Raw genomic sequence first — 142207 nt, 5'->3', positions numbered from 1 at the left:
GTCTCCACAATCGTCTGCTCTTCAGTGGCTCACGCCTGAACAGACCTCTGGGAAGAAGCACCCGTATCTCTTCAGCCAGTGCCAGGTGAGAGGGTCGGAGTGGTTTGTCACCCCCCTCTTGGGAAGGGGAAGGAAGCGAAGTGGACTGGGCTCTCATGGACAGATCCGTGGGCCTTCCCTAAGATAGCATTTTAATTTATCTTACATTGTAAGAATAACATTTTTATTTCTATCGCTCACTGTTAATATGTTTACATATTTCTTTTAAAAAGAAACTTCCTTTAATTTGAAAACGTGTTTGTTTACCTACATTGGACTAGCTAGGTCATATTTATAGTATTCTCCCCGGTACTGGGCATAGAACTTGTCGTAGAGTGTACATGTAATAAGTGGTCATAAAATGAAAGGAAAACATGAATAAAGCAAAACGTGTACCGCTTATAGACATTGCTGACAATAAAGAAGTAGAAAATGTAAGGTCAGATTTCCTAATTCTGTCCAGGCCCCATTACCCAGAAGTTACCACCGCTGAGTTTGGTGTACAGACATTCTGGGGTTTTCTTACACATTTTCCAACGTATATATTAAATGTGGCTTTAAAACAACATGCTTTAAACTACTGTGTAGAATCAAAGAATAAAGAACCACTAGATATAAAGTGTTACAGTGTAACACAAAGATAGTAACTGTCAAACTCTTCTGAAGGAAAAAATAAACTAATTTTGTTAGCAATCAAATAGTAGACAATGAAAGGAACTCACTTCATGAACCATTTACTATATTTCTAAGCATTGTTAGATACTGTACATATTTTAATTCTTTTAATATTCCTGTGTGGCAGATACTATGGTAGGCTCAAATTTGAATGCAAGTCCATAAAAAAGGGAAATAGTGTTGGCACACAAATTAGACATGTTTACTTTCTATTGCCAATTTTAATGTCTTTTTAATCTAAGAAATCCTTAGTGCAGTAATCTGGCGGAGATGGAATGCTCTGGGCAAGAACGTACAGGTTGTGCACTCTCTTAGTGATATCTGATGCTCAGGAATTCTCACAGAATGCCCGCAGCCTGACAGGAAATGCAAGATTCATGAGCCACAAGAATGTGAATTTTGACTGTCTTATTCTATTTCTCATTGGCAAGAGTTTTTGACATCAAGGAAAGAGATTTTAGTTAAATTCAGAAATTACTGCAGTTGATGAGAAGCATGTCTACATGATTCTGTTTGATGAATTTGCTCACAATTGCTCTGTGCACATTGGCCTAGGTGTGGCCTTTTCTAGTGAAACACAGATAAAAACCGCCGGGCACTGGCGGGGGAGTGCTCAAGGCGTGGTCCCGGAACCTCGTGTTGGGAGAGACGTGTGGTTATTCCAGTTCTACGCAACCCATCTAGAGGTCGTTTGGGATCTCATATCTTTGGAGGATCGACTAGGTCTGAAGTGCCAAGGGCTGAAGTTTGGGGGTTTTAATGGAGTTGGGGTGACATCAGGTCAGTCTAGGAATTACAGCAACTTCAGGGAGAGACGTATCAGCATCCCCTAGGCTCAGCAGGCTTTCAGTGGGGCTGGGGTTCCTTTGCTCACCAGCGGTAGATACAGACTTAGTTGTAAACAGGCCAAGGTGTAAAATTGTAGGTGCTCTGGCCATCCTCCTGGATGGGGCCAGTGTTTGTGACAGGTGGGTGTGGAAGCAGAGAAACACTCTACACATGGGGTATTGAGAGAGACTGTTTGCTCTCCCTCCTTTTCAGTTCCCAGGTTTTACTCTCAAAATTTGTTACAAGATGGAACCATCGAGACTCTAGCAACATTCCCCAAGCTGTGTTTCTCAGAACACTGGCTTCCCATTAGATGTTAACAACTAACCAGTGAAAAATGGGTTTCATGTTGCAGTAAGTGTGAGAACTGGAACAGGTTTCTTTCTTGTAGGTCTTGTCAGAGCCTTCAGGAGACCAAGGTTTCTAGTGACTGCCCAAAGTAGGATGTGGCATGCCACAGTTCCCACGCTTCCTTCACCAAGTAGCCCTTTTTCTCCAGAGTTCCTAACAGCTTCTCACTGGGCACTGCCATTACTCAGAGCTCAGAGTGAGACACACTGCTTAACACTGCTCCATCTTTCAGCCAAAATGCGGGCCCTGACCATGCATTTCAAAGGGAAAAGTCAGCTATTTTAAACATACAAATTGATTTTTGCTACTTTAAAAGACCCCAAGAAATGGGAGATGTATTTTTATTCCTAAAAACAGCGTGTCTAAGAGCAGTGCTGCAGTTGTGATGATTTTTTTAGTGACTTGGGTTATAAGAAAGGGAAAAAGCTGTTTCTTTTTCTTTCTCCCCCTCCTAGGCCATCCACTGCCGAGCAATTCTTCCTTGCCAGGACACTCCTTCTGTGAAATTAACCTACAGTGCGGAGGTAAGAATCCCAGATATTTACTGCATGCAATGGTCCCTATAAGGGAATGTGGTATAAATGATAAGCAGAGATAATAATTGAGTTTTTATAGCTAGAGATATTCCACTAATTAAATTGAGCGTGGCCTAGTTATTTCCTGAATGCTTTTACTTCTAAGATCCATGGTCGATGGAGCACTGGGTTCCGTAGCTTCCCATCTGTGCCTGCCACGGTGACAGCTTTAAGTACGACACCAGGCAAGAAAAATAAAATGGGTGCTCAATAGCCTGGATGCTTGCCAGATCATTAATGTTCAGAGGACGGTCCTGATTCTGCCATTCACTAGAAGTAACACCTTTAGGGTCATGGAACTAGGGTGCACATTTAAGTGACCACATAGTTTGTGCCAGAAAGATCTTTTCCATACAAGTTTTCAGACAAAAATGCCTCACAGTTTTTGGCAATAATTTTTAGTTTCTGATATCGTGACTTTTAAAAAGTTCTTCTATTTGTAAGTCCAGGTGTATCTTTTAAATATAGAAGTGTTCAAAACTGTATTCTCTGCCCTACAGGTGAATGTAGGACCCTTTTAAACCTGTTTTAGGTGTGGGGGGGGCGGGGCCGGGAGGGGCCCTCAGTGCCAGGCACGGTGCTGGGCCCTTCAAGCACAGCGTTTATTCCCTGCAGCAACCTGCAAAGTGTCACCCTCATCTGATGCAGAAACTGAGGCTCAGGGAGGTTATTTGCCCAAGTCCAGGCAGTTAGTAAGGGGCAGAGCTGGGGTTTTAATGTTTTAATTTACTTTCTGTGAAATGCTCTAAATATGGATGGATGATTGGCTAGATAGCTCATGTTTACTTTTAAAGATGCCAGTTTTACATATTGCGAATTCTCTTTACCAAACAGATACATATGAACTTATCGGGTCCACAGTCTGTTAGTCATGAAGGGGGAGAAAGGGTCATTTCACAGAAGTAGTTCAAGAAACAGAGACCCTTTTACTTATCACCGGAAATGACTTCTCCATTAGGTGTCTGTCCCTAAAGAACTGGTAGCACTTATGAGTGCCATTCGTGATGGGGAAGCACCTGACCCCGAAGATCCGAGCAGGAAAATATACAGATTCAGACAAAAAGTAAGTTTTTATGGTCCAGATTTTTGTATTAGTTGGTAGTTGAACTACAAATAGCTTTTACCCATCCAGAGAGCAAATTTGCTTTTGAAACATTTCAGCTGTTTTTTGTTTTCTTCGTTTCTTTTTTCTTTGTGCTTTAAAAATATTTCCTTCTACAGTGTTGTACTGAAGAAAGAGGTTGCTGGGTAGGTGTAGTGGGGGGCAGGCCACCTCCTGATTTTCCTCGTCCCAGTTGGTGAAGCTATACTTTCTGCCCCCCGTGTGCCAGAGTGTGGTGTGTGGGTGTTGAGTGTGCGCAAGTGGAAGAGCTGTTGTAGGCCAGAAAAGCACTCTGTTGCAGTCATTTAGGTTAAAATTCCTGTGTGGCTGGTAAGCTGGCTTGTGTCTTTGGCCTTTAATGAAGTGTGTGTGTGTGTGTGTGTGTGTGTGTGTGTGTGTGAGAGAGAGAGAGAGAGAGAGAGAGAGAGAGAGCCTCCTTAACATAACTGGTGTTTGAGCCACAGTGGACAATTTCGCTCCCACTGCAACTTCTGAGATTCCGAGCTCCCATAACCTCGGCATCCTCTAACTTCTGGATTATTTTGTATGTCTTTTAAATACACAGGGAGTGGTTTAGAAAAGTGAATTTTTTAAAAAAAAAATTTAAGTCAAGATACAAAATTCCCAAAGATCTAGGAGAAAGGTGCAGTTGCCTTCTCAGAGGTTGATTTTTGAGAGATGCTTGACACGTACCCTGTGCTGCTATGTCATGTCTTTCGCATTTCAGAAGCTTTCTTTTCTAGTGGAATAAAAGAGAAACAGATGTTGTGAAATGTTTCCCATCACGGTTTTGAACTATTTGATCCCTTAAAAAGGAGAACTGTTTGAGAAGTACAACAGGAAAGTACCCCATACATACTGTTTGAATGTGAATCGTCTTACTCTGTAGCCCTTCCGAGCACTAATTCGAGCACGTGGCGTGTCTTGCTTGTCCCCTTCAGGTCCCGATCCCCTGCTACTTGATTGCTTTGGTGGTTGGAGCCTTAGAAAGCAGGTGAGCTTTCGGGCGCATTTGGAGACTTATGGAGAGCTCAAACCTTAGGCGTGCTAACGTTTGTTTGGGATTAATTGGTGGATCGTTTGTGTGTTTTTCAAGATGTCAAGCTGACAGTTCTAGAAAAATTGCCATCTAATCATAAAATGTAACAAATTAATTTTAAATGAAAAAGTCTACTGGTCACTGACTGCCTAAGTTTTCCAAATAGTATAGAATGGACATGCTCTTACCTTTCGTTAGCGATCTGGGTTCTGCAGTGAGCTTGAACCTGTCACTTCTCATGGCCTCCGTGTCATCAGCAAACTTACACCTTCCTTTGCTCCCACAGAAGGTGGATATGGGAAACAAATGAGGCGTAAAATAGATGGAAGCCTGTAAATATTAGAGAAATAAAAGGTATTTTACTAAAATTTTACCAGTATACAGAGTGCCCTTTCTTCTGAAATTTTTTGTTCTTATTTCTAAACAACAAAAATAAGCATGTCTGTAGTAATCACTTTCTCTAAATTGCCAGAAATATGGACGTAATAGAGATGTCAGGCAAAAACGCAGGTTCTGATCCCAGCTCCACAGTTACTAGCTACATCTTGGGTCACTCACCTCTTTGAGTTTCACTTTTTTCCACCTAAACGTTAGAAATAATAATGTGGATTTCAAAGGATGTTTGTGGAGATTAACAGACCTACCATAAGTAAGGTTCCTGGCCTGTGGGAGGCACTGACTAAGTGCTACTTGTAATAACTATCATAGCAACTGACAGCTGTAAAGGTCTTATTTTGGACCAACTGCAAAGCATTATCCCACTGAAGTCTCACATCTCTGTATAGTAGATACAATTATTTTTTTCCATTTTACTAGTGAAGAAACCGATGCTTGGTGAGTTGTAGTGACTGGCTTAGAGTCACACAGCCAGGCAACATCAGGGCCAGGACACAAAGAAGCCCAGGTTCTGTGACCTCACATGGCGTGGGCCTGCGCTCGCTCTCCCGTGCAGCAGCGCGTGGGAGCTGCCAACCACACCAGGCGTGAGAGGCGCTGTAAATGTAAAATGCACACTGGCTTTCTGAAGGCCTGGGACAGAAAAAAAATGTTTCCTTTGTCATTTTTATGTTGATTACAGGCTGCAAGAATATTTTGGATATATTGGCTTAAACAAAACATATTAAAATGAATTTTCTGTTTTATTTTGCTTTTTTAAAAAATGTGGCCACTACGCAATTTCAAATGACACACATCGCTCACATTTCATTAAATCTGTGTCGTATAGCGCCGGCTAACGCTGCTGCTCAGTGTGGTCTGCAGACCAGCAGCGTTGGCCTCACCTGGGTGTTGGTGAGCAAGGCAAGCTCTTGGGCCCCATCCCAGACCTACTAAATCAGAGTTTGTATTTTAACAAGCTCCCCGGGTTACTTGCGTGCACAGTAAAGCTTGAGAAGCACTGCCCTGTGGTTCACTGTCTCTCTGGGGCAGGGTACCAAGGCAGGTCTTGTTGCTTAGGGGTTTGTGCTACATGAAATTTGTTTTGAGTTTAAGCTCTGCATAAGTGGTACATAGTTGTATTAGTTTCTCCCTTTTTTATGGTTTGGAAAAGGATATGTATCACCTTAACCATTTTTAAGTGCGCGGTTTGGTGGTACTAACTATATTCACCTTGTGGTGAAACAGATCTCCAGGGCTTTTCATCTTGCAAAACGGAAACTCAATTCCCTTTAAACAACTCCCCACTCCTGGCTCCCCTGGCCCCTAGTAACCGCCATTCTGCTTTCTGTTTCTGTGAATTTGAGTACTTGAAGTATCTCCTAAGTGGAACGAATCAGAGAGCGTTTGTCCTTTTATAACTGGCTTGTTTCACTTAGCATGATGTCCTCAAAGTTCATCCACATGGCGGCACGTGACAGGATTTTCTTCCCTTCGGTTTGTTTCTTTTATGTTCCTTTTATGTTCAGCCTTTAAGTGCATCACAGAGCTGACATCTACCCCATCCTGGAGTCATCTCTTACTGAGCCTTGACAGGGTTTCTACAGTCATGAGCCTGAGGGAGAAAACTAGGTCGCACATTCCTCCCCAGAGCCTGTAAACTAACCTTTGGTGAGGGTACTGGGTCCCAGTTTTCATTCAGCCCAGTCTGTGTCCCCTCATACAGCTGCAGGGCAGTTGCTGAGTAGGCAACTGCAGGCTGGTGTCTCAGAGAGGACACTGAACCTCAGCCCTGCCCCTAAGCACATGGTAAATCACACTCTTACTCTAAGGATTCGTGTGCAGTACTTTAAATATCTGTCCTAGAACTAGGTAACTTGAATTTCTGTTTTATTAGGCTTTTTAATTTTGCAGGCAAATTGGCCCAAGAACATTGGTATGGTCCGAGAAAGAGCAGGTGGAAAAGTCAGCTTACGAATTTTCAGAGGTTGGTCATGTAGTTGCCCTTCTTAATAATTGTGGTGGACAGTTGTTTTAAGCATTTGAGTATGAAATGCGATGGAGTTAAGTGATGTGGTAAAAGAATGAAATACATCTTATTTTATGTGACTTTGCATCTGCTACATTTTTTGCATTGTTTTCATTTAAAATAAGCATCATTAACTCATAACCTTCATAGAAAGCAGAGTATACCTTTAAGAGTTTATGACGGTAATGGTGAAGGCATACAAATGTATATGCATTAATTTTCCAGACTGAATCTATGCTTAAAATCGCAGAAGATCTGGGAGGCCCGTATGTTTGGGGGCAGTATGACCTATTGGTCCTGCCGCCATCCTTCCCGTACGGCGGCATGGAGAACCCTTGCCTCACCTTTGTAACCCCCACTCTGCTGGTAAGTGTAAATAGTTTTCATTTGAAATTGCGTTCTCCTCAAATACAAACCTAGCTATGAAGAACCTTAGGCTCCTGATAATTTTTTTTAAAACTGTTTTTCTTTAATATTTTATTTATTTATCTTTAGAGGGGAAGGGAAGGAGAGAAGGAGAGAAATATCAATGTGTGGTTGCCTCTCATATGTCCCCCGCTGGGAACTGGCCTGCAACCCAGGCATGTGCCCTGACTGGGAATCGTACCGCGATTGTGTGGTTCGAAGGCCCGCGCTCAATCCACTGAGCTATACCAGCCAGGGCTCCTGATAATTTTTAAAAATTTTTTATTTATATAACCCTTGTGTCTAATTTTATTGTTTCCTGCGGTTATTGTTATCTCACGATTAATTTGGCCATTTGGGAGAAAAGAATATTTTGTGTAAGTTGTTTGGGGATATTAGGGGGTGGGGAGCTATGTAACAATGATCCATTGATGAATTATTTGTATCCAGACAAAGAAACTACACCATGTACACTTGGCATCATACAGGTGCTGGTTTAAAAAAAACAGGCCTCACCTTACCATGGTTAGGAAAGCATTAGGCCACAGTAGATGGCTCTCTTTTACACGCCTTGTAAGGTGCCTCAGATCCTTCCCAGAACAAGTGAGTGGGATTAGCAATTAAATAAGTGAAATAAATACATCATAGGAGACACTATAAACTTTAAACATATGTATTGTGAGTAAGAGAGAGAAAGAAGGTAAATAAGGGTAAATAAGAGCAGATACAAAAAATGAAGTGGGAAAAATGTTTCCCAGGAGTTAGAGACAAGTCCACTGGCCCTGCGGGTATTGGAAGAATTCTCTAGATTATTAGGAGAGAAAGAACTATGCTGTTTTTTCAGGTGTAATTCTTGTCAAGAAATATGTTGTGTTTTAGTCCTCCATTGTTTGTTTCATTTCTTAATACATGTCTCTCTGGACTCTTTGGAGAGCCATGCAGAAGTACAGTGAACAGTTAATGCCCGAATACGTCAGATATAGGTGGTCTCTTAGATGTACACGTGGTCTGTAATTTGATTACTGAAGTACTAAGGTGATTTTCTTGTTTTTTAGGCAGGTGACAAGTCACTTTCTAATGTAAGTTAAACATTTATTATTTATAAACACTTATTAACATTTACATATACTTCATACCTCATGAAGTGTTAAGTCAATCAAATTTAAAACACCCATTGCATTATGTTGAAGATATGGTTATAAAAGAAAAGCTGAGATTTGTTGTAAGACATTATTATAGTAACCATTAGATTGAACAGACACATTTTATAGTTTTATCTCTTCGTATGGTTATTAAATATTTTAATGAAGTGACATATCTGTTTAATATTTTTTAAATGAGCTAAATTTAAAAAATTGCTGAACTGAGTGAACCTCTTAGCTAAATGTTAAAAAAAATGAACAACTGGAGTAGAAAGAAAGAACTAGAATGCTTAATAATTGAGTTATTTTAGAATAAGGAAGTCAGCTTCACCACAGTTGTGTCCACCGTTTCCTCTAGGTTATTGCACATGAAATATCTCACAGCTGGACAGGAAACCTAGTGACCAACAAAACTTGGGATCACTTTTGGTGAGAAATATTATAACTATTTCTTTCTTTGGTTCTTGTTGTTGATTTATTTCATTTCCTGCCACTCCAAATTGTTTTGTATGTATATCTTGTTTTTCTTCAATGCCATCTCTTTGGTAGATTTTCTTTGTCTTAATTCTGTAACACTGTCACAGCATTAGGTAGAACGGAGGCCTTCAGTTCGTACCTGTTATTTAGTTCCTGGGAACGTCACACGTGGACACATAAAACCAGAACCTTTGCTTAGTTTTCCCTGCCGCCCTCTGCTTGGCCGGGCCTCCCATTGTTCCGGACCGAGTTCCAGAAGCCGCCTAGGCAGCCTGACTAGACTGGGGTGGTCATGCTTTACATTGAAGAAGAGCCAAAAAGAAAATAACTTGTTGATTATAATGCCTTTTCTTCTCAGCTATGTCACTGTTTTTATTTTCATTTAAAAATAATATTTTTAGGTTAAATGAAGGACATACTGTGTACTTGGAACGCCACATTTGTGGACGGTTGTTCGGGGAAAAGTTCCGACATTTTCACGCTCTGGGAGGATGGGGCGAACTGCAGAATTCGGTAAGGGGGCCGCACTTTTGAAAGCAATCTGACAGTGTTACCGATCCAAAGCTCTATAGGTGTTCAGAAATTTGAGTTTGAAAAGCATCGTTCCTAAGTAACAGCAAGAAAATAATTTTCACCGCCGTGGAGCATCAAGCAGGTGCCGGTGAAATGTTCTGTTGAGCCCTCCCTCGATGTGTTCATGACACGCGCGACCTCAACGGGTCTTCGCAATTAAAATGGTCAGTTACGCTGTTTCAGTTTTATTTGGTGTATTCATGTCACTTTTAAGGGCCGTTTCTGAAAGCTGAATTTGCTGACCAGGCATTGAAACATTTTTCTAGTCTTTTACAAGAATAAAGCTTATTATTGGGCAAGAAATACCACTAATACACTTCCAGAAATCTACGCTAACATATCCTACAGTTTCCAGTCTCTAGGTTGGGTATGTTCTAGCCTTCCCTGAAGTTGTACCACTGGTGGAAGTGAGCCTCCCCCGTTAGCTCATTTGCAGGTGGTAACTGTCTTCATATGTGAACATTCATCTAATTTTGTGTTTTGCAGATAAAGACTTTTGGGGACACACATCCTTTCACCAAACTCGTGGTCGATCTGACGAACGTAGACCCGGATGTGGCGTATTCTTCGGTTCCCTATGAAAAGGGCTTTGCTCTGCTCTTTCATCTTGAGCAACTTCTGGGAGGACCAGGTACGTCCTTGGCATTTTCTGATTTTTTTAAAATAATGTGAAGAGTAAGGAAGAATGTTTAACTGTTGTTTTTGCTCCATTTTATTCTTCCAGTTCCTTTTGTATGTAGTTGTTAAAGAAATCTGTATCATTACCTCCTTAAAACCTTGAATAAGCACTGATTTCAAAATTGTGCTGCTTGAATTGAAAAAAACTCCCCAGTTTTGTAAAAATTAGGAAAATTGTATATATTCATTGAAAAGAAAGAGTGTGGTGTAGTTTCTATGAGTGAGAAGGGAGAGTCCCTCAGGCCCTTTCCACTCTGCGGACGTAACATCACTGTCGGCCGCTTGGCGCACGTGGCTCCAGATCTTCTTCTAGGTGTAAATGAACCAACTGGCAAATAAATGTGTGTCATTATTTTAGTTACAGAAAGGACTCATACTACACACCACGCTACATCTCCTCACTGCAGTATTTCATACGTATCCTTCCGTGTATCTTGACGCCACCGTAGCATCACATCCTGTAGGTGTGCTGAGGCTGCGTAGCTGCCCCTGTGGCTTAGGCCTTCTCTGCTGGTTGGCTTCGAAAGCCCTTCCCCGTCTGGGCCCCCCTCTGAGAATACCTCGTTATTCTCATTTGATCTCTTTTTTCTCCTTTCTGGTCATACCAGGGTGGTTGCTTTTAGAACTCATGATGTGTATTCCTTTTCTGTGTCCTCATTGTGCGAACCCTCACCTGTAATTTCTCTTCTCCCTCCCACCAAATTCCATACATTCTTCAAGTCCCAACTTAAAGTCCCACCTTCTTTTTTCAAACATTCTTTTACACTTACAGTCCTCATTGGCTTCCCTCTTCTCTGGATGGTTTGGTTAACAGTACAGTGCCAAACACCAAAAAAAAGTTTAGTAATTACCTTTTCATTAATAGTTTTTTTTTTCACTCTTAGAGATTTTCCTAGGATTCTTAAAGGCTTATGTTGAGAAATTTTCCTACAAGAGCATAACCACTGATGACTGGAAGGATTTCCTGTATTCTCACTTTAAAGATAAGGTTGGCTATTAAGCGCTCTTTTATTTTTTATGTCCAGTATATCTTTAATGGCTATTTGTTAGGCCGATCTGAATTACTTAATAGTAGTATTGGTCTAGAATTTAAGACTCAATCTTTCATGGTATTTTTTTCTATTTAAAATATGATCTCAATAACATGAGCTAGTGTGTGGAATTATCTTATTTCAGAGAGATCTGCAATAGTGTTTTAAAATTTTATTTTTTGTATGTGCGTTTCATATTTTAATTATTTAACAGAACACTATTACTATAAATTTATTTTAGAAAAGAGACTTAGAAATTATCTTGGTATGTCCATATAGACAAAATTATAGATTTAAAGACCTAAAAGTCTGTTTTAGTTTTTTTTTCCCAATAGAAAAGATTGTTCTGTAGAAAACCGATGTTCTGACTGCTGACAGGTCGATATTCTCAATCAAGTGGACTGGAATGCCTGGCTCTACTCCCCCGGAATGCCTCCTGTGAAACCCAAGTCAGTACCCCACCCCCCTCTGTTCGCGGTTTCTTTCTTATTCTCCTCTGTCCCAGACTCCTCAGAATTCCTGAGAGTGCCGTCTGCCTTCCTGAAGCTGCTGCTAGTTAGTGTTGAGAGGAAAGTTCTTAGGTGTTGGAACCTTAAACCTGCGGTCAAAAGAACGATTTCCAGGATATTTAAATATAAATCAGCTTAGTTCATTGCACATAATTATTTAGTGCTTCCTTTTTGTGCAAGGATGGTGAGAGATGGAAGAGTAAGATATTGCCCTGCCCTTGAAAACATTTGCAGTAAGAAAAATCTAAATATTATGTTAATCATTATAACAGTGTTAGAAGTTGTTATTCTCATTTCCAGAAGAGGCCAATGAGGCTTAGCTAGGTAAAGTGTCTCGCCCAAGGTTACACGGCAGGTAAGAAATAGGAGCTGAGGTACAAACCCTGGTTGCTCAACCCCTCCAACATAGAGCCTTTTAAACTAAGCACCTTCCTCAGTCAGACACTCGTACCCGCGTTTTCCACAAGTCACGTGAGGACGCAGACCAATCTGTTCTGGCCTGGAATGCTGTCCCTTTCACGCAGAGTACTCTGGCCAGTTCACTCCAGTCAGCGCACGAAGTGCTCCATCGTGCATCTCTTGGAAGCATTTCTTGACCGCTCTGCCCAGGTCAAGTCTCCTGTGTTGGGGCTTCTTGTGCTCTGTATTGCCTCTTCATGGCTGTTGCCACTGTTGCCACAGTTTTGCATTTATCTGTGTGATTGTTAATGTCTTTCTCCTTTACTGCTTTGAAGCACCGTGGGAGCAGGGCGTATGTGTCTGGTTTTGCTCATTACTTTTCTTAGGACCTTACCATGAACGAGCGTTGCTTCCCTTCTTGGGCTAAGCCCTACCTTGTTCTTTTCATTACAAAGGAGGAAAATTTCAGGGCACCAAGAAACATACCAGCCGAAGGTTTTTTACTCTCCTTTCGTTCCTTTTGAAATAAATAACATTCTAGTTGAAGGTGGTTTATTTACTGCCTGAGTAACCCAGGATCTGTGATACCATTTGGTCTTGGGGACCAACCCAAGGGTTTATATAAAGTCCACAGCTGATGTTTCATGAAGATAAATTGGCAGCTGACTCCGAGAAGGTCACTGCTGTGACCCTTTTATTGTCTCCCCGGAGCACAAGCTCTCTGGAAGCAGGTTCCGTGGGAACTTCTCATCAGAACTCGCCTGATTTAGGCCCGCAGGCCAGGTGCCCCTCTGTTCTCTAGTAGAAACATTTCACACGTTTATGGACGAAGAGGACAGTGGTTTGCAAGAATTATGCACACATTACACAGTCTCTTCCATTGTTGGAAAACATGATTTGTTTTCTAAGGTGAGAACACACAAATCTTAGTACAACTTGCTTGGTTTAATAGGCAGAGTTCGTTATTTCCACTTTTTTTTTTAAATGAGAAACAAAATTACCACATTGTTTCTGAGTCTGCCCAGGGTTTTCTGCGATACCAGTACTTCCCCAGTGGTTAGGACCGTGCCTGTCCCCTAAGTGCCCGCAGACTTACTGGATGGCTGGATGGTTAGTACAACAGAATGTGAGACCCACGAGAGTGAGGACTCCGTGGTTCATCTGTGGTCCCGAGTGCCCAGAACTGCCCTTGCTGTACAGTAAACACTAACCGTGCTCAGTGGAGGCCCGGCTCCTTCAACCTTGACTACTTAAGTGTATGACCTGCTGAGATGTTTGGCATTCTCTCCAAAGAATACTCAGGAGTTTCATTAATTTGGTGTGCACTTAGATTTCTGAGTTACTAAATGACGCCAGTAATATGTAAGTCAGGTGGAAGATTTCATGTTTCTGGCACTCTGGAGTTCTTTATCTTTATTTAAAAATAACTTTGAGGCCCTGGCTGGTGTAGCTCAGTGGATTGAGTGCGGGCCTGTGAACCACACGATCACGGTTCAATTCCCAGTCAGGGCACATGCCTGGGTTGCAGGCCAGTTCCTGGCAGGGGACACACAATACATTGTGTGTCCTTAAGGGGCAGAGGCAACCATACATTGATATTTCTCTCCCTCTCTCCTTCTCTTCCCATCTAAGGCAAATAAATAAAAATCTTNTCCCCTAAGTGCCCGCAGACTTACTGGATGGCTGGATGGTTAGTACAACAGAATGTGAGACCCACGAGAGTGAGGACTCCGTGGTTCATCTGTGGTCCCGAGTGCCCAGAACTGCCCTTGCTGTACAGTAAACACTAACCGTGCTCAGTGGAGGCCCGGCTCCTTCAACCTTGACTACTTAAGTGTATGACCTGCTGAGATGTTTGGCATTCTCTCCAAAGAATACTCAGGAGTTTCATTAATTTGGTGTGCACTTAGATTTCCGAGTTATTAAATGACGCCAGTAATATGTAAGTCAGGTGGAAGATTTCGTGTTTCTGGCACTCTGGAGTTCTTTATCTTTATTTAAAAATAACTTTGAAATTTAAATATGTTCTATAAATTGTGTTTATGCAGAAGCATATTCATTTTTATAAATTTAATCTCTAATATTTATTCATCTTTGCAGTTACGACATGACTCTGACAAATGCTTGTATTGCCTTAAGTCAAAGATGGATTACGGTGAGTAACTGTGTGACTTTTGACTCCTATTTGAACTGTGCAAATATGTCTCTATGCATGAAGGTGGTGCAGCCAGAGGTGGTGGGTACTTCTCTCATAAACTCCTGTATTTGGAAAGGCTGTTTGTAAGTCAAGTTGGTCCAAAGTGATATGATACTATATCATCTCCCAGTGTATCAAGTTGAAGGGGAGAAACAAGTACATGTTGATAATGTTGCTTTGGATTTTATTTGCTTCTTTTTAACTCTTTAAAAAAGTACACAAAAATATCTGCATCTTCTGTTTTCCTCATAAGTCATTTTAAGCTGTTACACATACAGGTAAATCTAATATGATTTTGGGTGGCTGCTCGTGCTGACCGTGAGGGGAGGGTGGAGGCACTTGGGCTCTGTCGGGTTATTGTCCATCTCTCTGAGACTTCCTAAAGGGCAGCTTCTTCATGTGCGCACTGAGACATAGCCCTTAGAGAAGCCGCACTGAGCACAAACCTGGGATAATTCCTTCATGGAAAATTTAGGGATAATTCTTGTATGGGAGGAAGACTAATTTTTCCTCTACCCTCTGAGTTGTTCGCTGAGATCCCCGTAATAAAAGACAGATTGGCGTGAATGGTATGAAGGATGCAAAAAGTTTCCCCATTCTTACTATTAATAGTCTAATTTTTTAAAGTAATATAGATTTTAGGAGTCATAGATATAGTGATGCAATCTCAGAAATAGGGTAGTAGCAAAAGCTTAAATTTATTGTTTATTGTATTTATGCCTTTTTCTTAATGTTTACTTTTATGTCAAATGAACCAGTAAATATTAAATTGTACGTGAATGGAAATAACCAGGTAACATTTCTTTTAGGCCAAAGAAGATGATTTAAACTCATTCAACTCAGCGGACCTGAAAGATCTCTCGTCTCATCAGCTGAATGAATTTTTAGCACAGATGCTTCAGAAAGTAAGTTCCAGCTCAAAACGTTGGAAGTTAGAGTGGACATAAGACACAGCATCTAGGTTGAACCCAACTTGGGAAAATAATGTTACCATGGAAACTAATAGAAAAAAGGACAAAGTTCATTCATTTACTTAAGAACATCTCTTGAATGCATACTATGTTTAGTAATATGCTTAATATGAAAGTATATATAAGAAATACATAATATATAACCTAGTAAGAGAGGTCACTCATGCAAAATTTAGCAATAAAAGGAGGTATATTTTAGTTACCATTTGAGAAAAACTTAATTAGGAAGAAGGACTCCCAACTGTGGTAATCAAGGAAAGATTTNACTTAAGAACATCTCTTGAATGCATACTATGTTTAGTAATATGCTTAATATGAAAGTATATATAAGAAATACATAATATATAACCTAGTAAGAGAGGTCACTCATGCAAAATTTAGCAATAAAAGGAGGTATATTTTAGTTACCATTTGAGAAAAACTTAATTAGGAAGAAGGACTCCCAACTGCAGTAATCAAGGAAGGATTTGGGGGGAGCAGGGCTGGCCTTGAGCAGGGTGGTTTCAGCACAGAGGGAGGAGTTCAAGTTGGAGGGAGCAGTGAGTGTCGGGGAGGGGGCAGTGAGTGGTGGGGTGGGGGGCAGTGAGTGTCGGGGAGGGGGCAGTGAGTGTCCGGGAGGGGGCAGTGAGTGTCGGGGAGGGAAGCCAGTGAGTGTGTGTGGTGGGGGAGGCAGTGAGTGGCGGGGAGGGAGCAGTGAGTGTCGGGGAGGGAAGCCAGTGAGTGTGTGTGGTGGGGGAGGCAGTGAGTGGCGGGGAGGGAGGCAGTGAGTGTCAGGGAGGGAGGCAGTGAGTGGCAGGTGGATCCAGGGTTACAGGGTCGAGGGGAGCTCTGGTGGAGGAGTTAATGCAGATGGCACTGGTAAGGTCTGATGGAGCATGTCATGAATGCTAAGCATTTTAGATTTTATTCTAGTCTCTAGGAAAGGATTTAACTTTTTTTTAAGAACCTTATTTATTTATTTTTATTATTTTTAATTCTCACTGGAGGAGATGCTTTTTAGAGAGAGGGGAAGGGAGGGAGATAAACAGCAATGTGAGTGGGAGACATCGATTGGTTGCCTCTCAGGTGCTCCCTGACTAGGAACCGAACCCACAACCCAGACATGTGCCCTGACCGGGAATTGAACCCATGACCTCTCAGTTTACAAGACAGTGCTCCAACCAACTGAGCCACACTGTCTCGGGCAAGGATTTAACATTTTTCGCAAGAGAATCACTTGATGAATGGTGGTTATGAAAATTACTTTGATGGTGACGTGAAGGCCGTATTGGCAGGAGGAATGCCGGTGGTGATGGGCGGTGGTGATGGTGGTGACTGTTTGCGGGAGGCTCACAGGAGGACAGGACATGAGAGTGGGCCTGGTGGGAAGGGGAAGAACCGGACAGGTGAGAGGGACGTCACACGGTATGAAAGCGTAGGGTTTTGTGACTGACTGGATGTTAGCAGGGAAGCATTCAAGCAGATTTCGAGGTTCCAGGCCCAGGTAATTAAAAGGAGATGTGAAACCGAAGGGAGGTGCTGCGTTTAGAGAGGGAGAACGCGACTGGGTCTGCACTGTTACCTGGCAGAGCTCTCAGGCCTGCGGACCTTGAGAGGGATGGAGGAGACTTGGAACTTCCTGTGGAACTGATGCGAGACGAGGAATAGGGTTGTAAGGCAGCAGGGGCCTCGGAGAACCACTTCCAGTACAGATGTCTGTGGCTCTGCTGGGTGGCCGGGCACCGGGAAGAAAGAACACAATGGGACGAGCGGGCAGTGGGAATGGGGGCCTGAGGGAGCCTAGGAGGGCCCTAACCAGCTGACCTTCCAGGCTGCACTCACAGTTCAGTTGAAACTGAGTAATTTGGGAAGGGTCTGGCAGGCAGTAAGAGCAGAGATGGTTAGTGAGTTTTGTAAGGTGGGGTCGAGGCTGGAGAAGACGATGACCGTGACCTGGTGGCAGTTCAGCCTGCACTTCACTGGCACCTCAGACTCTGCTTGTCCAAACTGAACTCTCCTTGCTTTTCTCCACCCAGAGGCATTCTCCCTGTTAGCCTGAGTTAAAAGATGGGCACAGGAAGTTTATGAACCTGTATCGATACAATTCAAGTTTGTGCTTATATGGTAAATGCATTTTTTCCTAAAGAAAGGATCCATATTATTTATCAGATTCTGGCAGGTCTGTAATATAAAAGTTTAAACACTGCTATTTTGCAGGACTCTAGGTAATTTCAAAGGGATTTCAGAGGAAATATACAAAGACAGTGCTGGGGGGAATTCATGAGGAAAAAATTAAGAAACTATGATTTAATCTGGAAAGTGGAATAAATTTAAACTATGTAAGGTATAAGGAAGAACTTGAAAGACTATGGAAAGAATCTGAAAATTGATGTTTATATATGCCAAAGAGCCTGAGGAGCTTTTGGTATATAATTCTTTTTTTATTCTCTGTGAACCTCACAAATTAAATTACCTGTTCCCAGTAGAACATCCTTACGCAGAATAAGTTTGCACAAAACTTATTTTAGAGTGCATTTGTTTCTTTTATTTTTATCTAACTTACTTTTATATCATACAATATTTAGGATTTTAATCTGGCTAAGAATTTCTCTCCAGCTCCTTTCTTCCAAGGAATCCTGTTGAAATGATACTTTTTTATTTTGCTCTTAGGCACCTCTTCCATTGGGGCACATAAAGCGAATGCAAGAGGTGTACAACTTCAATGCCATTAGCAATTCTGAAATACGATTCAGGTACATCATTTTAACTTGTCTCTGTGGAAGAAAGTAGAAACCTAGTTTCAAGGGTGGATTAAGGGAAAGCAGAGTATGAGTCTTGAGAAATCCTAGTCAAATTCATTGCTCCCGTATAAATGATTACAGTGTGTTTTTTTTTTAAGGAACAGTTGCAATACCTATAAGATGATAGTATTAATCTTTTTATTAGAATTTGTTTTAAGCTCTCACCTTTAAAAAAAGATCAGGATTGAGGATTCAATGGTAAATAGACGTTCTTCCACAACTAGCCAAATTGACTCTGATGTGGAAATAGTTAGAAGTGCCCGATTCTCATGTAGTTGGTCTTTATTTAAATTGGTAGTGTGAGGCTTAACCCAAAGTTTAATTCCTTCAGAAATTCATATACTAGGTACACGAGCACCTCGTTACTGCAGACCTTTTAAAACATATGATCTTTTTGAAGAACAAATTCCTCTTCCTTCTCTTCTCCTATTATTACATTGTACATGTAGGTATTTGAGATTCTCGAATAAAGACGTAATATAAAGTGGTGTACAATGTAACCATAATAGGACGATTCATCATTACAAAAATTATTTTCCTGTGTACCCGTCACATCCTGCCTCTTCTCCTTTCCCACCTCACATCCCCTAAAAACCCTCCTTTCAGATGGTTACGGCTCTGCATTCAGTCGAAATGGGAGGAGGCGATTCCTTTGGCTCTGAAAATGGTGACTGAACAAGGAAGAATGAAGTTTACGCGACCCTTATTCAAGTAAGAATCAACTCAAACTGTGTTTTGCATTTATGTAAGGATGGGGAAGAAAAAAATCTTAAGCAGATGTTTTTGTTGTTGCTAAAACACTGTGTAAAATGCAATCTAGAAATAACACATAAAGTTTGTTAAAGATTATAGATATAATCCTTGCATAGGAATTAAGACTTGTAAATATTTAAAATTTGAGATAATTTAGGGTTTTTTGGGTTTCTTTTAGATTTTATTTATTGATCTTTAGAGGGGAATGGAAGGAGAGAGGGACAGAAATGTCAGTGTATGCTTGCCTCTTTTGTATCCCCTACTGGGAACTGGCCTGCAACCCAGGCATGTGCCTTGACTGGGAATCGAACCATGATTCTTTGGTTCGAAGGCTTGTGAACCAGCCAGGGCTAATTAGTTTTTTTAGAAGCATTATATATGGTTTACCTCCTACGGGCCAAATAGGGTTAGACACTAATGAAAAGTACATAAACCAAAAACGATCTTATAGACACAGAAAGATCTTTAAAAGCAAGTAACAGATAATTGGCGAGTAGGCATGGACAAGACTGTCTGAAGAAGGATTGAGCCAATTTTTTTGATTCAGGTATTGCAGTGAGGTAAAAGAGTAGGTTGCTTGACATAAAGGAATGCTTTGTAAAGGAAAAAGTTGCATTTTGCCTACAAGATACATTAAAACATTATCTCAGTGATTTTGACTATGGATTTGGCAGGAATTCTAGAAAAAAGATAAATCATGACATAAATGTCCATGATTAATCTGTTTGCTTTTCGTTTCCTTCACAAGTATAATGAAATTTTCCAACACAACCAGACACGTCGTTATTCGTTGTCTTTTTCTTGTGCAGGGACCTCGCTGCCTTTGACAAGTCCCGTGACCTAGCCATCCGCACCTACCGAGAGCACAGAGCCGGCATGCACCCTGTGACCGCCATGCTGGTGGGCAAGGACCTGCAAGTGGAGTGAGGGCCTGCCCACCATTCCTCTCAGACATGTCTCTTTTTTATGTTGAATTAATAAAGAAATGTAAAACTTCAGCTCATATTAAAACTAAAAATGTCTTTTACTTTTGGCTTTTTATCATTTTATCAGTGCTTTTGGTAATAAAGCTGAACTACCTTCCCTCCCGCTCCCCTCATGGCGTGTTCTTGATATAAAGTGAACTTTATAAAAGTTTAATCTTTTGATTTGCAAAGTTTTCAGCTTCACATTTATTTTCTCCCCGTATGGTCACAGAAAATGTCAACATAGTATTTACCTGTTCTTTTAAATTCTATAATTTGAATCTGCTGCACACCAAGAGTTCAGCATGATTAGGGCTTTGCCTTTTAAGACACAATAAACATGAACTGTCCATTGGATTTGCCCACTGGTAGTCATAGGATGAACTTATCAAAACGTAAACTCTAGCGGGAACATGGGGACACTCGACTCCTCCCANTATTTTCTTCCCGTATGGTCACAGAAAATGTCAACATAGTATTTACCTGTTCTTTTAAATTCTATAATTTGAATCTGCTGCACACCAAGAGTTCAGCATGATTAGGGCTTTGCCTTTTAAGACACAATAAACATGAACTGTCCGTTGGATTTGCCCACTGGTAGTCATAGGATGAACTTATCAAAACGTAAACTCTAGCGGGAACATGGGGACACTCGACTCCTCCCACCTGGACCCCCCCCCCCCCCCCCCCCCCCCCCCCCCCCCCNGCCCCCCCCCCACCCCCCGACCCTCTGGACTTGTCCTGCTCCCCTGTCGTTTAAGGCCTGGTGCCCCCCCTCCCTCCGCACACCAGCACCTCCCATCAGTCTTCTGATGGTCTAGTCACCTGCCTCATCTCTTTAGTGGTCGGCAAACATGCTTCACCCACACAGAGCATTAAATGTGCAGAAAGAAATACTGGAAAGGATACAACTTGATTCACATAGGCAAATAAGTACGCCTATGAGTGCCAGCCGGTGCCTTGGTGCCCAGTTGAGGAACCTCTGTTCACTTGGTTAGGCTCCTTGGAACCTGCGGGCAGACAGGAGGGGACGGGCACCCAGGACTGTGGAGCTGTCATACCCTGGCAGCATCGCTGTTTCTCTAGTCCACACTGTCCCTGGCTGCCCTGGCTGCCTCCACTGTGGCAAACAGTTATTTTCTCCTGGACAGACTGTCTTAATTCCAAATTTCCAGAGGTGAGACTGACCCAGCTCGGGTCCACCCCTGGCCAAGTAACCTCCAGCCAAGAGTAATGGTGTTTTTGAGTATAANCCCAGTTGAGGAACCTCTGTTCACTTGGTTAGGCTCCTTGGAACCTGCGGGCAGACAGGAGGGGACGGGCACCCAGGACTGTGGAGCTGTCATACCCTGGCAGCATCGCTGTTTCTCTAGTCCATACTGTCCCTGGCTGCCCTGGCTGCCTCCACTGTGGCAAACAGTTATTTCCTCCTGGACAGACTGTCTTAATCCCAAATTTCCAGAGGTGAGACTGACCCAGCTCGGGTCCACCCCTGGCCAAGTAACCTCCAGCCAAGAGTAATGGTGTTTTTGAGTATAAATGGGGTGGGGGGAGCTATATTATTATTAAATACACCCCAAAAGTGCTGATGCAGTGACAAAAGTCTCAAAACAGGAGCAAACACCGCAAAGGTGGGGCCAATATCAAAGAGGCAGCTTCCTCCTGACTCCTTCCCCATAACCCTGAGGCTGCCGTGCTCTCCCCCTAGGACACGTATCCACTGCAGTGCGATTCTGCTTCTCAAGGCTCTGTTCCCTGCGGTCTTCAGTGCCAGGAAGACCAGGGGCCAGAGTTCCGTTCAGATCCCCCGTGTATGATCGCGTTCTAAGTGGTTAGACTTCAGCAAATCCCTGGGCCCACATGATACTTTTGAAGGTGTCTCTGGCCCTCTAAGCTTACCCCATATTCTAAGCTAATGCTCTTTTTCCGTATCACTCGGTAAGGATGCTGAAAGTGAATTGGGGCGAGGGCCCCTTGAAGGGTGGGGTGGAAGGCTGCTATGGGGACCGCAGAGGGCGCTAAAGACAAGCGTTGAACAGACTGACCAGGGGCTGGCTCTGCGTAACCTGCATTTAATCACTTCAGCTGACAGGCATCTGTTGAGTGTCTTTTGTGCCAGCCTGAATGCACATGTAATTTCCGGATGAACAAAGATAAGTAATTTGCACAAAATGCTAAAGAAGAGGTATGCTAAAACAGCCCAGAGAAAGGGTTTTAGAAAGTGCTTTCTGGAGAAAAGAAGGCATAAGCCAAGTCTTAAGGAATAAGAAAGATCTAACCAAGCAAAGAAAGCTGGAGGTGTGCTCCAGGTGGAGAAAGAATAACATAAGTGAAGGTATAGGTTTATGGGTTCTTGGGTCAGGAATTTGGACAGAGCCAGTGGAAACAGTTAATCTGTTCTACTGGGTCTCAGGCCTGTGCCTGGGATCCTCGGGTCTCTGGGCGTGATTCAAATTGCTGGGAGCTGGAATCACCCCTCAGATGTCCCATGTCTGGCCTGGGATTACTCAAAAGCTGGGCTCAGCTCTGGTTTTCTCACAGCACAGGGGGTAGTTGGGCTGATCGGTCTTCCTTACATGTCTGCATCCATCACCAGAGAAATCACCCTAAAGGCAGGGAATGTGTGTTATTTATTTTACCCCCAGCACCTCGCATAGTGACCCTGGGACGTTAACAGACATTCAAAAAAATGCTTCTGGAGGGAGTGAATGGAAGAGAGCAGAGTTAGGGTGCTCTCTAAGGGCCTCACCTTTCTCGGAGGAGATAAGGTCTTCCTCTGAGGACTGAGGGAAGGGGGCATTGAAAGGTCCTGGAGGAGTAGGTGATTGTTTTGGAAAATGGGGGATCAGGGAGCAACGGCAAGTTCAGTGCCGTGGTCCACACCTTCACAGGACTTTCTGGAGCAGAGGCCTCCGCCTGGGTGAATACAGATGGCAGTTTGTGTGGTGCCCCAGGAGTCGGGTTTCACCCTAGGCATAGGTTTAGTGTTACAAAGGCACTTCAAAGAGCCGAAGAAAGTGGTCCAGGGAAGCAACTAGGGAATCAGCTTCTTGGGAAAGCACTGAGGAAGCAGGTGGCGGGCGGAAGGAAAAGGCACTGACCAGAGGTCAGGTCCTCAGGGCAGAGATGCCCAAAGTAATGGTATGGGGGCCCGGGGGGCGGGGCACACTGAAGGCTACAAGGTCACTGTTAAAAGGGGAGTATTGAAATTTAAGATATATGTGTATCGAATTCAGGTGATGACAAATTCCAGAGTGTGGTCAGGATTTGGGGGACTCAAGTGCAAGTTTCCATAAGGCTTAAGGCATGGTTAGCCCTGTATTTGTACCCGTGCCCAGAAGCTGTCAGAGAAAGAGATGCTGGAAATGCGTGTTTTCCATGAGCCAGTGTGTCTCTAGTCCCAGAAGAATCTGTTTTCATGGGGACAGACCTCTTCGGATCTTTCTATTGTGTTAATCGAACCTCTAGAAGCTGACTTACCACTAAACTGCTGCTAAACTGTGTGCCCACTACGAGCCTAGTGCCCACCTCCAATTCTTTTTCACACTCTTCAGACTTTCTTAGAAGTCTGCGGTAATGAACTGGGTGTAGGGAGCAGTTATCTGTGTTGAAGAAACTTCATTGGATTAGGGGTATTCATGTACAAAGATGAAAGAACATGTATAAAGCAATACAGGTATATAGAGTATGAAAGTTCGAATAATAACCACGAACATTTCTGTAGCATTTGCAATGTACCAGTTGCTGCTTCAAGGGCTTTGCATATCTGAACTAAATCTTCTCAACAGCCCCTTGCAAGAGGTACTATCATTATCTCCATTTTATAGATGAAGAACTTGAGGCCCAGAGAAGTCAAGCAACTTGATAGAGGTCACACAGCTAGTTAAAGGCAGAGCCAGGATTTGATCCAAGGTAGTTACAGCAAATACTGTAGGGAGGCACTTATTACTTTTTCCTTCCCAGGAGGAAACGGAGGCTGTTGAAGAACTTATTTGCTGCAGGCTAATAAGCAGTGGAGCTGGAGTCCCACCCATAGCTGTCTGAGCTGTTAACCTTTAAGCCACAGTGGCCCTTTCCTCCAGACAGTGACCTTTAGTTGTGAATACGATCTCTGGCCTCTGCAGTCTCCCTCTGCGGGGGCGGGGGGACAGCCTCAAAAAAGCTGGGCAGTTGCATAGTTGCTCAACACATGTTTGTGGAATCAACAAATAAGTGAGGGTTGCCACACTGCCCGTGTCATAGTTGGCCAGCAGGTGTATTATACAGTTGAGTAATTCCCGACAAAGACAGGAACAGGGTGTTTATAAGCTGCCTGTAATGGCAGACAATGCAGACAGGAATGTGGAGGGGAGAAATCAGGAGCCCTGAGGCAAAGGGCCAGCAGCTGCTGCCAGCAGGTGCTAGGACCCTCAGGCCTTTCTGCTGCATGGCAGGGGCTCAGGCGGCTGGCCTGCCTGCATCCCCCTCTTCAGCCTCAAGCTCAGCTGCAAAATCCCAAAGGGATACCTCGGGCCCTTAATAAATATTTGTCCAACGTTTGAATGAGTAAAGGCAAGGGTGGTGGCATATTTAAAGTCCATCCTCACCCTCCCCACCCACCACACCTCTGTAGTCTCTGCTAGATAAAACTCTCCACTCCTGGTGACTGTCACCCGTGGAGGAGCCTGGTTGCAGTAGCCTCATCAGCCTGCAGGAGCAGCGGGAGCCATGCCCAGGTACACAGTGCACGTGCGCGGGGAATGGCTAGCTGTGCCCTGCCAGGATGCACAGCTCACAGTGGGCTGGCTGGGCCGCGAGGCCGTGCGAAGGTACATGAAGAACAAGCCAGACAATGGAGGCTTTGCCTCCGTGGACGATGTGCGCTTTCTCGTGCGCCGCTGCAAGGGCCTGGGCCTGCTGGACAATGAGGACCCACTTGACGTGGCCCTGGAGGACAATGAGTTCGTGGAAGTGGGTGAGTGGCAGGAGGGGAGCAGTGCTAACTGACGCCCCGTGACGTGGCTCAGTGCTCCCGTCCCTGGCAGGGAGGCCCGTCCTCAGCCCCCGTGCCCGGAAACTGTGCAGTTTCTGCCAGGCCTCCGTGTGCCCTAGATTCTCACTTACCCCTTCAAGAAAGGTGGCTTCTAATCCCCGTTTTTAATCAGGGCAAAAGACTCCCAAAGGGAGTCAGTAGGGCCATTGGTGAGAAGCAAACATCGGATCTGCTGGTTTGAATCCCTTTGCAATTATTGAATTACTTTGTCTTATATAATTATTATTTTTTTAGAGAGAGGGGAGGAGGGGGAGATAGAAAGGGAGAGAAACATCAATGTGTGTTTGCCCCTAGCGCACCCCCTATTGGGGACTTGGCCTGCAACCCAGGCATGTGCCCTGACCAGGAATCGAACCGGTGACCCTTTGGTTTGCAGTCCAGTGTTCAGTCCACTGAGCCATACCAGCCAGGGCTTCTATAATTATTTTTATGGACTTAAAGATCTTTTTGCCCTTCAAAAGGCTCTCACCAGATGAAGAGGCCAGTGGCATAGAGGAGTTCAGATTTGTAAATCAAAATAAAGCTGAGATGGGAATAGTGGTGGGGGTTAGATCTTGAACCTTCATTTAAGCCTGGGTCCACCTACATCTCTGCTGTTCACTGTCCTTCCTTATAAAGATGCGAAGAGCACTTGAAAGTGTCTGAAGTCGTTTTAAAGCAGCCATTTTGATAGACTTCAAAGGCAATTGAAGAGGCCTTCCTTGGTTTACCAGCCAGGCCCAAGGTGCCCCTCCGTGGTGATCAGTCAGGGGTCATTCTCACGTTCTCGTTTCAGTCATTGAAGGGGATGCCATGTCTCCCGACTTCATTCCATCGCAGCCGGAAGGAGTTTACCTGTATCCTTTCCCGCAGGCTCCCTGGCCTGCTCTGCAGGCTCCTGCTGGTGGTGGGGCTGGGGCTCTTCCACACTCCCCTGTATTTTCCTTTACCTGGCTTCAGATACAGCAAATACCGAGAGCCTGAAAAGGTAAGCTTCGAGCCACTCTCTCCTTCTTAAGAAAATGAAGTCCCCCTTGTTTAAGGAGAGTGAGCAAAACTTATGAGCAAACACTATCCCATGAGAGAGGACTTTGTCCCGCTCTGGGCAGTAGGGAAAGGCGTTCTACTTTTCTATTTCTAACAGTCTTGACTCAGCCTCCTGTTCAGTGAGCTGTCTTTTAAATTAGTATATTAATGAGCAGTAATAAAATTTCTGAAGTGTCAGACTTTTGTTCTGCTTGAGGCTTCCCTACTCTCTCGTCTGAGCAACGAAGCGGTTCAGATTCATGGAGATCCCGTTCCTTTGTGCAGTACATGGCCCTGGATGGGGATAGCCTGACCACGGAGGATCTGGTCAACCTGGGCAAGGGCCGCTACAAAATAAAGGTATGGGAAAGGGAGGGTGTCCTCTGGCCTTTTTTGCTACGTGTGGAAATCTTCAATGTGCTCAGCTCTGACCAATGTTTTCCTAGCTCACCCCAACTGCTGAAAAGAAGGTGCAAAAATCCAGGGAAGTCATAGACAGCATCATAAAAGAAAGAACTGGTATCTTTTCCCCTTCGCGTCATACGTTTATTTTTATAGACTTAAAAATATGGCCTTAAAAAAGGACCTAATTGGATAACGTCTGGGTTGTTGTTTTGTTGTTGTTGTTTTATTCCAGTTGTTTACGGCATTACTACAGGCTTTGGGAAATTTGCCAGAACTGTAATTCCTATCAATAAGCTAGAGTAAGTTTGATTCCTGCTCTCCCCACCACGTGCACCCACATTCACATGCTGGCTACGCCCATTTTTCAGATTCCTTTCAACCAAGGAAATAACATTTGCCCCAGTTTACAGATGAGTGGGATGAGTCTTGGGTCAACTCGCACTTGAGTTGGGATTGAAAACACAGGCGTACTAGTTCCTCCCACCGCCTCCCTCACACTGCCTCTCTCTGTTCCTCCAGAGACTGGACTGTCACTCCCTTCACTTCCCGGAGGAGGGCACGTTTTCACCCTGAGGTGTCTAAGAGGGCTCTTTCCCTTTCTCTTTCAGGGAGCTCCAGTTCAACCTAGTACGTTCGCATTCTTCAGGTACATCATAGCAAAGGTTGGGGGCCTCCTAGATCTTGTTTGATTGGCGGAATGAAGTGTGACCCGTCCTGTATTCTAAGGATGGGGGGCTTCAGGGGAGGAGGAAAGCAGAACACATCCGACAAGACCACCTTCTAGCTGAAGCTCAGAGAAAGGAATGGGCTCGGCAGAGGGACAGGATTGAGAGCGAAATTAAAGCTGAAAGTCAGGGAATGAGTCGATCTGGATGAGTTGAGATCGGACCGTCTGTCAAGAATCAGCTCCCATCAGAAGGCGAGGCAACGTTTGCTGAGGGGTCTGCACGCTACTCGGAGGGTGTCGGGTGGAGAATGGGGGCGCTCACTGAAGTGTTCCAAGAAGGGAAACCGAGAAGGCAGCACTGGAGTTTCGCCTTTGTCGGGAAGATGAGACTTGAAGAAGCAAGTCAGTCAGGAGGGAGAGCGGTCCAACCATCTGAGTCAGGAGAGAAGAAATGGTCATTGCCAAGGCTTTTAGAATGCAGTGCCTCATTTGCTGTGGACATGACCACAGAACATGTTCTTACAAGGGTTTCTTTCTGCTACACTGCTTGTGTTCAGCCTATTGGGACTATTTTATTAACCCTTACTTATTTTCATTGCCTAGGTCAGCGCTGTCCAATATAAATATAACATGAGCTTTGTGTGGCCTTGTAATACCCATTGGTAATTAGTAAGATTTTCCAATGGCTGTCTTAGGAGAAAAAAAAAAGTGGAGAAAAATTGAGAGATGAAGGCAGCCAGGAGGTGGAAAAGATTTTGTTTTTCCATTGTTTTGTAGGTGTTGGAAAACCACTAAGCCCTGAGAGATGTCGGATGCTCTTGGCATTAAGGATCAATGTTTTAGCCAAAGGATACAGTGGCATTTCCCTGGAGACCCTCAAACAAGTTATTGAAGCATTTAATGGTAATGCAATGGGTCCCCGACTGGCCCTGCATTGAGGCTGGGCATGTCCCTTAAGGTAGACTTGATTGATGGGATGGTGAGAAATTGGATGAGACAGGAAGACATAAGATAAGGGAGATGGATGGAAAACAGGCTCGGCAAGAAGGACGATAGTGAAATGGGGGGACTGTGGCTCAGACACTTTCTCTTGTGTACTTCAACTCACTCTCCATCATTCTTCACTTTGTAGTTGGCATCTTTAAGACTGGAACCAGCTCCACAAGTCTGACCTTACATTCGGGGGTGGGGAGAGCTTTGATTCACTGGTGCCCAAGGGTGGTTAAGGAGTAGCATCCCATCATCAGGAAACGCCATGGCTCCTGGATGTCAGTCCCAGAGACTGATTCAGTCATTCTGGTTGGTGCCTGGGAAACTGAAATCTTAATGCTCCCCAAGTGGTAACATTGCCAGACTTGAATGACTGAAATCCCCCCAGAAAAGGACTGAAAAGAGATTAAAGACTTGCTTGCAGTTCAAACTCTTTGGAGCTTACTTCCTGGGGTAGGAAAATTCCAGTACGGAGACAAGGTTTGAAATGCTTGAGAGGCCGTTGTCCATTTTCACAGGCACAGATAAACATTCCAGGTCAGCAGAGGCCCAGGGACTTTTGGGGGTGAAGGAACAGGAGGAAAAGCAGGGCCGGGCAGTCACACAGACGGGAACGCATGCCAGAGCTCCCATGCTATGGACACAGGGACCCCACATGTGATGAACCCATCAGTGACTAGCAATTTGAACAAACAATCCATAGTACACAGGGCTGTGCTTTCAACACCTATTTCTACCCCCTTCCTGGTCTGCCTTACAATCCCAACTAGTACAAACTTGGCTGTGAACCCACCTCCGCATGCTTTATGGGTGAGTCTAAGGCATTTCTGGGGCCCTGGAGTGCTGAGAATCCTCCAGGGCGAACTCTGATCTGGAAGCTGACCTGGGGGCAGCACTGCTTTATCCCATTGACATTATTTAGCAGTTTGCAAAAGCACTGCTATTAGGAGTCCGAGTTTACTTAGAAAAACAAAGCCTCTTTTTCTGGTAACTTACTGGGAATCTCCCACAGAACAGAACAGTCCGTTCACAAGCGGCAGTGGGTTGGCAATAAGAAGAGATTGAGTTGCCTGTGACTTCACCTCCCCAGGACCCCATCCACACCTGGGTGGACCTTCCCTTTCTAGCACATTTTATATTCCTTTTCTAAGGTTAATATTTACGCATTTCCAAACATCCTCTGATAGGTTTTAATGGCCACACACAACTTTCCGTCGTAGGGAGAGCTCTTAGTTCCTTAGTTAGATCATTTCTAACTTTTTGTTCTTAAAAACAAGGCTATAATGACCCGGCTAGCCTTTTATTACATCTTTCAGATACACTGCTAGAATTCTAAAAATTTCTAGGTCAGATTAGAACACGCACAGGAACAGTAAGTGAAGGAGCCGAGGGCTGAGGAGGAAGGAGGTGTCAACAGATCATCTTTACGGGGATGCAGGCTCCAGACCGCCTTTCTCCCCACCTGCTTGTGTTCAGCCTATTGGGACTATTTTATTAACCCACTGACCTCAATTGCTTCTCTGTTCACAGTTCCCCCCGCCCCTGCTAGCTTCCCACAGTGAATCTGGGCAGGTCCTGGCCAAAACCTGCAATGCTGCCTATCGTCCTTAGGAGAAAGTCTACACTTACAGTGGCCTGCGAGGGAAGGGGGGGTCCTCTTTCCTTCCTGCTCTCCCTCACTCCCTTCCCTCCCTTTTTTTCTTCCTTCCTGCCTTTCTTTCTCCCTTCCCCTTACCTCATTCTGTAGCTCCTCATCCAGGTCCCTTAAGTATTATCAGTTGTGCTAGAGGAATTGTCTTTCCCCGGGCATTTGTACCAGGAGAGGGTAGTACACCCTACAAGGGGGAGGCGGGTCTCGTTGGCGAAGTGAGGTTGGCCAGAATGAAGTTGTCCTGGAGTGACCAGTGTCTGTTTCCCTCCCAGCCTCCTGCCTGCCCTATGTTCCAGAGAAAGGAACCGTTGGCGCCAGTGGAGACCTGGCTCCACTCTCTCATCTTGCTCTTGGGCTAATTGGAGAAGGGAAGATGTGGTCTCCAAAGAGCGGCTGGGCTGACGCTAAATATGTAAGACTTGAACAATAACGTCCAGCTGTAGGAGTTTCCCTGGGCTGGACATTGGGTGTACGGCATGGTCTGTATCACTTAGTCCTTACAGCAACCCCGTGATGGGGCCGCAGTTATCCCTGATACGGATGAGAAAACGGGAGCTTCGAAGTCAGACTAGGCAAGGCTGTTAGCTCCCATACCCAACTGTCAGCCTCTGGACTTGGCCATATCCTTGATGGAAAGGTCCAGTTGCCAGTGTTGATCCTAAGAATTTCTTCTGCACCCAAAACACTTCTGGTGCCTATTCAGAAGGTCACGTATTGTCCCAAGTTGACTTAGCTGCTGGTCTCACAGGCACTGAGCTGTGGATTATAGCACTTACTCTGTGGCCTCTGGAAAGAAGGCTCTGTTTCCCCCAAGCTCCCACCCTAGAGACTAATCAGAAAGATTTATTTTTGATAAAGCTTTAATGTTTTCTTCATTCATCTCCAAATTCCATGAGAGCAGCCTGAAGAATTATTTAAAGTGCCATCTCTGATCTACTGTTGGGAGGTCCCCTAACAGTAAGCAAAGGGTCGAGGACCAAAGGGGAGGGAGAAGTCAGGGAAACAGATAATCCTTATGGTGACACAGGTTCCAGACCATCTTTTTTCCATGTGCACTCATCTTGATTGTCTCTCTATGTGCAGTGTTCCCTCAAACACCTTCACCTCCACCTTCACCTTCACCTTCAAATCTGAGCAAGTCTTGTCTAAAACCTACAATGCTTCCCATTTCCTTAGGAGAAAGTCTAAACTTCATGTGACCTACAAGACTCTCGTTTGTCATGTTCCCCCGTCCCTCATACCCCCCACCAGGGTCCTCCATCACAAAAGCTGGAGGTTCCTTGCAACTGGACAGTGCTACATCCTGGAGAGAGCAGTGTGGGTCCTTCTTCTCTTCCCCACTCACTCCTGCATCGCCATCTGACAAGTCCTCTGGGAAACTCCCCTCTCTGCTTCTCTGGTTCTTTTCCCTACCCCCGAGTCACCTTTGCCCCTCCTTTGTGTTCTCCTAGCATCTTGTACTCACTTCTCACCTCCTGGAACACTTAACATTCTGCACTGTAGAATAACACTCATTCTGTAGTTACCCTTGAGCTTGTCTGTCTCTATTTTTCCTACCCTAGCCCCAGCCCAGCACTCCGAACAGAGTTAGATGTGTCACAGGTACTCTTATACCTGAGAAATTGACATAGGAAGTGGTGCTGGCTCTTCCTCCTTCCCCGGAGGGACCTTCACTCATTGATGGTGTTTACTTCTTTTGTCTCAGAGAGAGATTATTTGGCCCATCTCCCCTCAGGAGTTTGTTTCCATCTATTAGGCCAACAATCTTCCTTTCAGTGGTGCTCACGCATGTGCCACACAAGCGAGAAGCCCTACTCTGAGGTTCTGCCAGTGTTTAGATGCGGAGGAGGGCTTTTGGGGTCAAGCTCTGCAGGCGGGGAATGCGCAGACGGCCAGAAGCCCAGCCCTTCTGCACTACAGGTGTGCGTATGTGCTCAGGAAGCCGCAGGAGAAAGGTGAATCACTGAAGTGGACGCGTAACCCAAAGGGCCTAGAAACCAAAACTCAAGGTTGATTCTGTAGACACAAGAGCCCTGATTCATGGGGCTCTTAGTCATGTGAAAGCTACGTCTCCTTTCAGACTAAAGAACAGATCTAGAGAATAGACCAGAGATGGTACGTAGAGCTAATCCATGTAGGTCTAATCTGTTATAAGACAGACCTTTGGGCTTGAAGATCTTTCATTGGATTCCTCGTGAAATTAGTAATAAGCTAGTATTTTGCTTGTTACCCATTTTACTTTTTTAAAACCAATTTCTTTAGGTCCTGAAAGCCCATGGATTGAAACCAATTGTTTTGAAACCAAAAGAGGTAAGGAGATCCAAGGAAAATTTGTTTGTATCAGCAAGTCTCTATTTATGCACTATTTTCATTCTTAATACCAATCTCACTAATTTTTTAAGTGAATATGGCTTACATGTTTGTTAAAGTTGGCCACTGGAGAAACAACCCCTCCATAAGTATTGAAAGATACTTCATGCCATAAGTGCTTAGGGGCTCTCTTACCTAAGAACTTAAACTTTAAATCAGAATTTCTAGGGATCCCCAAGAGATGCTCTAAGCCAGCAGCCATTAGCGTGCTGTAAGCCTAGAGTCTGGGGCCAGAAATGTTTTAGGACATCTTGTCTATAATGATGGGAAGTTAAAGAAGAAATGTGACATAATTAAGAGCTAAAGATTTTATCTGCCTTCTATGTTGGAGCTCTTCTGCTGCCCTGAGAATGGGGGTACTTAACAGCTGTTTTATTTATAGTCATTTTATAGATTTATAGTAATGATTTCACATAGGAAGGCACTTAGTCCTCAAGTGCTTATTTAATCCTTAAATACGCATTACTGCCCTACACTTCGGAAAACGTGACGAAAACATCGTTTAGCTCACTGGCCAACTTCCCTCCTACAAAAGCAAATGGTACTAAATCAGCTTGTACACAGGCTTGTTACAGAGAAACCAGTAGGAACCTTCTTTCTCCTGCCTCAAAGGGTCTGGCACTCATCAACGGGACGCAGATGATCACCTCCTTGGGCTGCGAAGCCGTGGAGAGAGCCAGTGCTATTGCGCGGCAGGCCGACATCGTGGCGGCCTTGACCCTTGAGGTGCTGAAGGGCACCACCAAAGCCTTCGATACTGGTCAGCACGGTTCTTCTCTTTGGCTGCTGTTCATTCAGCCAGAGCTGGTCGGGTGGGCTGGTCAAGGTCTTTAGACCCAGAAAGGTGGGGTGGGTGGTAGGGAAGAAGAAGGAAATGCAAGAGCCTGTGGCATACCCAATACTTCCCCAGCTTTATCTAAATTCTGCCACACTTGACCCTTGAAATGACCACGTTTTACGGACGGACACTGATCCTGAGAGTTAAGTGACCTGCCTCCGATCACCTAGGTCTGACTCTTCCCAAACTATGTGTTGTTTTAGGAATCTGTTTGCAGGGTTTTAGAACTATAGTAGGATTCAGGCTGGTTGCCATTAGAAAGCTGAGGGAGCGGGGAGCTTTAGAAGTGATCGCTTACCTAGGAAGTAGCGAGTTTGAAAGGCTTTCTACTATTGCAAAGGACAGGAAAACTGTCTAAAAATAACTTAGGAAATCAGGCTACTATAGAACTCCTTTCCATTATGAGTCTAACTCTTTTTAGGGTAGCTCAGTGTCAGTGTCTTGAGTTCAATTCCCAGTAGCTGAATTCTCAACCCATAATTTGTACTTGGATATTTAAAGTAGAAAGAATAAAGGCAATGAGGAATATCTGGTTTTGGAGTTAAGTTTCTAATCCTGAGGGGTGGTTAAGGACCCCTGGGACTGCTGTGTCCGCGCCATGGATGGTCCTGAGCCGCCCCTGGTAGGGTCTTCTAATACGAGTTGCTCAGACTTTTGCCCCTTCATCAATTCTAGACATTCATGCTGTTCGCCCTCATCGTGGGCAAATCGAGGTTGCTTTTCGGTTTCGGTCACTCTTGGACTCGGATCACCATCCGTCAGAAATAGCAGGTCAGGGCATTTTTACGTGAGTGACCTTATTTGGGTTTGTATTATGTGGAAGAGAGTCGATAACATGTTTCCTGCCCTCCCCTCCACCTCTTCCACAGAAAGCCACAGGTTCTGTGACCGTGTGCAGGACGCATACACCTTGCGCTGCTGTCCACAGGTAAGCCATCAAACAAAAAGTTTCCTTTCTCTCCCCCAGTTCCTGGGGGCAGGCGGGGAAAGGGTGGTGGGCAGGATAGAAAAAGAGGAAAGTATTAGAAAATCATGTAATGCTCTACCAGAATTCAGATTTCTTTACTGCCTCTATTAAAAATTACATAGATCACACTTCTACGTGTCCAATGATTGTCAAGATTCTATTCCATGTGACAGGCTGGTGTTTTCCTTTTGAATTGCTGTGCTCAACCTTGTGGTGAATTCCGACAGACAACTTGCTGTGTTGGCTTAATGCCCTCGCTTTTTAAAGTTCTGAGTAATGACATCATCTCAAACAGTTAGTGGAGTTTCACTTGGTCTCACTCTGAGAGAACTAGAGCCAGCTTGCCAGGGCTATTGACAGGAAGACTTCATCAGAATTCAAGTGCCCATCCTACTCTACCTTATCTGCCTTTAAGAGGCAGATATAAATCCTCATAAATGAATCTGTAATGCTTGCCCTTAAATAATAAATGCTTCTGACTCAGGCTAGCATGGTAATTAGTTGATAGAGAGATTAACATGGTTCTCAAGAAGGAAACAATACAGGGTGGGGCACAAGTGGGTTTATAGTTGTTCTTATGGAAAATAAGACAATACTTAACAAATACTAATGCAAAAATAAACTCTGTGTTTTGCCGAGTCACAACTGTAAACCTACTTTTACCCGCCCTATATCTCAGCTTGTGCCAGATTCCAGTCTACCACGTAAGGAAGAGTAAGTGTAAGTACTCACACTTCCTTGTGCCCAGTACCTTCTAGTCCTAGCCAGCTAGATCATAGACATCTACAGGGAAGAACTGCCACGTTCGCTCTAGTGTGAGAATGAATCCCACTTTCCAGCATTCTTTCTATTCTAATAAAAATATCAGACTCTGTGTGACAGGCACCATTGTCAGCACCTTCCACGTATTAACTCCTTTAATCTTATATTTCAGGTGCACGGTGTGGTGAATGACACAATAGCGTTTGTGAAGAACGTGATCACCACAGAACTGAACAGTGCAACAGATAATCCTGTATCTTTTGACTGTTTACTAAACTGTAATCACAGAATTTCAGCTGGTGATTTTGAGATCTGAAGTGACCGTTTTGGGTAGCTTCTCTGTCTGTCACTCCACTTCACAAACTGAGTACCTGAGTCTCAGAAGGTAGGTGGCTGTCTCTAGACAGAGCTGGGAAGTGACAGAGGCAGGTCTGTGAACCTCATCTCAGGTTTGGAGTCTCACAGGCTGTGCCTCCAAAACTGACCCGTTAAAGGTTAAAGGAGAGATTTCAGCATCGGCTGAGGCATTTTGTGAAGATGTTTGCCCTAAAACCCAACAACCCAGTTGAGGTTGTTGATAGAAGGATGAAGACCCACGTTGCAGGTGTGACTGTGGAGACCCAGGGTAGGTGGTGTTTATGCAAGCCTTCCTGGTTCTAGTATTAAGCAGAGATCCACTTTTCAACACTGACCAAAGTGTTCAAAAAGTTATGGCTTTCTACATCGGAATTTTAATTTCCAACGAGGACATCAAGCAAATCGGTGTTTCTCTGTGTTTGCACAAGGAGTAGGAATCCTTCCCTTTCTCAAGGCTGGGACTCGACTTTCTTTCCTGGTGTGGGCACCTCAGAGCCATCTTGTCTCCACTGTGGAATGTTCTGTGATGGCTTTGTTCCCCCAGCAGTTGGTGTGATCAGTTGGGGGTCACACTGGCAAAGTCTTCACAGAGAGAATAGCACCTATGAAGACCACCAAACGCCTGAGGAATCTGTTTCTCTGACCCCACGTTGTTAACACTGGAGCCAGTGCTGAGGGAGCTGCAGACAGGTCCCCAGCCGCGGTGCGAGGTCTCTCACGAGACCTTCTCTGGGTGGCTTCTCTGATGAGCTCACTTCAGAATGTGCGCTTTATACCCTCTGAGATTGTTTCACAGTTCAGTCAAGCCCACACCAAATAGTAATGCTCAACTCACTAACCCACCTTCAAAATGGAGTAGTTTTCCTGAGCTCTGTATGTAGTCTTTTCTCGTCTGTCTGTCCTGCAGAATGGAAGGATCCATTTCACACTTACCTGATTTAGGCTTGAAAGGGTATCTTAGAGAATTTTTAAAAACATTGAATTACTGGAAATGGGGGAGGAAATAATCCCCTACTAAATTCTTTCCCCACCTACCACTTGCTTCAACAAAAATTTCAGCCAAAAGTCCTTTACTTCCTCAATTAAAGATTTCTACTTCCTGGTAAATTTCCAATAAACTGATCTTTGGGAGCTCTCCTGCAATACTGGTCTTACCCCAAAGACTATTTTTCTAACATTTCTATTGCAGATAAAGAGCACCTATTACCTACTTGCTGGACATTATGGGAGTTAACTTCTAATTGCTGTAATGTAATAGCCAAAAAATTTGGAGCTAGAGAACAATAGAACATGCCCAAGTTCTGAACTGATGCACAAATCACTTGCAATAAGGATTCAGAGAACCAAGACCTGTGGTTGGGATGGGTTCATGGAGAAGAGCAAGAACGGGGCCTAATATGCCTGTGGTTATAATGTACAGAAAAAGGTAACTCCAAACTGACTGAGATGATGTAACACATGCATCTCCAGCTCTTAACCTTGCTCACACAGAATGAGTTTCTAGTCAACAGGTAGTGAATATGCTTTAAACTGATAAGAACAGATACTACACTTTATCTTAGCCAAAAGGCTGAGAAGCCATTATATTCTTTAAAATTTTTCTATTCATTTTTAAATTGTATTTATTTATTTATTTTTAGAGAGATGAGAAGGGAAGGAGAAAGAGAGGGAGAGAAGTAGTGATGTGAGAGAGAAACTTCAATTGATTGCCTATTGTGTGTGCCCTGACTGGGATCTGAACTCACAACCTCGGCATGTGCCCTGACCAGGAATCGAACTGTTGACGTTTTGCTTTGAAGGATGTCACCCAACCAACTGAGCCACACCAGTCAGGGTGGCAGTGAATATTCTTTAGTTCAGGAGGTAATAACTAGTTCTTCGGAATCTGGAAGAAGGGTCTGTCACTGCCTTCGTCTGTTGGTTTAAGTAAAGTGCATGATGGGGTGAAAGAGCCCTGAGAATACCAGTATTCAGTGACTCCAAAGCTACCTCTGGCCTAAACGAGTTTACAATGATGTATTGGCCGCCATTTGCTCTGAACGCTGGCACAGGATCACCGAGTAGACAGGTTTTCCCAGAATTGATTATTCCAGACAATTTGGCGGCTGGTCATCAGCAAAGCCTTCCATTCAGCAGGTTCTACGGAGCACAGGCTACCAGTGCCCACTGAAGACATATAATTTGCTTTTAAACTAGTTTCCTGGTCTCGGCTCTTAGTTTCAGGTTATAAACTTTCTGAGGGCACGCAGTAACCACCTGATTAGTATAGTTCTAGTGCTTGGGAATCTCAAATCTCCAGAGAAAACAGGCTTTCGTGCCTTGTGTTCCTTTGGCCCCGAATTGAGCAACTATGATCCTTCTTCCAGGTTACGTTTGTTTGTTTGGTGGGTTTGCCCCTTTGTGTCAGCAACTGCTTGTGGAAAAACTCTCCTCCTCTCCACTCACATGTTGCAAGGGCTGCCACCGCAATGCTAGGAATCAGCAATTGGGAAAGGCATCATACTTGGAGTAATCAGCCTGTGTTTTATTCAAGCCTTAACCTGTTTTGAAAGATGGTCTTTGCCAGCCGGGGAGAGACCATTTCCGGAGGAAACTTCCATGGTGAATACCCAGCCAAAGTAAGCTTTTTAGAATTGCTGCTGCCCCTGAAAGCGTATTCCAAATATAGGCCGACTGAACTGAGACGCTCTTTCAGGCCCTGGACTACTTGGCCATTGGGGTCCACGAACTTGCCGCGATTAGCGAGAGAAGAATTGAAAGGCTCTGTAACCCCTCCCTCAGCGAGCTGCCCGCCTTCCTGGTGGCTGAAGGTGGTCTGAACTCCGGATTCATGATAGCCCACTGCACAGCCGCAGCCCTCGGTAAGGACACTGCCCGCTCCCCAGAACGCAAGCCTGCCCAGTGAAGGGCCTCTCCGTTTTACCTGAAAATATCACATCGGGTCTTTTGGATGAGATCTGTTTCAGCACCTCCGTTTGCATCCTGCCTCTCTTAATACACATGCAGTAGGTTGTCTCTAATATTTTACCAAAAAAATTAAAACAAAACCTAAACCATATTGGACTGAAACATAACAATACACGAGTGTGATGGTAAATGCTGCAGCTTCCACTGTTTCTCTGCAGGAAACAATTTGACATCACATATGAACTTGACCTTTGTAGCTTTTCCCTGATCTCAATTTGAAAAGGATCAGAAAAATCATCTGAAACTTGAATTGACCCGAATAATTGGACTCTGGAGACGTTTCATTAGCTATACCGACCCCTGAAAATGTGGTCCCAACATACAATAAGCAGGAGGCTCTCTATGAACACTGAACTCCAACGCACTGAGTTCTGAGCCAGCACTGAGAGGGACAGATTAGTAACTCATCAGCACGGGGCCTGGCACAGAGGACGCGCTAAGGACTTCACCTGTATGCACTCACTCAGCCATCACAACAATGTCATGAGGCGCGTGCTATTATTACCTCCACTTTACAGATGAGTCCCTGAAGGTCTGAGAAGTAGTGTCATACCCAATATCGCACAGCTAGTGAGAGGCAGAGGATTCAAGCCCAGGCATGTTGGCACCCAAATCTGTGCTCTCCTTTCAGTTTGTAAGGATCTCATTTTAATCAATACTTAATCCTAAAATGTGGTAGCCAAACTTAACACTAGAGATCGGGGTATCCAATTAAATTTGAATTCTTTGGGACAGACTTGTACTAAAACTTATTTTTTAATCTAAAATTCAGATTTAACCAAGCATTCTGTGTTTCTATCTGGCAAACCTACACAGAGGCAGGATAGCATGGTGGTTCATTAAGAGCACAGAGTCCATGTTCAAATCCCGGCTGCGCCATTTTCAGTGGGATATGGAATGAATCTCAGTCCTGTTGACTCTCAGTTTACTCCTCTGTAAAATGGCCTGATAAATTTCCCTAGTGGGGCTGTTGAGTACGAAACAAATTAATGCAGGAAAAGCCTTAGAACTATGCCTGGTGCTAAATAAATATAGTTGCTCTTACTATTACTCCTAATCCCTTCCCCGCTTGAGCCTCACACTAAAATTCAACAAAAACAACCAACGAAGGGACACTGAAGTCATCTTCTCCTCCGTCCAGTATCTTCTATTTGTTTGCTTGCCTGCTGATTAAAAATATCCCTTCAAAAGGTAACAAGTTCTCATATTAACATGTACGGGGAGTGGTCACTGATCTCTAGAGAACATTATGGACTTCAGGAAGCCCCGTGTGAATGTGGTTAGCTTCCCAAGCTGCCTACTGACATTTTCCTGTTTGTTCTCATTGTAATGAAACTGGCATTTCCCTTTTTTTGGCCATTTGTATGTTATGTTTCTGAATAAGCCTCACCACTGCCTATTGACCCAGGGAGCGGGTTCTGGGCCCCAGGACCTGGGTTGCGGTGCTGATGTCCTGGGCAAACCAGGATGAGTGGATCACCCTCATTAAAGCTAGATTATTCCAGACAGGATCCCTTAGAGCAGAGATTTTCAACCTTTTTCTTCTAGTTACTAATTTCTATAGACTAATTACTATAATTCTATGGCAACCAAAAATGTGTTATTTTCTGCTGGCCTGCCAAAAAAAATGGGTATAATTTTGATTCATTCACACTGGTCAGCTATTGTTGCGTTGGCCATTGTCATTTTTTTATTTGACAATAAAAAAACGAGACATCACTCGGCGGTCCTCCGTAGGATCCCCTCACTGCCCTAAGGTCTCTCTGGCGGCCATCAAGACCTTGACTAAACTCAGACCATTCACTTCATCACTGTTGAACAGTCTAAACCATCCGGTCTTCTTGCCCAAGGTCTGTGGCCCCAGCCTCCACCCCCAAATGCCATACTTGAATTCCAATGTCACCTCCGCTGGTGACACAACCAGTTGAATTGTTCTCGAGGACCTGGAAAGGACCACATGCCCTTTTCTCTGAGTCTCCCTGGCATGCTAAGTGCTTCCAATGCTTTCAACTTGGCTTTGTAATGTGAGGATTTCCAATGGTTCTTAGAACTCACTATAGCTTTAGAGTCTTCTCACTCTGAGGGGAAAAGAACACCCTACATCCTCTTTCCAAAGTGACTTTGGAGCATCTGGGGCTTGGACAACCACCAAGGCTCCTGGAGAGGGAGCTCCAGCTGTGGAGCACTTTGGGACAGCGTGTGGCCCGTTGGCAGTCTTCCCTGTTGGAACATACTTAACACGCACTGGCCTCTTGCAGTTTCCGAGAACAAGACTTTGTGCCACCCCTCGTCTGTGGACTCCCTCTCCACCAGTGCTGCCACGGAGGACCACGTCTCCATGGGAGGATGGGCAGCCAGGAAGGCCCTCAGGGTCATCGAGCACGTGGAGCAAGGTAACCCCAGCCAGTCCGGGATGGCGGGCCTCCCGGTACGCAACGTCACCAGTGGTCCTCAAAGTGGGATCCCCATGGTACCTCCCTGGGGCTCTTGTTAGAGAGGTGGATTCCCAAGCCCCTCCCCAGAATTGCAAATGAGAAGCTCTAAGGAGGGAGCAGAAGAAGTTGGGTTTAACAAGCCCACCAGCTGATTCTCACATTTGCTGAAGATTAAGAACCACACTTGCTGGCTAAGTTGGTGCATCTGCTGATTATTTTATTTTTAAAAACAAGACTTTCCAAACATCTAAAAATGGGGAGATTAGTGCCATGAACCTCATTTACACCGTGACTCAACAGTTAGCACATTTGCTTCATTTTTTCTTATACTTTCCTCAAATTATTTTCTAACAGATTCCCGTTATATTATTTTCTGCCTTTAACTCTTAAATATCAGTGCTTGCTGATTCTCCAGAGCGTCATCATCACGGCCAGCAAGTCTCAGTGTCACCATCGAGTACATATTTAAATTCTCCCAATTAACTCGGTGTCTTTACGGTGGGTTTGTTCAAATCGGGATTGAAGGCCCACAGTTTAAACCTGGCTGTCAGGGCTAGATTTTAAGCTTGCTTCCTGTAAAACAGTCCCATCTCCCCCCTTTTCTTCCATCTTCATTCCATTGACTAGTTAAAAACCAGGTCAGTTTTCTGATAGAAACCGGTATCCTGAACTTACCTGTTGCTCCCTTGCGGTGATACTTCTAACTTGTTCTCTGTCCCATGCGTTTGCTGCAGCCTGCAGTTGGCTCTCGGGGCTTGACAAGCTTTAGATCTAAGCTTTTCGTCAAAGATACTTCATCGTGGAGCCTGAGTTAGGGCCACGTCTCCCTGCCTTCTTCATTGCTGCTTGTTTTGTTTTTTAAAGAGAAATTGCCTTCTTTTAGGACTTATTTTCTAAGTTCCTAAGTTTTTGCAACTGTATAAAAGGCAGTTGGCTGACAAAAGAATATCACTATTTTAAGATAAATGTGACAGAGTTAAATATTCTTTTTTATTATATATATATATATTTTTTTTTTTTTTTGGTAACAGCTGCATTGAGATCTAATTTACACACCATGCGATTCACCCATTTGAAAAGCACAACTCAGAGGCCTTTAGTATATTTGCAGAGGTGCACAACCGCCACCACAATCGGTTTTAGGACATTTTTATCACCCCAAAAAGGAACTGTGCACCCCTTAGCTAGCACTTCCCCATTTCCCTTCTCCCATCCCCCTTCCGCCCAGGCTGAGACAAATGAACATGCTCTCTCTCTGCACTGATTTGCCTATTCTGGGCATTTCATACAGGTGGAATTGTATCATATCCGTGGGGCGGTTGTTGCGATGAGCTTCACTTAGCACAATATGTTCAAGCTTCACATATGTCATAGCATGTGTCAGAACTGCATTCATTTTTCTGGCCAGCCACAGTGGATTCTTAATGTTCATTTTCAAGACGGTCTTCCCATCGAACATGTTGCTCTGGCCCGAAGTCACCTTTATCAATTCTGAGATCTCTTACCCGATTTTTCAGCCAACCAACCCTGCCTTCAGAAGACACCAAATCCAGCCTGTCACCTCCTTTTGCTTGGTCTCCTTGTTTTCACTACTGTTCTTCTATAGTCACCGTGTATAATGACCAGAATGAGCTCCTCACACCATAGTTTGACCCCACCATGCCCCTGCTGAAAATTTGCCGATTATTTCTTACTGTTCAAAACAAGCTCCGACCCCATCCCTTAGCTGACGAGGATCACGCAGGGCATGGTCTGGCTTCTGGCTCGCACCACCACCTCTCCCCATCCCCTTCTCTACCCTGGAACCCCAGTGTTATTCTTGCTCCTGCCAAGGGCCCATCCCTCCCTCAGCACCTGAGTCGTTGCTGGTCCCTCTGCCTGCAACACTGTTCCCCAAGGGCTTCCCGTGGTTCACTTCCTCACTCCAGATTTCACCGTAGATGCCTTCCCTGTTCACCCCACCTAGCATGGCGCCCACCATTCTGTACCCACCTTGTTTTCCTAATAACACTCAGTACTCCTGACGTACTTAGGCTAGTTTGTCTCTCCCAGTAGACTGTAAGCTCCACGAAGGCAGGGATCTTGGCAATCGCACTCACATCCCTGCATGGACCTAAAATACCTAGAACAGTGTCCGGTGCAGACTTGCTGTTCAAATGTTGAACAGCATTTAAGTCCAAATACAGGACATCTAAGTCCAAATACAGGCCTAGCTCATCTGATGTAGTTCTATACATCAAGCGCAATTAAAAAAAACACACAGAATTGGCAGTTTGAATTTCAAGCTTGTTCATTGTTACTTAAGTTCGCTTTGATTCAGATAGTAAACAACCACCCACAAATCTTAGAATCCAGCAGTGTCGGATATAAAGTAACAGGATGAGTCCCTGCTCATCACCACACCTACCTCACTTAGGGCTACCTGAGTAGCACTTACCAAAATTCTGAGTACATAATAAAGTTCTAGGAGAACATAACTGCGTCTGAAGGAATAAGACCTGAACAACAAGTAGAGCCAGCTAATCGGGAGGCGAGGTACAAGCTTAGTTTTGTAAGGGAAGAGGTGTGTGCCCAAAACAGATTGTTCTGACCTGCACTGAGGTGACAATACAAGAATTTCAGTTTTAGTGGACTCGGGAGCCTTTGAGTGGGAAGGCTTGAAAGGGACATTATACAAGGTGGGGGGGAAGCTGGTTTACAGTTGTGAATATGCAAAATGCAGAGTTTATTATCATATTATTATTTATGAATTATGGTACTATTTTCCATCTGAACACTGCAAACCTACCTTTGCCCCACCCTGCAGAATCAGTCCCAGGGCAGTCAAAGACTGGCCCGCTCCTTCCCTGGCTTCTTCGATTCTTTGATGAGGTTCTGTGTGCAGGTATTTCAGGCTGAAGGGAACAGCAAGACTAAAAACAAGTGGAAATTTTCATAGATTTTTCCATCTCAATTGAACGAGGTGAGAAGGGGAAAAGCAATTTCCTTGGATTTTTCCCGCTTCTTACCACCCACTGCTGTGTGGTTCGTAGTCCTCCAGCCAAGGTCAGACCTTAACCAGCCACCCCTCCCCACATCTTGTTTCAGTGCTGGCCATTGAGCTTCTGGCAGCCTGCCAGGGCATCGAGTTTCTGCGCCCCCTGAAAACCACCACTCCCCTGGAGAAGGTCTACGACCTGGTGCGCTCTGTTGTAAGGTGAAGTCAAACAGGTCCCTGGAAGTGATGCCATTTCAGAACTGGGAACCCTGGCTGTGTTACCGCATGGCTGACGATCTGACTTGCCTTCTCTGCAGGCCCTGGATAAAAGATCGTTTCATGGCTCCGGACATCGAGGCAGTGCACAGGCTGCTTGTAGAGCAAAAGGCAAGCGGCCTACTTGGCTTGTTTCCTAGTGTGGGGTCATATGGGAGAGTCAAGTGGAGTGGGTCTTGGAGATGCATCGTCTTATTTTTTTGTTTTCTAGCTATTTCTTGGAAATGAACAGAAAGGTACTTAGGCAATTTGCAAGGCCACCCAAAAAGCTATCTTAGGTGTCCCATGTTGCACACAAACATTGAATACCTGAGGATCGGAAGTGGACATAAAATTTTAATAGAATTTTGGAACAAGTATGCATAGAGAGAAAATGAAAGTTTTGTGGATGCCCTTCACCAAGAATGTACTTTTCCGTTTCTCTTTCTATAATGCATCTACCACTGCCGCCACCTGGTCCCACGCCTGCATAGATACGAGGAGAAAGCAAAGTCCCAACTTTTTGCTTAAAGGGCTATTGTGCTGCCCAGTGCTCTGGTGCATCCTGCCCATCACCCTGGGTAACATATGTTCCCTTTACAGCTGGTTGCCTCCGGCTACACTGACTACGGGTTTGTCTGAGAGAAACAATTGCCTAGCATGCTGACTCACTTTTAAATCTATATTGTAAAGTTCTTTAAGCCTTTTGTAGTAATATGTGGGTATTATGCTCCCCAGAGTTGCTTGATTTCCCCTAAACTCATTGTTCTGCTCCTGGGGAACAGTTTTTCCCTTTGACCTTCATACCTGCCATTTTCAAGTGTGCCCTGCACCCCCTTGCTTGCTGCCAACTTTGGTGCTAGTCCAGAAGTGTGTGAGAGGTCAGCCTTTTTAAAAAATTGAAATACAATGGGCACAAAACACTACACTAGTTTCAGGTGGACAACCTAATTATTCAGTATTTGTATATATTGCAAAGTGATCACGGCAAGTATAGTTAACATCCATCACCATACATTCTTACGAATTATTGTTTCTTGCAATGAGAACTTTTAAGATCTTCTCTCTTAGTGACTCTCAAATGTACAACGCACCATGGTTGGCTGCCGTCCCCGTGCTCTGCACTGCATCCCATGCTTATTTGTACTATAACTGGAAGTTTGTACCTTTTCACCACTTGACCCATTCCACTTCCCCCTACATCCTCTCTCTAGTAACCATCAGTCTGTTCTCTGTATCTGTGAATTTGGTGTATTTTATTTTAGATTCACACATAAGTGGGATAAGCCAGTATTTTTCTTGGCCTTATTTCACTTAGCATAATGCCTTCAATTTCATCCATACTTTCACAAATGGCAAGGTTTCCTTTTTTTAAGAGCTGAATAATATTCATATATGTGTATATATATCACATCTTCTTGGTTTCTCTATCCATTCATTCATCCATGGACACTTAGCCTGCTTCCATGCTGTGGCTATTGTAAATACTGGCAAGGAATATGGGGGGCGGGGGGGGCGGGGCAGATATCTTTCTGAAGAGGTTAGCTTTTGCAAGAATACATCATTTACATTCCTAAGTTCCTTTTTGGTGATTCCAAAGAGTAGGCAAACAGGCTCCTCGGCTGTCAGTGGCAACCAGGTAAAAAGCAGCTGTAAACCAAGAGCCGGGCCTTAACTTGAGATGTCGTGTGTGACTGAGAACAGGTTGGTGGGTGGAGGTAAAAACAACACGAGGGTCTGAGGCAATGCTTCCCACGCTGAAATGTGCGTGTGACTCTCCCGGAGACTGCGTTAAAACGAACACTCGAGTTCAGTAGGTCTGGAGTGGGGCTGACATTCTGCCTTGTCTCAGGTGCTGCTGGTCCAAAGGCCGCTTTGAGTAACAAGTCTGAGGGACAGAGCCCGTATGGCAGAGAAATAAAACAAATGAAGAAGCCCATCCCTTTTTATCGTTCAACACTTGCTTTAGAAAACACATGGTCAGATCCTTGGGTAACTTTCTTCGTTCTGTCCACACCAACTTCTCCAAGTTTTGTTTGTTTGTTTATTGGCTTATTTGGCTTCAGAAGAGTAAGCCGCTAAAAACCTTCATGGTAACTTTAGAGTTTTGGACTTTGTACTTTAAAAGCCTTGAATGTACTCAAAGACTAATTGACACAGATTGTGTGTTAGATGCCTTCCAATAAAGGCAAGCAAACAGATGTTATGTGTCTAGTTGAGTGTAGACATTTTGGCTTCAGGTGAAGTTGATGTTTAACAGCGTGCAAAAACAATGTAGTTAACATTTCGGTGTTGTCCTTGTTTCTCAGGTTTGGGAAGTAGCTTCACCATACATCGAAAAATACAGAATGGAGCTTATTCCTGAATCAAGACCTGTTTCTCCAACGGCCTTTTCGCTGGAATCTCTACACAGGAAATCCAGCACCATCCCAGAGTCTGGGGATCTTTAAAGGGCTTTATTGTGGAGTTGTAGGTCAGATGGCACTTGGTTTAACAGCAAGCAGTGTCACGCTGAAGCAGAGACTTGAGAACTTGGTTTAGGTAGATCAATTCATTATCTAGTTCAGTTCTTCTAACACCTACCTTGGCTGGACTTGTGGCAGCATTACAGTTGCTAAATCGAGCACTGGGTTCTTATTGACCCGGTCCAAGGGGCAGCAGGTGTTTTTAGATGACAGGAGATTTCTTTCTTTCATGCTATCAAAAGGCCACGCACTCTTAAGGGTGAGAAAAGCCGCTACATTGCCTGGGTCTCTTACCCTTAACAGTAGATCAGCTCAAATCCTGAAACAGACTGATGGCATTCTTCCCCCCCGCCCCAAAATTAGACTTCAGTGATTTTCTTTTTGCTTTGGCCAGCTCTCCACTGGTGAACTTTGGCTGAGTGTCCTATGATATTGCACTATAAAAAATGTTCCTCAGTATGCCCTCACAAACAACCCTTTTAAAAATCATAATTTGTCTTTAAGTTTCTCTTTCTTCTATTAAACTGAATCATAGTAAAGAATAGTCAATAGGCCAACAAGAGGTTTGTGTAAAGAAATTCAGGAATGGTTGTTATCGGACTGACCCTTACTGAACTGTGCGTTTCATATTTATCAGTTATCACTGCACAATATCCAAACAAGGACTTGGATGCTTAAACTAGAGTTGGAGGTTAGTATTATCACTTCCTTACTGTGTGTTAGGGCATGATTCACATTGTTTATCTGTTATTGAATTATTGGGGTGACATTGGTTAATAAAGTTATACAGGTTTCAGGTGTACAGTTCCGTGATACATCGTCTGTGTATGGTATTGCGCCCTCACCTCCCCTCATCGTCTCCTCGATTCACGTTCTCGTAATAACACTGTGTTAAGCAAGCCTTCTTATTTCACAGACAAGGAGTCTGAGGATCAGGTCCAACCCCTTGCTGGCATGGTAACCTTTACATTGAGACCCCATTGACAAAGACCAGATGGAGCCTTAGAATGTATTCCCCAATCTGGGTATTTTTTCCCAAAAATTAAGTTTTAAGGGGCCTTTCTGGGAAGGCTTCAGTGTAATTTATCAGATGAAAGATGAGTCAGAGGATCTCCTGTCTTCCCAGACCCGTGACTTAGCGCCCATCTGTGCAAATGGGTGCAAAGCTTTCCCAGTGCAGGAGTTGGAAACCACGTGTCCAAAACCTGCAACTGGTTCAGGAAAGTACAGACACACTTGCCAGGTTGCCTGCCTGAGTATAAAGCCTGCAACAACAGTATGTTGCAAACTGCATGCAATAGTATGTTGCACAAGAGAGTTTTCGCCATAGATGGCAACCTGTCTGCAGGAAAGGTGGTGGCGTGGCTCAAAAACACTGCCCACAGCAACTCAGTGAACAAAAGATGTGCTGAGGAATTTGTTGGCAAAAAGGATGTCCTCCATGCTGTTCTTTCCTGAAACACAAACACACACAGACGCAAATGAAGTTGATTCATTCTTACCTGTGAGCTGCAGCTGAGCTAGTAAACCCAGCTGTCTGTGGCTGGTTTTCAACCCAATTTATGGTGTGCTGGGTCCCACAGGCCCCAGCACAGTCGATCAATGTCTCTCACATCTGTCTGTCTCTCTTTCTCTCTCTTTTCCCCTCCCTCTAAAATCAATAAATATATCTTTGGGTGAGGATTTTAAAAAAAAGAAAAAAGAGTTGGTGGACATTCATTTCAGCCCAGGGTAAAGGCCTGGTTAGTCTCAAGGTATTCCTGTTCTCTTCGTCTAGTGATCAGTTAAGAAAGGGCTGAGGTTGCAATTTGGGCCAATGAGACAGAGAAGAGTTTAACCGGAGGCTTTGAGAATTGGTTTCCTCTCTGGAGAACCACCCTTTGTCATCCTCCTGCTTGACCTGAATGAGGAGACAAGGAGCAACCGTGCCTGCTGATAGCCAGCCCAGCCCAAGGCAGACAGACGGCCTTAGGGTGATACCAATTGCAGAAGGCAGAGCAGACGGAAGGAAGGAATCTATGTCATCAGCATTATTGAGCTTCCAGACAAACCAGCTCTGAAGCCTACTCTTTCTGAGAGATTTCCATGGCTGAGCCAATAACCTTCCTAATTCCTTAAGCCAGGTTAGGTCAGATTCTGATAGTTGTAGCTGTTTGTGAGGTGCTGTACCAGGGTTGTGGGGCATCGAAATGGGGTGTGGTCCTATAACCAAAGACTTTCCATCTAGTTGGGGTCATGATGTGACAATTACTAACCAAGGATGCGTCCTGGAGGAAAGCACAATAACTGCAGTGCCCTTGGTTATATTTGGGGAGGCTTCCTGGGAGAGGTGATTAAGCTGGGCTTTGAGTGAGGGGAGTCAGAGAGAGGAGGACAAGAAGAAATGAAAGTTGAACTTTAATGTCAGCAGGCATTGATGCTAAGAAATCAATTCTACGTCTGGTCGGTTTCTATCATTAAACCAATGTGACCAACAGGGTCCTGGCTTTGCCCTCACAGTGTGTATGTAGCCTTGGCAGTGGGCTGGAGGATGAAACGACAGCAGCAACACGTAGCAGTAAGATGGGAAGTTTGGGGACTAAGTAGAGGCCAGGTCATTGAGAGCTTGAGAATCCATGCAAATGGGACAGTAGGGGAAGCAAAGCTCCACCAGGACAGGCCGCCTGTGAACGCTCACAGGTGCGTGAGCGAGGACAGATTGCTCTGGCTCCCCCGTGGGCTCTACCCTTTGGGTGCCGGGTGCCCCATGCCTGGAGTAGCTTCAGTAGAACCCACTGGAAAACATGTGCCTTTGTACTTTGGAATAACTTCCCATCAGAAAAATATCTCTCCAAGAGGCCGGTATTGCCTTTATCCTTCTGTTTACTGTTACAAAGACCAAGATGCTCATGCTTTCAGGAGTAGGGGGTAGTCTGGCAAAACTAATTTAAATTTAAATATCACTGTGTTTAACCAGAGATCTTTGTAAGACAACCAGCTCTTAATACTGTCTGCCTTTGTTCTACTCTTTAATGTCTGTCTTACTGCCCTAAATGGATTATAAATTCCCTGAAGGCACATCCCAGCTTCAAAGCAGAATTTCAGAGCTGGAGGGAATCCACCCTCTGCAGACACATCAAGAGGTAGAGAGGAAATCAAAGCCGGATATCAAGTCCAAGGCTTGTGTTCCCTTCGGTGCACCGTGATGCCTTGCTGTCTCCCACAGTGTCTGGTGTGCACATCCTCAGCTCAGTGGGGCTGATGTTGCCACTGAGGGGGCAAAATTGGTCTGGAGAGGCAAAAGACACTTACATGTCACGGTGGTCTGTGGTCTTCCAAAGCTCACCCCTACCAGACAAAATCTTATGCTTTAGAAAGAAATTTATTTTTTCCCCTGGGAGGGTGGCCCAGTAATTTTAAAAGGTTGAGAGAAGAAATGTTAATCTAGGCCAGTGGGGAGCACAGATTAGAGTGTTCACATCTCGCTTTCCAGCTGGACATCTAGCCCCTGAGGTCTCCTCCTGTCTCCACTGAAGGACTTGTTCAAGCTACCATGCCAGAGTCCACTCACACAGCAAATATTTGAGTGCCTGCTGTGTACACTGAAACCAGATTAATCTTTTTACCACAACACTCTTGTCCTGGCTCTAACCCACTCAGAAACATTCAGTGGCTTCCCCTGTCTTTATTTTTTGGTAAGATTTTATTTATTTATTTTTAGAGAGAAGGGAAGGAGGGAAGAAAGAGAGAGAGCAACATCAGTGTGCAAGAGAAACATGAATCAGTTGCTTCTCTCGTGTGCCCCAACCAGGGACCAGGCTGCAACCTGGGTATGCGCCCAGACCAGGAATCGAACCTGTGGTCTTTTGCTTTGTGGGACGACGCACAACCAGTGGAGCCCCACCAGTCAGGGCGCTTTCCCTGACTTTAAAATGAAGTTCTAACCAGTGAGACTGACATTAAAAGCCCTGCGAAAAATGACCTCATCGTGTAGTCCTGGCTCCCACTGAATGCTCTACTCCAGGAAGACTCATCATCTGTCTTCTGAACATGTCAGGATACTCTATGGAGCCTTTCCTCCCATCACTATCCTCCCAACCTCCAAAGCTGAGGATGGCAGCCCCACCCCCGCTCCCGCCCAACCTCGAAACTGTTTCTTTGGTTTTACTTTAACACTAACTCCCCCATGAGCATCATCCTTTGACATTATATTAAGGAACCCATATGCTCTTTCCAATCCACATAATAATTGCATCCCCAGGTTGGCCTGCGTCGTGTGTTTTGATGAGTAATTTTTACTATGACAATCTGTGTGTCAATGCAGCCATTCATTAATTCATTGATTGATCACCTGCTATGAACCAGTCCCCCACACTAGATCCTAGGGACATGCCGAGGTCCCTGCCCTCTACTAACTCACAATGCAAATTACAATGGTATAAAAACTGTATTTGAGGTAAGGGAGCATGTGGGGTGGGCAGTGACTAGCTCTGATTCCCACCTAGAAAAGAGAGGAAGAGCATTCTAGATGGAGGGGACAGTTCTGCGAGGCCTGAATGGCACACACAGGCGGGTGTTTTTAAGGAATGGGGTGGAATCTGGTTTGGCTGGGGTCTTAGGCTGCAGCACTGCTCAGACTTCAATGGGATCATAGATCAGCTGGGGGCTTCTTAAGGTGCAGACTCTAATTCAGCAGGTTTGGGGTGGGGCTGATGTTTGGGGTTTCTAGCTATTTCCCCTGGGTTGCAAGTTACTATTAGACACTGGCCTGGGAGGACTAAGGTAGTTCCTGGTGGGTATCCTCTTCCGCTTTCCTTCAAAAAATACGTCAGTACTCCTTGTTTTGAGCGAGTGTGTCCTGGAGGGAAATAGGACGTGCTTCACCTTCTTATTCTATAAGGATAAACTTCTGTGTGGCTCGGGTTCCAGGACAGTCCTCATCCATAGTGTTGGCCTTTGTATCTAGTGCATACATCCCAAATTCCCGTCCACCGACTAGGCGATCCCACACCGGCTCAAGACTCCTCCACCAAGCATGCGAGGGAGACAGCCAGAGCCCCACGCTGAATCAGTGGTGACAGCCCCGTGCCACGTTACCCTCGGCATTCTAACGAGGCGTATCTCGATTTGATTTATACGGAACACCACGGTAAAGCCTTATTGATTCAGCCTCTGTTCACCTGAAATGGGTGAGACTTGGCATAGTTATCATGTACTCTTCAAATCGTTTTTTTCACACATAGGACAAAGTTTGATAATACAGTCGTGATCATATGGATGACTAAAACATTTTAGAAGATTTCAAATAAACCCACATGGCTTCCTCAGCAACTATTTATATATATAATAATTATCCACTCTTTATGAGTAACTCCCTAATTTGTTTACTTGCTGAAAAGCTCTCACAGACCAGGCCACTGCTCTGCCTCCGGGGTGGTAAGGGAAATGGCAGTGGTGACTGCGGACACTTATTGAGAGTCCCACATGTTTGCCATGCTTTTGTAATGTGAGCAATCAAAACCTTAGAAACAACTTTAAAGGTGACATTATTGGATTTGTGCACTCATTGCAGGAAGTCTCGGACAGTGAGTGTTGGGAAGTCTATTTCGAGCGAGGGTTGAAGAGGAATTAGAAGCGGAAGGACCCTGGAGCACCCAAAAAGCATCTAGAAAGACAGACGGGGCAGGGAGAGGAAAAGCCCTCCGCTTGTTATAGGGTCTACATTTTAGCTTTTACTGGGGCGTGGCACTGGGCTTCCCTCCACCCCCTCTTTTCACTAGATATTGTTGAACTGAAATTTGAAAAGGGAAACAAAATGGGAATTTCAAGCCATGTCTACCTAATTGTCAATCCACTTTTTCCCACAAATGTGTTCTTTTAATAATTCATCATCTTAACCCTCACAATACTGATGACAACTCTTTGTGAAATGATTTAGTGTTCTGAGATGATCATCATGATTGGTTTACCTGTTTCTATGTTCAGATGCATATTAAACGGTAATAAATGACTCCCTTGGGTTTCATGAGTGGATTAACAAAACAATAAAATACATTTAGTTTTAAGCGACATCATTTTGGTAAACCATGAAGGTAATTTGTATTTTAATGTAACTATATTGATGTATTTTATTCAGTTGACGAGTCTTCTCTTTCCCTTAAGATCTGTCACTTTTTATAGATGACTTTTCCTTTGGCTACAACGTATTCAATTAATTCATTATGGCCTCCAAACTGGTAAATCAAATGCTCCCACCTAGAAAGAAATCAAATATTGCTTCAATACAACATGTCAAAATTATAACTGTCATTAAGTGCTAGTTTAAAAACACACATTCTAAAATTTTCTTTATACCTGTAGTCACTGATAGTTGGGCTTTTTAAAAAATTAGCACATTACTCAGTAGTCTATACATATTTGATTCAACTAAGTAACGCACCAATGGTAACACCAGTATTATTTTCACATAGAGAGTGGTTTGTGGCCATGGAGAGTAGAAGTACAGAGCCACTCACTTCTGTTGAACATGAGGCCCCAGAGCTGTGACAGGCTCACTAGAGTCAAGGACTGAAGATTTAGAAGAATACAACTCAAACTGTCACACGGGAGACCCAGATGGCAGCAGGCTCTGGGCAGTAAGAAACCAGGACAGATCACACTGAAGCAAGGATTTGGGGGTCCCTTAGGAATAAGAAGTTAGAGAGGTAATGAGTCAGAACCAGGATGACAAGCTGAAGTTGAGACATATGTGGCCCAGCATGGCCATAAGGTCAGAAGCCAAGCAGAAAAATAAAAACACATGCCAGAGGGCACAGCCAGTCCAGAGTCCAGGTAGACAGAGCAGAAGCCTGGAGATCTATGGAAGGTGGAAGATGGACAAAGAGACCGGAAACTTGGTACACCCTGTAGGTTAGGACCTGTAGGGGACTTCGTTATAAAAGGGTAAAGATGGAGGGGACCGGGTGCAGAGCCTGAGGCCACTAATCAGTGGAAAGCGGATTTAAACAGGAGTAGACACTACAATGGGCATGAGAGAGCTTAGCTGGAGGAACACTCACCTGGATGAATTGATGATAATGAGATCTCCCTGTTTGCCAACTTCCAAAGATCCATGTGTGTGAGATTTCCCCAGCGCATACGCGGCGTTGATGGTGGCAGCGGCCAAGGCCTCCGGCATGGACATTCTCATGTTTACACAGGCCAAGTGCATGACCATTGGCTGAGGTGGGGAGACGAGCGTGTTGGCGGGAAGTAACGAAATGCAGCTGCTGCGTGGGACATCTCTCAACACGCCACAGCAAATAGTGGTGATTAAATGTGTAGGTGGAAAGGACTGGATTGGTATGGGAAAACCTACACTTACACACAAAGCTTCTTACACCTTAGAAAAGATCCCTTTATTATGAGATTGCCCTGTGTGTATTTAATATTTATTTATAGCTTTTCAAGACCACTTACTGTATAAAATGAAACTCCCCTTTATGCTTACTTATTAAAACTTCCCTGAGCTTATTATCCTCGTCTCCCATAGGGGAAGCGGGTTATTGTAAAACCACAGTGCCCGAGACTGAATCAGGAAATAATTCAAATAGGACCTTTTCTCCTTTCTCTATGCCTGGAGGTATTCACGTGTGCAGAAAAATTCACGGACACTACTGGCTATATCCTTGTTTCTTGTTTCATGGGAAAATATTTTTTGACATTTGATACATTTTAACAGAAATATTTTTTAAATTATTCATACATGTGGTGGGAGTTCAGTACTATGCTCAGAAAGGCATATTAAAAATAGTTACCATTGAAAAGCAATAGGCATTAGGGTTGAAGTCACTGCCCAAAGCAACTATTACTCCTTCATCTAACATCTTCCTGGCTCGAGGTTGCTTCAGTCTAAGGGAGGGAAAAAAGTTGTCAGTGTCCAGAATCGGAGCTTTCGCAGAACAGATGTTCAGGACAGAGGAAGACTTAAGATATCCAACCCCTCTGTCAAACAGAAACTCAAGGTGAAGTGATGAGCTATTGATTGATATTTCCTGGCCATAGTCTACATTAATGCATGTGTAATAAAATAATAAGTTTCAGGAGAGCACTGAAATAGTCTTTCTTTTCCCTTGTAACAGTTACTCAAAGCCTTGTTCTTCCATACCTAAGGCAGAGTTTTTCGACCTTGGTGCCATTCATTGCATGGGCTGCATGACTCTGTTCTGGGGGTTGTTCTGTGCCCTGTGCCATGTTTAGCAGCACCCTGGCTTCTGTCCACTCGTTGTCAGTAGCACCACTTAGTTGTGACCAACAAAAATGTCTCCAGACACTGATGAATGTCCCCTGAGGGCAAAAAATCACCTCTGCCCTAAGGCCACACCTGCAGAATCACCCCTGTGGAGACCATGTGTCCCAACCGCACAGCCTCCCTGCCCAGGGACTCGGTGGCTGTCACGCGAACAGAACAACAGAAAGTCAGATCTCAGGTCTCGGACTTGGTGGGATTAGAGCAATGACGACTGCATGAGATGGACTAACTGTATAAAATGCATGGAGAGCACAGAGCAAACTTCTCGGGGAGGTCCTACAAAATACGTATCTCCCCTCACCCTCAGGATTTGCGAGGATTCCGGTCCATAATTATGACACCCACGCTCCTCTTTTCAGAGCACAGCTCGCGAAGATTCTGAGTGCTGCTAATACCCCTGGTGTCTTACGCATGGTTTTTAAAGTATGAGACTCACTGCACTTCTTCTAATTATAAAGGTGTTGCACACTGGTTTTTCTTTCATTTAGAAGACCCAAAAAGTAGTAAAAAGGAAAACGAGCTGCCCTCCCCAGTAATTCCACCCCTCAGTCAGTTTAGTTCTGAGCTTGGTCCTCAGGGTAATTCATTTCTGAACATTGTTCCAGAACTGGCACCTTCCATGAGCTACATCTTCTTGATCTGCATTTTTAAGGGATTTGTAAGGGCAATGATGTAATAGTTGGGCATCTTGCAAGGCTCTGTCTTCACAACTGTACTCGCAGCTCTTGTGTGGGGGTGAGGGGGACCTCACCTTAGCATGTAGGCTGTGGTGGGCAGAAGGACAGCGGAGCACCTGGCCATGGCCATGGCAGCAATGCCTTCGTCACTCACTTCTTCCAGGTGACTGATTGCCCGGGCTCCCAGTTCAGCTCCGAGCTAAGCAGAATGAGCAAAGAGAGAAAGACTTAACCAACAGCAACAACAAATTGATAAAGTGCCATAAACCTGTTTTTCCTGCGAAAATAAACAGCACACTATTATTAACATTTCTTGCCAACTACCTCTGGTAAGTACAAGACCCCAAATAGATAAAGGGTTTGTGATGCACATTCATTTGAAGATTTTCTAGAGTGCCACTTCAAAAACTATTCTTAGACACAAGTGCTTACTGACAGTATTCACACATTTGCTAAATACATACATGTATATGTATATGTATATGTATATGTATATAAATCTGCCCTGGCTTGTGTGGCTCAGTGGATTGAGTGCTGGCCTACAAACCCAAAGGTCACAAGTTCAATTCCCAGTAAGGGGCACATGCCTGGGTTGTGGGCCAGGTCCCCAGTTGGGGATGTGTGGAAGCAACCACACATTGATGTTTCTCTCCCTCTCTTACCCTCTCTCTAATAGTAAATAAATAAAATCTTTTAAAAATTATGAATCTTATGAATCAGAATAAAATATTGAGTAATATTGGTAATAAAATCTATTATAGCATCATAAAATCACAATAAAAAGATATTTAGGAATGCCATTGCTCTCAGTGAAAACAGATCAGTTAAGAAAGCAAAGTTTTAAAATGTGGGATCAAATGTATAATTTGAGAATACTAGTTGAGCTTGATTTCTCTCCAGATGAAAAGTTTAGGCTAGATTGTTTGGATAGAACCGAGAAGAGGTGATGCTATGCTGAAGATGGAACCGTGCATTCCAGTGGCTTTCTTCTCTCGCCAGTTTTACACACACGAGCACACACACACTCTGACCCAGGAGGGAAGGTGTATGTTTAACATGTTCCAAGGGAAGGAGAGTGGACAATATTTGACACTACACTGCGGCCCACGCCCAGGAGGCTGCGGTCCTCACACATCAGGGCAGGAAGACCTGGCCCCCGCAGCAACCAGCTCGGGTCTGACAGCATTTTGGACCACAGGACAGACAGACTATGCTCCCTGAGAAGGGCTCCTTTCTGACTTTGGAATCACCCTCACTTTTCCAAATTTGATTTGCTCATCCTGGGTATTGACCTCTATTGATTTCATTTGCCAGTCACTCTCTACAACCGAAAGTGTCTTCTTGACCACCCAGCTCACACTCATTTAACAAATGTTCAACAACTATTTAAAGGCCATCCGTATACCAGGCACAGGACTGTGTAAGACAGTGGTGGTGCAGCAGAGGTGATTTTAGCACAGTGGGAAAAGTACAGGGAGAGCTATCACCCACTGTTGGAGAGGTTCGTGGAGGATCCCAGAGAAGCTGTGGCTAAGATGAAATGTGGGAGTTAGAATTAGCAAGATGGGGGGTGGAGGAGGGCAGTTCAGATTAGAGAAACAATACGTGCAGAGTGTTGGGAACCACCCTGCCTGGTTTCGGGAGCTGTAACACCCCCACCCCCAACCCCATGGCTAAGGCTGAGTGAGCCACCTTTGGACCATAAGCCACTAAGGAGACAAAGCTTATCTCCCTGGCAGGAGTGCTGCTTCTGCTCCTTTTTCCATAACTGGCTCCCAATGCTTGATTGGTTAGCCAATGACAGGTAAGATTCTGCAAGGGGGAAACGACCTATGACAGGCATGATCACGTGGAGGCCCCAGGGAAGGACTTGGGGAGGGGCTATGGAGAAAGGGGGNTAAGATGAAATGTGGGAGTTAGAATTAGCAAGATGGGGGGTGGAGGAGGGCAGTTCAGATTAGAGAAACAATACGTGCAGAGTGTTGGGAACCACCCTGCCTGGTTTCGGGAGCTGTAACACCCCCACCCCCAACCCCATGGCTAAGGCTGAGTGAGCCACCTTTGGACCATAAGCCACTAAGGAGACAAAGCTTATCTCCCTGGCAGGAGCGCCGCTTCTGCTCCTTTTTCCATAACTGGCTCCCAATGCTTGATTGGTTAGCCAATGACACGTAAGATTCCGCAAGGGGGAAACGACCTATGACAGGCATGATCACGTGGAGGCCCCAGGGAAGGACTTGGGGAGGGGCTATGGAGAAAGGGAGTGATGAACCCTCGCCCCTCGTCTTTGACGAAGCCTGACTCCTTATTCTGTCAGTGAGAAGTCTCCTAAATTTCCTGGCTCTCTTGCCTCCTCTGCCTGACTTAAGCCTGAAACAATGACAGAGGGCAGTACAGCCCTGTGCTGGAAAGGGTGGGCTCCCAGGGTGATCAGGCCTAAGAAAGGATATGTAAAATCCTGTGAAACCTGCTTTGCTAAGAATGCTCTTAGTTAAATGATAAAGACCCAAGCAGGAAATGAGTTTGTTTCCCAAAGTTTTGTAGCCCTTTAGCTGATAGACCCTGACTCAGAAGAAGCCCTAATATTTCTTTGTATGCTATCTACTGTTTGACCCTTACTGCCTGACAATAATTAATGAGCTGTACCTGTATTCCTGTGCAAATTAAACCCAAGAAAAGCGTGTCTAGGCAAGGGTCAGTGTGCTCCTTGAGAGAGTGGCCAGGCTATTCTGAGGTGCTCCCCCATTGAGGGAGTAGCCATGCCATCCCTTTTCCTCCACAGGACTCAGTAGTCCCTGTGAATTTGTTTCATATCTCATCCATGCCGCCGCGGGCACTGTGAGCCGGTGTCCAGGTCAGCAGAGACATGGGGTATTCGGTGTACTGAAGGTAGTTTATAGTGGCTGATTCATGGTAGAGAGGGTGAAGAAGGTAAAAAAGGTCGGGGGAGAGACAGAGGAAGATGGAGAGCTCAACAAGGGCTGGATCCTGGCAAGTAGGGAGTTTGGAATTCCCCGTGAGCAATGGTAAACTGTTAGATGGTTTTAAGCAATGGAGAGGAGGGAGAGAAGAACTAAGGGGATGGATTAAAGAAACAGGTGAAGTGGAAGCAAGCCTGGAGGCAAGAGCGATCGTTACAGGAATCCCTGTGAGAGCTGGTGGGTGGACCTAGGCAGTGGGCTGAAGAGAGATGAATCTAGAGATATTTAGGAGGAATGGCAGGACTGGCTGGCTGGTTGAGATGTGGTTAGGCGAGGGGGAGGGAGGAGTCAAATGACATCTGGGTTCTGATTTAGACAATAGGTGGTGTTTCCATTCACTGGGGCAGGAAACACAGCACACGATGGGGAAGTGGTGGTCATAGATCCAGTGGGATGTGTGGAGGACAAGGCACAGATGGGGCATCTACATCTGCGTGAATGCCCCGAGGGCAGTTGTTCATTTAGCTCCTCAGCCCCACATAAGAGCTGTCTTTGTTCACCGACGAATTCTCAGTGCCTGCGACAGTGCCTGGTGCACACCGCACACTCAAGTATTTGCTGACAACATGAATCCATGAATCTGGGCAAGACATGCAGGTCGGAAAACATGTCATGGCTATCAATGGTGGGCTTCACTGAAATTCATCTGGATGGTGCCACAGAAAGCCCCGAGGGGTTGCATGTGAAATTAGTAGACTCGGCTGGCATGACTTTCTGAGCCAACCAAAATAGGCTGTGAACTTAGTAAAAGAGAACCTGAAGGTACATTTTTCCACTAACAGCTCCAGCAGGTATTAAGAAAAGTGAATGACCAGTAAAAAAAAAAAAAAGGAAATTTCTAACAGAAGTTGGGGATTCCAAGTCTCGGCCGGTGCATTCTGCACACTGCTCAAGCAAACATCCCCACTCCATCTTTCTAAAAGGCCGCTCCTGTCTCTGCACAAACTAGGTGAGTTTTCTGTGCCATGGGTGTTGTTGACAAAGGAGAAGCGGAAGGGCAACTGTACCTCCGCAGCCTTCATCGGGTGGAGTTCATCTCCGTGGAAGTTAATCTGCAGCCCTATATCTTTGCCACCTTGAAGAATCCTTCTGGTAGAATCAAGGTCAAAGACACCCTTCTCACAGAAGACATCTATATTGTCAACGTGAATTTGCCCATTGCTGCTAAGTTCCTTCAGCTTCGGCAGGTGGTGGTTGATGATGTCATCCGCAGCTTCAGTAGCAGTTTTTCCTCTGAGGAAAGAGAAAAGGATTCCTATGAGCGAAATTAAACAAAAAATGCAGATAGGTTTTTCTGCTCCTTGGAGAGCCTGAGAAACTGTAGGTAAATGACCCCAAGCCTCAGATAGGATGGGAAAGAATCAAAGCCACAACAGAAAACTCAACAATGTGACCCACCCACATAGCGGAGGTATCGACAAGGCTTCTGTGTGCGCTGAGCCCCTACATATAGGCGCGAATCCTCATCCATTCAGGCACACCGGTGCTGCCTTTGGGAGTTCCAGCAAGGGCCACCTGATCTGGATCTACTTGTCAAGGGCGCGTGGAGGGCATCGTGGATGCTTCCCTGACAACCAATTTCAAGCCTCTTCCCTGGCCTCGAGCTATCCTTGAGCTGGCCCCGAAGTCCTCACTGAGATCCTGGGGTAGTTATATACTAGGAAGGGCTGGGCTTTTGAAGTCCAGTATACACAGAGTTCGACCACTCGCTGGCTGTGTAACTTTCAGACACGTTATTTAGGTGTCGTTGGCCATGCTCGGCGCCTCGGGCCTTGTCACTGGGGATCAAGAGGCAGGACTCAGAACCTCACTGGCAGACGGAGAAATTTTCTGTAGAACTTCAGCCCTGTGTTTGCCACACAGAAGACTCTCGCTCAGTGAAAACCCTTTGGGTGGGTAGACAGACGTGGGCCATGAGGAGACAGGCACTTACATGTAATTCTTAAGACAACTGTATAGAATAGAATGTTAGGTAGCTCTTTTACAGATTCATAATTCGTGTTTGAAAAAGTTGAGAGGTCCTCAAAATCACCCAACTGGGAGTAGCTAAATTGGGTTCAGACCCTGGGCTACCACCCCAAAGCCTGAGACTTTTGGACCAGGTCACACTGTCCTTCCTACTGAAGAAACCAGATGGCCACACCCCTTATATGTCATTTGGGAAAAAAAAAACCTGTTTTCTACAGACTAGCTCTCCCAAACATCTGAGGGCAGTTTCAAACTTTAATAATTTCAGGAGTATAAATGCTAAAAACATACAAGTAACATTGGAAATATTAAGTATTTATATTTCTTTTCTACTTAATTCACTTTGTGAATTTTTAATAATAAAAGTTAATGTTAAATTTTTAGTTCCTCTGAGGATGGTAAATACAAAATCACCATTAAAATTTTCTTTTTAAAGTTCATAAAATGAAATACACTTATAAAATATAGAAATCCTTTTTCAAATAATTTGTGTAAGGCTATAACATTTCTATATCTAAGCTGTGAAAACTTAAAACTGCACGAAGACTGTGGGACTCCCTGTGAACTTTGAAGTCCTGGTTTCTTTTCGGATCTCTTAGTTCTGGAACTCCGGGCCTTCGGGTCTAGAAATTCGCAGGCAGGTGAGAGGCAGGTGCAGAAAGAGATAGCCATTCTCCGCAGTAAAGCCACATAGATAGAGGGGAGAGCTGAAAACCATCAATGACAATAACGTAAAAATGTTTGCTGATAAACAAGCAAACATGAACAAAAATAAAACTGTTCTGAGTCACTTCAAGATTGCACGTTCCTCCTACAGGGTGTTACCCAATCTCTAAAGTGCTTTTGTGCTGTCCTGGGAAACTATTTAGATTGAGAGCTGTTGTTTTGAAGCATCTACAAGGGACGTTTCTCTTTGTGAACCAAAAGAGGTTTGAGCATCTTCTCTTCCTTCATCACGGAGGGACTAGCAAAGCGATAGGTCTAGTGGAGGTCACCTTCCTAAAGCCACTGATGAGATGACTGCCCAGTAGAATCTGAACACCTTTCCAAGGGCTTCTACTGGTGTCTCTGCAAGAGCTAAAGCGTTGAACCATAGCGTGGGGTGCAGGGGAGAGAAAGCGGCCCTTCCCATGCCGTAGTTAAACCCGGTGCCCATCGGCTGAGGTTACTTTGGCACTGAGTGAGCCCCGCAGTAAGTTGCCGAGATGCCGAGGTCCATCTGCTGCCGGGCGCGCTCAATCACTCGCAGCATCTTGAGCTCGGTCTCCAGGTTGAGGCCATATCCGCTCTTGCACTCCACCAACGTGGTCCCCGCCCGCATCATGCACTGCAGCCGCTGCTGGAAGGAGCGGAAGAGCTCCTCCTCCGAGGCTTGGCGTGTGCGCTCCACCGTGAAGTTGATCCCTCCTCCCGCTTGGTGGATGTCCATGTATGTGGCTCCTGCCAACTGAACACACAGCTCATCATTAGGCCAAACAAATGCAGGCAGGTTGCAGACAGGTCTACAGAACCTGCTACCTGCAGGGGTGATACTCAACATGATTCACAATCAATATGCCCCTGGCACCAGCCAATCGGAAAGGGGTGGGGGGCGGGAGGTTAGCAGTGTTGTCTGTGCTGGGGTGGCAGAGATGCGAGATGTGGTGGAGACCTCTGGTCTCGGGAAGCAGCAATTCATCACCCAGTGCCAAAGGAGTTCAGTATTTCAACAACCCAATCCACCCCAGTGTGTACCAGTTAAGTCTCCACCTATTAAAAAACAAAAACAAACAAACAAACAAAAAACAAAGCTTAGGCAGTTCCAGGGAACCCCACTGCAGTCATTCAAAACCCCACCAACACCACCCAGAGTTCCCTCTCCTCGGTATTAGGCCACAAGAGTTTGGGCCTGACATCTGGCTCAAGCAAATGAAGAGGCCCTTTGTGGGAACCCAGTGGGCTCTGTTACTCTGGGCAGCAAGGAGAGTGGAGCACACACAATATGCCTGTGGGGGGTGAGGGGGGTCTCCCCCCAGGATTTTTTATCTGGGTTCTGCCGTGGTGAACTAGCAAACTCGGTGGACACCCCTCGCTCTGTGGACCTCCCTTTCCGCATCTGCGCAGTGAGAGAACGGGACTATAGATGTGTAAGGTTGCTTCTTAACTCCGAAATGCCATGATTTAGTGAAGAAGTCTTAATAGCAGCTCTAGTTTGTTGAGGAAGGTACACAACATCCGAAGAAATTTTTCCTTTTTTCTGAAATATTGCAATTTAGCTGTTAAGCGTATTGTGAAACATACGATGTGAAAAAAGGCGTGGAGAAAACTAGGCGCATATAACTAAATGAAAGAAGCCAATCCGGAAAGAGTACACACCAGATGATTCCAACTCTACGGCAGTCTGGAAAAAGCAAAACTGTGGAGACAGTAAAAAGACCAGTGGTTGCTAGGGGTTGGGGGAAGAGAGGGATGAACAGGCAGAGTACAGAGGACTTTTAGGGCAGTGAAACTACTCTGTATGATCCTACAATGGAGGGTTCATGTCATTACACATTTGTTAATGTGCATCGGTGTAGGTTTATCCAGTGTAACAAATGTACCAGTCTGCTGGAGGGTGCTGAGAACTCGGAAGGCTGGGGCAGAGGATGCTGTGTGGGAAATCCTTGCAGCTTCAGCTCAGTTTTGCTGTGAACCTAAAACGTCTTTAAAGAAATTAAATCTACTAAAAACGAACTATGTAAAGTAGCTCCAACCAGGGGTTTGAGGATTGACTACAAATTACCAATAGACTTCCTTTCATGTTTCTTAATGAATCTCATTTTTTTCTGGATAAAAGTGAGAGCAATATAAGACATTTTATTTTTGTTATTACGAATACATTTTTCCTAGTTTGACCTTAATGGGTGGTCATTTTCAAGCTGCTTCCTGGAGTCTTTTCAGAGACCACTAGGACTGATGGGATGGAATGGGAGGAAGGAAAAGAGAGGAGAAATTAGTTGGCAAGGCAACTCAGCTCTGTTAACATGAAGATTCTACAGCTACAATTTTTGAAAACTTTCATATTTAAAGTGATTGCTAGCCTTGTGCATAGTATAAAGATTTAAGGTGGTTATAAACTAGCTAAGATTTATTGTAATTTATCTGCCATAGTCCAGGCTGGTAAAAATATCCATTAAGAAGACATGTAGGCATATGGTGCAAAGCCTGACAGCCTACAGACTCTTCAGAAAAAGATTTGTCTGTTTGTTTATGCTGCACTTGGATTTGCCATCATGCATCGCAGTTACCTTCATTGCGAACTCGTGAACTCTTTCACCAGCCCATACTGGATGTGTGTGCGCATCCACCAAACCTGTAATCAATAAATCAAATCATTTTTAAAGTTAAGAACTAGAAAGCCCTAGCTGGCAGGGTGACGATACCGTCCTGCTCTTTGGAAAGCACGAAGGGGGCAGCCATCTTGGGTGGGTATTGGTAGAGAAGGAAGAATTTGTCTCTGTTTCCCTCCACATAGAGGAAACAAGAGGTCTCTCTGCACAGTTGTTCTAGAAGGATCTAATAGAGGAGGGCAACTCAAAATTATGAAAATATTCCTTAAAAAATACAGCTCTTTTTGCCCCCCTTAAAACAGGATGTAAAACCTACTAATCATGCAAAACCAAGGACTACATCACCAAGGAATAATCTGGGTGTGAAAACAGACTCATTCATTCCCTACCCCCAACCTTGGAAAAATATGAAATCAGGAAGATGAATCTTTCTTCAAGAAAGAAATGTATTTTATATATTTATATAAAAAGAGAAACTATAAAGCAATCACTTGGAACTTTTGTTTGCCCTAGTACAGTCCAAAAAAGTGTGTCTTTCCAAGACATTCAAAATACCCGAGAGAGGAAATGGCTGATTAGTGGGTTCTGATGTGAAGTAAAATCAAAAGTCCCCGTTCAAATTGCTTTCCAGTATATTCTGGTTTCTCACAAGGTTTCACCCTGACTTTGTCTTCTATCTCCCAAGAGCCAGAAGGTAGAAGCTCTGTCAGATATGCCCAATACACACTTTAAAGGTACAAATCTTAGCCTCTGGGTTTGCATAGGTCTCAAAATTTGTGAAACCTGTTTCGGATCTTTACCTGAAGCCATAAAACATAGACTGTGTAAGAGATGGTGGCCAATGAACTGATTCTGTTGTCAATCACTAAAGATACAAATGGACTTCAGTGAAATCTGTAAGGATTTTTTTTTCCCATCTAGAGATGGGTCCTTGGTTTCACACTCTCTACTAATTTAAAGTATATTCTGGTAAAGAGAGCAGTTTTCCTTATTTGTGTCCCTGTCCTGCCATCCTGGCACAACGCATTAATAAAATTCTTCCGACAGTTTTGAGCCCAAATACAACACAGCTGGTCTGTCTTCATTAACGAGTGGGAAGAAATAGAATTGGTGGGTGCGTTCACCTGGTCAGCAGTCTCCCGTGAGATAGTTCACCCTGAACTGTAGTGTTCTAATCTACACAAGCTACTATTCTTCCTCTCTACCTTCTTCAAACTGCATTCAGGGTTTTACTGAAAAGAAGTTAATACCCGGCAAGATGCATTTCCCAGAACAGTCAATTCTTTCTTCGAACGTTTCTTCAGAAAACTGTTTTTGGATAACATCAGCAGGACCGACAGCTTTTATAAACCCATCCCTGAAGAAAAATCAACAAATAATTGGTGAAATTTGGGGAAATATTGTGAGAAATCTGACCAATGATTTCAAATATGTTATCAATGTCTCAGCATTTATTTCATTTCCTAGTTGTGTCTTCGGAAAAGTGACTTCAGCCACCGGTCAGGCAAAAAGTCCCATCGTATGTAACAGAGACTGCTAACTGTTCTCCTGTGCCAATGTTTCCTTTCCCCACACTGCTGGATTCCTGAACCTGGCCAGGACACATACAGGGCTGCCCGGAGTAAGGATACGTTTCCCAGGCTCCCACCTCCCAGTCTCCCTGCTGCGGCCATGCGGCTAAGTTGAAGGCCGTGGGACTGTTTTCCATTTTCCTAGTGGCTGGAACACAGACGCCGGGAGAGACGGAGCAGCCATGTGGGGTGAGGGAGTGACTGGAGAAGAAGGGGTGTGCGCAAGACACACCCCTTGCTCTTCCCAGAGCAAGACAGTGGGGGGCCTAAATCCTCTAGAAGTCTTACTTTTGTGCAATTCCATTAACTGACTTTATCTACTTTTTGACAGTAACACTGGAAATGTTTCTATCCTTTTGCTCATTAAAAACACACACAGTCCCTAAAAGCTGGACTCGAGCCCAGTGCTAAGCAGCCTCGGCTTTGGGTGAGAATGACCGCTCTTGCACAACCGCCCCGCCACGTTGCTCCCCACGTGGCATCCGACCCCACCCCTGCCCCAGGCGCCCTCCCAAGCTGGCTGTTCTTTTATGTGCTTCTGGCAGGAAGCAGGGAAGGTTTAATAAAAACCATTGAGCACACCCTCGTTCTCTGGTGGCTGAACCTTAATATCTTATATCCTCAAACCATCACCATCCAGGGCATCCAACCTTTTGGCATCTCTGGGCCACACTGGAAGAGTCTTGGGTTACACATTAAATACACAAACACTAATGAAAACTGATAAGCAAAAAAAAAAAAAGTTTTTAAGTAAATTTATGATTTTGTGTTGGGCTGCATTTGTAGCCATCCTGGGCCGCAGGTTGGACACCCGATTGCCATGGTTCTCAAGCTTTAGTGGACAGAGAAGGGGGAGGGAGAGGTATTTGTAAAAATTCTGAGAGAACTCCACCCACGGAGATGCTGATTCAAAACATCTGGGGATGGAGGGTGGAGGAGGGAGTGAGCGGGTGGGTGGTCTGAAATCTGCTGTAAAAAAAATCTCAGGCCATCGGACGCAGGTGGTCTCCTGGCCACACTTCAGGAAGCAGTGGCTGGAACCCCGACCCCTTCTTCTTGTCGGACAATGAAATTTTGTTGGCAGAGGCGGGATGCTGTTGCGTCCCGGTGCCACGTGCGGCTTCAGTGCGTTTTTCCACGGAAGGACAACCTGAAGCGGTCAAACCCGTTAGCAACAGGTTCCTAAAGGCTGCCCTGCCAACGCCTCCCTGGGTTCAGGGAAGCTTTCACTTGGCTTCCCTCCACAGCCCACAGGTTAGAGAAAAAAAGCCAAGCAGGGACTCGTCCGACCGGTCCCTCCAACCCGCCGCCACTTACGCGCCCACCACCAGGCTGGCGTCCTCCAGCACCGCCAGGCTGCGCAGCGCGTCCCGCGCCAGGAAGCGCTCCCCGCGGGCGCACACCAGCACCACCTGCCGCGCGTTCTCCAGCAGGAGGCGGTGGTCGCCCTCCATGTCGCCGCGCGCTGCGGGTCGGGAGGCTGTCGCCGGGCTGGGGCCGAGGGAGGGACCGCCGATAGTGCAGGTCCGCAGGCAGTGCGACCGGGGGCCTGGAGGGTGGAGCCGGGGCGGGAGCTCCGAGCCGCGGCCTCTCCAAACCCGCGGGGAAAGCGCGCCTCCCCTCCAACCTTGGCAATGACAATCCCAGAACACTGATTGATAATCAGAGTTATAATGAGTCTCTGCTGTTTTGGTCGCCTCATCAAGGCCTTGGGTGAATGTGGTAGAGATTAAAAACTGAAGTGCTGTCACCAGGACAGAGAAAGGTGGGCTGCGACGATCACGTGGCCAGGTGGAAGTAGGTCACTGTAGGCGAGGGCTTTCCGTGCGGGTAAAGTGGGGAGAAACCGGACAGAGGCAGGTGCGGGAACCTGGGACAGGGCCCCGGGAAGACGGGAAGCCTCTGCCCAGGGGGCTGAGTGCAGCCTGGAAGGGCGGCCTGCGCAGAGCCAGCAGGTAGAGAGGAGGGGGGTGCGGTGGGGGCGCTGCTCCCGCGGCCGCGCGGCCGCGGAGCAGGGTGGCGGGTGCCGCGCGTTCTTCGGTTGGCCGGCTCCGCTCCGGGATGCTCGACCAAGCGGCCTCCGAGATGAAGGGGGCCCGGGGTGGGGGAGGCTAGGGCCCTGACTGGAGAATCGATTGGTGCCTCCGCCCATCTCCCCAGTCTCCTTCCCCGAAGGATTGGTTGAGAAGGCTCCCGCGTCCCAAACTCGTTGAGGTAAAGGTGGTTTCAGCTCCGTGTGCCCCACGCCCCCAGTTGTATCTGGTCGGGCCTACCCTCCATTTGCACCGAAGGCTCAAGACCGAATCGAGTTTGTTTAAGGAAGGTGGTCTGTCATTCTCACCTACAGCTCTTCCTGCCTATCAGTCGCTGTGAAAACACCGTCAGGGCCTGGGTTTGGTTAGGAATTTCTTGGTTACTTCATTCCGTTTGTATTCTTTGAGTAGGCGCTTTGTGCTGTTAGGCCGGTGGAACATCTAAAGACACGCAGGGCACCTTCCCTGTCCAGCACAGGCCGCAATGGAAAGGAAGACACTCATGGATACGATAACACACCCTTAAAGCAGGCGTGAAGCCTGTAGACCCATACAATATAACAACAGTAGGTCCATTTAGTGTCGTTTTAAAGCCATCTCAAAACAATGAACAGAAAAGCAAGGACTCCTTTAGATGACACAATAAATAAGAATATACTTTGGCTTCGTATTGTGCCCATAAGAGAGACAACCCAGTCAGGGAGAAAAAAGAGCACAGAAAAAAACTGGAAAAGAATTCAGTCGACAGTGAGAGTAAAAGAGACGGAAAAGGGAGAAAGAAAATCCATAGATTATTCATCACAGCACAGATACATTATCCTGAACAGATGTGTTCAGGATAAAAGATTTTATCCTGAAATTTTAAAAGAGATTTTAAAAGAAAGGTATAATATGTAGAGAGAAAAGTAGAAATGGTGGAAAATAGAAACACAGAATCACTAATTCATAGAAGATATTAAAATTTTATGTTATAAAATTTGTGCTGGAGACCTGAATGTCACACTTTGCCTTTATATCTGCAGATGTGTGCAGTTATAGAGGGTGACGTGAAGTTACAGGAAAATAGAAGACTCTGGGATTCAGTAAATTTGTCTTAATCCCAGACGGGATTTTGGCCCATAAACAGTCACTTGTGAGCTGTTTGGCTTTGGGAAATTAATCTCCCTGAGCCTCAGTTTTCTCATCCATATCAGGAGGATAACTATTTCTGCTTTATGGACGTGTTTGAACTTTGCCTACGAGGAAGCGTGACACACTCAGCCCACTGCCTGTCTCTAAATAAGTAACTGGTATTATCACTAGTAGTTTATTTCAATCCTGCCCTTTCTCTTGCTGGTCAGTCAAGTTAAAGATTAGATTTCAGCAGTACTAGTTCCCCTCCTGACTTCACAGAATGCACTGTGTGCTTAAAATTTACAAGTTCTGGACAAGTTTAAAAGAAATTGTACTTTTTAAGACAGAGATTTATGTCTGTGGGTGCAGTGAGTGCCCCCGATTATAGTCCAGATAAACGACATTGCCTGAAAAGCCCCTGAGAATGAGAGGTCAGCAGAAGCAAGAAGGATGAGAGTGGGCTTGCCTCCTCCCTGGTCACTGTTGGGTGATCACAGAGAGGAAAGGTAATGTTTCTCCTCCGTGGCCACCAACATCCCTATAGTGGCAGTTCTTAGTGTCCAGGGTTATTGTCACATCATCTGACTCCACTGGCTGATTCCTTTTCCTCAGTCTCCCTTCCACTTGACCTTCAGTTATTTTTTTCAGTTTGCAAAGGGGGCAGTCAGAAACGTCAACAGAAAAGTCCACAGCAAATAGCTAGCCTGACGTCAGTGGGGCCTTAAAGGTCAAGCTGAAGGCAATTTCCTCATCATTGCGCTCTCCCTCTGACCTCATCAAAAAAGGTGGTCCACGGTCAGGCCAAGGACCTCATGGCTCCTGGCTCTCAGGCAAACAAAAACCTGCTAGCTCTGGTCTGGAGAGAGGACACAGTTCACAGCCCTGTCTCTCGTTGTTTGTCCAAGTGGGTGGGAAGGAGGTGGGAAAACACTGAGAGTCGTTGGGTCTGAGAGAATCTGCCTATGTCTTCATTTGCACATGGGAGATCAAGGTCTTCGTCTCATATTGAGAGAATCTGGATATCCGCTTTCATGGCGTTTGTAGAGTTGTGGGAAAATTTAAACAGAAACTTCTTTGAATGATATCTGGTAGATATTGTTATTGTTCATTTATTTTGAGTTGGTCTAGGGCTTAGGTTTGGACAGTATAAAACCCGCTCCTCTACCTCCACTTGCACGAAGCGTCTGCACTAAGGATCTGGAGAATCTGATAAGACGCTGCACTAACGGGGGGTGGTCAGAGTCCTTCAGTTTGCACTGACTTTGCTGGTCGATTCCTCTTGAATGACCCAGTTTCAAGAACTTTAATTCAGGATTTCTCACAAAAGCTAGTTATGTCATCCCTCCTATTCTTTTCAAATAGTTAGTTATTCACAGAGAACCAGAAGGACACACCTGGATATCTATCTACTCTGAAGATGGTAGGAGCAATTGTTTCCCTCAGCCTACTGTCCATGAGCACTTTGCCTACATTATCTGTGTTTGAAAATAGCAACAGGCCTGCACGAAAGATGTTAGTATCCATACTTGATAGAGGAACTTAAGGTATGCTAAGTTCAATCGGATAGGCCAAAAACCCAAAAAACCAAAAGAAACAGAACTGATAAGGATCAGAGGCAGGATTCAAACCTGCTTGCCCCCAGAGGCCAGGGTCTTTCCACAGTGCCTTCATGTGGCCCCGTTATGAAACATCTGAGGAAGAAGCTGGCTCGGTGACCGCATATAATTGCATAGTGTTAGAGGAAGGCAAACATTAAACAAGTCAACCAGCACGGTGCTCACTTGGAAGAACAGCATGTTTTACATCCACGTCCCTTAGACGTCTCATAAATATGTCAAATTCAGCACATTCCACACTGAAGCTTTGTTCTCGCCGACTGCCCCTGCCCCACAGCCTTCTCTGTCTCTGTCGATGGCAACTCCATCCTTTCTTGACTAGGCTCTCTGTCTGTCTCATACCCCACGTCCAAATCCTCAGCCGCTTCTACAGATCTGTTTTCTAACTTCACATAGAATCTGACCACCTCTCGCCATTTCCACCACTGTCCTGAGACCCCATTATCTCCCACCTTCCAACAGGTCTCCCTGTGGGACTCTCATCTCCTTCTACAATTTCTTCTCACTCAGCTGTCACAGTGATTCATTTCAGGATTCTCACTTCACTGAGTAAATAATCCTCCAGGCCTTCATTATCCCTTTGACCCCATCCATAACTCCCCTTTGTCCCCTGTGCGTACCAGTGTCCTTGCTGTTTCTCAAACACACAAGGTCCCTGCCCTCCTTAGAATACTTTCTCCTTGGGTTGTACTTACAAGGCACTTACTACACACCTGATGCTGTCCAAAGGGCAGACCAAGGTTAACTCATGTAACAGACCCAGCAGTTGGGCTCCGTTCCCATCCTCCCTTCTGAAAGGTGAGGAATTGAAGTGTGAAGGTTAAGAAGAATCATGAGAGTCTGTGCTCTCAATGGTTAGCCTCTAGGCCACGAGTAAAAATAATGGCTTATAACCACTGGCACCATTTCAAATCCCTGATCTTTCTGAGCTCTTTATCTTCTTCAGCTATTGGATGTTGCATTTGAACATGTATTTTAGATGTAAATTTGCAGGCATTTGCTATGCAATTCAACAACATTTCCCCTCTTTTTTTGGTTCCTAGATATTGGTTAGCCATTATACTATTTTTACTTTGCTCAACCAAGCATTCACCAGCTTCGACTTTTTCTTCCTGGTGGGTGCATTGTATTGGTTTAGTTCAGAGAACTTCATAATCCCCTCCTAGGCATAGCTGGTTCTCTTCCTCTCTCACATGTCCTTCACCAACCAGTTTGCTCATCAGTGGGGGGTCAATGCATATGGAAGTACAGAAGTATAACAACTTCTAGAGACTATTATTTCTCTTTACATGTTCTATGAGTTACTAGAGAGGCAGCATAAAAGCATTTATCTGCTATTCACAGTTGGCTTAGGGAAAGGGGAACTTCACTTTCCTGTAAGTGAAAAAGTACCAGAACCCATGAATAAGGTGTTCATTGAAGACAGACTCTTTAGGATAAATTGCATGGGAGTGTGGATGGAGAGGAGAGTGAATTCAGAGGGAAGCATTGAACAAACAAAAGTATGACAAGAAAGAGGTGAGCAGAACCTTAGGAGTGAAGATACGTGCAAAACAGAAAGTTAAGAAAATCTACAAGTCTTTATATTATCAACCCCACAGATTATCATCAGTTTTTCACCAATCTTTCTTTCCCACCTGTCAAAATAAACCTAATACCTATGAAAAAATCCCCAATAATCTAGCCCTGGCTGGTGTAGCTTGGGGGATTGATCGCAGGCCTGCGAACCAAAGGATCGCGGTTCGGTTCCCAGTCAGGGCACATTCCTGGGTTGCAGGCCAGTTCCCAGCAAGAGAGGCACGAGAGGCAGCCATACATTGACGTTTCTCTCCTTCTCTCCTCCCCTGAAGATAAATAAATAAAAATGTTTTTTAAAAATCCTCAGTAATCTAAAGAAGTATAATATCAGTGCTGTAGATTTTTATTAACTTTTCTTTTTTATAAGCTTTAATGTAATTTCTTTTCATCTTTGTTTTTATAATTACTGAAAGTAAAATCACATATTAATTAGTAGATATTAACACTTAATAACTCCTGTTTACTGAGTTCTGTCTGTATGGTAGGCACCTTGCCTTGCTGTTTATACAGTTGGTCTCACTGAATCCTCATGGAAGCCTTAGAAGTGGAACTATTATTCCCATTTTATGCACTAGGAATCTGAGGCTCAGAGATGCTAAGCAATTAAACTGCAGGCTCCATGCAGACAATCGTTTCTGTCCTTTTTGTGTGCATGTCTTATTTTGCAAGAGCCCCGTCTCCGGCACCTGGAACAGTGCCTGGCACATAGGAGGTACTCAAGAAGTGATTTTTCATGTTAAATGACCTTGCTCACACATCTGTAAATGCTAAACCAACAGCCTTGTCCACAGTCTGTGTTCTTAATCACCTGCTACCGTGCCTCTGGGACACTTGGCTCTTAATGTGGCTCTTTGAGAACTCTAAGGCACAAATTAAAGGAGAAACCTGAAATAGGGTGTTTTGTCCCGCTTTTCCTATTGTGGGCACACCTTTTCATATAAAGTCCTGAATATCCTTTCTACCCCCAAATTAAAATACCATTCTTATTATTATTCATTGTAAAAATTACACAAGCTCATTGAGAAATTGGAATGATACAAAAAAGCACACACATTCTAGACAAGGATTAGGGTGAGGCAAAGAGGCACTTGCCTTGTGTGCAACATTTAAGGGAGAGGCAAAAACTCTGTAATTGAACATTTAATTCCCTATTTAAAAAAATAAGGTTTAGTGCAAAAATCCATAATGAACAAAATATCCAACTGTTGAGATATTTTGTCTTTAGTTATTTCCTGCATTAATTTTGATTTTTTTACGACTTGCATTAGCATGTTATTTGTGCCAATAACTGAGTTTCGGGGGGCATTTTCTTAAATTTTGCAGCTAAGGTGAGTGCCTCAGTCAACTAACCCACATCCCAAACCTGATAAAAATGAAAGGAGAGATTGTTCCAATTCAGAGATGACCATTATGAAAGTGTGGTGAACAGTTCAAACATCTCCCTTACTTGTCATATGTTTTTATCCACAGTATTCCTGTCCTTTTGCTATATATATGTACATACACATTTATACACACACACACACACACACACACACACACACTTATAGAGTAAATAGTGCTGTGGAATAGTTTTAAGGGGCCACACGGCAATCCATTTTATGTGTACACCATTGCCTTGCCTACCAGTCTCAACATGGTTTCTTCTTTAATTCTGTAGTTGTGGGACTTCCACTCAGCTCTATTTCTGACAGTTCTGAATGATGGTCATTCTGTAGTCTAGCTGTCATTTTGATGTGGTTGTGCGAGGAGGAAAGCCATGCTTACCTGTGCTGCCATCTTGATCAGAAGTCCCTGCACTAGTTTTAAAAGCAATAAAGCCTATTGGAAGTCACTGGTAGTTAACTTTAGTGACTTTATGCCAGGTTTGTAGAATTTTTTAAATGTGTTTTATTTTCTTTGGACAGGACCGGGAGACAAAATGTCATCACATTTTTTGTCAAAACCACTGGCTTCTGGAGGTAAGGAAGAAACTGGTCCCTGAGTTCCTGCTCTATGCCTAGCACCGTTAGTCCCCAGAGTGGGTTGGGCGAGTAAGAGAGGGACAGAGCTGCACAGTGAACATCAGACATGGTCTCTCCACGTCATGAACTTGCAAGCTACTTGCTCAGACAGCTCTTTTCTAGTTCTTAATTCTCAAAACAAAAATCTTTAAGTACTCTTGTATTTAGTGAGATTACCAGTCTTTCATGATGTAAAATGATTGATTCAATGATTTGTTACAATAAATGACATGAATAACTACATTTTACGAAAATCTCTCCTCTCCTTCCCTTTACCACCCTCTCTCTTTTTTTCATCCTCCCATTTCTTTACAAGTTTTCAAGGAATTCGTATTGATCAGCATGTAGTAATAACTTTTTAAAACATGTATTTGATAAAGATTTAAAAATTAGAGAACACCAAGAACTTGTTATGGGTAACGGGCACTGTATAGGAATTCTCTTTGAAAGAAATTTGGTCCTCTCTGCATTGAGAATTAAAACATGTGTCTGCAGCTGACAGAACACAAAGAACAGGGGCTTAAACGTGATAGAAGTCTATTTGTCTCTTAGATAACAGAGTCTGCACATGAGCACTCCAGGGTCCATCCACAGGGAGGCTCACTCAGATCAGGGGCCTGGGCGGCTTCTCACTTTTGCTGGCCTATAGTCCTGGTCCTAGGTGACTGCCTCTGTACCAGTGATCACACCCACCCATATTCCTGCCAGCAAGAAGGAGAAAAGGCGAGGGGAGGAGCATGCCCCTTCCTTTTAGGACATTTCCTAAAAGTTGCACTCACCACCTCTCCTGACATCCCCTTTCCCCAGGACTCAGTCACATGGCTATATCCAGCTCCAAGGGAGGTCATAAAATATAGTCTTTACGTTGGGTATGTGCCCGTGTGACATACCCCCTAAGGGCCCTATTCTTATAGAACAGCTAGTCAACTTTTTATATCATGGCTTGCATAAACTAATTTCTAAAGTTCTGTGGCACCTTAAAAACACTTTTTGCTGATCTGACCAAAAAAAAAATAAGTATAATTTTGATTCATTGACACCAGATGGCTATTGTTGTGTTGGCTGTTGTCATTTTTTATTTAACAATCTACAGGGAAAGAAGTCAGGTATTGCATGCTTTGAAAATTCTTGTGGCACACCGGCTGAAAATTGTTGCTTTAGAAGAAGGGAAAACGGGTACTGAGAAACAACCGAATTATCTGAAAAGCATTTAAATAGGGTGTTGAGAAAATTTCTCGAAGTACCAGCATATTGGAATTGATCTCCCAAGGAGGACAGGCCAAGAGATAAAAAAGAGGCGGACAACTCTGGAATCAAACAAAGTTTATTAAGGGAACTTATGGACAGAAGAGAGTCTTGGGCATCAACAAGAAGGTGGATTTCCGCACCCAAAAGGGGAGGGATGAGGGCCTGATGTAGGCAGTCTCCAGGCACACAGGCAGTTTGTAGCCAAGCGACGTGCGCTTGTTAAGAGCTGTGCATTCCAAAGCATTAACCAACTTAATGAGCTACTTACCTGTATGAGAACATTCCTTTCAGGGGACAGGGGCAAACTGTTGATCGCTCAGAGCAACTTGCTTCTCAAGATGGCCTCGGTCACAGCAAGTACCAGACCCATTTTGCCTAACAAAGGACCGTGCTGACTATTCTGCAGATAGGGGTGCACTGGGGATTAGAGAGGTGTATAAGAATAATCAATCCAGCCTTGTTTAAAATGGCAGAAGACTGGGTTCAGCCATAATGTCCTTTGGTGTGAGGTTGGTTATAAAAAGTATGATACGTCCAAGGCATGGGCCACTGGATAGCTGTTCTTTTTTTGATGAAATAAATATGTAATGCTGATGTAAAAAGAACTAAATCTATTACTAACTAAACAAAAGCAAGATTCAGAACAGTAAAAGAGTATGCGTTGAACAATCTCTTTTATTAAAGGATTTAGGTGTCTTTGTCAAAACCTGTGAGAAATCTAAGGTTAGTGTGGCAAACATTCATGTACAAGTTTTAGGTGGACAAATGTGTTCGTATCTCTTGGAGACACACCCCCGTGTGGAATGGCTAGACCGCACAGCAGCTCCCGTTCAACTTTTGGAGGAACTGCCAGGCTGTTTTCCAAAGTGGCTGCATGATTTCGCATTCCCACCAGCAGTGTATGAGGGTTCAACTCCTCACCCATACTTGTTATTGTCTTTAACTTCTTTCAAGACTCTCTAGACTGAGGATCTCTGTAAGGGTATTGTATGGGTCTGTTGTGGCAGAAACAGTGGTGTAAGGGTAATGGTGGGTATATTTGTAGGGGTGGGAAGAATCAACATGTTGACATCTCAAAATATGATCCCACTAACCTGTAATAAGCCCCTTTATCTAAATACTCACACGCACACAAAATACAGACTCATTCCCTGTGAATCACCAAGCACTGTGCTCAGTGTCATGGGAAACAGACAGGCGAGCTGTGACCTGAGATGCGGGCCCCACATCCTGCTGGGGGCGGGGGCAAGGCTCACTGCACCCTCCCCTTCAGAGGCCCACGGATCCCCCTCACTCTCCCCTGGCTGGTGGGAGCCTCGCCATCTTGTCAACAGAGAAGGGATGACAGAAATTTTCCTTTCCTTTTTCTTAACAGAAAAACTAAAGAATGAGTCCATCAAAAAGAAGGGGCCATATAAGATCTTTTTCAAAGATCTCTTTCTTTTCAAAGAAAGTGAAATGGCAGAAAAGAAAAAGGTACGGTTTTATAAAAATCCAAATTCTAATCAATGTTAGAAACATATCCTCTTATCAGTCACTTTTACAAAATTTGCTGGGGTAAGGTGTGAAGTCAGATGTCGACGTACGTGCTACACACCGTGCTGGGGCATGGTATGTACACACACACACACACTCACACACACACACACACACACACACACCAGAACAGTACCCAGCCCATGGTAGCGACCTAATGATCACCCCCTACTGGAGGAAGACAGACACACACTACAATCCACTATGACAAGTACACATATAGCCTTACTTCATTGATTTTAATAGCCACATCTTTTCACATTTTCTCATTCCTGAAATTGAGATCCAGCTATAGAGATGGGGTGGAATACACAACTGGAAATGCATGAAATATTAGCACATCTCACATTACATGACATCTTGTTTTAAGATAATGTTATTTTTGGTATATTAGAAATTCTTTTAAACTTTCTCACTCGGGCAGGAAAAATTCTTGAACCACAGCAAGAAAATCCACCAAAAGTCTACCTTTTCATCACGAATGAAGAGTCGTTCACACCTGAGCCAGATAGCATTCCGTGCGGACACTGGTGTTGGCTCATTTGAGAAATTCATGCTGGACCCTGCTCTCATTCTCAGGTTACAAGACGGTGAGTCTAAATGGCTGTTTGTTTTAAAACATTGTTTGAATACTTACTGCTGATATTGGTGGCCATTCTGGAGATGAGAAACACGAAGCGTGCTATCTCATAATATGGTTGGAGGGGTCTCTGTAAATGGGGGTTGAGAGTCAGGAGAAAATCTGTTTTAAATAAGAAAACATACTTTTCCAAGAAACAGAGAGTTCCTCATTTTCGTGGCTCTGGGGAAGGCCATCCTTGCCTAAATGCCATGGCATCGAAGTTAATGGCTCTGGTCGTTTAAATTCAGTTCTACATCTAGAATCCAATCTAGAACTGAATTTAAAAGAAGTCTTTCTAAAGAGAAGTCTTGCTTGTCTGGGCCAGACAACTCATATACTGGGAATCAGGAAGCTAATAAAATTGAACAGCTTGCCTGTGATCGCAAAAACATAACCTGTTTTAGCCACTCAGGGAGGCAACATGCTAAAATACTACAAACTATTAATTACTGCTCTGCGGAAGAGGGGGCGACCTGGGAGTCCAAACAGCATGCCCATCTCCTACTATCAGGTCAGGAAGTGTCTACAAATCAGACAGGAAGCAGTTTGAAGCTAGCAAGGTTAAAGTGATTAATACCAGGATGATGGACTGATGAAATCATGCTCCAACATGAGTCTTATTCAAATTTTTAAACTAAAAATTAAAACAGAAGAGAGGAGGGAGGGAGGAAGACCGAGTGTCCAGGATTTGCTGTGGTGCCTTAAAAAACATTTCTCTGGCTCCGGAAGTCCAGGCGCTTCCTCAAATATTGAAAACATTTTTTTTTTCACAGAAAACCACTTAGGAAGGAACTTGGGATTCTATAATGACTGTAGAAAAAGGAAGCCTTGTCAACTCCTTTAGAAGGTCGGGGGGTGCCTGTCCTGCATTCTTGTAGCAGAAAGCGGCAGGTGACAGACGACACAGTGATGTCAGTGACTGGACCACCGATAGTCCGGTCTCGCGTGTCTCACGTCTAAGGCTCACCTCTGTCGCATGGTGAATCCCGAGTCATCGAGTGCATTTTGAATCACACATGTCACGTTTCAGAAAGAGTCTGCACCAAGTGGCTAACTTCTAAAATCCTTGCCACTCCAACAGTTCAGAGATGGCGGGGAGGCACGACACCACAGCTGACCCTATTCGACATCCTTGGTGGTTGACAAGGGGTAAAGGGTGCCGGGCAGACTCTCGAAAAGGACACAGTAAAATTGTCGTGTTATCCAAGTAACCTGGGCTCTGTCCGCAAAGACAATCAGGTTGGTGGTTTCCGCTGATGACACAGANGCATTTTGAATCACACATGTCACGTTTCAGAAAGAGTCTGCACCAAGTGGCTAACTTCTAAAATCCTTGCCACTCCAACAGTTCAGAGATGGCGGGGAGGCACGACACCACAGCTGACCCTATTCGACATCCTTGGTGGTTGACAAGGGGTAAAGGGTGCCGGGCAGACTCTCGAAAAGGACACAGTAAAATTGTCGTGTTATCCAAGCAACCTGGGCTCTGTCCGCAAAGACAATCAGGTTGGCGGTTTCCGCTGATGACACAGATCTTTGGACATTTTCATTTAAAATAATAAAGTCCCCCCCCCAAAAAAACATAAAATAATGAAGTCCCCCTCTGACTCTTTCCAACTGAGAGCTGATTTGGGCAAAGCCCTCATCCCCAACCTGGCACTTCCTGCCTGAATCCAGATCACAGACAAGCCTACGCGATAGTCCAATGAGCAAGCGACCCCTCCTTTGGGAGCCCGGGTCCTTTGGTTCCGTGTAGGCAGCAGTGGCAGACTCTACATCAGCATCCAGAAAATGACACGGGCAACTGCCACAGACGGATCCCTTGGGAACGTGACAGAGGCACTTCCACCTTCCAGCGCCCAGCAGCGTGACTTAAAGGGCAACCCCTCCGGGTCACCTCTCCGGGAGTGGCGGGGGTCCCGGGCGCCCAGGAACACGAGTGCTTTGTGGGGGGCTTTGTCACACGTGGTCTCTGGGTGAAAGCAGCTGCCAGTGCTGCTAGAGAGCGAGAAACACACCACCGCCAGTCTGTTTAGAGCGGGAAAATCACATCCATTCAGCCAGACAGTAGCATGTTAAAGTAGCCTGGAATGGTGAGCGTAGCTACAATGTTTAAAATAACCCTATAGAGTGCGGTTATTTCTAGATCCTGAAATTTATTTTCAATTCATCTGCCCCATCATAATTGACCAGATGAAAGCCATGGTAAGGGCACATGCATAGGTTCTAGTTGATGTTTCTCTCCCTCTCTTTCCCTCCCTTCCCCTCTCTCTAAAATCAACTAAAAATTTAAGAAAATAACCCCACGAGAATGCAATCGGCTAGATCTACCATGTGTGAAGTTCCACAGGAACACTGACCTGGATTCTCAAACAAATAAAAGGTGTGGAAGGAAGGGCAGTGTGTGGAGAGGGGGTGGCTGTTGTGGATTTAAAAAATAGACTTCAGGAGTCATACCAGCCAAATTGATCTTCATTTAAATTTAATTGTTTTTTTAATTCGAAATAGCTTTTTTTTTTTTGAGACAGCAGGGAAAATTTAAACCCAGACTTGGTATACAATACTAAGAAATTGTTATTTTTGTTTGGGATGATAGTGGTATTATGGTTATGTTTAATTTTTTTTGAAGTTTCCCCACAGAATATTTATTTATTTATTTATTTATTTATATTTTATTTTTAAATTTTTTTTAAAAATTTAATTCTTATTTAAGTACAGTTTTCTGTTTTATATTCCCTGCCCTGCCCCTCACCCCAGTGCTTATATGTTAGAGTTACATACTAAAGTGTTTATGAATGAAGTAATATCTTGGATTTGCTTTAAAATATTACAATGAGGAGAAGAGTAAAAGGTGGCAACCGATGAAGCAAGACTGGTAAAATGTTGATGACTTGGAAGTTGGTGATACGTAGATGGTGGCTCATTGGAGGACTGCTTTTTTGAGTGTTGATGACTTCTGTAACAAAGTTTTTTTAAAGTACTTAAAAAGAAACTGTGCGAACTCAGTGTTTGTTCCTTCCATGTATGTTATTTTATTTAATTCTCCACAAAATGCTGTCAGTTGATTTTGCCTCCCCCTCTCTTTATCTGAGGAAAATGGCTCAGTGAAGTTGAGTTTCTTACTCGAAGTTGTCAGCAGATGCAGAATTTACACCAGTGCCTGTGTGACTCCCGAGCCTTGTGTCTGTCACCCACCCTCAGAACCATCCGCCAATGATTATGATGATCACTATTATTGAAAAATTAAGTGGTTATTCCAATTGTATTTTTGACATAGCGACAGCTAACAATCATTAAGGAATTACTACGTGTTTCTGTAATACATTGCTTCTCTTCGTTTCCGCACTACCACCATAAGGTAGACAGTAATGATAGGATATCCACTCGGCAAATTGTGCTGTGGCAATAAACCAGTTCCACATCCGAGCAGCTTACAACAGAGCTTTACTTCTCACTCACTCTTCAGCTTCGGTGCTTTTCACTGAGGCCTGCACTGAAGGAGCAGCCCCTGCCTGGATGTTGCTGTAGTTAGGGCAAGAGGGAGGCAAGTCTTCTTGGGAGCAACACAGGTCACGCCCACTCCCAGCCCATGGGCCACATCAAGCTAATGGGCAAGCCGGGCATCCATGGAGTAAGGGCAGGGGTGGGGGGATGGAGATCATCTCACAGAGAGGGGCAGCAGATATTTTTGAGCCATAATATCACAATCAGCATCCTATTCTACCGAGGCTTGAAGAGGGAGAGTCCTTGACTCACCATCCCACAACGGGTAAGAGGTGGAGACGGAGAACAATCCCGGGAGACTGGGCTTCCTCCTGCAGCCCAGGCTCACCGGTTATTTGGGAAATACTATGTTCTCTCATTTTTAGTAAAAGAGTTTACTTGATATCACGCATTCTGCTGGTTTTTCACGAGGCAAGCATTATTGAAACATAGCCTACATATTATATAATTTTTCCAGAACAAAGAAACCTTGCCAGGAAACTTTGGTATTTTCCATTGCTAAGTGGTAAGCTGGTTGTCATCTTTTCCTTTCCTGCCTTAAATTGGTTTGTAATCTCCAAACACACTTTACCCAAAGACTCCAGTTTTATGTCCAGAATGGCCAAAAGGTTAAGATTTAAAATAGCTGAGTCATATTTAGCACAGGCTTCAGGGTCCTATGCCCCTCCTTCTACCTGTTAGCTGTGCAATCTTGGACAAGCATCTTGACATCTCTGTGCCTCAAGACCTCACACAAAGGATGAGGATAGTAACAAGTACCTCATTGGGGTTACCATTAGAATTAAATAAAGTGGTATTTTAAAGTGTCTAATAAAATTCCTGGAATATCAGGGACACAGATAAAAGGTAGTAACTCTACTTAAATTAGTTTTTAAGTCCAGGTACATACTGAATGCGATCATGTAATTACATAGTTTTTATTTTATGCATCTTGGAGGGATAATGAACTAAACCTAAGTCAATTTCAATTTTCTTTACAGGTGCAGGTGCCAAAAGGAATATCCATGAATTCATTAGTGACCAGAGAAACAGGTTTCTGCTCGAGGTAGTAAAAATGATTTTTCTGCCATTAGCTAAATATAGTGCTTCTTGCGTAGCACTGCCCAATTTGCACCATGACACTCTATTTTTCCATTATGTGCCCAGATCTATTGCCTTCCCCATCCTCTTCTTCTAAACCCACTTCAACCGGGCTTCGGCATTCATCATTCCACCAAAACCGCTTTTGCCGAATTAGAATGGTCATTTCACAGGCCTCCTCTCACTGATCTTTTAGCAGCGGCGTGCCCATCGTTGGCTCACTTCCTCTTTCTGGAAACACTTTCTTCAGCTGGTTTCCGGGACCCACTCTCTCTTGGTTCTTCGACATCATGGGCTGCTCACTCCTTTACAGTGTTCCCTTCCTGTTCCTTTTCTCCTTGCTCTCTAGATGTTGGAACATCCCAGGGCTCGCTACTCACCTGTGGTCCACTACGCCCCTCCAGGCCATGGCTTTCCATCCCGTCTCCTTATTAACAACTTCCAGATTTACTTCTGTAGCCTGACCTTCTTCCTTGAACTCCAGACGCACAAATGCAACTGTAGTTCTTCACATCTCCACTCAGATGTTCAGTAGGTATTTCTAAGACTTGGCCCCTGCTGTGTTCTTCCCGACCCCTGAAAACCTGCATCTCATGTAGTACTCCCTATCTCAGTAACAGCAAGCTCATTTTTTCCAGTTGTTTAGGCCAAAAATATCAGAGTTATCCTCCACTGCCCCTCCTTAACAGCCCTTGTCCAAATACATCCATAATCGCACTACTTTTCACGCCCGCCACTGCTGCCACTCTACGGCCACGTCACCAATATCTCTTGCATGAATTCTCCACTCAGCACCAGGAGTCTATTCACCCCCATGCCCCTCTGCTGAAGACCATTCATCAGTGACTTACCTGGTGCCCAGCGCTTCCTCTCTCTCCCTCTGACGTTCCTACCACTCTTCGCTTTGCTCCACCTGCTCCAGACTCTCTGGCCTCCCAGCTGTTCCCGGGACGCATCGACCTTGTTGTTGCCCTGGAGCCTCTGCACAGAGGCTCTCCCTTCTCGGAGGAACGTTCCTTCCTTGTCTTCGCTCCCCACTTCCTTTCAGCTGGTCTGTCCCACTGTCAGCAGCCCAGGGAGGCTTTCCTCACCCGAACATGATGGCGACCTTGACCCTTACCCACTGGACTCCTCATCCTCCTCTATTAGACTCCCCATCTATTAGCAAGTGTACCCCATAAAAGCGATTTTGCTTATTTTGTTCTTTGCTCTAGTAACACCACTTAAAACAGTCCTGGTGCTCAGTAGTCACTCGACAAATTCTTGGTGAATAAAGTGATAAATGAAATAGGGTTTTTGTTATGAACTTGGAGTATCTAGTTGTTGGCTGTGTTTCTTTAAAATTATCTCATTTACATAGTTTTAGTTAATGAATATTATAATGCTTACATTATAGTCTATAGTTAATGTTTATTTATAGTCTGTTTTCCATGCACAGCATTAAAAACCCTAGTGGATTCGTGTGTTCTGTACTAAAAAGTAGAAGCCGATGTCAAAGTTGGACTTGGGGCTCTCTGAGGCTGAGTGCCCCCTCCCAGGGCTGGCCCGGAGCAACGCATCACGGGCCGGGCGGCTCTGGAGCCTGCCTCTCCCTCGGTGCTTCCCGGGGCAGGGGCCTGTGAAGCTGCCCACAGCCCACTCCCCCATGCACAGAAAACACTGGAGGGAGGGTAACACAGGTGGGCCTGCTCTTGGAGCGGTAGGGAGCTATTTTTGATCTGTGGGGCCCAGCCATTTTGGAACAGTATCGAACCTCTTCATGAAAGGGAGAGAGGAATTAGCCTCCCTTCTAATTATCTCCAGAATAAAATTTCTCCATGAAATAAAGGCCATGGCCCAAGATTTGGGCATACCATCTTTTTTTCTGCTACGAATGACCACTCCCAATGCAGGCTATCTTCCCCTTTATCACGAGACTGTGGAGATGTGCTGGCCATGGGGAGTAAGGTTCTCAATGCCCTTCGGTTCCCAATATTCCTAGTACACGCTGTCGACCAAAAGGAGCACCATCACAAAGTTCGAGAAGTGCATGGAAACGGAGGAGCAGCAGATCCTGAAAGCAGAGACGAAGCTCCAGGACGACGCGGTCGCCTTTGAAGAGTTCCTGCGAGAAAACGACCAGCGATCTGTGGACGCCCTGAAAGTGTCCGTTCTTTTCCCTCTCACCAAGTTGCTTTCTACCTCCCGCTGCCTTCTTTTTAGTTCCTCAGAACACAACACAGCACAACACAAACTAACAAATCTCTGTTACTTTCCAGTGCAGCCCAAGAGACTGTGAACAAACTCCACATGATGGCAGAGCTGAAGAAAGCGAGCCTGGAGGTGCAGGCAGTGAAAAGGTGAGGCCAGGACGCCATTCTAGTCTCGCCGGGTGTCCACGCCCCACCAAGCCCTGTGTATGCTCAGCAAGACCCCAGTGGGGAGAACCTTTACCCGGAGATGATTTCATAAGTATGACCACATATTTTTAAAAAATATTTAATTTATTTATTTATTTATTTTTAGAGAGAGGGGAAAGGAGGGAGAAGAGAGAGAGAGAAACACCGATGTGTGGTTGCCTTCTGCTTGCTCTGCACTGGGGACCTGGCCTGCGGCCCAGGCATGTGCCCTGACTGGGAATCAAACCAGTGACCATTTGATTTGCGGGTTGGCGCTCAGTCCTCTGAGCCACACCAGCCAGGGCACAACCACGTTTTTAAAGTGAGCGCCCCACTGACCAAGGACTGTCTCTGAGTGGGCGTCAGGATGGCACAGTGATCTCTGGCTGAAGGGTTTCTCCAACTTGTCAATATAGAAACCAAGAAATTTAGTTGCAAAGAAAAAAACCAATGTCAGGAGCAAACAAATGGTCTTCTAAGTGTCCTTTTTCTTTCATTCTATGGCATGTTTCTTCCCATATTTTAACATATCTGCAGTGGGGATTCCTAAAAGGAATTTTAATTTAAAAAAATATCTTGCAGTTATAACTAGCAGTATTTTTTATAATTATCCTTATCTAAGGATTTATCAGTATTTTTATATTTATCCTTATCTAAGTATCTTAGATACTTAGATAAACCTAGCATTAAAAATGGACCTATAATGATGAAAATAAAGGAGCAGGAGTTGGAGATAAAATTTTTGTGCCATCTGCCACTTTTCCTGCTCCCCAAACCTGGACGTTTTCTTCTACAGTCAAATGATCTCATTGATCAACACCTTTATTGATCTCATTGATCATTTGATCATTTGACTCACTTGATCTCATTTTAAATATCTAAAGAAGCCTCCCTTTGTCATCATCCCTGGATAGCAGTTTTATGATACAGGAGACGCTAGTCTTGGTTTCGAAGCAAGCTTTGAAAGCATGCATTCTCTTCAAAGCGAAAGCGCTGTTTTCTCTTTTTGAGAACTTGATGTTTAGTTTTGCTCTAAAGCCAAGTCCTAGACTTAGACTTAATTTTTTTAACATTCTTGACTTTTCTGGGGAGGAGGAGAGGAGGTTGTCTAAAATGCAGCAAATGAACTGGAGGGTAGTTTCTTTGAAACCAGTTGTTATGAACAAAATGTATGTTTCAAACACATTCCGGCTCCAGCAGCCTCTTCCATGTCAGGAGCCCAGTGGAAGGCACTCGGAGCTGGAGAATTCCCTTCCCTCCTTCACACCACAATGTCACAAGAAGATCCTATCTACTTATAGAGCTGGAGTAGCAGCCTCTACGTTTGAACAAAGTGCTGCATTCACGCACAACGGCCACCCAGTTAAACACTCCACACAGCCTTTCTCAAGAGAACTTGCGGATTGTTTTTGCAGCTCACATTCTCAGCAAGGTGAAGAAGGTAGTGAAAACCCAGCTGGTAACAGAGCAAGGCAGGCAGGCGCCGCTCTCCATTTCCCTCCTTCCTCGTTAGGGCCCACCCCGGTCCTCCACCAAAGGGAGGGCTGGAAATCCATGCGCAAAGGGAAAGGGGGCTGGTTCCGAAGCCCCCTTTAGCCGTTTTAACTCTGCTTGCAGTAGCGCAACTTGGAGGCTTTCCATCTGAAAAAGAAAGTGGTGGTACAATGAGGGGCTCCCGGCACCTTGCGATTGGTGATCTGTGAGATTCTTGAGACGTAAAACATCCAGGTTTGACTCTCGAATATCGCTCACGCACCAGGGCTTCAGGAAGGCTCTGACGGAAAGCAGTACTGACGCGAAGATACTGGTATAGGAGTGACATTGATGAGGGTATCGAAGAGGGAGTGTTTAAAGAAGGCTCTGAAGGAAGGTGGGGCTTGCTCTCCCGAGGGCCTTCGCTGCTGCCGCTGTACACAGTCCCTCTGGGTCCACTTCCAAACGTGATCGTGATCGTGGGAGAGGCGGGGAGAGGCTTTCAGTCCAGGCCTCAGTGCAGTGCTGGCTCCACCGTTTGTCGGACAGGTGGCTTTGCAAGTCATCCATGTCTTCCTCCAAACGATAGGAACAATAATGCCTACTTTCATTTTTAAGTTTTTGATTTCCCACACATTTTTTAAAGATTTTATTTATGTATCTTTAGAGGGGAAGGCAAGGAGAGAAGGAGAGAAAGATCAATGTGTAGTTGCCTCTCGTGGGTCCCCTGCTGGAAACTGGCCTGCAACCCAGGCATGTGCCCTGACTGGGAATTGAACTGCAATTGTTTAGATCACAGGCCCGCACTCAATCCACTGAGCTACACCAGCCAGGCAATTTTAACCAATATTTTTAAAGATTTTATATACTTATTTATAGAGAGAGGGAATGGAGGGGAAAAGATAGAAAGAGAAATGTCGATTTGTTGCTTCTTTCAGATCAACTGGGGACCTGGTCTGTAACCCAGGAAATGTGCCCTGACTGGGAACCAAACTAGCGACCTTCCAGTTTGCAGGCTGGCACTCAGCCCACTGGGCCACACCAGCCAGGACAATAATGCACATTTTAAAGTTCTGTACTGAAGATGAAATTATATTTGTAGAGTGTCCTGCATATTTCCCAGTGTGTAATGGGTGCTATTGAATGCTGATTCTTTTCTTATCACACAAGTATCAAGTACTTTCAAATTTCTCCGTGTCTCACACTTAATACAACATTTCCTTCAGAAATAAATAAGTAGAGTCAAACTATGCACCAGTCCCAATTGTGCATATCTGGAGGCATGTTTATTCCAATGGATTTCCTAGAGGTCAGTTCTTTTCATCTCATCTTACTGCTGCCTCTAGCTTTATGGCCACACTTAGACTTTTTGTTAAGTAAGTACATAATCAAAAGAATGAATCTTGTAAAACTTTTTTGTAAAAAAAGCATGCTTTCACACAGATATGTCCAATCATATCTTCATTTCCTTTGAGCAGTGAAATATCAAAAGCAGAATTCCTTCTGAAAGAGTACATGAAATATGGACTTTTTCTGCTGAAATTGTCTCCAAAACAATGGCAGATCCAGCAAGCACTGAAAAGGGTACAGGTGTCAAAGAGTAAAGAAAATACAGATGGCACTCTCCCCAAAATATTAACAAGTGAGTCACATCCTTAATTTCAGTAAGTATCCCTAGTTCTAAAATGTTCACCTTCAATGTTCGTTTGCTATTTATTAAGTAGCTAATATTTCAAGCACAACCTGAATGAGAATTCTTACTGTCTCTGATATTATTTATTATTAATTTGGAAACTCAGGTTAATGACAGATATAAAGCAATAAAAATATATACATGGAGGCATAGAAAATATATTATTTACAGATGATCTGATAGCATACTTAGAACCTCCCACACATAAACACCTGAAAAACAATTTGAGTAAATGAACACAAAATCAATTATATTTATTAGCCTAACATATTAACCTAAACAAGCTAACTTTATTACTTAAGAGACATACGAGGAAATCAAATCCAAGAAAGCAACAATAAACTTAATTGTGTGACCTAGAGATTTGACAGAGAAATATGTCATGTTTTTAGACAGAAAGATTGAATTGTAAAGCTACCCATTTTTCTGAAATTTGATGTATAAGTTTTATGAAATTACAATAAAAATGTGACCAAAAATTTATCAGGGACTTGGGTGTTGGGTTGGGGAGAACTTTACTCAGTGATTCTGAGGCCCGTCTAGAAAGCTAAATCCTTTTGAAGGAAGGTAATGGAGAGGGGAGCTGTTCCCAACCCTGTGACCAAACTGAGGTTAGGCTGCCTTCCACGACAAAAGCCAAACTCGTGATACAGATGCTGGTGAGAAGGAAAGAGGCTTATTCAAGTGCTGGTCACCTGGGAAGATGGAGGACACTTGTCCCACAGCCCATCTTAACATCTCGGTGCGGGCAGAGGTTTTTATAAGGAGGGACAGGGAAGTGGAATAAAGAGATTCGGGGGGCCAGGAGCTGTGGATGTGAAGGCAGCGCCCTTTCTGGTCTCAACATGGGTTTTTCATGGGCTTTCAGTGCCCTTGAGCTGGCCGTCAGGGTTTTCCCCAGCTGCATTCCTGTGTCTGAGCTGCTGGTATTGGCCGGGGGCCTCGAGGGGAGGCTGCTCCCCTGGGTCACACAGGAACTGAGGCTGCTAAGCCGCGAAGCACCCTAAAAAAACCCGCTTCTAACATGCGAGGTCCAGTTTTGAGAGAAGAATCAAGTTAGAGTAACAAGTTGGGTTTAACATTGACTAAGATTCCCTTGGGTAGCTTTACAGAAGTATAGACTATTGGTTCCCTGTTACAATCCTTTAAATATATAACATATTGCAGAGTCTCAGAAATTAAAACAGTGTGGTAGTGGTGTTTGGAAGTCAGCTCAATGAAGGGAAGTAGATCCTATTACATATAAGAATTTAATAAACAATAGAAGTGGGTCATCAGGGAAGACTTCCACTTCTAGTAACTTTGGGGTAATGAGAACGAGACACCTCCCTGCCTGAAAAGTCTGAAAAACATGTGAAGCAACAGTTTCCAGACACTGGACATCAGGAGTGCTGCACAGTAATCTGGAGAGAGAGAGGAAACAAGAGATGAGCCCTACGATGGCCTCTGGGTACTGTCTGGGGAGTTTCCCAGGTGCAGCTGAGGAAGGGGGAGCCCAGGTGGGTGCAGCAGCCCCCATGGATTGAAAAGACAGAGTGGACCCAGGGCGGGCACAGTGGCTGGCGTGCCCAGCGCAGAGTGCTGGAGGGGGGAGAGCTATCTAGAGCTATCCAGAGCGCTCCGGAGACCTGCACATTCTTCAGCTGAGAGCGGATCCTGAGAGTCTGGGGTAAGAACATTCACATCACAGAAATCAGTCAACGACAAATCGGGGAGGATTTTCTCCCAGAGAGAGGTTGTTAAACGTTTACTTGCACACCACAGATGGCTGCCCTGCCCAGTTCCCCTGTGCTTTCACTGCTGAGTGGGATTACATTAGATCAATGTGTATGAAATATTGAGGGAGCACAATGATGACGTCTGGCAAAAGAAAAGACAAGTGGAAAGAAAAAGTGGGAAGTACTGGCACCTAACAGCGTAAGATTCAGTGCTCCCAGCCTGGCCTTCTGACTGGAGGACGCTCAGAAAGCCATGGGCTGCTCAGTCCCAAGCCGTGAATGGCCTGCACTGGATTTTAGAGGTTATGGCAGACTGATGTGGGAAACAGACTTCCTCGTGCCCTGCAGGGTAGTCCTCCTCCATTCCGCCTGCTCCCGAGACTAGCCCTTACCGTCTACCTCACTCACTTGCTGGTTATGCTGTCCCCATATTACATTTCTGCCCCTGGAAGCTTTCACGGTAGCTCTGTCTTCCCTCAGACAAAGCTGTCCTCAGAAATGTTTCTCCCCTCCCTTTCTTTTCTATTTCCAGAATTAAATGCAAGGATGGGAGAGGGCAGTGCTGAGGACATCAAGAAGATGTCGATTTTGGATGACTACTCTCCGGGAACAGGTAGCCAAGGTAACACAAGAGACTCGGGACTTCACTCACAGAAGTAAAGCCAGAGCAGGTTCTCTTCTCAGAGCAGAGATCCAGGACCTGTAAGCTAACGGGGGAAAGCAGGTGGGGTGAGGGAGGCCTGTGTGGTGCCAACACAGAGGAGCAGAAGGCGCAGTTGTAGTCATGACAGCGCAGGTGTGAGGAAAGATGACCCGGGGGCACCTGGGGGTGAAACGGCCCGAGACCATTTTTGCCCGCTGCTCAGTGTCAGATCAGGATGAGGCGTAGACACTGACCAGTGTGGAGACCAAGTGCACGGAGACGTGGGGGAAATGAGAGCGTGGCCAACTTGTATGTTGCAAAGGTAGGTTTCCCCACAGGATGTACAGATTGAAGTGTTCACCACTTTTTTCCTCTCAATTAAAAAAATTCTGTGGTTAGGAATATATATAATTAGGTAAAAATAGAACCGTGACTTTTATTTCACAATTTATGTCCCTGATTTTGTGACTTGTATCGTTTTTGACAAAAGCCCTTCTCAACACCAGTGTGCCTTTGATTTTAAAGATTTTATTTATTTATCTTTAGAGGGGAAGGGAAGGAGAGAGGGAGAGAAACGTCAACGTATGGTTGCCTCTCATGCGTCCCCAGCTGGGAACTGGCCTGCAACCCAGGCATGTGCCCTGACTGGGAATCGAACCGTGATACTCTGGTTCGCCAGCCCATGCATGCTCAATCCACTGAGCTACACCAGCCAGGGCAATTTTATTCTTACGCTTGTAATCCAGTTTCAGTAGACTAAAAGAGCTCTATTTTCTACGAATATAATTCTGGTCTTTTTTAAAGTACTGGGCATATCTATGCAGAACAATGAGTATCTTGCAACAAAGAACAAGGATTGATTTCTAATTATATGTTATTTCTTTTCACCTCCACCATTGCCAACAACATGGACTCTGCCTGGACCTTTCAAACAGGAAAACCACGCAAGGAGTCCACTCGCGCCGTGGAGAAAAGCAAGATGTCCTTATCAAAGTAGAGTACATACCTGATGAAGCCACTTGGAAACAATGTCTTTCAGCAAATATCTCTTTTAGCCTTTCTTCAACACACGTACCAGGCAGCCACACCCACTGTAGGATGCTGGGGGTAGCAGTTGCCATTTCTGTGTGCTCCTGAGCGCACTGAGCTCTTACAGGCCTCCCTGCCTTCTCTGAGAAGTGTCTGCAACTGGTACCTGCAGAAGCTTCCTGCCCCTGCATCTTGGGTCTTTGCCNGGAAACAATGTCTTTCAGCAAATATCTCTTTTAGCCTTTCTTCAACACACGTACCAGGCAGCCACACCCACTGTAGGATGCTGGGGGTAGCAGTTGCCATTTCTGTGTGCTCCTGAGTGCACTGAGCTCTTACAGGCCTCCCTGCCTTCTCTGAGAAGTGTCTGCAACTGGTACCTGCAGAAGCTTCCTGCCCCTGCATCTTGGGTCTTTGCCTCTCAGAATCTACTGCTCACGTGTTTGTTTAAGTTACTCCGCTGGTCTGAGTGTCTGCAATTCACCACGGCATTCAAAATTGCTGCAGTGGGACCATAAAGCATTTTTATTTCTTTCAACCCTGCCTGACCCAGGGAGCTTTAAGAAAATATTCTGCTGCCCAGGTTAGGCACACGGGTCCCGAGGAAAGGCTTTGGGCCAGCACTATAGAATCCACAACAGTCATACATGACAAATGTCAGCACAGACACTGCTCTGAATTTCAGGGGCACTGTGGCAGTTAGCAGTCACTGGTTTGGTTTGGTTTTGAATTTAATGTTTATTTTGGGGTACTTGTAGAGTCACATATACTTGTAAAAAATAATACAGAGAGATCCCATGCACCATTTACCCAGATTCCCCCAAAGGTAACATCTTGCAAGACTGTCCTGTAATACCACAGCCAGGACACTGGCATTCATAGTCAAGAGACAGTCGATACAGGGCGTGCCCCCCCTGGATTCTTCACATCACCCCTTTATACCCACTTCCCTGTTCCTCTCTCCGCTGGCAACCACTGATCTGTTTTCCATTTCTGATTTTTATTGTTTCAAGAATGTGGCATAAATGGAGTTGCACAGCATGTAACCTTTTAGGACTTGGTGTTTTACCGCACGTAATTCTCTGAGCATCAGTCAAAGATGTTGGGTCGACCCACAGTTGGTCCCTTTTTACCACTGAGCAGTGTTCTAGGGCACGGACACACTACAGTTCAGCTGTTCGCTCACTGAAACACATCGGGATTGCTCCCAGTTTGGGGCTATAGTGGATAAAATGGCTGTAACTGTATTTATATAACTTTTTGTATAACATGGTTTTCATTTCTCTGGGATTAAATACCTAGAATGCAACTGCTGAGTTGGGTGGTGGATGCAAATTCAGTTTTTAAAGAAACTGCCAAATTGTTTCCCAGGGTGGCTATGCCATTTTTCATCTCCACCAACGTATGAAGGATCCGTTGGTTTCCTTCTTCACCAGTATCTGGTATTTCACTACTTTCTTATGTTAGCTATTTTGATAGATGTGTGTATCTCATTGTGCCTTTAATTTGCATTTCCACATCTTTAGATCCTCTTAGGTGAAATATCTATTCCTGTCTTTTGCTTACTTCCTAACTGGATGCGTTAACTTTTGGAATTTGAGAATTCTTTATATATTTAGATACCAGTACTTTATGACTTTGTGGCTTGCAAATATTTACTCTCAGTCTGTAGACTGTCCTTCCATTCTCTTAAGGGGGTCTTTTATTTGGATGAAGTCCAATGTATCCATTTTTCTTTTATAAATCATGCTTTATATCTCAAGCCTAAAACTCTTTGCCTAGCCCTGGCTCCCAAAAATGTTTTTCAAGTTTTCTTCTAAAAGTTTTATATCTACCTTAAGTCTATGATCCATTTGGGTTGCTTTTTGTACAACAGGGATGAGGTTTACATTGAGTTGGGGTTTTAGTTGCCTGTGGATGTTGGGTGCCCCATCACCTTTGTTGAAATGGCTTTTCCACACGAATCGCTTCGGCACCTGTGTCAAAACCCAGCTGGGCCTAGTCATCCAGGCCTCTTTCTGTATTCTCTATTCTGTTCCATTGACCTCTGCTGACACCACATGGTCCTGACTACTACAGCTGTACCCTCAACATTAGGTAGACTGATTCTTCTTACGTTATCCCCCCCTTTTCAAAATTATGTTAACTATTCTAGTTCCTTTGTCTTTCCATATAAATTTTAGAATAGTCCTGTCTATATCTACAAAAAAATCTTGCTGGTATTATGATAGGAATTATGTTAAATCTCATTAGAGGTTGAATGATGTCTCCTAAAAGGATATGTTAAAGTCTTAACCCATGTTATCTATGAATGCGACCTGATTTGGAAATACCAAGTTCCTTCCTCTCTCTGTTCCCATCATTTTCAATATATCCTTCTTAAAGAATTTTTCCAGAGCCCCTTTGCAAGCCACATAATTGTTCACACATGCATCTTATCACCCATACCCTGGCCAACATTTCCTCATCGACAGATATTCTTTTAATGAAAATGTGTTCTTAAAAAAACACACAAATATTTTTTACTCAGGGTACAAGCTTTGTTTTGAGCACTAGGGTACATGCAGTTTTTCAAGAAGACTGCATTAAAATGGACAGAATGGATGTGGCAATGTGGGTTGTCCTGTGTTTTTTTAAGACAAATAACCTTACTGTAACTGTTGTTGCACCTCAACTACCTGGCACTGTGTGGTGTAGCCCTGTCTCGTGGTCTCCTGGTTTGCACGCCAGCCTTGTCTGGGTGGGTCTGCTTTTCCTTTACAAAGTCATGGAATCCATGGATTCCTGAAATAAGAAGGTCCTTAAAAGGCTAAACGAGCTACTGAAAAAACTATGTTAGAGTTAGTTTCCAAGGTGAAAGTAAGTCTGTGGACAGAAAATGGCTCAGAAATCAGGTATTTTCTTTTTCTCTTACAGCCGACCTACAAGTGTAAGTTCGGAAGACAGTTTAGACGATGAGTCGGACTATGATCTGGTAACCATGTTATGTTGCTTGACTTAAATACACATTTTTTCTTTTGAAGTTAAAATTCCCTACTCCAAACATTCCACAACTTTCCAGGAGAAAATACAATTTTGATACTATTCTGCAACTGTGTATGTGGCTCAACTTTGTCATCAGGTATTTTATGAAAAAATAAGTGTCTATAAATAGGTAATAATTTAGGGGATATATATGACGGTCTTCCTGTAAGAAGCAGCCACTTCCTGACCTGACTGCCCATCATTCTATCGAGGCTTCAGATATACTGAGAAGCTGAACTGTCAGATAGATTGACCTTCGAGCAAACAGCCCTTCACAGCTCCAGGACTGGCTTTGAGCTACCCCCACCCTAAATACAACTGTAGAAACTCAAAAGAACTAAAAAAAAAAAAAACAAAACCCTTAAAAACACCATTATTATATATAAATAAATAAATAAATAAAGATATATATATATAATATACCTTACTCATCCTTTTAAATTATGGTAAAAAATCCTAACATAAAATTTACCACCTTAACCGCGTTTCAGGGTACGGCACAGCAGCGCTGACTGCCGCACACTGCGGGGGGGGGGGACAGGCCTCTGTGCCTTCTCTCTCATCTTGGGAGGCTGAGACTCCCCCTCACTGGACAGCTCCCCGTTCCCCGTTCCCTCTAGACCCTGGCAACCGCTGTTCTGTCTGATTATTTTACAGACCTCGTAAAAGTAGAATCATGCACTATTAGTTTTTTTGTGACTGGTTTCACTTAGCGTGTCTTCCCGGTTCATCCATGTTGTAAGGTTTCCTTCTTTTTAAGGTTAATATAATAGTCCATTGTATGACTATACCACATTTCTTTTATTTCTATTTTTTAAATTGTTTGGTTAGAGTTGTCCTCATTTTCCCCCCATTACTCTCCCCTGCCCTCCCCTCCCCCCACCTCCCACATTCAACCTCTCCTTGCCCCCCATGTTGTCTTTGTCCATGAGTTTTTACATGCTCCTTGACCCTTCCCCTTCTTCCCCCACCCCCCACCAATTTTCTTTATCCATTCATCCACAGATAGACATCGAGGTGTTTCCACCCTTTGGCTATAGGAAATACGATTAATATGGGAGTGTGAATACCCATCTTTTCAAAAATTAAATTTACTTAAAATAATATATACTTATTCCCAAAATTTTGGAAAATATGAAATAACTGAATACGGGGAAAAGGTGACCTTCGCTTCACCCCATCTTTATCTTCCTTCTATTTCTTCTCCCTTGCCTCTTCTGGCCATCCTTGCTTCTTCTCTCTTTTCCTCACCCTCTTCTTTTCACCCCAAACCTTTCATCTCCCCGCAACACCTCAAATATCCTCTTCCCGAGGGCCAGCTCTCAGGTGGAAATAGACTCCTTTGCCATTCCCTACCGTCTCTCCTTCACAAACAGAATCATATTCCAGAACATATTTTTCTACAGAAGCCACATGTATATAGACAGTATATTTCTAAATTATATTTTTCATTATTGATTGATTAGGAGCCAGAGCTTTATTTCAAAGAACCAGAAGAGTTGCTTCAAGTCCTCACAGAGTTGGAAGAGCAGAACCTTACTTTGGTACAATATTCTCAAGATGTAGACGAAAATCTTGAAGATGTGAATAAAAGAGAGAAACTCATACGGGATAAAATGTAAGTCATTGAAAACAAGGTTTATTCTATTAAGCAATTTCTAACCAGAGACAAAAATCCTATGTATTCATGTGTGGTCCTTTCTGGTGGTCTCTATTTAGGGTGAATATTTTATTAATAGTTTACATTGTGGAGTGTACAGAGTTGAAGTTATATTTACACTTAGTTTTAGTCCCTACTTCCCTTCATTTGTCAAACTATTTTCCTAGCTAACTATAACAAAAGATTAAAAGGAACCGATGTGCCCTCCTACTGCCTTAATTTTTGTTCCCCAGAGTTTGTACCCAGTCATCTGGCCAATCAAATCGTGTTTCCAAAGATACCGCTAACAAGTGCATCCTCCTCGGCTGTGACCCTCCTCAGCCAAACGGCGGACCCGCGCTGTCCTTTTGTAACACACACGCCAGTATGTCAGGGCCGTGATGGGAGGGGTTTCTGTCAGGGGAAGGACGCTGGGTTTGATGACTCACAAAATCCCTGTAGTAAAATTGGGTATTATTACAGTTTTGGTACACAGCTTCAAGTCACAGAGAACAGATCTTTATATATACCCATAAAGATGTATAGAACCTTTTTCCGAACAGTTGCTGGGCCAGAAGACGGCAATCTTTTTAAATAGTATGCCAAACTACATTAAACTTTGGAACAAACTAACTTGTTTAGAAGTTAGGATCCTAAAAACCATCTCACAGCCCTGTTACCACTCATGTACCCTTTTACTCCATGTCTCCCCTCCCAGTCCTGACAGCTACTGGCCCCCTACCCCTGGAGATAGGATTTGGGACGACAGGGTGGGAATGGCGTCCACGTCAGAATCCACCTCTAGATCTCTATCCGAGTCTCTGGGGGGGGGGGGGGGGGGGGGGCAGTCAGGAGTCTGTTTGTAGCCCTGGCTCCCCAGATGTTGGAGCACATGGACATAGGGGATCTCACACCCTGAGCTCCCAGCACCTCAACTTTGTTGCCCTCCATGGGGGGCGGGGGCGGGGGCAGGGGCAGGGGAATGGAGGACCTCAAAATGACCATAGTAGAGAGGAAGACACTGCTTCCTCACGGCAGTTATAAACAGACTGCATTTTTCTCACTTGAACCTGAAAAGTTGCCTGTACTTTGGCCATGTCTTAACCTCATATTTGGCTTGCCAGTTACAGGATGCTAACGCGCAATCTGGAAGGAGTGTTGAAGCTCCTGACTGATGGTTTATCTCACCAAACCACACATTACAGAGAAGTGTTTCTTTCTTTTTTTGCCATAGAAATAGCAACATAGAGTTTCTTTTAGAGCACAAGGAAATGCTTAAGGCTAACTGTCTGAGAGAAGAGGAAAAAGCAGCAGAACTCGAATTAAGGTCCAGGCTGTTTAATTTTGGAGAATTTAATTCAGAAGCCCAGGTAAGCCTTCTTTGCCCATGGTAATTTTATTCTGGCTCATGATGACGATTTGCACTCCCTGCGGACCAAGTATTGGGATGGGAGGATGAAAGGAAACCACAAGCCCCAGGCTGATGACAAAGGCAAAAAACCAGCTTGGAATGATCTTGTCTGTACCTAAGTCAGTTTACATAGTAGATAGAAAGCATTCAAACTGGCATCCAGGTTCTCTTAAAATGTTGCTCTAATTATTACAAAGTATGATGTTGAAATTTTCCCTCTATAAATACATTTTCTTCTAGTGAGTGTATACATATTGAAGTAGCTCACTGCCTGTGATCATTTGGATAGTAATTAAGGAGCAAATAATTAAGAGAGGAGACCCAGAATCAACACTAAATGGAATATTTGACCAACAGTGAGCTTGTAATAGGTCTTGGCCTCCTTGGTCCTGCATGGATGATTCATTATCGGAGCACCTGTAACACACACTAATGTACTCATTTATTTGCACATCAGTCTCTCCCAGCTGGATGCGAACCCCCTGAGGGCAGTGACTTCTTACCCTTCTTAGCTAAGTTTAGTGTCCCTAACTTAGGTGCTCAATAAATGTTTGTTGAATGAATGATTAGGTTTCTAGACCCACAACTCCAGCAAACATTGGTTTTCTTGTAAAAATCTGAAATAAAATGAAAATTCACGCTAATATGTGAGGTTAACATCACATTTATGGTTATGAACTTGATCTTCAAACAGGAGATTTGGGGAAACTATTATTGAATGACTGCGCTTCCCTAGCCATAGGGGAGCAGGGTCACGAAAAGCTCCCCTTTCCACACACACATTTCCTGGGGTGGTACAGCCCCCTGAGTCTGGAGGGGATGGAGCTGTGCACTGCTAGAGCAAGAAATGTGATGACAGCTATCTTTCGATTCTTCAATGCTAGTTTTTTTTAACCATTGTTTTAATTGTGGTAAAATATCCATAACATAAAATTTATCACTTAACCACTTTAAGTGTACAATTCAGTGGCATTCAATATATTCACAATGTTGTGTAACTATCACCACTATTCACAGAATTTTTCATCATTCCCAAATAGAAACTCTGTACCCACAAAACAGTACTTCCCCATCCCCCTTTCTTTCCAGCCTCTGATAAATCTCTTTTCTGCTTTCTCTCTAAACTTGCCTAAACTTTAGGTACTGTATATAAGTTAAATCATACAATTGTTGTCCCTTTGTGTCTGGCTTATTTCACTTAGCATGTTTTCAAGGTTCATCCATGTTGTAACATATAGCAGAATTCCTTTTATCACTGAAAAATACTCTATTGTATTTACATTTATCCATTCATCTGTTGATGGACACCTGGGTTGGTTCCACCTTTCAGTTCTGTTTAATTCTGAAGCTGCTTGACATGAAAAATTAAGATAATATGATTATTTCCCCCCTCCCTCACACCAAGCCCCTTTCATCCAAGTTTAGGGTAGCTATTTTTAAAAGCAGCTAAAACTTCAACACAACCTAAACAAAGAAGGTGCAGTTTATGTGAAATTTACTTGTAAAAGACTATCCATGAGATTTTGGTTGCAGGTAGTTTGGGCACCCAAGTATTATACCTTCCTAGAGATGTAAAATACCAGGTGGAAAGGGAAGGAGAGCCAAAAAATTGGCAGGGGAAAAGCATTCTTTTCTTAGAATGTTCTTGCTTGCCTACTCTCATTCTTTTAGGTCTCAACATGTGCAAAACATAATCCTTTATGAGAAAATAAACATAGTTGCACCTAATTTTGATATTCACAAAATTATCAGTTATTTGGAGCTATGATAACCATAAATTTTGATTCTTTCAAAACTTCCACACTCCTAATTGTACCTAATCCTCTAAAACATTTTCATTGATTTAAGGTTACTTTTATAACAAAAATTTAAACTCAGGTATAATGGAATACTCAAAAGTGCACAAACCATAAATGTATCTCTCCTCAAAGAATTTCCTCAGGAAAGAGACCATTACTAGCATCCTCTCCTGAAGGTGACCACTACCCTCACCTTTCCCACCATCGATCAGATTTTATGCTTTTGAACTTCATATAAATGGAATCGTGTTAATATGTCTGGCTTACCTGGCTCCTTTCTCTCAACGCTGTCTGAGATTCATCCAGCTTGTGTAGCAGCTGTTTTTTCATTTTCATTGGACATTTCATGAATGCAGAATGCATTCCTCTTTGGTTTAATTTTCCTTCCCACAGGGAGCCAATCCAGTTCAGTTGGGGTGGGGGGGGGTTGTTTATATTAAACACAAAGTAGAGAATGTGACATGGATTAGAATACAGAATCCTTGAGTTTAAATGACACCTAGACATCTCTCCATTCCTATCCAATTTTGATAAATTATTCCCCGTAAACATTGCTCTGGTCAGATCACTTCCTAATCTATTGAAAGGTACCTGAAGTTCTTATCCGGGTATTTATTTAGTCTTCCAAAACTCCGCCCCACTATACCACAGAAACAGGTACTAACTCCCACCCCTCCTAGCCACTCCTCCGAAGTGCTCTGGGCCGGGCCTGCCACCTGGTGGCAGACATAGGAATTGGACTGACACGGCTTCCGTCATCAGCAGGCCTGTATTGTATCCTTTATCTTTGCCCTTCTAGGTTGGTCCAGGCCCTCAAGCTCTTTTTCTTGGTATTTTCCTTAACCTCATTCCCTAATCCTATTTCTCATGCTGTTCGTACCTTAAGAAAACACTTCTCTTTGTCTTTTCCTTCCTTGCTTGACAGGAAGAACTTAAAGATACTGCATATCCATCTCCAAAACGTTTAAGTGTTCCAGGACTCCTTCAGAAATTTCCGTCAACTAATCATTCCCATATTAAAGTTGCTTCTTCTCAGAACCAGATTTCAATGCATTTTTTAAAAATGACTCACATGACAGCAATATTATTTTTCATGTCCTAAGAACATTTCAGCCCCTTGATGGGTTACTTCTTTTATATTTTTCTGTATTTCTAAAGATTTCTAAAGGAATGTGTGGTTAATATAAGTGGGAAATATAATATATGTTATTTAGACACGATGAGGGAAAAAGAGGAGCTTTTCGGCAAATAAGACTTGCTTTTTTTCTTTTATATTATTTTGTACTTCTCCAAGTTTTCTTAAAAAGCTTACTTTTAATATAATAAGTAAGCGTTACTGTAGAGAGAAAAAGGGTGAACAGGACCCTTTATGGTGAATAGGACCATGGAAAAGGTGGTTAAAGTAGGAGGTGGGGGACGAGCTGCTGGAAGTAAACTCTGGGTAACACCTTGTAACTACTGGTGGCTCCGTAAGGAGTCCCACGACTCCAGGAGTCACATCTGTCTTGAGTGTTACTTGTCCTTGGCTTCATGGTGATTCTCATCTTCTCGAGCAGAAGAAGGCAATGGGGCCGAAATCTTCCTGGAAAGCGATTAAATTGGCCCAGGACTTTATTGAGATCCTCTTAACTGCGAATGCCGGGTACAGACTGAAGAAAATGGATGCCAGTTTTACTTTGGTCCCGAAACACGTTATCTTCAAGCTCCAGCAGCTCTACCACCAGTTAAAATGGAGCAGTAGCCAGGTACAGGGATCAGCAGGTTTGGTCTAGGCCTCTGTTGAGCAGACTAGAACACTGCAATGGGTTCCCAATGGAGCTAGTGAAACTTAAACTTCTCTGCAGGCTTTTATAGGTCGGCCTGGGAAGCTGTTTGCTTGTAACTTTTCTTTAATTCCAGGAGAATTGCATTCATTTATTCAGCAAACATTTATTAAGTGTATAGTTATAAGCAAAGTGCTGTTTTAGATATAAATGTCAACCTAAGAAATAGCTCCTGCCCTTCAGGTGCTGACAGTCTATAAAGGAAGATAAGACATGCACGAAAAAACTATCATACAGGATTATACAGTTTTAGCAATTAGACTAGTAAGTGCAAAAAATAAAAATAAAAAGGAGCTCACAGCTGTGTTGCAAGGATGTACTGGAGTGTCAAAATAGGATTTAAAATGTGTACGTTGCCTCCACTTAAAATGCTTAGGGAATCAGATACCCAAAAACATTCAAGCAAAAGATTACAATTATAATTACTTTTTAGACCTAGATTGAACTGTTTTTAAAGAAAATAAGCCAAGCTGTTACTATAGCAATGATCTGACAATTAACTGTTATAAATATCATTGCTGCATTTTCTCACTGTTCTATGTAGCATTAAAGTTCTTCTTTTAAACAAAAAACTTTTGGTAGCATGTAAAAAAACCCTTTTCATTATAATACAATAAAATAGAACTTTACATTCATTGAACGAGCAAATAGTGACGAGAGGTTGTTTCCTGTTCTCCTTTTCTTCTCACTCTCAGGAAAAACTGATAGACTCTCTTAGTAAAAAAATTAATCAAGTGTACAAAGTCTGCATCGGAGATGGTGAGGTTGGCGGCCTCAACACAGTCCAAAAGCTAGTAAAGATAGAGTCTCGCCTGGTGGAACTGAGTGATCTCATTGAAACCATTCCCAAAGAAAATGTGGATGCAATTGAGAGGATAAAACAGAAAGAACGACGGCAAAAGTACAATATCTTATATAAGTGCAGTGAATGACTTAATGAGTAGCTGTTTTTTCCCCGAATTCCACATTTAGCAAGATCTCTCTTACATGGCGAGGATGACCACACAGACACAGTGGGAGGAACCAAAGCCAGCCCTGCCCTCCTCAGAGAGCCATTATTTAGAGGAGAGACATTCATCCTATGTTCTCATGAAATAAACGTGCCACTAACAATGTGAGCACGGCGAAGGAAGGGAACCAGGCAACCAGAAAGTTTACCAACTAATCTAGTTTGGGATGGGTAAGGGGTCCTTTTAGCTTGAAAAAGTGAGTTTTCGGGGTGAACATTCACTATTTATATCAACATTTTCGAGGAGCTATCCCGTGGAAGAATGGCGCTTGTGATGAAAAATCCCAAGGCGTATAGATTAGAAGCCCTTCACTGGAAAACCGCAGGGAGACTCAATCTATGAAAGAATTGTTTGAAGAGCCACGCAATGAGGGTTTTTCTCTGTGCCCAACTGCCAGCACTTCCACACATCACATTACACACCAATTCCTCCGTCCCTCAAGACAATCTCATGAGGGTTATGGTCCTGAAACTTGCCCCACCCCCACAAACCCACATCCTTGCCTAGCTTGGGAACTTTCAGAAGAATGCACCAATCTACAAATAATTCCCATACCAAGTTATATACTAACTTGATATATGAGTATTATATATGATATCCCTAGTATAATGTGGCACATAGAGAATGCTAACAGGTGGAATAATGTTCGCATTATAGCAATGTCGGGAGGCAGACTAGTACTGTGGCCAGGAGTATGTGCGTGAGAGCTAACCTACCTGAGTTCAATCCAGGCTCCACCTTGACAACTTTTGTGATGTTAGGCAGGCCAAATAATCTCTTATATTTCAGTTTATCTGTAAAATGGCAGGAATAATGGCAATAATGACTTGTAGTGCTGTTGTGAGGATTAAATTAAATGATCTATGTAAAAGCAATAAAGCATATTTGGCACATTGTAAGTACTCAAATATTAGCCATTAATATTAGATATTGTTATTGCTTACTGTATTACTATATGGGGGGATATTGATTCCCCACATAAAAATGAAGTCCAGAATATATTAAAGTGACCCTGATGGAATTATATCAAATATAAAGCAAATTTTTAAAAATTATACATGAAAGATGACTCCTTCCATAACATGACCTTTGACTAATTACACTAACAACATATTTTTTTACAGTAGGAAATAAATTGTCATCCAAGGGTAATTACAACTTATTTTCAGTAGTGACACATGAATCTAATTCCAATTGTTCATTGTTCTTATCAAGAGAATTTCAGTTGATTTTTCCCATGGTTTGGAGGCATCTAACATAATACTAATCTTGCATTAAAAATATTTGACAAATGTAACACTTAAAATTAAAGGCCCATAAAATAGCTATCACCTAGTGAATGCCTATTCCCCACCGGGTACTGGAGCACAGACTGCCTAGGTCATCTCATTTAATTTTACCCTCACAACAGCCCTAACAGAAACAAGATAAACTGCACTGGCCAGTCTTAAGTTGAGAGTCCCATCTGGAAAGATTAATGAGGAAATACACCTTTGTGGTAATTTGAACTATACGGGCGATCCCTTCTGTGTACTTCAGTAATGAAGGTTTAAGGGGATGGGGATAACTGGAAGCTATTCAAGGGGCTGAGGCACAGAGCAGCTGTGAGGTGCTGAAACGGGGGAGGGAGGATGAGAAGGCTTTGCTGAGGTGCGGCTCTACACCTGAGGGGGCTTTACGTCTTCCAAAACGGTGACATGCAGCTTCTTCCCATTTCAACACAATCGGGGTGTGCTGTTGGGCTTTCGCCCCTTGGTCAAAAGCCAGAGCTATGTGTGAAGATGAATTAGTACTCCATCATTTAACCTTGATGGAGACTTTGTAATATTTTGATAGTTCATTATCAAATATTAATAATGTTTAGGTCTTTTTTGTGATTCATAGTTAGGAGAACATTCTCCCTCTGCGTAGGTTGCGTGAAGAGAAAATGAAAGAAAAACAAAGACACCAAGAAGAAAGACTACGAGCCGCCCTGGAAAGAGCAGTAGCACAGCCAAAGAAAAAGGTTTGTGACTTGTTATCAATTGTCCGGCTGCAGGTGCTTCTGTGGTGTTAGAACAAACGGTTTAATTCGTCTAATCTATCCAGGTTAAACTTCAGTGAAATCTCTCTGGCTCACAGCTTCAATCCGTCTCTCTCCGGTTCCTTGTTATTTTTAGAATAATTCAAATTACTGGGTAACAGTTTTTCATTCGGCCTTTTTAGTAAAAGAAACTTGTCCCCTCCTCTTTTTCTTTCACTCCAGGTTCACAAAATCAGAGAATTTTAAAGACTAATTTTTTGAATAGGTAGTACAAGCATATGTTTCAAAGTTCAAAAGATATGAGAGAGTCTGGTTATCCTCCGTTCCCCTCCCTGGAGGCAACAACTGCTAACAGTTTCATTCCAGTCCTCCTAGAAATAGCCTATGCATTTGTATATGTTCGTTTTACAAATGATAACTATGAACCTTGCTCCTTTCACTTGACAATTGGAGACAGTGAACCCAGAGAAAAACAATGAGATTAATAGTTTAAGTTGCAATGATATACACTCAGCGTCACTTCAGATTCAGAAGACGAGTCAGGACCAGAAGCTGACCCACAGTGAATGCTTATTGTGTACCTCACTACCAGCCTGTTGAGGTACTTAAAAAAGTTCCGAAGCTTGGTAGTTACAAATATGTCAAAAAGCAACGATTACCTTAAATTCTTTTGTTTACATAAGCATTTCATCTGAAAGGGTACCTGCACTTCTCCAGTTCAACTCTGCCTATGAACATCTGACTTGCCCTCTTCTTCCCAAGGGGGAATTAACCATTCATCACGGCCCATACGCAAATGCTCTTCATTAAACCCACAACGTCGAAGTGCTTATTCTTAAATAGATCTCTCCTTCCAGACCACGAGTGAGTTTTATAACCTTTGTATCTCCAATGCCTGGCACACAGTGGATACTCGACAAACACTTATTGAATTAATGGACTGAAAATGACAATGAAAACTAAAATTCGAAGTAAAATGGTGATCCGATAAGTTGACAATGTATGAAAACCTGATAGTTCTTACCCAGCTGGGACACTTCATCACTGTAAATTTTCTTAGTTTTTTTATTTTTTATTGAATTTATTGGGGTGACACTGGTTAATAAAATTACACAGGTTTCAGGTGCAGTTCCACTATACATCACCTGTATATTGTATTGTGTGTTCAACACCCCAAGTTGTCTCCTCCTGTCAACACTTCAGACAGTATTAGTAATGAAAGTTATCAAAGGACATCACTGACGGTGAAAATAAACTCTGATTTTAGACAAGGGATTCAGGAATCATGGTCCCTCCATGATTATACCAAAGGACATTCCGTTGGTATAATCATGGGGAATAGCACTATTGTTATTCAGTTCACTGAGGTTAGGAATGTCAAACATTCTGCAATGCAAGGGACAGTCTCACATCCAGATAATGCCCCTGTTGGGACACAATGGAGATGTCCCATCAAATCTCACCTCCAGTAGAATATATAACAATAGATTTTCCACCTATTTAATTGACACAAACTCAGATGTAAAAGCTAAACAAAAAAGATTACAGGGAAAAGACTAAAAGACAAATATAATTAGTATGATATGCTTGGGTGTATGCTCCGTAGAGAATGAATAGGCGTGAAACCAAGGATTTCCCTAAGCCTGTTCTGATGGCAACACACAGAATTACTAGTGTTTAAGATAGTACATGGTTTTCTCAAGTTTTTATTCAAAAATGAACAGAATTTTTAAATGCTGGTCAATTGGTACTCAGCAGAAAAAAGGGATCTCTAACCAGTGGAAGAAAAACTAGCTATGACACTGAGAAATGAATTGTGGCCTCAAACGTGGTTCTTTCTGACCATGTCTGAGACAACCTTACCTTAAACCTCCCCCACTTCCCGTAAAACCTGTCTGCTATGTCTTCTGCACAGTACAGCGCTCCACTTGTTACTAAGTTTTGTCTACCACGCTGGACATCCATTAAATTATCAACCCCTTTGTAACCGACTATTTACTATTTCAAACCATATTATTCCTTGGAAAAGATCAAGTTAATTAGTATTTTCCTTATACTTCAATAGAAAAAGACTATGCCAAAGAATAATAAGTATTTTTTCTTTTGTTTCAGCTGGGAAGACGACTTGTGTATCGTTCAAACCCTCCATCTGGTAACAAACAAGAACTACTTTTAGTCCAGGCTACAAGAACAAGATCAATAGAGGAGGAGTATTTTTTCACTTGAATAGGAGCAGTAAGACAGCAGTATGATGTTTAAGCACATTGTATAGATTCTGTTTCACAGTAATGGCAATACTCTGTACCATATGCTGGCCTAACCAATTTGAGAAAGACATGCTGTTGTTCTGATGGTTATAGAATTGGAAATGGAAGTTACTTTCTTTTGTTGAAGACTTTTATTACCCATGGCCTAAGTATTATTTTAAACATTTTATATCTATACTTTGAGCTGTCCCAGTTGGGAATATACATCCAAAGTTACTTTACTGATGTAACTATACACTGAATGGCCATTAAATTGCAATAGTGGCATTCTCCGACAACACGAGACTTTAAATTATCTATTTTTCCCAACCAGTCCACAGGAAAGTTCATAGTATACATTTCATCACTGTGGAATACGTGGAGTACATATTTTAATAATGTACAACTCTAAAACATGTGAAGAGTTTCTGAGGGGTTTACAATGTAAATGAAAACCACAAGGTTATGTTCTCAGAACCTAACAGTGAGAACGGTTTGTAATTCACGTTAAGCAATACTGTTCGGAAACTTCATTCTCTTAAGTGAACCAACTGTGTCTTCAGCTGACATGTCAGTTCATAATTTGTTGTGTTCTATATCCATAAGCAATTTTCAGGCGATGTTTCATTTTAGCTATAATGTGTGTATATTATTAAGCTTACATGTAATTTGTCTACTAAAATAACACATTATATGTTAAGTCTAGGAAAATATTTAAACTTTACACATGTCAAAATGGCTCAAAAATAACTAAAAAAAAGTTGCTTTTAAAAGGTCTCAGTTAATATGTAATTACAAGAAAAGGGCTGAAATTCACCTTCATAAACATTTATAAAGCATATAAATAACTTTCCTTTACAGACAAAAACAAGAGGATTGGGCTTATTAAAGAAAACCAATTTGAGCGAAGCTGGGTGGCTTTTAGGGCATTACTTTTGTGAATAATTTCAAATGTTTCAACATTTGAGTTTTGCATGTAAATATCTGAATATGAATAGTTCACAAGTCAAGTTGAAAAACAAACATATATTTTATTATCTAGAAACAAATATAAAAAAATTTCCCACAAAAGATGCTATTCTCTCATCTCCCCATCTTCTTCCTCTTCTTCAACACCCCTGATATAAAGGACATTATTACACCTGTAAATAGAAAAACAGTCCATTTTGTTGTTCTAACAGGATACCATATATGATTCACAATTACTAGATTATATTCATTACAAAAATACAGAATACTAAATTTTCTATATAGCATTTTTTCTTCTCTTATTTAAAAAATGTTTTTACCACTGATTTGTTAAAAAGCACATGGCACTTATTTTTTTTACCATGTGGTAGTTATAAATGGTATCTCTATGGCCTTTCAAAGGGAATAATGACTAAAATTTGGAGGTATATAGTTTCGGGAAATGAGCATTCACGAGAGTCCCTAACAGCAGCCAGATCCAACTAAAATTCAAAACCAAGCGCTTACCATTAAAACCACTAAAAAAAGTTAAAGCTAAGATCTAGAAAGTTTAATACTAATACAAAAAAGATCTTATGGATGAACACCGCCAAAATATTTAAATCTATAACAAATTTAGCAATTTCTAAGATTCCTGAAGTGTAGTTTTAGAATGTTAAGTTAAATTGATAGTGATTTTAAAAAGTAATTCTGAAATTGAGGCACTAAACTAGTTCATTTAGATGGGTCTTTCTAATGCTAACCAGTAACTCCTTGTATGTAATACTCCTGTTTTCTTACCTTATTAAAACTTCACCCAGGTGCCCAGACAATGCTCCGTCTATGTATTCTTCTGTGTTTGCAAGCTTTAAATAAAGAGAAAATATGTTAATAATACAAATGAAAAACAGTAAAACACACTAAGTACTGGTGAGAGAACTTAACTGAGACCATTCTATACCAATAACTCATATTTTTCTGTAATTAATGTAAGATTAGTTTTTCTATTACTATTGTAGTACTTTTGGTTTCATATATTTGATAAAGTTAACATTGATGGATGTAGAGCTACTATATAATAAAGTTTGTTTCAACATAGTTTTAAAAATCTCAGTTGTGTAGTATTTCTTTCTACTAGACATTAAAACAACGTGTCAAGGAATGCAGTCTCCCAATTTGTGAATAAGCTGATTAAAAAATTTTCAGTTTTCCAAAAATTCAGTTTTTTAGAAGCAATCATTAACTTTCCTTGGAATAATTTTATATTGTAGTATTATACTGAGAAACCCAATGGGTGCACAAAGTTATAACTAAAATACTTTTATGTTAGTCACCAACCAAACCAAAGAACTGAATAAGAAGTTTTTAGCCCTCTGGGGGCGGGGGGGCAGGGCTGGGAATACAAGAAAGAAAACTGTACTTGAACAAGAGTTAAATAAAAATTTTTTAAAAAAAGAAGTTTTTAGCCCTGACTGGTGTGGCTCAGTGGGTCAGGCATCATCCCACAAACTGAAAGGTGGCTGGTTCGATTCTAAGTCAGGGCACATGCCTGGGTTGCGGGCCAGGTCCCTGGTTGGGGGTGTCCAAGAAGCAACTGATCCATGTTTCTCTGTTTCTTACTCCCCCCCCCTTTTACCTCTAAAATTAAATAAAGTCTTTGAAAACCTTTTAAAAATCTGTCTGCTAATAAACAGGAAAAGACAAGTTCTTAAAAGGAGGTTAAACAATGAAGAGTAACCTTACACACTTCAGTTACTAAATAAATAAATCACAAGGATATAATGTACAGGACAAAGAATACAGTCAATATCATAACAACTGTACAGTGACAGCTGCTTACTGAACTCACTGTGGATTTCACTCTGTAAAATACAGAGAAGATTGCTATGTTGCACACCTAAAACCAAGTAATTGTGTCAAATTATATTTTAATTAAAAGCAGAACTCATTAAAAATTTTTGACCCAAAACACCTTAGGAATTGAGATTTGAAATTCATTCATAAATATTTAAACCCAACATTTTCCTTACTGAATTGTGGCTGGTGGGTTACATACTATTATATGATAAACATTTGTTTATAAGGGGGATCTTTTAGAGACTTAAAGTTTGATGAAAGCCTTCATGTTTCAACTGTTAAATGTGAGATGTTTAAAAGTTTTTAAAAAGTAGCATTTATAGTTAGGGAACTATATTACTTCTAATTTTACATCAAAATGTTTAGCCTTTCTTCTATATATAGGTAATAAACTCTACTTTTAATTTATTAAAGATCATAATCTGTGCTAAGACTCACAGAAGACATGAGCAGGAAAAAAAGGTGAGGGAAGTTTCCTTTGTTAGCTAGGCAACTGGCAACGTGGAGGAAAAATAGGGCATATAGAGGATGTGAGGTAAGGCACGTAAAATGTGTTAATGAATTAATACTGCTACTGGCTATTATTCCCTCTCATACAGAGAACAAGAAGTAACCTATACCAGACAGGTTTTGTCTGATACACATGTGTTTGCTGAGACAACTAGTTTTGTATGTAACAGCTCTCGGAAATAATGTATTACTATCAACGGATTTCTTTAAAAGTGATTTTTGGCACATAGTCCTCACCATCACTTAAAGCGCCCTCTCTGACTATATCTGCAAGCTTTCTACCGTCATTCCCCTCCTCATTCATTCTGCTCCAGCCTTCTTGCTGGGCCTTGAACATACCAACCACGTTCCTAACACAAATCCTTTGCTCTCGCGCTGTTGCCCTCAAAGTGGAACGTTCTCCCTCCAGCTGCTCTCACTTTTCAGCAACTGTTCAGCTGCTGGCTCAGCTCTGGTCCCTGTTTCAACTTCCTCCCTCAGAGAGGCTCTCCTGGGCCATCCTATCTAAGATTGCACGCTCTGTCACTGTTCCCCTCCTGCTTTCTTCTTCTCCGAGGCACCCATCTTCACCTGATACCACATCATATTGTGTTACCATCTCCCACCACTACAGCCAACTGCTTGAGGGCAGGGACTTCGTTTTGTTCAGTGGGACTGACTGGGCCCGGCACACAACGAGTGAGCAAACTCAAAGGCACTATCCGCGTGGTTCCAGGGGTACATTTCAAACCTGGCAAGCTCATTAGGAAGTTACATTACTTTTAAAACCAAATATGTGGTAGTAGTCTTTATTCATTTCTTCTACTGATACAATTCCTGTCACATAAAATTCACTTTTAAGTGTATGAAGTATACAAGTCAGTGCTTTTAAAACTGTATAGCCATCACCACTATCCAAGTCTGGAACATTTTCAGTATGTGGGATGTGTTCTTTCAAACTTTTCTATGGCCTTAGCAAATGATTCCTGCTTGGGGAATTTTCCAGGTGAAAAGCACACTCTACAAAAACTTGGGGGACCTGAGCATCATCTGTTCAGGTAGAAAACAGTATGGCAGTTCCTCAAGAAATGAACAATTACTGTGTGACCCAGCGATTCCATTTCTGGATATGTACCCAAAACACCTGGAAGCTGAGATCCTAGCAGGTGTTTGTGCAGCCGTGTCTGCTGCATTATTCACAGTAGTCGAAAGATGGAAATAATTCCAATGTCTACCAACAGAAGAATGGATCAAAATAACATACAATGGGATATTATTTCAACCCTAAAAGAAATTAAATTCTGATACATGCTACACCAGGTATGAGCTTTGAAAATTAAGTTAAATAAGCCAAAAGGATAAACTGTAGGATTCCATTTAGATAAGGAACCTAGAATAGAGAGACAGAAAGGTTACTTTTTAGTGGGCAGAGTTTCAGTTGAGAATGATAAAAAACTCGAGAAACTGATAGGGGGGATGGCTGTACAACAATGTGAACGTACTTAATGCCACTGAGTTGTACACTTGAAAGTGGTTAAAGTGGTAGTTTTTATGTTATATAAAAACTGCATCACAATTTAAAAAAACTTGGCTGAAACACCTACAGAAGTATACGGAAGTAAAACAGACATGCAGTCATTTGATCAATTCATTATGCTGATAGGTCCTTTCCCTCAAGAAATGCTTTTTACTCTGACGACGTGCCTTTAGCATTCATTAAAAGACTTAAGAATTTCACTTGAAAAATTTCTCTCAGAGCTATGTGCTACTTGAAAGCTTTTTCTTTTCCTGCAAACGAGTGTGTTTCCCTCCTAGCATTATGAACCAAAGGTCTGAGCTCTCCTTACTGTTCACAATTAGGAGTCAAATCTGTGGCTGTGTTTTAGTTTAACACCATGTCTCACTCGTAGTTCCTTATGGCTATACCAGCCTCCCTGACCTTGACATTTTTCCTTAACTTTTGCTCTAACTGTCAATTTAAATAATTTCATCCTCATAAGTCACACTAAACCTTAGAGGACTAAGGAGAAGAAAAGTAAACACAATTTAATAATTTTTATAAGTCTTTAGCTTACCTGCATGTTCATATAGCCATCCACAGATACGAGATAGCCTTTGTACTCCATTCCCCACTTAAGTTTCACCATTACTGGCTTTCCTGTTAATCCATTGAGGAAAGGTTTGGGGTTGAGGGGCAAACTCTGCACAAAAAAACAAACCAAAAACAACTCAAGTAACTTCTAGAGCTCCGCACCCACCACCTACTCTCTGCTACCAAATCACCAATATTTCATGGTATCCAAAAGAAGCAAACTCTTGACTCGCTCTCACATTATTTTCACTTTTATTTGTTGAAGAGCATCAGAGAAATTTAAATATCCAGTCAGCCAATTTCATCTTCAAACCACAAAAACTTTTTCATTATTCCCTTAAGAAACACCAAATAGCTATTAAACATCACCCACTGTTTCAGGTTATAAAGAAAACAATGAAAGGACAGTGGAAAAAAAATGCAGGTGACAGCCCCAGTCCTCATGAGGCTCACAGTGGGAGGAGAAGTGCAGAACACACTCGAACAGACAATTCTATTGCAACGCAGAGCATGGCCCTCTTTTGGTGTAAGGGTACCAAACCAATCCAGCATTAAGAGAAAAGGAAAAGCTGCCCGAAGTCATGGTTCCATTTTAAGGAAGAGAGATATTTCTAGGAGGGAAAACAGCTCTTCTAGGCAGAGACTACACATGTAACAAGAAAGAAGGAAGCAACAAGGTGATCTCAGGGACACACAAATACAGGGCTCTCCAAGTCCCACACAGGCTGCAGAACGAAGAGGGGGCAGATCACACCTGACAGTCTTGCTTGAATTCTAGGAGCTAGAACTGGGACTTACTTGACTTAGCAGTGCCCTTACAGATGAGCTAATCACTGAATGTTTGCTTATTCAGCAAAGCAGAAGTATCCTCTGTAAATTCACTTCTTTTCCTTCTTTCATCTGCTCACCCATCAGCCCAAAGAACCTTAGCTAATAAACCCTTTTAAGATAAACATATTCAGAGTCATCTCAAAGGACACGAAAATTACGGCAAAAACCTCCTAATAAAGTGTCCAGTTTTCACTCTTGTATTTCTCCAACTTATTGTCCACATGGCTACTGTCACTTTTATCATGTCACATCTCTGCTTAAAATGCTTCAGTGGCTTCAAACTGCATGTGGAGTTGAATCCTGACCTCCTAATGTGGCCCGAGAGGTCCTGCCGGACCCCATCTCATAACCACAGTTGTTGCAAAAGCCTGTGGCTTTCCGTTACCCTCCCAGTGGTCGAGCCTTATTTCCAGCCTTAGGGCCAATACCCACGTTCCCTGAGCCTGGTACTCTCTTCTTTCTGTTCTTTAAGGGGCGATATTTCCTTACATTTAGGTCAGGTTACACCCCTCCCCTTCCAAGGATGCCGCCCCTGACCACTATTCTAATGTACCCTCTCGCCCCCTCACAGCATCCTGTTTGCTTCCTTCTTAGCACTTAATATTATTTGCAATGACATATTTGTTAGTATTTGATTAATGTCTGTCTCCCACGCCTGATGGAATTAACCTAGGCCAGGGTCCGCATCCTTTCCTTTCCCCTCATATTCCAACCACCTAGCACAGTATCTGGCAGGTAGCATGCGCTCAATAAATATTTGCTAAACGAACAAATCAACGCTCCAAAGCCTGGGCGCTATAGTCCCAATATGGAGGAATGAAAGCACACTTTCATTTCAAAGCGGGACGTGAAAACCCTCTTTGTCTTTACCCCGTGGCCCCAGCCAGCAAAAACACCTCAGGCTCACATTCAAACCAAAGCAGAAGGGGAAAGCGGCAGGGACACTCCCGGGGAGCCCAGGGCCACCGAAGGAGCGGAGTCTCAGAACCCCTGGGCAGAGAGGAAAGGGCTGGGACAGCCTGCGCGGCATCTCGCCTTGCGCGGATGAATGGGAAACGTGCGAACCAGCCAGCAGGCCTCGCGACGCTGTTTACACGCTCTCCCTCGCTCCCCGGAGGTTCCTTACCATTGCGACGACGAGCAAATGCTGCAGATTTCTCGCCACGGACCCAGCTCTGGTCCGTCTCTCCTGACTAGAGCACCTCGAGCAGAGCTCAAATCGCGGAGCTTTAAGACAAATGGCCGCCAAAAAGCAGCGTGACCCTTCACCTCCGACTACAGCTCTTGCGCTTCTGTGATTGGACGCAAAGAGATGTGCGCTGATTGGAGGAGGTGAGCAGGGTCTCCTGGCAACCAGAGACGCTGCGATTGTCCGTTACTTTTCAGAGACTCCAAGGCCTAACTGCTGCCTTCTGCCCCTGGAGTCTGTAGGGTCCTTGGGAGGCTGCGAATATAGTGAGGCCGGCCGGGTTTCTGGTGGGCTCAATTGCCTGCCTCGAGGGTTCGGATGAGAGATGCAGTGTACCCAGGACACTGTAGAGCGTACGTGATTTCTCGCGAACTAGGCTAATGGGGTTTTCCTTTGTTCTTTTACACCTGGAGAACGAGTTCAGGACTCACGAATTTCTTCTTGACTTTCCCACAGATTCTGAGATTTGGGGGCTCCTCTGCCACCATCCCCTTCTGCCTAACTGTTCAGTTTTCTGTAATGCTCATTTCGATGCACTTTAAAGGATGTGGGAGAAGCAAGACTAGACTACAGGAAGAAAAACGCACCAAATAAAGTCAAGTGCAGAATGCATTTCATAGGAGGTCAAATTGAGTCTAGAATGTGGTGTGGGGGACTCCCCTGTCCTTCTGTTTCTTTTGCATTGCCAGCAGAGACCCAGTACAGTCTTCTTACGTGTATTTATAATTAAGGAGGTGGGGGATGTTGACACTATCCTGGACTAATTCCTGACAGAGTAATAGAATTGGTCGGAATCGCACCTGTTTTCTCCCAGTACAGGCTTTCAGCTCACTTAGATCTGAAATGCTAAACGTAGCTCTTTGAAAATACTCACCCCAAGTAGTGCAGGTTTCGGTTTTCTTATTGCAGCCCCAAGGAGATGGGGCTGCAATAAGGAAAATTTGGATTTTAGGTTGACATTTTGTGTATTAAGGCGTTATGGAGAAGTGGGTAAGACTTTGGAGGCAGCCTGAATTCAGAACTTCTGTCCATCGTGTGGGATGGTGTTGGGCAGTTTCTTAACCTCCTGAGTCCTTTGTTTCCTTAGCTGTAGGTGGCTTTTAAAAAGTATTCCACAGCCTTGTGAGGATTAAATAATTAATGTGGAGAACGCCGATAAAATGCTGTAATTTTTAGTTTATGCCAAACAGTTGGAATTATTTACCACAAAATTCAGTGGGGTTTTCCCCCTTTAGTTCCAGGATTTTTATTGGGTATTTAGCTTTTCTGCAAACTGTGACTGTTCCTACTATGTGCCAGCTCCTTCACAGTTGTTATAATGGAAATCTTAACGCACAGACAGGTTTCGTAATTATGGCCCCATTTCTGAGATGAGAAACAGGTTCAGTAGGTAACTTGTGCAGGGCCACACAACTGGGTTGCAACCTGAAAACTCTTTGCTTTTTCTAGTTCATAAAGCTAACTTTCAAAAGCTTCATAAAGCTAACTTTCAAAAACTTTAGAACTCTTCTTTATTGAATTTGTTGGGGTGGCGTTGGTTAATGAAATTATATAGGTTTCAAGGGTACATTTCTATAATCATCTGTATTATTGTATTGTGTGTTCAACACCCAAAGCCAATTCTCCTTCCGTCACCATTCATTCCTCCTCTACCCTCGTCTACCTCTCTGCACCCCTCTTTCCCTCTGGTAATCACCATATTATTGTATCTAGGACGTTATTGTCTCTTCTTCCTCCTCCTTTTTTATTCTTTTTTTTTTTAAAGATTTTATTTATTTATCTTTAGAGGGGAAGGAGAGAGGGAGAGAAACATCAATGTATGGTTGCCTTTTGTGCGTCCCCTGCTGGGAGTTGGCCTGCAGGGAACCGGCCTGCAACCCAGGCATGTGCCCTGACTGGGAATCGAACCACGATCCTCTGGTTCGTCCTTTTTTATTCTTATTTCCTTCACCTTTTTCACCCCCTCAATCCCCCACCACAGCTGTCAGTCTGTTCTCTGTCTCTATGAGTCTGTTTTCATTGTGTTCATTTATTTGTTTTGTTCATTAGATTCCACATATAAATGAAATCATATGATGTTTGTAGAAGACGTTTTATATATACTTTAGGAGATTTATTTTTAGCTATTATCTCAGTGAAGGGAAACAATATTTCTGTAATCCATATAAAGATGATTATATTTAAAATTGGTTTTTCTCCTCATGATAAATATTAATTTTATGTGGATCCTAAAGCAAATTAAATCTTGAACATCACTGGAAGAAAAAAATGACAAAACTAAAGCTGTCCTACTTCGGGCATATCCTGAGAAGGCAGGGTTCTTTGGAAAAACAATGATGCTAGATTTTAAACCATTCAGTTTTCTATGTATGTTGAGAATGTTAGGCAGTAAAATATAATTATTTCAAAACTGCACTCTGTAAAATGAGATTTTGCAGTGATGTTAATTTAGCACTTGTATCTCGAGTCTCAGAGTCCAATAGAGCAATTATAAATGTAATAAATTAAGAAGGGAAACTAAAACAGGATCCGCTTCTGTCTGATTATTGATAACAATGAAAAATATAAAATTTATCCACAGAAAATATTTTTATTCATAGTATAATTCATCCATTTATAATTACTTAGACTTAATGAAATTTTTCTTTTCCCCACAGGTGCATATTCTGTTTGGGAAAAAGTCTAGAGCTTGGATCTAAATAATAAGAAGAAGAGAAGGAGGAGAAGAAGAAGGAGAAGGCCAGCAGCAGCAGCAGCAGCAGCAGCATTGTGGCTGTCATTTATTGAGCAGTTACGTGGCAGTGCTTTACATAAAGTATCTCATTTAATTCTTACAGCAGTTTTGTGAAGTAGGTATTATTAGCTAGAGCTGCTAAGTAATTCGTTCAAAGTCCCATAAGAAATAAGCCTTCAGGCCAGGGTTGTCTTTCTCCAAACTACTCCTTTAGTTCTTTTAATCCAAACTGAAAGAACCTCAGGGAAAACAAACAAAGCATCTTAATTCTTAATTCCACCCATAGTTCAAAGCCTCAGTGAGATGGTGAAATACCTATACTGCAGACTGAGTGTGAACTATTTTGAGATATGAAACTGTCAACGTAACTACCCATACACATGACCTTCTGTATAGTATCAGATTTACCTGCCAGTCTCTGACTGAATCAGGTTTTGGTGAGTGGTCAAAATTAAGATCACTCATATCAGAATGTCTACCATGCTTTATTTCATTCTCTGTCTATAAGCAGAGGCCACACAGACAGTTCCTGAGAGTTTAGATTAGAGGAAGACTATTTTAGCTTCTTACAAACCTGCTTCCTCTTTTGAGCAGTAGTCTCATAGGCTTGCATAAATAGGCATTTTTCCATGGCTCCCTGCTGATTCTGAATGAACAGATTCTCAGCCACCTGCTGGCTGGCGAACATATTGTTTATCCTCATCTTTACATTTTACTGACAGCCTTCGTAATAACTTGCTTCGAAGACAAATAGCATGGCAGAATCTCTGACAACCGATTAAGGAACAATACAGTAGATTTCTGCCAAATACTCTACCATTTTTAAGTTTTTGTCATGATGAAAGAAGGAAAGAATGATACTCAGAACTATTCCTTTTACCAAAAGCAGCATACTGTCCATTTGCATTGTTTTTAGAGAGGATTTAATGAAGTCAACATATAGATTATAGTCAATTATAGATTATTTTGCCTTTGCACATGCTGTTCCCTTTGCATTAATGCCTTTCTCTTCCTTCTCTGCCTGTCTTTCCAGAGCCAGCCCAAACAATGCATTCAATATAAATCCTTCCCAGACTCCCATGGTATCATTCCTTCCTCTGGGCTCGAGCAATACTTTTTTTCTGCCTCTGACATATGCTGCAGTATAGCCTATATAATTATGTGTCTATCTTGACTCAACTAGAACATTTCTTGAACACAGGGAGGGACCATAGCATACTTACTCATCTTTGTATCCCCTGCACCCAGAACAGCACCTAGCACAGAGTAGGTGCTGGTTACTGATGGTTAAATGACTTCCCTGCCATAGTGCGAGAATTTTCTTGTTGTGGTCCAGACCTACTATGAGTATGGTTACTGAAATCTTGGCAACTATTGAGAAGTGCCATCTCTGCTCATTCTTTCGCACGCAGCCTTTCCAGTTTCCCCATTCTGTATCATGGGGTTGTAATGATACCTGTCTCATGGAAATGAGTTTCTGCAAATATTCTCAGTTCTTTTTCATCATTCTAGATCTATTCATGTTTTCTGCTGTTTACTTTTGAGTCAATTAATGTAATTTATATCTTCCTAAGAATGATTCATATCTAGTTTTAATTTTATAAAGTAATAAGTATTCTATTTGTTGATTTTTCTCTATACATCTGGTTATATCACATCCCTAATTTGTTTGTGTGCAAATATATATATATGTATATATATACCCTCCTGTCTTTCTCTTTTCCCATTTCTAGGGAGAAATACGTTAAAGAATTTTTAAATTTAATCTTATGTTTTTTTCCATCACCATTTAGTCTGCTTATACTCTCTTCTTCCTCATAATGTTAATAGTGGCTCTCTCTGGGTGATATGATTACAGGTTATTTTAGTGCTTTTCTGTTTTATTCCAAATGTGCAGAAATCAATGCATATATTACTTACATGTTCACAAAAATACTTAAAGAAAGATGTCTTTATTTCCCAGTAAGGAAACTGAGGCCAGGAACATTCCATAGGTAGATCATGGCCTTAGATTGGAACCAGGAACCCTGTACTGGCTCTGCTACTTTTTTCAATAAGGTAAGAACCATGAAAACCACCATGATTTCTCTAGTCTCATCTGATAATAAGAAACTGAGCCACCAGCCCTTCTCACTCCCCCGTGCTCTCATATAAAGGTGAAGATTGTTAGAGCTGGGTAAAAGATCACTAAGAATTGATCTTGGGGCCTAACTCACCTTGTGTGGGAAATTGAAATTTTTTAGTAACTCAGCAGTTGATGCTGAAAGATACTAAATAGCAAAATGATAACGGACAAGGTAGTTAACACGTGAGGATAATATATTTGGCAATGAGTGAAACATTTGAACATGTAATTGGAAAGTGGATATTCTTTGATGTTTTAAAATTTCTTATGATCCTATAGTATGATTTTTAAAGGAAACTACTTTTTTAAAGGCTCTTTGTGGTTTTCCAACTCAGAACAAATTAGAAAAGAGAGACATGCTATACAGTTTGATTCAACAAATATTTTTGGATTACTTACTTGGAATCTTTTACTAGACCAGAGATAGGGATGCTTTAATTATCTTGTTAAAGACATACACTACCTCCTTATTTAATTGTTCTAAGATTGTCATTACCAAACCTCAGAACACTGTGACTCAACAGAGGAGTTTAACAGACTTTTAAATTAATAGCAATACTAGTAGATGACATTTATCAATGTGCCAAACATTGTGCTATCTCTTAAATCATTCCACTGATCCTCACAATAGCTCTGTGAGACACTATTAATATCTCCATTTTACTGAGACTTGGAGAGATCGCATATCTTATTCAAGGCCACGTAGCTTAGACATGGTCTGACCATAATTTGGCCTGAGTCCACCTGAGTCTAGAGGTGGATCTCTTCTCTATGTTGATCACCAAACTCAATAAATGTTTGGTGGTTAAATAAATTGACTGAAATTTCATTGCAGAAATTGTATTTATTTCATTACTTTTCTTAAAAAAGAAAAAGATTCATGATTTTTATAAACACCTTCCTGTAAGAAGGAATAGCTACAAGTGCCTATAAGATTTATTTTACTATGTTTCAAAGAGGCATTATTGTTTTTGTACCAATTATGTGTCAATTGTAATTATAGATATCACTTATGTATCAGTTTGTATGTCAATTATAATTGTAGACCCGGTTGATTCTTCCAGTTTTAGAGAGATTAAAATATAGAATAGGTAATATACAAGGTCTGTCCAGAAAAAGTCTAGCCATTGTTAATATAATGAGACTGGTTTGTGTGACATCTATGTAACCTGGCAGGCAAGCAGAGTGGACTGGAACACACATGTGTGAACAATGATGACTGTACTAGTCGGTGGGGGCAGTAGACACCATTGAGTGAGCATGTGTACTGTGAGGCATTCACATTCAAAATGGCTGAGCAAGTAAAGCAATGAATCTGCACCAGATTTTGTGTTAAGCTTGAATGTTTCTCTGTGGAAACAATTTGGATGATTCAGAAAGCTTTCAGGGACAATGTGATGAATGCAGTGCAAATAAAAGTGTGGCACAAATACTTTAAAGATGGTCGAGAATCCATTGAAAGTAACCCATTTTCTGGAAAGTCCTCAACAAGCAGAACACCTGAGAATGTTGAACGTGTACGGGCTGCAATCAACAAAGATTGGCAACTGACAGTGTGAGAACTAGAAGCTGATCTGGGGATTCCAAAAACTACCATGTCCGAGATTTTGACTCAGGGTCTTGGCATGAAACGTGTCGTGGCAAAATTCATTCTGTGGCTTCTGCTACCAGAGCAGAAGGAACAGTGTTTTGCAGATGCTAATGATTTAATTCAAACTACCAATGAACCAGATTTCCTCAAGAAGTTCATAACCAGAGATGCATCATGGGTCTATCTATGGCTGTGATCCTGAAATGAAGGCCCAGTCATTTCAGTGGAAGTCACCTGGTTCTCCACGCCTGAAGAAGGAGTGGCAAAATTGCAGCAAGATGAAGACTGTGTTAACTGTGTTTTTTGTTTGGGAAGGTGTTGTCCATCATGACTACACCCCTCCAGGCCAAAAAATTAATAAGGAGTACTACCTCAGTGTTCTTTGTCAGTTGAGAGATGCAATTCAATGAAAATTGCCTGTAGCTGCAGCTATGGGCAACTGGTGATTGGCAGCCTCATCACAACAATGAGCCTACTCGTGCGTCACGTCTCATTCAGAGTTTTTTGGCAAACCATCAAATCACCCAGGTAACTCAACACCCCTACAGCCCAGACTTGGTGCCCTAAGACTTCTGGCTTTTCCCCAAACTAAAATCACCATCAAAAGGGAAGAAATTTCAGACCATCAGTGAGATTCAGGAGAATACAACAGGGCAGCTGATGGAGATTCCAACAAAGGATTTTGCAGAGTGTTTTGAACAGTTGGAGAGATGCTCAGAGAACTGTGTGAGGTCCCAAGAGCTGTGCTACTTTGAAGGGGACTGAGGCATGACTGTCCTTTGTACAGTGTTTTTTGTATCTTCTTCAGTAAATGTCTCTACTTTTCAGAGTGTGTGGCTGGATACTTTCTGGACAGACCTCATATATATTTAATTCAAAATTCATTTTTTAGTTACTGTTTAAAAAATTTTTACTGTATTTTTTTCCCGTTACCATGTAGCTGGACCCAACTCCTGAGCTGAGGCAGGAATGGCTGGTAGAAGTGGCATTACCACTGAAAGTGGGCATCTGTCTGGATTGGAATGGCCTCCTGGTCTGCAAGAGTGTCCCGCTGAGATGTGCAACATGCATTCATTGAAGCGGGAGCTGGCAGCCCCCTGAACTCCTGCTAAAGCTATGAAGTGAAAAATGATAAACCAAGTGCCTGCATTTCCGGTGGTTCCCCAACAGACAAAACAGAGCCAGACTTTTCCAGAGAAGCCTCAGCTCAGGACACAACTCAGGGTGGCCTCCTGATGGACAGTCAAGCAGATGGGTGATATGAGGTCTGTCTATGCTTCTGGCCATCGTCTGAAGGGTTCTTCCTGTGTATCTGACATGGAGTCATCCCGATAAGATCACGTGCTACTCCTACCCCATCCCACCATGATCTCCCCCAACTTCTAACCCTTTGGACCTGACTCCTTGGTCTGCGTGTCATCGGGTCCAGTTCCATTAAGGTCAGCACTGTGCTCTACCTTAGCCACAGGACTCTTCCTCTTCCTGTAGTGATTTGTGGCTGCGAGAGTGGTGTCATTTTCTGGGGAAGCGAGGGACCTGCTTCCCCAGACACCACACTGGCAACAATGACGCTGGCTTGTGTTTGCTCTGGGTGGCTTGGCCAGCCTGCCCCACCCCTCCACCACTGGTGACAAGGCTGGGATCTTGACTGATCAGCTGTTCTATCCAGCCAGGTGCTGGAGTTGGGAGAGGAGAAAATATCACTTGTGTGGCTGTATTTCCAATGGCCTGGCACAGACAGAACACAGCGAGAGCCTTCCAGGGACACAGCAGCTAATATCCCACCCCAGGACGCCCTTTCCATGGAGAGTCCAGCAGATTTGGTGGTCTGAGGCCTGTCTTTGCTCCTGCCCAGCTTCTGTGGTTATTCCCTGTGTATCTGGCACCTACTTTTCCTGATAAGTTCAACAGCAAGTCCTCCATCATCCCAACACAACCTCCCCCAACTTCTAACCCTTTGGCCCTGACTCCTTGGTCTGTATGTCGTCGGGTCAAGTTCTATTAAGGTCGGCACTGTGCTCTACCTTAGCCACAGGACTCTTCCTCTTCCTATGGTGCCTCGGAGGTTTTGAGGGTGGTGTCATTTGGGGGACAGGCAAGGGACCTGCTTCCCCAGACACCTCTCTGTTAATTTGTAGACTTCGTCCTGTTCTCAGTGGCTTGGCCGACCTATACCTCACTGCTGGTGATGGGCTGGGATCTTGACTGATCAGCTGTTCCATCCAGCCAGGTGCTGGAGTTGGGAGAAGAGAAAATGTCACCTATGTGCATGTATTTCCAATGGTCCAGCACAGACAGAACACAGCCAGAGCCTTCCAGGGACGCTGCAGCTAATGTCCCATCCAGGAATTCCCTCTCCGTGGAGAGTCTAGCAGATGGCTGGTTTGAGGCAGGTCTTGCTTTTTGGTAGCCTTTCTTGGTGTTCAGTGTATGCCTGACACCGACTTCACCACAACTCCCCTCCTGTTCACTCCCATCCCACCCCCATGCTCCCACCTCTTCATCCTCCATGTCTGCCGCCTCGTACTTCAGGTCGTCTAGCCTGGTTTGCTTAACATGGCCACCATGGTCCAGATTGGAGACAAAAGTTGTTGGGTTTGTGTTGGGCTTGGGCATCTTTGGGTAAGTGGTCTTCTCCATTTTTTCTGTGGACCTTAGTCCCTAGACCCCTGGTTGGCCAAAATTGCTTCAAGCCTGCTCTGGTCCTTGGTGGTGTGGAGCATCTTCAAATTGCTGTTGGAGATAAGGCAAGGTTCTTTGTCAACCAACTGTTCCTCCTGGGCTTATGCTTGAGTTGCGACAGGAGAAAAGATCTCTTATACGCCTCATGCCTACTTTTCCATGTGCTCCTGACCAGCCACTGCAGCTGCTCCCTGTGTTTGGCCTGACCCCTCACCACAAGCTTTCTTTCAGCTTCACTGCCAGTCCTCCACCATCCCACCACCACCTTCTCCAACTTCTAACCCTTTGGTGCTGGGGTCCAGCTTTGGCAGGTCTCAGGGTCCCCAAAGGATGGACAGCACAGGCGATGAATAAAGAGTCAGACATCCAATTGGATGCTGAACAGCCAGCCTCTGTGGGTCTGACCAAACTCACAGAGTTTGATTTAAGCTTTATTTTTATAGAGATTGTTACATAATATTAAAGGAACAGGTGATGGCATGATCAGTTAAGCAGAAAAAATACAGAGGTAACTATGAAAAGTACAGGAAATTCCATAGATTCAGTTATGTTAGACAAAGGTTATTTGGACCGGGAGGACCATTAATCAGACAATTAGACAAAGAGCTGTATGTATAATAAGACAAATCAGACAAATAGTTGTATATAGAGAGTTTTAAATGTCTTATTGTTTATTAAAGTTCTTAGAATTTGGCATGGGTCAAAAGGATATACTAGACTGAACAGTGGTTGTAGGAAATTTATTACAAGGCCTTTGTGGTATCTAACTTAACTGTCTTCTTGTCTAGAATCTTACTTTGTGTACTTTGGACTCTTACTCCTTAGCAGTCATTTCTACATGCCCAGTTTGTAATAGTTAACTAGCTTCTCGTGCTTCTTTACCTGTCTACTTCTAATTACTATATATTCCTGTCCAAGGTAGAGGAGGGGCTGCTACTCCATCAACTTTTAGACGTTCAGGGGCTACCCCATCAGGGGGGACTTTTGTTCGCTGGCCAAGAAATCATTTTGTACAACCTCGTTGGAATTATGTGGATCATTGACCCTGAGATGCAGGTGTCAAAATCCCACCACCTACTAATGGCAAAGACAAACATGCAAGGAGAGATAGACAGGAAGTCTGGCCACAGTTGCCCCTGCTGTGCAGAGATGCATCTCATCTGTCCCGACTGTGTCAAGGGACGGCTGTTGGTCGGCTCCCAACACTCTGGCCCTGACTCCTTGGTCTGTATATCGTCAGTGCCAGGTCCATTAAGGTCAGCACTGTGCTCTACCTTAGCCACAGGAATCTTCCTCTTCCTATGGCACCTCAGAGGCTTTGAGGGTGGTGTCATTTTGGGGGCAGACAAGGGACCTGCTTCCCCAGACACCACACTGTTAATTTGTAGACTTCTTCCTGTTCTCAGTGGCTTGGCTGACCCCTACCTCCCATGCCTTCTCACCCTTGGACTCCATCTTTTTGGCTTCCAGGTCATCTGGTCCTGTTTGTTTAATGTTGACAACTTGTTCCATGTTGGTTTTGGAAATCCGCTTTCTGTGGAGTCTGGGCAGCTTCCGTCCATGAAAGGGTCCTGGTTCTGCAGAGTCCTGGGTGACGACAGGGATTTCAGGGTTTCCGTGGGTCTCGTTGTTGTGTAGCTCCTTGCCCTCACTGGCAGAGTCATGCCCTGGTTCTTCCTCGACTTTCTGTTGGTCCTCTATAACCACAGTTGAAGTCTGCAATGGCAGTGTCGGGTTACTGGTTTGGAGGCCTTAAGCCCTGCTTGGACCTGGTCACTGCTGCTTCTTCCCACTGGACTTGCTTCTTCAGCTCAGGCCCAGCCCTGTATTTGCACAGACATCTACCAGGAAAGTTAGATTCACCTCCAGGGCTTGGGATAAACTTTGTGCAGAGGACCCCATGCATACTCCACATTCACCCCACCAGGCTTGACCTGGTGTGTGGGCATGAGTGGCCCACCAGTGTTCTCATCAGCTCCTGCCTGGGGCAGGCCTACCCACGTGAACCCCCTTAAACACACACACTCACACAAGTAGGTGTCTTAGGGCTGGCTGCCCAGGTGTGATCTGAGTGGTGGCCTGGTCCAAACAAAACTACCCTGGGCCTCCCTCAGTTACTGTTCTATTGCACCGTGAAAAGGGCCATAGGCCTCTGGGATGAGCCTTGGGCCAATGGCATCCTTTCTTCTCCTCACTGCCTCTTTTAAGGCCATGGCGTCAGGATGGTCCCCATAGCAGCAGAACATCCTTACTGTTGAAATGTCTCTAACCACGTGACCAGGGTAGGGGCACCACCAGGGTAGTGCCTGCCTAGTTATCAGGCTTCCAAGTTCTGTTGGGCTCTATTGTTGAAAAGTGAGGTCACTGTTGGGTGCCTTACCCCAAGCATCACCTCAGACCAGCAATGACTTCACTTCCTGATAATCAGTGGACCTCGCTACGCTGATCATTAACATCCTAATACTGCCCCTATGAGGCTCACTTGGCTAGAGACGTTTGCATCACAGGATGTCTTGTTGCTGTCTGCCCGTCTCCGAAGGCCGCTAGAGGAGCAGCAGCTGGTCCACGAAGACCCTGCCTGGTCTCCACCACGGAGGGGCAGGTGTGCCACACTACCCAGGGCCAGGGCAGGCCAGAAGTGACTGTGGCCACCTAGTTGTAATTAAGCTGAATACAGTTTTGTGTCTTGCTTTTTTTTGCTTACTAGTCATGTAACTATTTTTAAGGGATATGTTTAACTGTGATTTATAAGGGATCCTGTTAACTGTGTGTTTAACAGGAAGTAAGTCAAGGCACAGACATTACCCCGGCTGCCTGCAGCAGTGAAGAGACTGAAAGCGTAGTGCTCTCGAGAAGTTAGTTATGCATCATGAAAGGAGGAGGAGCTGTGTGTAAATCCAACGTGCTTCCCAGGGAAACTCCTTAGATAGCATTTAGAAAGGCAGTTTCATGTGCTGCTTCAAACTTGCTTTGCATGAACAAGCCACAAGATAGAAAAAAGCATTCCCTATATATGCAAAAAAGCATCAGAGGAACCAGTTTAGGGGGAAGTCCTTAGAGTTGACTGGGAGGCCTCCTGTGTGTGTGTGCATGTGGTTTCTGGGTCCATCCTACTGGGATTGGCCTGTCATTTATGAACCATTGAGTTATCAGTGAAATTCTGTTCAAAATCTGTTAGCTGCTCTGAACAACGACTCACTTGTCAAGTAAATAATTCCACCAAGGATGTGCGATCCAATACAGAATGTGTTAACCCCACCTACCCTGCTTCAGGCCATAGTCCCTGGCCACCTCCTCTTTCAGAGTCTTATTCCCATTCTGGACAGGAGATTGTCTTTCAGGTTTCCTAGGGCTGCTCATTCAAGTAATCCCACCTCATCCACTGAGCTCCCTGGGGATAATAAGGAACTGAAGGGCTGCCTTAAAAATCTCAGACTGTTGATGAGATTCAGGAAAATACAATGGGGCAGCTGGTGGCAATTGGAGAATTGTGTGACACCCTGAGGTGCCTACTTGGAAGGGGACTGAGGTATCATTATCCTAGGTACAATGTTTCTTGTATCTTGTAGCAAGATGTGGCTGGATACTTTCTGGACAGACCTCATATGTAATGTGTTCATACATGTGTTTTCTGTATTTCACTGTGAGGTGTTTTTTTCCCCCATAAGTGCTGAGGCAATACAGTTGTAGTAGTTAAATATGCAGACTTTGACAGTGGTCTGCCTGGTTTCAAATCCCAGTCTGCTTTTATTTGCTTGTAGCCCTGGGAAAATTACTTAATTTCTCTGATTTTTGATACTTTATCTATAAAATGGGGATAATGATAATATTCCCCCCTGGATCACTCAAAATACATTTCATTACATCTAGCTAGGCATTTTTAGTTTGAAATCAAAAGCCTTCTACAAGATATATCTGATTCTTTGCGTAAAATGTCTATCAGCTTTCAGAGGTACTGAACCTGTATTTTATTTTCAAAGACTATCTTTTGCTTCAAAGACTTTTGTCTCAGGAGGTCTCCAGTCCTAAAAACAGCTGTCCTGTCAGGTTGTTGACACTAGCAGCTCGCAAGAAGAATGCGATCTCAGTGAGGCCCCTTCCCATGCATTGACTTCCCACTGTCAGGTAACTTCACAGAAAGAAAATCTTTCATTAGTAACTGTAGCCTTTACTTCTCATTCCAACCATCAAGATGAATATTTTTCCATATCTCTTTGCAACTGGAAGATATATGTGTTCATCAATATTTTCTTGATCTCTCACTCTTTCCTCTTCTGCCTCACCAGTTAGTCTTTGCATAAATAGGCCTGCTAACTATACTCAGGTAGCAAATGAACAGAATTCATTTTTGTCTGATGAGGCCCAAGGGCCCAGTGGATCTATTTGGAATGTATTAGGCTATTTGTCAACTAAGGTGAGCTATGGTGAATTTTTGAAAGAAATTTTAAAGAAAAATTGTTTGCTCTAAGACTGGGAAATGAGTTTTGAAGTTAAGATGTGGGATTTTTGATTTTGTTGCATTCAATGCTGATGGCTAAGAAAGAATTAAGATGCTAACAAATGCTAATTTTGGACAGAAGGTGTAAGAATGATTGTTTTCTTTCTGTATTCTTCTACATTTAAAACATTTCCCCCTGGGAAAAGAAGCCCAAATTTCTCCTCTTTGAAAATGTCAGAAACAATTTGCCTAAAATATGACTTTATCGTGTTAGCACAGTGATTCTCAACCCTGGCTGCTCATTAGAGAACATTTTTTTTTTAAATCCCATGCTTGAAATCAAATACAGAGATTCGAAATTTAACTGTTTTGAGTTGGGACCTGGGCATTATTGTTTAAAAGTGTTCCATGCGATTCTAATTTGCAATCAGGTGTGAAAGTCAAAGGGGTAACTAACGCACTGCCTTATCTAAGTGTCTTCCTGATCTCTCAGTGACCTCCTTGGGAAGGAAACAGACTCCAATAATTCACTTTATTCCTTATATAACATTTGATTGTATTTGTTGTTTGATTGAAGGTTAAAAAAAAGATAAGAAGGAAAAGACATGATCTGTAATCTGAACTTTATGATTTAATGATGAAATTGTGACCAAACACTGAGCTGGTTTAGTTCTGAGTCTCAATGCCACACAACCATATTATTATCAACTTTAAATAAATCCCAACGCCTGTCTTTGCTGCAGTAACTAGAAACTTTACATCCGTGACCAGAATAATAGCAGAATGTGTTCCAAGGCCCTTGTCAGTCTGGTCAATGAGTGCAGTTTGGCTAAATGTCGAGGGGCTCTGCTGCCCTCTGCAGGGTATGGTGTTATCACAGATGAAAACAGCACTGTCTGTGTCTATTCCAAAGCACGTGAGAAGTTATGAAACAAAAAGGTTTCACGGTCAAATCACTTGGAAAATGCTACATTCTCTCTGTGTAAGGAAGTCACAAATGCAAATTAGCAAAATAAAGACTACGGAATTTTATAATTGAGAAATTTGGTTTCTAAACTAATTATACCATTTTTTCTCCCACCTAAATCCTGTTAATAGTATTTGGGAGACTAATATTATACAAATAACATTTTATATTAATAATATATAAATAACTTCTGGATTTGGAGAGAGAAAGGAGAGAAATTTAGTGAAAGATTTCTTAAGTAGGTGAGAAAAAGGGAAAGATTGCTAAAGTAGATGCAGGAAAACAAAAAGATCTCATGTCTGTGCAGTGACATTTTGACTAGAGATTTATAACTGGCTGTGGCAGTGTGATGTGCCATGCACGAATGTTTGTGTTTGTCTATCTTCTTACTTTTCATCCTAATGAAACATTTGGGATGTTTGTGCTGCTGCTGCATGACAAATGGAACTGTGACCTGTACTTGTTAACATGAAGCTGATTTCCTGTACTGTCAAATGTGTTAGGAATCATATCAGACCAAGAATGTATAGATATCAGGAGGCCAGGCATAATGGTGTTCCACCCAGAAGTCCAGTGAGTGCAGCCATACACCACTTTTATGCAATTTACAGCCATGTTTTCCTCAGGCTGGGAAACAGCACATTAAGTAGAAATAAGTATTTTGGTCAAGGCTTTTGTGTCATTCTTTCATATCATTAATTCTGTGATCCTTGCCAATTAAATATCATTCTTATATGTAAAAGGAAGACAGAACTACTGTATGTGAAATGCTTCACACAGCCTCTAACATATAGTAGGTGCTCAACAAACAGAAATTTAACGTAAAGATGATTGCTGAGCACAGAAATAACAATAGAGTAAAGAGTCCTGGGGTCAGCATGGGAGGAAGCTGAAACTGGAAGTAAGGACTAAAGAGACCAACCAGCCCATCCCAATTTGCCAGGGACTGTCTCAATTTTAGCACACAAAGTCCCACAACATTGGGGAAACTCCTCAATCCTGCACAAACTGGGATGGTTGGTCACCCTAACTCAGAACCCAGGATATCCCAAGAAAAAGCTAGTGGTCAGAACACAGACACAGAGGCTGGGAACATTAGGATGAATGCTCCCGAGGTCGGTATTTCTCAGGCAGATGACAAACCAGTCTCAGAGTATGGGTCGGGATAAGCCCACAAATGGAGGTCAATAAACACACTCAACTGAGGGAATCTCTAGGTGCTATGCAAGAAAAATTTTACATCTAATTTCTTTACTAACCATGGTGATAAGACTGAAGTAAACAATGAGGAAGGGATAGTCTCTCTTCAATGAATAATGCTAGGGCAATTATTTACCATAGGAAAAGATAGAACATTCCCTACCTCACACGACACACAAAGGTTAGCAACATAGAAGCCTAAACATGGACATCAAAACTTTAAACATTTTAGAAGAAAGTAAAGGAGAAAAGCTTAATGAAGGATTTCTTAAATAAGCTATAAAAAGGGAAAGATTGATAAAATCAATTGTGTGGGAATGACAAGACCCCGTGAACACAGTGAAGAGCCAAATCATAAACTGGGGAACAATAAATGCAATGCCTCAAAGTGATAAAGCACTTATGTCAAGAATATGTTTTTTAAAAATTCAACAGTTCACTAAGGGAAATGCCAGCAATCCAACAGGCATTTGAGAGGAACGGGCGATTTGCAAAAGAAATTTGAGTGGTAAAAACCATTTTTTAAGAAGCTCAGTTTCACCACTAATCAAAGAAATGTGAATTGAATCGAATGAGATAATATTTACAGCAAGCAGATCGTTGGAAATTCAAAAGCTTGGCAACACCAGACACTGGTGAGAATGTGAAACGACAGAAATGCTCTTACACTGCTGGTGAGGGTGTAAATTGGTACAATCACTTTCGAGAGCAAATTCTCAATAGTATAAATGTTTCAAAAATGAACTAAACAAACGAAGAACAGAGACAGAATCATGGACACGGAGAGTGTTTTGATGACTGTCAGATGGGAGGGGGAGGAGGAGAATACCTGAAGAGATGAGGGGATTAATGAATACAAGCAAGTAGTTACAGAGTAGCCACGGGGATGTACGGTACAGCATAGGAAATAGAGTAGACAAAGAACTCATACGCATGACCCATGGACATGAACAATGGTGTGGGGATTGCCTGAGAGGGGGGTGGGTGCTGGGTGGAGGGGGGCAAAGGGGGGAAATTGAGACAACTGTAATAGCATAACCAGTAAAATGTAATTTAAGAAAAATAGAAATAAATAAATGAAACAACACAGGCTTAAACAATAAGAATAAAACTATATACCTGAGCACTACTTTCTAGGTGTACAGGTCTAGAGAATTCTCGAATGTGTGCTCAGGGATCACGTGAGTTCACTGTTGCACAGTTTACAAGAGCACAAGATGGAAAAACTGCAAATGTCCATCAACTGTAGATGAACTGTGGTATAATTCAGTCAATGGATTACTGCCCCACAGCAGTTCAAATAAATAATAGAGCTAATGACCTGTATGAATATGTCTGAAAAGCATAATATTGAACTAGAGAAAGCAATTGCAAAAGGATGTTTACAGTATGGAATTTACATCAAGAATAAAAAATACAATGCTTTGAATTTTATAGACACACAAATAGGTAATTAAAACATAAAAACAGTCACAGAGATAAAAAACCAGATAGTGGTTATTTCTGAGGAGAAAATGGAAATGAAATCAGGAAAGAGCCGACCCAGCAGCAAATGTGCCTATTAAGTTTTACTCTTAAACAACCTGAAGCAAATGTAGCAAAATGTTCAGATTTGCCAAAACTGGGTGATAGGTACCTGAGTTACCTTGCTCTCTGTACTTCTCTCTATGCTTTGAGTGTTCTGTTTTTTTTAAAGAAAGTAAAAGCAATTTTATTAACATTTGAATTCAGATTATTCCAAAACGACTCTAAAATATTTTAAATAATGAAGCAGAACTATGCTTTTCAGAGTTGGTCAAGCCAAATTGAACGTTTTTTCCAAAGAGTGAGTTGAAGCCACCCAGTGCCCTGACGCACGGAACACCCTGACCACGTCAATGCCACGGAACCAACACTAGATGTCACTTCGCCACATGCGTTTAGTTCAATGTGAGCACTTTCTGGTTGAAATGAGAACTAGATTATATTTTATAATTTTTTTTTCTCTCATGGATATAGAGAATGAGAAAACATAGGGAACAAGTCTGTTTTTGTTCATTATTTTATCCACAACACCTACCGCACATAATGGGGTTGCAAAAATATTGTTAGCTGAACAAAGGATACAAGAGACTAAGGAGGGCTGTTTAATGTCACCAAAATGTATAAAATTACATTTGAAACAGTTTTTCTTTCTTTTTATTGGCGTTCAGCTACAGTTGTCCCCCTCCCCCCTCCCCCCACCTCATTGCTCTCCCCTGCCCCGTCCAACGCCACCGCCCACCGCCCCTGCTGCTCCCACAGACAAGCCCCACTCCATTGTCCTTGTCCGTGGGTCCTTTGTACATGCTCCTTGACTTGACCCTTCCCCTTCCTTCCCCCTCTCCCGCCCTCCCCGCCTCTGGTCACTGTCAGTTTGTTCTTTATTTCCATGTCTCTGGCACAGTTTTTCTTTTAAAGGCAGCTCGGTATTTGAAGGGTTTTCCACAGAAAGGGTTGTGACGCTAATCTAAAAACTCAATCTGTGGTCAAGGGGGAGGGAGCAACGTTTTAGATTCTGATTCAAAAGCGTATTACAGTTTGTTGGCATGCTGGGTCTTCCACAAACAAGAACTCCTTGAATCAATAACTATCACTCTTTCAGGAGGATAAGCCCCTTTGAGTCATGAAAACCATGGACTTTCTGAACACTTTTCTATACACACACAAAAATTGTTTCATGCAGTCTGCAGATTTGCAGGCCTCCTTAAAGCTCCTGCATGGACCCCCAGGTCTGGATCCCCTGCCTGAGACAGGCAGAAACACCTGCTTGGGTGCTTTCCCCAAGCTTCTCACACTTTGCTTTCTCTCCGGCAACAACTGGGGCGTGTGGCTAGGCCTGCACACACCATGCAGCCGAGCAATGCAATCCCCAGAGCGAACGCTGTGAAAACTAACCCTGTAGTTTGGGTAGTGACCAAACGTGGGCAACATCTACTTTGGAAATATATGGTTTATAGATACTAAGAAAGTATTTATGTATTCTTCTATAAGAATATTTAAGAGAAGAAAATGTAAAAACATACTTCTTTCCTAAAATATTTATTTGGAAGCTTGTATTTCCCTGGGGAGCAAACTAAACCCCAGAATTGCCCCACAAATTAAAAATATTTCCTTGTGCTTGTTTGTCCAATTGTCTTCATTTTACACAGCCTAACTGGAAAGAACTTTTAAATTTTTATTATTGATTTCCTTGCCTCATAAATATTTGAACATGAATCTTTAGCCCAAACTAGGTAATAGTTGATTTTATGAATACAAATTAATGAAATTTTACTACATAGTATAAAAATACTCAAAATCAAATATGCTTGAAATCTCTTTACCTTGTTAGTTCCAGATTCTCTTATCATTCAAAAGGCCCGCTTTTCCCAGGGACTCTCAGTTCTGTTAGTCACCATATTCATCTGCCAAAACCAGGTGGTGAATGACAAACGGAATTCTTTATCATGGCAACCCTTTCATTTAAGCTACTTATGCATAGTTATGATAGGCACATTGGGTCAATTTTTAAAAACTGTAGTTTTGCTCAATAATGCTATGAGAATGGTACCAAAAGATACCAGAGTTTATTTGTTCTCCTATTGTACCATGAAACTCTACTATGTGTGCTAGGCCGTGATAAACCAAGAGTATTTTCGAGTCCTGATTTGGTGTAGTACCATGTATAGGCGCGGCCAGTCACAGAACCCATTGTGAAATTACATGTAAGAAATGGAACATGCTGTTAGAGGGCAGAATCTGTCTTGGGTTCTAATTATTTGACCACTAAAATCTTGCACAACACTTTCTAATACATATGGAAGAACATAAGGAATTCATCAGAGACTTAAAAGGCTCCATGTAGCTGTTTTATTGGGACAGTTAAAGAAAAATTCAGTTTTGTTCCCTTAAAGCAAAGAGCCCAAGTAATGGTCCTTTTGGGGGGGGGGGGATTGACAATGTCCCTAGGATGTCTTCTTAAACAAAATGATTAGTATAAACATTTTAACTCTATGGAGAAAAATTTATGTTTCACAACTAAATAAATATGTAACCATTTAACCAACAACATGTTTAAATTTTCATTTATTGATTTAACTATTTCTCTTTGGCCTTGTGAGAATAGGAACATCTGACTGCTCTTTATTAAAAACTATTACAAGTGCTTAATTGAATGACCAACTTTCTCCTAGGAGAAAATCATTCTGTGTGAGTCATGGCAGGCTTGCTCAATAGACACAGTTCCAGTTCTGTAGCCAAGACCTTACAATAACATTTGATCATTGTCAATGTATGGTTTGGTGATAAAATATTTTCTTTTATATGCTAATACCACATCCTGAATTTGTGTTTATTTTACCTTAACTGGTCACACTTTAAACATTACTAGCCTTTTTTAAAGTGCAGAATTCCTTAGTTGGGGCAAAGTTTGGTGAGGACTGCTGGGAGTCAGCATTGGACCCTGGGGGCTCCTGAAAGCTGGCTCTACTTCTTCATGCTTCTCCTGGGGAGAAGACATTATAGCTCAAGTTATCTTCTTTTATTAAGTTGTAAGCATATTTCAAGGTCTTGCCATCTTTTCCCCTTCTTTGTAACAAAATACGGTAATTGGGGACACATAGGAATCCAACTGATATAGTTTTGGCAAAACAGAAAATACGCTAAACTCCTTTGATTAAAGCCCACCTGCGCCACTCACCCCCTCAGAGGACGTTAGGTGTCAGGAGAGCAGGAGCCCACGGAATCCCAGTGCTTGAAGCAACAGCTGTCACTGAGAGGGAACTCAGTCGACAACGACTGGATGAATGAGTGAGCAAATCCAATATTCAGGATTTATGTGAATCAGTCCTCACAGTCTCCACTCCTCAAGCATAGTGACTTTTAAAGATCACCAAGGAAAATTCTTAATTATAAGCATTCTCCAAATCCACAGAGAAAATTCCACCTCTGAAGGGATCCAGTGGCCTGTGGTATTCAGTATACTTCAATATTTTATAGTGTCCTGAGTCACTAGGGTGTTTAAAGGCTTTCACAAGTGAATAGATCAACGGCATTAATTTTTACATGCACTATCACTAAATTTGTCAATTAGATTCACTTTACATATTATAAGATGAATTTTGAAAACTTACAGACAGCACTGGTTTTAGAATTAAACAAGTACTGTACAACTATACTTTCTGACTGTTCTGACTCACTGTACTCAAGTCCTTAGAGTTCCACAGTGTGGTTTGCTTGAAACCTGACTTTTTATGAGGCATTTCTACATCACAAATAATGCTGAAATGTAAGAAAAATTTTAGAAGGTTTTCAACCTCACGTGTAATTCTTCGAGCTGGCCAGTTGCTGATCATTTACCCCGGGAAAGGGTGAATACCTAACTAGTCAGAGCGTGGGCTTTGCAGCCAGACCATTGTGTGAGGGTCCTGGATCAGCAACTCACCAGGTCTGTGACCTGAGGAAAAATAACTCCTCCTTTCCTTACCCCATCCCCTCATCTCTAAAGTGGGCCTGATGACCCAACCTTAGTCCTAGGGACCACCTGAGTTAATAACTCTGAGGTCTTTAGAATAGTATCTGGATCATATTAAATGTTTTGCTGAACAAATGATCAAGAAACATAATAGCAGATGTTAAGTGGCCACCATCCAGAGATGTTATAAAAGAGATTTTTGCAATTCAGAAAGATGACCTCTAAGATCCCTTTCATTATTAACTTCTGTTATTCTACTTTACCGCTGTGCACTCTGCTCCCATATGACATGACTACCCAGTGTATTCCAAATACTCCTTATTCATTTTATTTTTTTTACTTTGTTTTTAAATTATATCTTATTGATATTGCTATTAGAGTTGTTCTAATTTTCCCTCCACCCAGCAACCCTACTCCCTCAGGCAATCCCCACACCACTGTTCATGTCCATGGTCACGTGTGTAAGTTCTGTGGCTACTCCATTTCCTATTCTGTACTCTATATCCCCAGGGTTGTAAATACTGATACGTAGTTCTTAATCCCCTCACCTCTTCAGCCATTTCCCTGCACCCCTCTCCCATCTGGCAACCATCAAAACACTCTCTGTGTCGGTGATTCTGTCTCTGTTCTACTTGTTGGCTTAGTTTAGTTTTTAGATTCAGTTGCTGATAGGTATGTATTTATTGTCACTTTATTGTTCTTAGTTTTGATCTTCTTTTTCTTACATAAGCCCCTTTAACAATTCATATAATATTTCAGTGATGATGAACTCCTTTAGTTTTTTTTCTTGTCCGGGAAGCTCTTTATCTGCCCTTTGATTCTAAATGATAGCTTTGCTGGGTAGAGCAAACTTAGCTGTAGGTCCCCACTTTTGAATATTTCTTGCCAATCCCTCATAGCCTGCAGTTTGTTTTGAGAAATCAGCTGAAAGTCTTATGGGTACTCCCCTGTAGGTAACTGTTCTTCTCTTGTTGCTTTTAAGATTCTCCCTTAAGCTTTAACCTTTAGAATTTTAATCATGATGTGTCTTGGAGTGGGCCTCTTTGCATCCACTTGGTTTGGGACCCTCTGTGCTTCCTGGACTTGAATAACTATTGCCTTCACCAAATTAGGGAAGTTTTCTTTTACTATTTTTTCAGATAGGTTCCAATATCTTGCTCTTTCTCTTCTCCTTCTGCCACCCTTATGATGTGACTATTGGGATGCTTAAAGTTGTCCCAGAGGCTGCTTATTCTATTCTCTTTTTTAATTCTTTTTTCATTCTTGTTCTGATTGCTTCTTTTTTGCTTTCTTATGTTCCAAATCATTGATCTGATTCTTAGCTTCATTCAGTCTACTGTTGTTTCCCTGTAAATTATTTTTTATTTCAATTTTTGTGTCCTTTGTTTCTGACTGGATATTTTTTATGCTGTTGAGGTCCTTACTAAGTTCCTTGAGCATCTTTATAACCAGTGTTTTGAACTCGGCATCTGATAGATTGCTTATCTCTGTTTCATTTAGTTCTTTTTCTGAGGTTTTGATCTTCTTTTTTTATCATTTGGCCCATGTTCCTTTGTCTCATCTTGGCATCCTCTTGTGTTTGTCTCTGTTATCAGTAGAACTGCTGTGACTCTCTGTCTTGGTAGCATGGCCTAATGTCATGGATGTCCTATAGGAACCAATAGGACACCAAAGCTGGGTACTTAAGGTGCACCCTTTGGGTGGGCTGAGTGGACCCTCCCCTTGTAGTTGAGGCTTGATTGCTCTTGACAGATCAATGGGAGGGATTTACCCAGTCAGATCTAAGGACTGGCTGTGACTACTGACCACCACCCTCCACCCTCCATGGAGGATCAGCTGTGCAGGGGCAGATTGGTGAGGCTCTGACATGGTCCCTTGCTGCACATTGGGTGTGCAGACTCTGGGGTTTCCGAGGTGGTGCAGGCCAAGGTCTGACTCCACCTGTGTTTTGCCTGGGGCCACCTTGCCTGAGCTATAAAGCAATCTAGATGGTTGCTACTTGTACTGTGTCCTGGGAGATTCCTGGGTGAAGCCAAGCTGTGAGTCTAAGTTGGCTGCTGTTACTACTGCTAGGCTTGGGACCACTTAGCAAGAGGGATAGGGACTGCAGGCTCACTGAGGCCGGCTGTTTCTTGTTTGAGAAGATTTAGGATGTTGTGAGGAATGAGCCACAACCAGCCATTTGTATGGAAAAGCAGCATGGGTGGGTCTGGAAACTGGGTGGGATGAAATCTCTGGGGATTTCCAGAGCAGGCAAACAGTGTTAGCCAGGTCAATGGAGTTTCAGATACGGCACCAGACTGCTGACTCTGTGGCTCTGTGGAGGGGAGAGTTGAGAAATGGGACAGTGGCATCTGCCTGCCTTTCTATCTGGGAGAAAGCTGTCCCCCAGCCCTCACTTTGAGGCCACATACTTTAGTTTCTCCCTGTGCACCACTGGTGCCTTTCAAGCTGCTACCCCAGTGCTGGAGCTCAGAGGGAGTGAGTCTGAATAAGTCCCTGTGTGGGTTCTTTAAGAGGAACTGCTTAGGAATTAAGACATTTCTTCCACCAACTCAATCCCCATTGTTTTTTGAAGCCAGAAGTTATGGGGACTTATCTTCCTGGCCTGGAATCCTGGGCTAGGGCCTGGTATGGGTCTGGGACTCCTTGCTTCTGAGATATTCCTCCTGAATTTTATCCATCATCCATGGATGTGGGATCAGCCTCCTTCGAGTCTCTGCCCCTCCTACCAGACTAGATAGATATGGTTTCTTTAATTCCATAGTTGCCAGACTTCCATTCAACTCGATTTTTTATGGTTTGAGTGATGGTTGTTCTATATTTTAGTTGTAGTTTTGATGTGATTGTGAGAGGTAAGCCACGTTTACCTATGCTGCCATATTGACCAGAAGTCCCACTCCTTACTCACTTTAACCTTCACTCATGGCTTTGGGGAATGTCCTCCCTGCCCTTATTTACGTTATCCAAATCTACCATTATCTACATTCAGCTTTTTCCTCCTCCTCTTCTCATTTCTTTTTTTTCTTGGCATCCTGTCTCTAATGTGTTTTATTGTTTATATTATCCTTTCATTGTTTTATATGCAATTATTGTGTTCCAAATCAGATTGTAAGCCTCTTGAGAACAGCTTTATGCTTCACTTATGTTTTCCTGGACATAAGTAAATATTTAATTGAATAAATAAATAGTAGAGGGGAAAGTAAATTGGGAATCAACTGTTTAGCAATAATTAAATGGAGGTAAAGTGGATCACAAACTCAATGTTTAGACTATTGATGAGCAGTTCTTATTTCTAAAGAAGTTTTGGTTCATAACTCTCTCTGCCTCCCCTCACTTTTTTTTTTTGGTATGATCTACTGTTGGTGAAATATTTGTAGATTAGCTGGTTCCCCTTCATTCTTTCTCTTCTGAAATGTGTGGTAAAGTAAAAATGCCTAGAGCGATAATTTGTGGATAAAAAACAGCTGCACATGAAAAATAATTGATGTGGTTTTAAAATTACTCTGAGGTAGAAATTAAAATGCCTTTTCAACCAATGCTCTCAAAAGAGTGCTAAAGCTAATTCCTTGTAAATCATGAAATAGAAATAGAGGAAGACACAAATTTTTGGACAGTCAATTAATTTTAAAGAAGTAGGGTTTTTAAAAGTTTTGTATATTATCAAAAATATTCAGTTTTCTGAGAGGACTTAGTCAAAGTTAAATAAAGTCTTATCTGTATCCTTAGTAATATGAATGTAATATTTTCCATAGTTATAAATTTAAAAATTCATCCATTTCACTTCTTTATAAGTTAATTTTTAATGGCTTTGTAGATTTCATTCTTTTTTTCTAATATGTTTCTAACATTTTCCAAGGAGTGTGACCCAAATGGCAAACATCATTTATTCATCTCATTTTTTAAGGGGGGATTATCACAGTCATGCTGCCCTAATGCCACTTACAGATAACTGGTGTGCACCTATGTAACTGACTTCAGACATTGAGAAAAGATTGGAAGATTCACAAAATAGTATTCTGTCAATACAACATGGACAATATTTGATTGAATTTTTGAATGTAGACCTACATAGGCCCATCATTTCTAAACTTATAAAAAATACTTATATTCCATTCACTTATTTCCTTATCTAAAAATTCTTGGCTCTAGAAGATGAGTTTGTAAGGCAATTCTAATTCCCTGGTTTTCTTTATACAGAGAATGTCTGAGTAATGTTAAAAATCCAATACTTTCTTTTAGAAGAAAATAAAACGGGAAATAAAAAAGGTTTAGTCATTATTCCTAAAATTGCAATATCTCTTAGCTTATTCACATAGGAAGCAACAAAATTAAGCAGCATTAAAATGTCTGCTTGACTTGAGCCTATTATTAATTTCAATACTTCATAAATAGTAGTTAAGCATAAAGATGTTTTATTTAAAAATATGTACTTGTGTTTTATTTAATCTTTGAGCCCTAAGATTTATGATGTTTCTAATGTCTATATAAAAAGATAAAATATTCTAAGTAGTTAACATAGTTACTATACTCTAATAGTTTGCTTTATCAGAGAATTTGCTATAAAATTCTATATATAATTTATTATATTTTAATAAAATGTTTATTTATTTTTAAAATTTTGTAAAGTATATATTTCTTTTATAAAATGCTTATAAAATATAACATAGTTATTTAAATGATTAAAAAGTTATGATTAATTAATAAAATTTAATAAATTAATAAATATATCAAAACATAATGTTTATTTTATAAAAATAAATGTTTATAAAATACAATATATTTGTTTTAATTTTTAAATAAAATATATAATAAATTATATATTATAATTTAAACCTATGCATAAGTTTTGGAAAAAGCAACAGGCTGAGACAATATAAGGCAACTAAGTATCTGAGAATTAAAATAGAATTAAAGTGGTAATTACAAGGTACTAAAATTAGGCAGGTAGAGGGGCTTGAATTTCAACCACATATTAAATGTATTTTAGGCATATAGAGTGGGTACACTTGAATGGTTTCTTATGAACATTTTACTAATAATTTTAAAATATGTTTTATTGATTATGCTATTACAGTTGTCCCATTTCCTCTTTTCATTCCCCTTCACCCTGCACATCCTCTCCCACCCACATTCCCCCCTTTATTTCATGCCCATGTGTCTTAAGTTCTTTAGCTTCTACATTTCCCATACTACTTTTGCCCTCCCCCTGTCTATTTTCTATCTACCACCTATGATACTTATTCTCTGTACCTTTTCCCCCATCTCTCTTCCTCCCACTCCCCTGTTGCTAATCCTCCATGCGATTTCCATTTCTATGGTTCAGTTCCTGTTCTAGTTGTTTGCTTAGTTTGCTTTTGTTTTCGGTGTGGTTGTTAATAATTGTGAATTTGCTGTCATTTTACTATACGTATTTTTTATCTTCTCTTTCTTAGATAAGTCCCTTTAACATTTCATATAATAAGGGCTTGATGATGATGAACTCCTTCAACTTGACGTTATCTGAGAAGCACTTTAACTGTCCTTCCATTCTAAATGAAAGCTTTGCTGGACAAAGTAATCTTGGATATAGGTCCTTGACTTTCATGACTCGGAATACTTCTTTCCAGCCCCTTCTTGCCTGTAAGGTCTCTTTTGAGAAATCAGCTGACAGTCTGATGGGCACTCCTTTGTAGGTGACTGTCCCCTTATCTCTTGCTGCTTCTAGGATTCTCTCCTTCATTTTCATCTTGGCTAATGTAATTCTGATGTGCCTTGGTGTGTTCCTTCTTGGGTCCAACTTCTTTGGGACTCTCTGAGCTTCCTGGATTTCCTAGAAGTATATTTCCTTTGCCAGTTTGGGGAAGTTCTCCTTTATTATTTGTTCAAATAAGCTTTCAACTTGTTGCTCTTCCTCTTCCCCTTCTGGTACCCCTATAATTCAGATGTTGGAATGTTTAAAGGTGTCCTGAAGGTTCCTAAGCCTCTCCTCATTTTTTTTTTTTTGAATTCTTCTTTCTTTCTTCTTTTCTGTTCGGTTGTTTCTCTCTTCCTTCTGGTCCACTCCATTGATTTGGGTCCTAGTTTTCTTCCAATCACTATTGGTTCCCTGTGGATTTTTCTTCATTTCACTTAGCATAGCCTTCATTTTTTCATCTAATTTGTGACCAAATTCAACCAGTTTTGTGAGCATCCTGATCATCAGTATTTTGAACTGTGCATCTGATAGGTTGGCTATCTCTTTGTCACTTAAAAGTATTGGCTCTGGGGCTTTGATTTGTTCTTGCGTTTGAGCCAGTTTTTTTGGTGGGGGGGGTCTGGTCACACCTGTTATGTAGTGAGGGGTGGAGGTGGAGCCTTAGGTGTTCACCAGGGCGGGGAAGCCCAGTTGCTGGGTTGTGGGGGCGGGGTTTGAGAGGGAACAGTGGCACTTACTCTGCTTTCTTTGGGACTTCAGTCCCTTCCGCCGCTTCCCCCAAGCAAACTGGGCCTTTCTGGTGCTGATTCCTGTGTGAGTGGTTTGTGTACATCCTGAGACCCTATGGTTTCTCCAAGGAACTCTCCTGTGAGGCTGGGAGTCTCTACCTGTGCCTCAACCCCCACAGATGTTTTCAGTTGGTGTTTTGAGGTTTTATTTTCCTGCACTGGGACCCTTGTTTCGCGGTCTGTCTTACTCCCCTGGTTTATCTGCGTGCGAATGTGGGACTGTGGCTTGGTCAGTCAGCTGCCTTGTGCTCAGTACCTCACTTCATAATTGCCACCTCGCTGGGTCTGCCCATTGCCACCCCATACCTGGGGTCTGCCCACTGCCATCTTGCGTACCTGGTGTCACTGTTTCCTGTGCCATGACCCTCCTCTGCTCAGCTGCCTGACTCTGCCCTGCTTACCAGTCTGGATCAATGTGCCTGTTTCAACTCCTTGGCTGTCTGACTTCCACACAGTTCAATTTTCTGTCAGTTCTGATTGTTATTTTGTTTCTAAATTGTTGTTGTCCTTATTTTGGTTGTGCGAGGAGGCACAGTGTGTCTACCTATGCCTCCATCTTGACCAGAAGTCTACTGATAATTTTTTTAAATCAATGGCAACATATGTCTTTTCAACTAATATAAATAACTATAAAAGAAAGAACTCATGTAAGTGCATACTGTATGCACTATTCCTGGAGCTGTATATGAAATGACTAATTCAATCCTCATACATAATCTATGAAGTAGTACTATTACTACCCCAATTTACAGATGAGGAAACAGAGGCATGCAGAAGGTAGATAATGTGCCCAAAATCATTCTGCTAGTGAGTAAAAGATCTGGGATTAGAATGCCAGAATCTGAGCTCTTAACCATTTCACCATTCTCCCTTTGCAGGATGATCAATAATTCCCTTTTGTTAAAATGTGAATGTCTGGTTAAAGTAGTAATTTACAATATTTTGTATTTAATTACAATAGGGAATATACAAGTAAGTTGTATAGAGTTTTTGAAAATAGGAGTATATGCCAGAAATCACATTCTTGGGCTACAGAAACTGAAGACATATCATGACATTGAAATTTTCTTTAAGCTAATTAGCAAAAGGATAAAAAAGCCCACTGCATCTGATGGAAAAGAGGTAAATAATACTTTTTATTAAATGCTTATATGCCAAACATTATTCTAAGTGCTTTAAGTTATTTAATTCTACTGAAATTTTTAGAATACATCTTATTACTATCCTCATTTCATAGATGAGGTTTATGAACGCTCTGGAGGTAACGCTCACCATGCCCCCTCTCACCTCTGTTCTTTATCCCTGGAGGTTTATGGATGTTTGGTGCTTTCTTGTTTTACATGGGTAGTTTAGAGACTTTTAGGTGGCTTTTTCTGGCAAGGAAAGTTGGAATTTTTTATTATGTTGAAAGATAATTACTGCTTCATGACAGAATGCGGGGGGGGGGGGACTTTAAGGCACTTTGCTCTCTACCTGCCATTTTGCTAACTATGGCATAATCTGGGTTAGTGGAATGGTGATGGCCAGGAACTCTGGAGGCCAATATTTCAAATCCTGGCTCTGTCTGTTCTCAGGTGAATTGGGGCNGTTTATGGATGTTTGGTGCTTTCTTGTTTTACATGGGTAGTTTAGAGACTTTTAGGTGGCTTTTTCTGGCAAGGAAAGTTGGAATTTTTTATTATGTTGAAAGATAATTACTACTTCATGACAGAATGCGGGGGGGGGGGGACTTTAAGGCACTTTGCTCTCTACCTGCCATTTTGCTAACTATGGCATAATCTGGGTTAGTGGGATGGTAATGGCCAGGAACTCTGGAGGCCAATATTTCAAATCCTGGCTCTGTCTGTTCTCAGGTGATTTGGGGCAAGTTACTTAACCTCCAAAGACAGTGCTCTTGAATGGATTATAAGGAAACATCCCTGCCCTGTAGGATCGGGTGGAAGATGGTGACAATGGGGGACAGAACTATGTGCAAGGTAATGAAAGAGGCAGGAGGGTATAAGAAAGTATCTAAAAATGTTTCCTTCTATCCTCATCCAACATTTCTTTCCCATAACTTTGATGTTTTCTGTTT

At 43.0% G+C, this 142207-nt stretch overlaps 5 protein-coding genes, 1 long non-coding RNA gene, 1 other non-coding gene and 1 pseudogene across 9 annotated transcripts in view; 5 read left to right on the top strand and 3 right to left on the bottom strand.

The window, feature by feature from the left end:
- LTA4H (leukotriene A4 hydrolase) overlaps positions 1 to 20011 on the top strand; it is a 26818-nt gene extending 6807 nt beyond the window's left edge. Inside the window, exons 3-19 of one of the 2 annotated variants that reach the window (XM_037068185.1) lie at positions 1 to 85; positions 2349 to 2417; positions 3427 to 3531; positions 4512 to 4564; positions 6899 to 6971; positions 7239 to 7379; positions 8474 to 8497; positions 8919 to 8989; positions 9439 to 9550; positions 10097 to 10241; positions 11173 to 11276; positions 11698 to 11768; positions 14328 to 14382; positions 15234 to 15329; positions 18045 to 18127; positions 18782 to 18886; positions 19738 to 20011. The exon at positions 1 to 85 is cut by the window's left edge and continues 36 nt beyond it. In XM_037068185.1, coding sequence (XP_036924080.1) covers positions 1 to 85; positions 2349 to 2417; positions 3427 to 3531; positions 4512 to 4564; positions 6899 to 6971; positions 7239 to 7379; positions 8474 to 8497; positions 8919 to 8989; positions 9439 to 9550; positions 10097 to 10241; positions 11173 to 11276; positions 11698 to 11768; positions 14328 to 14382; positions 15234 to 15329; positions 18045 to 18127; positions 18782 to 18886; positions 19738 to 19855 — 1510 coding nt within the window. In that variant the 3' untranslated portion in view covers positions 19856 to 20011. The remainder of the gene's footprint in view (positions 86 to 2348; positions 2418 to 3426; positions 3532 to 4511; positions 4565 to 6898; positions 6972 to 7238; positions 7380 to 8473; positions 8498 to 8918; positions 8990 to 9438; positions 9551 to 10096; positions 10242 to 11172; positions 11277 to 11697; positions 11769 to 14327; positions 14383 to 15233; positions 15330 to 18044; positions 18128 to 18781; positions 18887 to 19737) is intronic. The other variant, XM_037068186.1, reaches the window with a different exon arrangement.
- Positions 20012 to 24215: 4204 nt separating this feature from the next.
- HAL (histidine ammonia-lyase) lies at positions 24216 to 46844 on the top strand. 2 transcript variants are annotated; one of them, XM_037068097.1, is made up of 20 exons: positions 24216 to 24847; positions 25701 to 25761; positions 25865 to 25892; positions 26216 to 26290; positions 26377 to 26449; positions 26568 to 26634; positions 26944 to 26981; positions 27780 to 27905; positions 29916 to 30055; positions 31906 to 31953; positions 32626 to 32773; positions 33527 to 33622; positions 33721 to 33779; positions 34753 to 34833; positions 37490 to 37555; positions 37633 to 37798; positions 40163 to 40297; positions 43427 to 43535; positions 43634 to 43703; positions 45881 to 46844. In XM_037068097.1, the coding sequence occupies exons 1-20, from the start codon at positions 24601 to 24603 to the stop codon at positions 46019 to 46021; spliced, it is 1974 nt and encodes a 657-aa protein (XP_036923992.1). In that variant the 5' UTR covers positions 24216 to 24600; the 3' UTR covers positions 46022 to 46844. The 2 variants fall into 2 exon arrangements, with proteins under 2 accessions (XP_036923992.1, XP_036923990.1); XM_037068095.1 differs by having other exon boundaries at positions 32578 to 32773.
- On the top strand, positions 27455 to 27575 carry LOC119002585 (small nucleolar RNA SNORA32). The gene has a single exon (XR_005069778.1). It is a non-coding gene; the product is annotated as a small nucleolar RNA SNORA32 (small nucleolar RNA).
- On the bottom strand, positions 36340 to 36519 carry LOC119002565 (uncharacterized; annotated as a pseudogene).
- Positions 46845 to 51380: 4536 nt separating the features above from the next.
- AMDHD1 (amidohydrolase domain containing 1) lies at positions 51381 to 66448 on the bottom strand. The gene is made up of 9 exons (XM_037067818.1): positions 66128 to 66448; positions 64490 to 64596; positions 63198 to 63262; positions 61101 to 61378; positions 58971 to 59196; positions 55057 to 55181; positions 53812 to 53905; positions 53074 to 53234; positions 51381 to 52270 (listed from the first exon to the last, which is right to left on the bottom strand). Exons 1-9 carry the CDS (start codon positions 66262 to 66264, stop codon positions 52183 to 52185), a joined length of 1281 nt encoding a protein of 426 aa, XP_036923713.1. The 5' UTR covers positions 66265 to 66448; the 3' UTR covers positions 51381 to 52182.
- CCDC38 (coiled-coil domain containing 38) lies at positions 66444 to 105966 on the top strand. Its single transcript, XM_037068355.1, has 17 exons — positions 66444 to 66575; positions 73058 to 73111; positions 75777 to 75877; positions 76362 to 76527; positions 81044 to 81108; positions 83125 to 83288; positions 83402 to 83482; positions 86473 to 86636; positions 88938 to 89061; positions 89795 to 89799; positions 89882 to 90041; positions 92994 to 93051; positions 94568 to 94719; positions 95975 to 96110; positions 100469 to 100674; positions 102695 to 102788; positions 104919 to 105966. Exons 2-17 carry the CDS (start codon positions 73072 to 73074, stop codon positions 105030 to 105032), a joined length of 1830 nt encoding a protein of 609 aa, XP_036924250.1. The 5' UTR covers positions 66444 to 66575; positions 73058 to 73071; the 3' UTR covers positions 105033 to 105966.
- A 97-nt stretch (positions 105967 to 106063) lies between these two features.
- Positions 106064 to 112536, bottom strand: SNRPF (small nuclear ribonucleoprotein polypeptide F). The gene is made up of 4 exons (XM_037067819.1): positions 112396 to 112536; positions 110422 to 110547; positions 106802 to 106866; positions 106064 to 106194 (listed from the first exon to the last, which is right to left on the bottom strand). Exons 1-4 carry the CDS (start codon positions 112396 to 112398, stop codon positions 106128 to 106130), a joined length of 261 nt encoding a protein of 86 aa, XP_036923714.1. The 5' UTR covers positions 112399 to 112536; the 3' UTR covers positions 106064 to 106127.
- Positions 112537 to 112666: 130 nt separating this feature from the next.
- LOC119002437 (uncharacterized) lies at positions 112667 to 122013 on the top strand. Its single transcript, XR_005069735.1, has 4 exons — positions 112667 to 112811; positions 115116 to 115307; positions 117156 to 117250; positions 119849 to 122013. It is a non-coding gene; the product is annotated as an uncharacterized LOC119002437 (long non-coding RNA).
- Positions 122014 to 142207: the final 20194 nt, after the last annotated feature.

The sequence above is a fragment of the Sturnira hondurensis genome, unplaced genomic scaffold (assembly GCF_014824575.4).
Source record: "Sturnira hondurensis isolate 20B ecotype Veracruz unplaced genomic scaffold, ASM1482457v3 Scaffold0017436, whole genome shotgun sequence".
Lineage (NCBI taxonomy): Eukaryota > Metazoa > Chordata > Mammalia > Chiroptera > Phyllostomidae > Sturnira > Sturnira hondurensis.
This window is presented reverse-complemented; position numbering and strand designations above follow the sequence as displayed.

Excerpts from the sequence above, each read along its gene's own strand:
- HAL (XM_037068095.1), top strand. The coding sequence starts at position 24,601 with ATGCCCAGGTACACAGTGCACGTGCGCGGGGAATGGCTAGCTGTGCCC. Across the intron at positions 26,450-26,567 it reads CATCATAAAAGAAAGAACTG|TTGTTTACGGCATTACTACA; the intron begins GTATCTTTTCCC and ends GTTTTATTCCAG. Across the intron at positions 33,780-34,752 it reads CCTTGCGCTGCTGTCCACAG|GTGCACGGTGTGGTGAATGA; the intron begins GTAAGCCATCAA and ends CTTATATTTCAG.
- AMDHD1 (XM_037067818.1), bottom strand. The coding sequence starts at position 66,264 with ATGGAGGGCGACCACCGCCTCCTGCTGGAGAACGCGCGGCAGGTGGTG. Across the intron at positions 59,197-61,100 it reads GGGGCTCACTCAGTGCCAAA|AGGAAAAACTGCTACTGAAG; the intron begins GTAACCTCAGCC and ends CTCTTTCCTCAG. Across the intron at positions 52,271-53,073 it reads ATTATCATCAATTCATCCAG|GTGGGAGCATTTGATTTACC; the intron begins GTGAGTGTTCCT and ends ATTTCTTTCTAG.
- CCDC38 (XM_037068355.1), top strand. The coding sequence starts at position 73,072 with ATGTCATCACATTTTTTGTCAAAACCACTGGCTTCTGGAG. Across the intron at positions 86,637-88,937 it reads TCTCCCCAAAATATTAACAA|AATTAAATGCAAGGATGGGA; the intron begins GTGAGTCACATC and ends TTCTATTTCCAG. Across the intron at positions 100,675-102,694 it reads CAGAAAGAACGACGGCAAAA|GTTGCGTGAAGAGAAAATGA; the intron begins GTACAATATCTT and ends CCCTCTGCGTAG.
- SNRPF (XM_037067819.1), bottom strand. Across the intron at positions 106,867-110,421 it reads ATGGCTATATGAACATGCAG|CTTGCAAACACAGAAGAATA; the intron begins GTAAGCTAAAGA and ends CTTTATTTAAAG. Across the intron at positions 106,195-106,801 it reads CTGGGTGAAGTTTTAATAAG|GTGTAATAATGTCCTTTATA; the intron begins GTAAGAAAACAG and ends TTCTATTTACAG.